The 127,491-nt window shown below is 48.5% G+C and overlaps 3 protein-coding genes across 7 annotated transcripts; all 3 read right to left on the bottom strand.

Annotated features, from left to right (window-relative positions):
* Positions 1–1,618: 1,618 nt before the first annotated feature.
* On the bottom strand, positions 1,619–45,164 carry LMX1A (LIM homeobox transcription factor 1 alpha). Of its 2 annotated transcripts, XM_054073126.1 has the most exons (9): positions 44,979–45,164; positions 44,304–44,410; positions 43,581–43,767; positions 7,693–7,925; positions 2,791–2,960; positions 2,561–2,638; positions 2,384–2,453; positions 2,102–2,272; positions 1,627–1,884 (listed from the first exon to the last, which is right to left on the bottom strand). In XM_054073126.1, exons 2-9 carry the CDS (start codon positions 44,377–44,379, stop codon positions 1,724–1,726), a joined length of 1,146 nt encoding a protein of 381 aa, XP_053929101.1. In that variant the 5' UTR covers positions 44,380–44,410; positions 44,979–45,164; the 3' UTR covers positions 1,627–1,723. The 2 variants fall into 2 exon arrangements, with proteins under 2 accessions (XP_053929100.1, XP_053929101.1); XM_054073125.1 differs by having other exon boundaries at positions 1,619–1,884; positions 2,102–2,453.
* Positions 45,165–52,314: 7,150 nt separating this feature from the next.
* RXRG (retinoid X receptor gamma) lies at positions 52,315–91,280 on the bottom strand. 4 transcript variants are annotated; one of them, XM_054073640.1, is made up of 11 exons: positions 91,200–91,280; positions 90,980–91,115; positions 64,254–64,513; positions 61,002–61,146; positions 60,122–60,301; positions 56,671–56,831; positions 55,813–55,942; positions 55,077–55,209; positions 54,209–54,300; positions 53,873–53,978; positions 52,316–52,889 (listed from the first exon to the last, which is right to left on the bottom strand). In XM_054073640.1, the coding sequence occupies exons 2-11, from the start codon at positions 91,074–91,076 to the stop codon at positions 52,742–52,744; spliced, it is 1,452 nt and encodes a 483-aa protein (XP_053929615.1). In that variant the 5' UTR covers positions 91,077–91,115; positions 91,200–91,280; the 3' UTR covers positions 52,316–52,741. The 4 variants fall into 4 exon arrangements, with proteins under 4 accessions (XP_053929616.1, XP_053929615.1, XP_053929614.1 ...); XM_054073639.1 differs by having other exon boundaries at positions 91,191–91,242; XM_054073641.1 differs by lacking the exons at positions 90,980–91,115; positions 91,200–91,280 and adding an exon at positions 80,137–80,262 and having other exon boundaries at positions 52,315–52,889.
* Positions 91,281–102,487: 11,207 nt separating this feature from the next.
* LOC104058373 (E-selectin) lies at positions 102,488–110,795 on the bottom strand. Its single transcript, XM_054073658.1, has 14 exons — positions 110,567–110,795; positions 110,202–110,286; positions 109,380–109,766; positions 108,510–108,617; positions 108,198–108,383; positions 107,450–107,635; positions 107,160–107,345; positions 106,399–106,584; positions 106,109–106,294; positions 105,644–105,829; positions 104,549–104,656; positions 104,069–104,090; positions 103,886–103,958; positions 102,488–103,528 (listed from the first exon to the last, which is right to left on the bottom strand). Exons 2-13 carry the CDS (start codon positions 110,236–110,238, stop codon positions 103,901–103,903), a joined length of 1,836 nt encoding a protein of 611 aa, XP_053929633.1. The 5' UTR covers positions 110,239–110,286; positions 110,567–110,795; the 3' UTR covers positions 102,488–103,528; positions 103,886–103,900.
* Between the last annotated feature and the right edge of the window lie 16,696 nt (positions 110,796–127,491).

Here is a 127,491-nt window from a genome sequence, read left to right on the forward strand (position 1 = left end):
ATTCAAACCCCTCTTTCTCTGAGTCAACTGGACACCCCACACAAGAAGAGACCAGGCTTTTTTGGTTTTTTTTTCCCAGACATTTTTTTGTCTTTTTAATCTTGGTACATGATTTCTGACAGTGTGTCAGCATCTCCCGCTGGGTCAGCCATCTCTGGACCCTGCTACATTCAGTGTCAGATCGTACGGTGGCATTGAGTCAGTGTTTTGAGCCTCACAGTCACTTGTATGTCTTTACGGGTTGTTGCTTACATCATTTGTGAACAGCAGCACAAAAGGACACAACGCATGAAAACAAGAGTGGGTATGAGGTGAGGGTCACCTGAAGATTTGACCCTAAGGAGAGCTTTTCCCCAGGTTCCCATGGCTCCTGCAGGATGAACCGCAGCATGGTATGGGAAATGCAGGGCTCTCTTCCTTTCTCCTTCACCTGAGGGGTGGCAATATAGGCTGTGAAGTCTTTCAGAGCCAGGATGGCAGCTCACACTGACCTAGCACCCATATCTGAGGGTACAGGACAGGGTCACTGGCAGAAGCAGGCTCAGGCTGGGTCCTGCCGTGGGAAGGAGAGAGGTGATGTAGAAAAGCATGGCTGAGCCCGGATGAGCCAGATGTCCACCAACTCCAGCAGCATTGTCCACTGAGCACCGACCTCCGGGACATGTCCAGCAGTGGGGACAGGACCTGACCACTGTGCCGTCCCCATCAATCTGCTGGCGGAGGAGCAGGACCCTGGAGCCATCCTTGCTTTGGGTTTCAACGGCACCTCAAAATCCATGGGACAACCTGAGAGCACCAAAAATAACCACCCCCAAAACCCAAACCTATCACCTGAAATGAACTGATGTTCCTTCCCTACCACTGAGCTTTTGCAACCTAAACATAACGTTTATAAAAAGTAAATTATTTCATCTTATAACTTAAGTGCATTATTTCCTTAAATATGGTTCACACTGAAAATAAAGTTACTTTTGCTGTACAGTAAATTTCTGATAGACTTAGAAATAAACTTTGTTGATACAATCTGGCAGGTGTGGCTGTGCAGCACATCACCCACAGCCCCACGGCTCTGCACACACACGCGTGTGTGCCCATACACACACATACACACACACAGAGCCCCATCCTTGGGGACGGGGACAATGTTAGGGTTTTCTAGCTTTCTATATTCACATGGGAACATCTACCTTAAAACTCCCTGTGTTTAAACAGCAAGCAGTCAAGCTGGTTGAGGGAACAAAGGAAAAACTCTGCAGCAAAATTTTCCCTGTGTTTCCCCAAAGCACTGTCAGCTTTTCAGATCAAAACCCGTCTGATGCTGCGGGCTCCCACCTCGAGCAGCAGCAGTTTGCTCTTTCTACTGCTTGGACCAAAGGTGATGCAAAGGGGATACGGAACCGGGATGTTCCTGTGGGAAGGGTTTCCACCTCCCCCTGCCTTTCCCCTTGCCAAACCAAGAAATCTCATTCCTCATTTGAAATTTGAAAACCCACCAGCCAGCTGCAAAAACCACTCCTCTCCCTAATCCTAGGCTCCTAAGAGAAACATGAAACTATGCAACCCATAACTTAACTTGCTCCTTGGGAATCCCAAACTACAACATCTTGTTTGATAGCATCCCAACAGTGTCGCTTTCCCCTCCCTCCCAAACCCGAGGGTTCCACAGACCCTCCTGGGGCAGCACAGTGTCGGTGGCAGCCCCGTGCCAGGGACCACGCTGAGCTCAGGAGGTGAAGTAGGAGTTCTGCATGGAGTAGAGGTGGTCGATGGGGTTCCCCACCCGCGCTTGGAGTGGCCCTGCGTCTGCCGTAGCGAGGAAGCAGTCGCCCAGGTTGCTCAGTGAGGTATCATCGCTATCCAAGTCATGGAAGAGGGGCTCTGCACCTTTGGAAGGAGGAAAAGAGTAGAAAGGCTTAGAGCCTGCTTTTTCCTTCAGCACTTTGGCAGTGCCTGGTACCCCCAGCTTTTGCAGTGAAAGGATTTAAGGAAGAAGGGACTGCTGTCTTCTCAAAAATCTCTGCACCTCTCATGCATGCCCCCACCACACAGCCCCGCATCTCTCCAAAGGAGAGAAGGCAAGAGGTAAATCCTGGAGCCTTACCATAAGGGTGCATATGGTCTCCGGGCATCTGTGGTGGGGTGAGCCCTTGCCGGAAGGGGTCGGAGCTGTAGACACTTTGCTCCATGCTCAGGAGCTGCTGGGGTGGGGGCAGAGTGGTGTAGGGGTTCAGCATCCCTTCTAGCCCCGTATTGCCGGTGCTGTTTGTCTGGGCTGGAAGATAAAAGCAAGCCATCAGTGCAGTGGGGCTGCTGCCTGCTGGGGGTTCCAGCCCCGTTGGGAAGCCCAGGGGGGAGCTGGGAGAGCAGGCTGTGAGGGGGGTACCTGTGCTCAGCCGCTGTGTGTTTTGCTGATCCTGCTGCTGCTGCTGCTGCCTTCTGGCAAGCTTCTTCATCTGACCGAGAAGAGGGAAAAACAGGGTGAAATCATCCCCTGGCCAGAGAAAGGAGGGAGGAGAGCCTCGGCACCTGCAGCTGGTGGGGCGCTAGCCCTCATACCTACCTTTGCTCGCTGGTTCTGGAACCAGACCTGCACCACACGGACACTCAGTCCTGTCTCAGCTGCCAGTGTCTCCCGCACCTTAGAGAGAGGAATGACAGCAGCACATTAGTCCCCTCAGCTCTTTGCAGGGACATTAGGAGGGGAAAGAGCAGCATTGGCAAATCCTTGCTCAGCATCCAGGACATCCCTGGGAGGGGGAAGGGGCCGAGCACGGGCCCCTCTCCCCATACCTTCCTGCAGGGCTTGGAGGAGACTTCAAACGATGCCTTGAACGCCCTCCGCTGCTGTGTGGTCAGGATCGTCCGGGGTCTCTTGGGCCGCTTGTGATCCTTCCCGTCCTCAGCGCCCTTCCCTGATGCTTGCCCTAGTTTGCAGATGCTGTCCTCATCGTCACTTTTGCCTAAAGAAGAAGGAAAAAAGGAGGTCCTTTACAGACAATGGGCGGCACACATCATTTTCCAGTGTGTCCAAATTAATCTGGGGGATTTAAAACAAGTTGGTGTTGGCAGTGATCTTCTTGAGAATGTGTGTGAGAAGCTGAGATTTGGGGCTGCCTGCCCCATGGCAGCTCAGAGAGGGGAAAGGCTGCTGTGTCTCACAGTTTGGGGCCACTCATCCAGCAGATGTGCTTTTTGGTTCTTGTTTTCCCCAATAGTCTGAGCAGCTGCAATATGAAACCCTGGGACATCTGATTTTCCCTCCATCAGACCAAAATCCCTGCCTGCTCCACAGGGATTTCCTGCCAGGTCACAGCTGGGGACACATCTGGACAGAAGCAAGTAGGTCACATCCACGCAAGGGGACAGCAGATATCGAGGACCGCTGTGCCCCAGGCATTAGGTTCCTCTGCCCGGACAGCCCAGGCTGGGGCAGATCAGGGTGAAGGGTGAGCAGAGAAGCAACATGTTAGCCAAAACCTCACAAACCTCTCCTGTTTTGCCTTACTACAGAGTTTAACTCCATTTAAAGTACAGAGTTTTGATCACAAATAGAAGAGGCACCTTTTTGCCTGCACCTCCACACTTCCGCGCAGTTTTAGATCTCCCAGGTTGCTTCAAGCTTCACCCCTTGGGTACTCGCTGTGATGTGCGTTCCCAGGCACTGCGGTGTATCTCCCTGCTGCTCTCTGCTTCTTGGGGCCATGAGGCCTTCAGGCAGGAGCTTCTCCGGGAAAGGAGGCAGCACTGCCCTACCTCTTACCAGCCCTCCTCAGTTACCACATCACCACCCTGTCCATGACCTCGCTTGGGTGGGAGGGCTGTAATGCACGCTTGACAGCACAAGTCCTTCCCTTCCATGAGCCGTAAATCACTTACAACCTTTTCCAGCAAGCTCCTCTACCATTCGTTTGGGAATCGATAACGGAGCTGAGGTGCTGGTTTGATGCAGACGCAGCCTGCAAGGCTGTGCTTGGCACAAGTCCTGTCCTGGGGCTGACGCTTCTGTGGGGCATGAGGATGCTCCAGGGGTTGTGAGCCTGCCCCAGAGTAATTTGTGGCTAAAGCAGATCAGGTTGTACCCCATGGCAAGAGCTAAACATGGATCACACAAAGCAGAAAAGTGTGGCAGCCCAGCTAGGAGATGGGGGAAGATGGGAGAAGATCTCTGGGATGAGGAGAAGTGATGTTTCCTACAGAGAAGCAAGGATGCTCTTGGATACCAGTTACCCCTTCCCTCTGTGCTGCTGGGCTCTCTTCTGAGCTCGCCAGCCAACATGGAGACCTTTCCTGTGGTGAGGACTGGGAGGGCTTGGCCATGGAGAGATGTCTGTGCTGGTGGTCTCCAAAACAGCCCAGAGCTGGGTGCTGGCCCCCAGGAGACAGTACCCTGCTGCTGCAGCTCACCCACAGCACATCCATCCATGGCACACCACCAGCAGCAATGGCAGTGGGAAAGACAAACTGCTCTTTTCTTGCATATCCCAATGTAAGAGACACAGAAATGCCACAGGTCTGAGAGTCTCAGTGCTGGGGACCGCAGAGTGTGGAGTCTCTGATGGCTAATGAGGCTGAGCAGCGGCCGCTGCTGCCTCCTTCTCAGTGCCAGCACAAGCAGGGTGTCTGCTCTGCTGAGCTGCCTGCTTTCCTAAACCCAGAGGAATTTAGTTTTGATGGAAGGGTAGAGATTTTTTACAAATGATAGGGGGAGGAATGGAGGATAGAGACATTTTGGTGCCTGAACCCTTCTGCACCTTAACATGAGGTGAGGGCCCTAATGCCCCCCCAGTATGGGAGGGGCAGAGCCAGCAGGGGTAGTCAGAGACTCATGCACTCTATCAAGCAAATGATGCTAAAAACCCACACCAAGGGGGAAAACCCACTCCTAGTAGCACCCCCCCCTCCGAGCCCTCACCCCCAACACCTGCTCCCCAAATCCCTTCTAGTGTCAAAGGGAAAGAAGGAAAAACGAAGCCGGATTTGGCAGGGTATTACTTTTAATTAACTCTCCCTTTCAACCCTTTCCCCGCCAAGGAGGGGGGAGAAATTAATGAGTGTCTGGGGCTGCCCCTGACGTCACCTGGGAAGGGGTTGGGGCGATGGATATTGTGCAGCGTGCCCTCGGTCCGACCCGCTGAGCCCACAACCCGCCGCCGGGGCCAGGACATTCCTCGCTCAGGAGGATTTAGGGAGAGGAGAAACGTTAGGACGCTTTTAATTGGAAAGCGGGGTCTTCTTTCAGAGGGGTTTGTTTACTTAGGCTGGGCGGTAGAGGCTCGGGGGAGGCAGTAATTGAAGCAAGGGTTTGGGAGATTACAGACAACATATGGCTCGCTTTTTATCTGCGCTTTCTCATAAAGTGGCCTTTGGTGTGCGGCGGCTGGGGGAGGGAAAGTGGGGGGCTTCAGAGTGGTGGTGGGAGAGGCTGGACATGCACATTGCATGTTGTTGATGAGGGCATCTGTGATCTGTGCCAGAGAGGAGACACCTCTGCATCCCCTGGTGTGGTGGGGGTGTCCCTGGGGAGGATGCAGCAGGAGGGGGCAGAGCCCTGCCATGCTGAGCATCTGCATGAGGGACACACCCGGGCTGGTCCCTGATGCCATCCTGAGCCAAACTGGTGGTAGCCACCAAAACCAGGCAGGGATGGCGGTAGGGCTAAGCTGTGGAGTCTGTGGGGAGATGAGAAGGGCTGGGACCCCCCAGACAGGGGCTGCCAGGGGATGCCGGGGGCTTTGGGTTGGGTTTCCGACCAGCCAAGGCGTTGTTGTGCCCTTTTGATCCCACACTGGCCCTTTGCATCCCTCAGGTCTCTGCTGGAGTTTCCACAAAAATAAGTATTTTCCCTGGAGGTTTTTGCTAGTTGAAGCTCTCGGTTTGGCCGCAGCCCCTGGCAGCAGCGCTGAACCACGGGCCGATGAGCCACTGGGGAGGAAAAGCTCCACAGCCTTTCTCAAACTGCTCTTTTCCCCCAGTAGGAATAAACCCAAAACATTGTGGGACCAGATGCCAATTCCCTTACTTTTCTGTGTGACGTCTCCTCGTTGGTTCTTATTTTAACTGAAAGAGTTTGCACATCCCAAAAGGAAAAAAATAATGATTCTTTAATCAATTAAGGACTTTCCCAGGGCTAAGGCAAGACCCAGCGCCAGTGTGCCGGATCCTCCTGCTTCCCTGCCCCTCCAGTTCCTCCAGCGCTGGACAATCACCCACCAGCTCCCTCCAGCCACCTCCTCCCATGGCCTCACTCTTTATTTTTCAAATATCATCCCCATTATTTGGGGGAGGATTTTTTCCTTTTGAGCAAGCGAATTTACAGAGCACAGACTGAGCCAGCCGTAAAGCAGCCAGGCTCTTGCTGCGGAGGAGCACAATATCAAAGAGAAACACAGATCCTGGGCAATTGTTTTTCCACCTCAAGTGAAACCATCCCTGTCCCCAGACACACCTTTTCCCAGCTGCAGCATCACCTGCGCTTGGTGGTGAGCACCAGGCTTTGCCTTGTCCATGACATGCCCTGCTTCACTCCTTAACAAGCCCCTCCTAAAAAGGCTTGTAATGCTGATTTCTATTTTGTTTTTGCTTTTTTAATCCAGTGCTCGGTTCTAGCAGGGAACAGACAGGCTCCCCCCAGCTTACTGGCAGCCCTTTCCAGAGCACAGCATTTCAAAGGTAAATCCTTCTTTCCAATAAGGTAGATTTTCCCCCAGTGGTGGTTTTTAAGAGGAATCAAGTGAACAAGGCACATGGTGTGGGGCTGTGCAGCCTCATGAGGAGCAGGGCTCTGTGGACACGAGGATTTCTGCTAGGAGATCATTTCCACCCCCCAGCCCCGCTGCTGGGTTTTCTTACTAAATTTGTCTTCCTGGGAAACATTCAGATTTGATCTGCATTGACTACAGATACATATTTTAATGCTGATCTGATGCTCTGGGCAACCTAACCCAGCAGTGACACCCTGTCTGGAGCAGGATGGGAGCCCCCTGCCCCTCTCCAGCTGCAGTGCCACCTCTCCTGCAGCCCCTCTTGGCTCTCCAGTGTCCCTGCAGTTCACCACGCTGGGTCTGCAGTCTGGCTCTGGCCATTGACTGCTGGGGACACAAGATTTGCAGGCTCCTTGCTGCCAGTTTGTGGTTTTGCACCGTTCCTCAGTTTCCCCTCAGTATTAAAACTGTAGCCACAGTAGAGACGCTGAGGCACAGGGGAGGGACACAGAAGGTTTAGCCCAAGGTGGTCAGTGGGATGTTCGGTACTGTGATTTATTTTATTTTTGAGGAAGAAAACTCTCATTTTTGAAATGAGAAACAGCTCCTCTGTTTCCCCATGTGAAGAGGTAGGAGATGTCACCTTTGGCCAGCACATGCTTGGGGAGGCTTTATGCCCCTTGGGGTGCCAGTGCCTTGCACAGCCCAGGACCACAAACCCTTGCAGAAAGATGCCTAATGAGTTGGTTCCCAGAGCACCTTCCAGCCCTGCAGCCCCTCCACTGCTGAGATCCCTGCTCACATCCTCGCCACCAAGGTGGGAGAAAATCTGGCTGGAGAATGCAATGCTATTTATAGAGCTTTCCCCTTCAGACCGCAGGGCAGAGGTTCAGGGCAGCAAGCCCAGATCTCACCTCCAGGCCCCACCATGCTTGCAGGGACCTCAGAGTGGGACCAGTCAGGGAGACGCCGGGCGCGGGCGGCCCCTTACCAGAATCCGACAGAGCCGGGCTCACCAAGCTCAGCAGCTCCCGCTCCTTTTCGTAGTCGCCCTTACAGAGGAGCTGCCCCTCCTTCAGCACAAACTCGTCACCCTTCTGCAGGCGCCGCTCACAGACGCAGCAGCAGAAGCAGCGCAGGTGGTAGACGCTCTTCTGGGCGCGCATCACCAGCTCACTGGGCGCGATGGCCTCCAGGCACCCGGCGCACTTCACTGCGAAGAGCCTGGGGGAGCAAGAGGAGTCTCTGCTGAGATGCCCCGCAGCAACCGTGGAGACACCCGGTGGGTGGCACGGCGTTGGGGACAAGGGATAGGGCATCCATGGTGGAGAGATGGACATTGGCACAGGATCACTGTGGTACCCCACTGGTACTTTGATTGTGTTGGGGGGCTGAGCACAAGAGTGCTGGCACCCTGCAGTGACACGGTGTGTGCTGCAAGCTTGCCGTGTGCCAATGGGGGATGCAGTCTTTGGGACACTTTTGGCACTTTTGGTTGACCTGTTACCTCGTGCTCACCATGAATGTGGTCAAAGAACAACCCAACACCCAGACGCTCTGGGTGAAAACCAAACAGGCATCAAACTCAAGCCCAGCTACCACCACAAGACATGGGACACAGCACATCAACATGGGTTCTATCAAGCCATTCCTGCAAGCTCGCCTGCTTCTGGCTCACACCTAGATTTAAGGAGATGCTGGAGATGGCAATGGGGCTGGTGAACTCACCCACACCCCTCAACAAGCAACTGTAGAAAGCATCTGTGTTGTCGGTCACCCACAAACCACGCCATCCCTCTGGCCTGGATCAGCAGCAGGGCACTGCAACAGCCCCGTTCCTGTTTGTCAAATAGATCCAGAATGTCTAATGCCTGATAAAAACGTCCACGGCAGCAAGCCTTGGGTTAAGGCCAGTGACAGATTGAAGACTTGATGTGTCAAAAGCAAAAGAAGAAGCTCAGTTGGTTCTTTGACACTGATGTGACAGTGTTTGAGGCTTCCCTAGTGGTACAGTTCCCAGGTTTCAACACATATATACTTAAAAGCCAATAATAATAATAACAGCAATAACACTTAGGCTGAAACAGAGCTTTTCTTTTTCCAACTTTAAATGTTCTAACTAAGAAGCTCAGTAGCAACACCAATGACTTACAGATGGGGAAACTGAGGCAAGCAGAGCAGAGGCAGCAGCATCAATGTCAGCTTGAGACTACTTGGAAGTACCTGGAGCTAAACCCTGGGCTGGATGTTTTAAGTGAATGGGATGTTTCGCCCAGGACAGATGTTTGAAGGTACCAAACCAGAATCTCTTCACCACCCCCAGATATCTGTATTTTTGGCTTCGGCCCCACAAAGAAAAAAAATGGCTGTTTACCCAGTCTTGTCCTAAATATCTGTGGGAACTGGACATTATTATTCCCTTGTCTTGATAATTTTGGCCCAGAAAGAGAAGGCAGAAGTCAGCACACATCCTGCAGGGGTTATCTCCGAGCATTACCCATGTCCCAGCCTGAGGATGCCCTGGGGACCTCCATGAGGAGCGCTGCATTCAGCCTTCTGCAGGACCCAGACGGCCTCCACCTCCATGGCTCCATCCCATGGGATATCACCAATGGAAACCTGTGGGGTCAGGAGGCTGCAGGACTGGGGAGGGGAAGGGCAGCCCTGCAGCCACCAGCAGGCTTTCAATCCTTCTATTTTGTTTTTGTCTACCCACTGTAAATGAAAATGCTGAGTCAGCCCCATTCCAACAAGGAGAGGACCTGAGGTACACAAAACCCTCACAGCAAAACCATCAGAAAATCAGGATAATTTAAAAAAAGTTTTTGTGATGCACTCCATAAAACAAAGAGATGGGGGCAAAGCAAAGCACACAGGCGTCTTTGTGCCCCGGAGGAAGATGCCAAGGCAAAGGCACCTGTAACACCAGAGATGCTGCCGCACAAAAGCTCCCCAGCAGCAGAGAGGCACGCACCTTGCTGCAGCCCGTACGCAGCCCCTGCTCCCGTGACATCTCAGCCAAGCTTCATTTCACTTTTTCATTTCACTGCTTTAGTTACCCAACAGCCAATAAACAAGACGGTCAGCTGTGCAAACCGCCGAAGGGGGACAGGCAGGCTCCACCGCGCAGGCAGCAAGCCCGGCACAGTTGGCAGCAGCTGGTCACATCTGCGCCCGTCTCATCAGCTCCAGTGCTTGTCCACATGAAGCTGGCGAGCCCAGGCAAGGCAGCGTGTCCCACCGGTGCGAGGACAGAAACACTGCAGGAGCAGCGGATAACGCCTGCCTCCCCACACCAACGGGCGGGCTCGGCTGCAGAGCATCACCTTCCCGTGCCCCGTGCCATGGCTGGTGAGCACCCAGCTCCAGAGGCTAACAGCTGCCTGCCAGATGTGCGCATAGCTGGTGAGGTGCCAAGGGACATTGCCACCCACCAGCAGCACCTGCCAGCCGTTGGGGCTGGGTGTCGAGGGCTTGAAGGGTTGGGAATAGGGTTCCCAAATAAATTCTGCTTTATTGGTATTGGCTCCTTCCCACTCAGGGTCCTCTCATGGATGCTTCATGCCAGAACATGCGCTATGTCTGTTCCCTCCCAGGTCCTCCCAAAAGTGCAGCGGCAAGCACAGGGGTAGGAGGTATCTCTCTGTATCCCAGTGAAATCCTGGGCATGCTTGGCAAACTGTAGCATCTCACAGGAAGTAGGAAAGGGGTGTTATAAAGATTTTATAAAACACTGTTGTAAGTACAGAAAATGGAAAATCATCAAATAAATAAAGGCACTCAGGGAGTTTGTAATTCCAGATAATGCCACTAGCAGCTTTTAATTTTGGATGTTCAGCCTTAACTTCTCAGGTTTAGGTAGAACTGTCTTTCTCTAAGGTGTATATATTTTCACTATCCCTATGACTGCCCTGGGAGGAGAGGAATGTACATTCCCTTGAAAGCATCCCTTCAGAGGGTCATTATTTCTTATTCCAGCTCTGAGAAACATAGGTTTGCGTTAATATTTCTATAGTCATTTCATCTTCAATTATGTCTCTTTTATGTCAAATTGGAAGCAATTTGTATTCATCTGGTAATGTATTCTCATCCTGTTTAAATGAAGTTTAAGGTCTACCTGTTGGGATTACTAACTGTTCTCAGTAACAAAATAGCGACAAGTTATTATGTTACTGTTATCTAATCTTCACAAATGAGTGTGCCTAAAATCTCTGTTTTCAGCACACTGATTAGAAAGCCATAAACCTTTGCCAATTAGGCACAGCAGCACCAAGATGGACATTTCTAACCCAAAAGCATGCTGCAAACAGGAAGGTTTTTAGGCAAGATTTAGGCAAATGGTTGCCTGTTTAATATTAAACCTTGAATAAATGACTAAATGAATAAATGATTTAATTTCCAAACAGCTGAGTTCCCAGCAGCTCCCGCTGAGGGATGCTGGAGGAATGGGGTGTCTTTCACTGCCCAGTGCAGGACTCCCCCATCCCTGGGCATGTGAGATGCAGAGAAATCCCCATAAAACCTTCCCCACAGCGTGAAATCGTAAAGAGCTCCTTATAACCCCATAATTAACCCAGATTTTAGGCACTAGAAGGCCATGGGCATAGAAACTGCAAGCTACCACAGGTAGTAATGGGGAGAGAGCAAAGGGCATTGCTGGTGTCCCACGTCCCTACAGCCCTGGAACAGCCCTGGACAATACCAGGTCCTCTATGGGGACTGAGGAGGAAGAGTGTGCAAAGATAATCCCATGCATGGATAACCCATACATGGACAATGCCACACATGGATAATCCCATGCACAGATAATCCCATGCATGTAACCCCCCTCGCCATGGATAATCCCACTCTGGGATAGCCCCACCTAGGAGAACTCCAGCATGGATAGCCCCCACTGAAACACTCCTGCTCATCCTGAGACAGGGAGGAAGGAAAATGTTCTTCCAGCCTCAGATCTAGCAATTAATTCAATATGTGTGCCTGAGCAAGACACACTAGCCTGGATCCAGAGGTGTTTTCGTCCACCTCAGGGATCTGCAGCTCTGTTCCCAGCTCCCTCCTGCTGGAAGCAGCAGTCTGCAGAGCAAACACCTTCGTTTCTCCCCTCTCTACCTCTTCGTGGCTTCCTGCAGCTGCAAAGGGGACTTTGAGATTACATTTCTCTACAGGAGGCTGCACAGAGGAGGAGGAAGACTGGGTTTGGCCAGCAACGTCAACAGATTTTAAACCAAGCGCAAATTATGAAACCCTAAACTGCAGTGGAAGTACCTTAATTTTCACCATCCTAGGGATCCTGCAGGCTTTAGTTCTCAGTAGATCTTTTTTTCCCCTCCATAGAATGGAGTTCAAAGGCCAGATCAGGGCTGGTGGCAGCCTTTGGGTTTGTTTAGCCACGTTCAAAGCTGGCAGGTACAGGGTGACCTGCTCAGCACTGCGACGCTCAGCAGAAACCATCCTGCCAAGGGCAGCTCAGTAAAAGTCTCAAAGAAGCACTGACAGTGAATATTTGTAAATAAAACCAAACACACTCAAGTTAGGAAGAAATGAAACAAAAATGTGGTGGTGCAAACAATTTTTATCACAACACACTACCTGTCCTTTCTAATCTTAAGAATGTTCCTATATTCATTAATCTGTGTGAATATACATTTTTTTATATTTATATCCCCTTTGAAATGACAGCCTGTAGGTTTGAAACAGAAAGGTGGTGGAAAATCTTGAAACAAAATAATTTGTTGTTTCCAAAAGTGCAGCATTTCTGGAAGGCCCCCGAGCGAGCCAGCTGGCATCACAGACATCCCCCTAATTCCTCTCCCTCAAGAAAGCCATCTCAGACCTTTCTTTGGCGTTTCCCATCCACACAGTAGCACTGAAACTTAGAAATTTCAACATGTGACTGAAGGACCTCTGGGGTGGCGCATCCCATCCCCGGAGCACTGATGAAGGGGGAGCAATGCAGGCAGCCCTGGTTTTCCATCAGAGCCACCATTCCCTGTTTCTCCCTTTATTTTGAGGTGACAGGCTGAAAGGAGAGGTGATTGACGGGCGCTTCCCGGCTGCTGTCTGTCTGCGTGCGCTGCATACAAACGCAGCCCCTCAGAGCCTCCCCGGGGAGGGGGCAGTGGGTCAGGGACACTGATATTAAATACTGATGGACAAATCTCAAACACCGATGGAGGTTTGGTTCAGGTGGCGGGTAAGGTAAGGCAGCGCTGTCGGGAGGAGGGACGCTTTCCTACCTGCCCACACCACCCTGCCCAGGGATGTGGTGAGAGGGGTAGAGGCAGCCCCCAAGTGACCCCATGGGCTCCTGGCTGAGGGCTGAGGCAGGCACTGTTGGCACCGGTCCCTATGAAGCAGTGCAGGCAGCTGCCTGGATGTATCTTCACGGACGCTGGGTTTTCCAGCATCTCAACGCAGACACCTGACCAACTCATCTCCCACTCTCACCTTGGCCCAGGAGCAGCTGGGAGGCTGAGCAGACCCCAACCATCGCATCGGAAGTGCAGGGAGCTCCAGCCCAGCCACGCTCATAGCCATCCCCAACCAATGGCTCTCTGAAGAGCAAAGCTTTGACCCCTCTTGGAGCCATGACCTTGGGGACAAGCCAACAGCCATGCACAGTGCAAGAGGCACAGGAGGAGGCTGGCGGCAGGTGCCAGCAGCGAGCCACCGGGCTCTGTGAGGACTAAGGATGCTGGATTGATTTGTCTTGGCACCGAGCTATCTTCTCACTCACTGTCACCTGTCGGAAGTGGGGAGAGCAGCACTGGGCCCTCAACAGCTTGTCAGTGAAAACATGCTAGTTGCTGTCAACCCTGCACCCATGGCTTGAGAACAAGTTGTCATCCTGCTGCTGCTGGGCTCGCGTCACCCTGGCCTTCCATCCGGCCTCAGTGGTGTGAAAGGATGAGGCAGAGGGCACGGACCATGGCAGAGCAGGAAGAGCATTCACCTCCCAAGCACGGTGGCCGCTAGGGCACCCCCTGACCAGAGCAACGAGCGTCCCCTGGCAGAAGAGATGCGGAGGCCATGAGAGCAACTAGGGCTGAGTCCACTCAAGTGCTGCAGAGAGCAAGCTGGCACGTCCTGGGGATGGGGAGAGCAATTCAGAGGGCAATCCAGCACCAGCAATCCTGGGGACCTCCACGCCCTCCCCAGGTCTCCATGCTCGCAGACTGACAGAGGAAAGCACCCAGAGCCACCCTCACCTTCCCTCCCCACACAACCCAAGCCCTCTGAGAGCTCTCCAGTGGCACGGAGGAGGGATATTTACCCCGGGGCTGTTCTCCTGACCCTTCCCAGTCTTCTGTCTCCCTCCCCCTGAGGCAGACAAGTGTTCGCTTTACTGCTTGGCAACGGGGCTGGGGCTAAGCTTGCTAAAATATGAGTGTTTTTTGGCTGGAGTACCAGAAGGCTGCAGTCCTACAGAGAGAAAAAAATTGAGCACTCCATGCCATGGCTCCAGAAAGGGGGAGAATTAGGTTTCACACCGAGCAGGCTGGACCATGGCATTCTTTAGTTAATGCTTAACAAACGCCCAAACAAAAGCGGCCAACTTCACTGCATGTTTGTAAAATGTATTCTCAGCAGATTCGGGTTTATTGGAGAATTCACTCGCTTTGCTGCAAGTGGCGTTTTCCTTTTTTTTTTTTTCATTTAATTTCCCTTCTCCTCCCTCCCCCCCAGCTCAAACCCTTCTCATTCCTGCTGCCTGAATGCATCTTCCGGCACTTCGAGGGGACATGGCAACCAGGCTGAAACAGGCTTATTTCATCCTGGGGGCTGACGCGAGCTTGCCTCCGCGGCCCCAGGATGGGAGCCCTTCCCAGGCCCAGCTGAGCCACTGCTGGCAACCAGGGAGGGGCAGTCCCAAAAGTCAACCCTTGGTGTCTTGCAAATCCACCCCTGAGCAATTGGCTGATGGCAATGTTTTCCAAGAGGCTGCGGAAAGTGAGGAAGCGAGGTGAAGCCTAGAAGATTTGCTTTTCACCTCCCCGACTAACCCAGCTCTCTCAGGGTCCAAACCCAGTGGTCCTCATCTACCCATCATCTCACTCTGCCGTGAATCCCAGACCTGCACACCTCCTGGCCTTGGAGAGCCCATGACAGCGGCGGCTGCTGCCAAGCACAGATTGCTTTCAAAGGCAGAGCCGCTGTCGGGGATGGGCAGGGCATGGAAGAGGGGAACAGCCCTGTCCAGAGACCCCAAAGGATTTGGAGGGGTTAAACTCGGGGTCCACACATAGGCATCCTGCAGGAGCATCCCTAAACAAGCTCTTGTCCTGATGGAAGCACCTAAGCAGGTCTCACATTGTCTCCTGGTGCTGTGGGAGAGGACACCAATGACAAGGGACTAGAGGGACTCCCTGAGGAGATGGTGGCAAAGGGGAAACGTGGGCAGCAGAGGGGAGGGGGTTGGCACCAGGCAGTTTAACCCTCCTGCTACACGTGAACCATCTGAGCCTTCCCAGGAAAGGGCACCTTCATCCCTGCCTCCTGCATGAGGGCTAAGAGTGGCCACTTAAGACCCCTCCAGACCCTTTGAAGAGCACACTGGGACACACAGGGGCACTGCTAAAATGATAGGGTTAGATAGACAAACGAAGCCCTCCCAGCAAACAGCTGCTGTCAAAATACACTAACAACCCTCAAGCCATCTCTACACCAAAATAAAAAATCAAGCAAGTGCACAGTTTCTAAAGCTGCTTTAAGTTGCTCCATTTCTGATCAAGGACATACTTTTAAGACCTTCATCAAAAAGGTGCTGTAGAGCACGATGGTTCTGGGCCTATTCCAGGCCCTCGAGGATTCTGATAAAAGTCCTCTACTGACTTCAGGAGCAGCCAGAAAGGGACCTCCTGGGCAAGGTCAGAAGAACAAGACCATTTTTCCCAAAGTCTGCTTCTTTCTATGCCACTCACCCACCGGCAATAGCCTCTAGCAGCAGGCAGGGAGCTGGCAGCGATTGAGCACCTCCTCCATCAGGAGGACACAGGCAGGAGAGGAAGAGGTACACACAACACTGCATCCAAACCCCAACGCCATCCCAATGGACATAAACCAAGGAACAATCCCATCCAGCCACGGCACGGCAGTTGTGCATCTCAGCTGATGCATCTCCCACCAAGCCGAATTTTGAGCAGCAACCCCCTCCCTGTCCCGTGCCCCCAAGAAAACAAGGATAATTGAAAAACCACAATATCACTAGTCAAATTTAATATTGAGAGCGAGTGAGCGGGAGCCAGAGGTCAGAATTAATTACACCCCACCATATTTCAGCACGCTGCCGCGGCTCCGTGTCCTTTCCTTGGGGAGCAGTGCTTCCACAGAGAGGTCGACAGACATTATTAGAAAGGACTGATTTAAACGTACCCCCAGGAGCTTTTCAGCTTGTCTCTTCAGAGCCTTTGTTTGTACTGAGATTAATGGGGAGGCAAATGATGGAAAAGCAAAGTCACCAGGAGCAAGAGGATGTGCCATAGCCACCGTGCCATAGCCACCACCATCCTGATTTGGCCAGCTTTATAAGTAGGGCAGGAATAACTAGCAGAGAACGAAATGCTGTTCGTGTCATTCATTTTGTGGATAAAAATTTGATGATCTTGAAATCTATTTTTTTTTTCTTTCCAAGAAACGCATATCCTGGCTAAAAAATCCTGCGGGCTGGTTTTCTTACCCCTTGGGGATTTTATATCCCCACTGTTTTTTCGATGTGCTGCATCACCATTGGAGAAGGAGATATTTTCATTCTGTTCCAGTCTAAGGTACTCCCTCTTGCAGATCATTATATTTGGTTCTGATCTTTTCGTAAACATCCTGTGATGGGAAATGAACGTAGAAGCAAAACAAAAAAATAAACCCTTTCTGTTTTCCATTCAGAAATTCAAAAGAAGGGCTACAAAAAAAAAAAAAAAACTGAAGAAAAGAAAAGAAAGAGCAGAGACCAAGCGGAGAAGTTGTGAAATGTCCTTCCTCAGGGATAGACAGCATTCAACTGGCCCCAGCCTCGAGCAACCTCATCCACATACGAACCAACTCTGCTCCAAGCAGAGGAAGAGCTGGGGACCTCCAGTCCCTTCCAGCCCCGACTCCCCCATGATGCCATAAATTCACCTCCACCTTGTACCAACAGGTTCCAAAAGGGATTAGACAAATCCAGGGGACCAAGTTGGGTCCCACAGGTCCAAGCTTACACCTAGGACCACCCAAATCCTTGACTGTCCAGAGCAGGACAGGCTCCTCTGTTTTTTTGGGGGGGGCTTTCCCAGACCATCACCACTGAGGACAGCAAGGCTCGCAGGAGCTCTTGAGTCTCCTAGGCTACAATCAATGCTTGCATTTTCCTTTAGTAAACAGAAAACCCATGTTGCCCCCAACGGCTCTCTGAGTATCCAGGAACGGGGCCACGGGAGCCACCATTTCCCAGGCGTTTAAAATTCACGAGGCATTCGTGCCGATGTGCCAACGTGGCGAACTCTCATTAGGAGGCGGCCAATATCCTGTTGAGCTTCCCGGCGCTCCAGCAGCTATAAAAATCGCTCAGCTGTATGAAAGCTAAACAGGGTAAACTAAGTCGGACATAGAGACCAGCTGCTTCGGACCGGCTCGGCAAACAGAGATCCACAGGCGCTGCTGGCAGGGAGATATCAGTCTCCCAGCTGGGTTATTTCTTGCCTTATCTTTTATTTCCATGTGCCCCAATTCACCCTCACATGGGGTTTTGCATAAATATCATCTACGTGTGTTGTCAAGTTGTTGGGATGGTTTTGGGGTTATTTTTCCAATAGCATTTCCACAATGGGAAGCAGCTGTTGTGGTTAACAGGCTGCTCCGGAGCAAAAGCTGCGCTGCACATCCAGATATCTCAAAAGAGGCATCCTTCATTCATAGCTCTGTGCACTAGAGAGCACTATAACATGTGTTTCGATGAAGTTTGTTAACTAGTCAGCTAAACAAGCGTGCTGGAAATGCCAGAGGAATATGCTCTGGAATGAATGGAAATATTCATCTAAAAAGACATTAAATTTAAGCCATCTTCCCCCCCCCACCCTCTGCTGAGCTCATGTTGCAGCTTTCTTATAGAGTGTACTCTCAGGCTGGGATTTGGGGAGAAACAAATGCTTGGGGCACAATTTGCAACCTCAGCGGCACCCAAGGGCTGTGATAGCCAACAGCACGCGGGGGATTCTCATGCCATCAACAACCCGGTGACCCACCAGCACTGGCAATGGGCAGCCAGGATGCGCAGTTCACTGCCCAGCATCACAGCAAGTGACCTATTCCCAAATGACATCTCAGGCATGGAAAATCAGAGCTGCACTGCCTTTTGGGATGTCAGCCCTACCACAGGTCTGAGCATCAGCTCCCCAGAGGTATTGAGCATCCTGGAATAGCTGAGCCTCATAATAAACAGGGATAAAACCTGGCGAAAATTTGATTACCAAGGGTTTAAAATTCACTTGCTTCTCTAGAGCCTTTTCCTTTTCACTCTCAGGAAGTCTGGGAGGGAAGTCCACATTTATAGCCAACACTCTCTCGAAAATTCAGTACTACACCAATGTGAATCCAAACTTTTTTTTGATTTCCGTGTAGCAACTGCGTTTCAAGGTGGCTTCAGTAGCTATGAAAGTCTTCAAAAAGGCTGTTTGATGCCAGCAAACAAGAAGCAGCCTCAGACCCTGACATCAATTAGTGGGGTCAGTATCTGTCACGGGGGGATGCTCAGAAGGCTCCAAACTGGCCTAAAAGTGCTCAGCACAAGAGCCGGTTGAGAGTTTTCTCATAAACTCATTGCTCTTCTTTCTACTTGCTTTATTTTATAAATATATGTATACAAAAGTACAGACACATATATACATACAGTATATGATTTCTCTGAAAAGTCTTTGTTTTCCACAGCATTTTTTCAATTCAGATCTGTGCCCGAGGGGACACTCTGGTTCAAGTCACTTGGGTACTGAAGGGCTATGCTCAGGTATGCTGAGCAACCCGGAAAAGAAGGACTCCGGCACTCAGCCCCTGCTCGGCAAAAGCCCTGTCTGGACCTCATCTTACCATAAACATTTTCCTGGAGCTTTTTGATCTGAAAATAAATTTCTTTGATATTTTTTTTTTCTTAACCATTTTTAATTCCTTGCTATAGCATTCCTTCCAGACATGAACAACTGATGCTCTGCCTCACGCATCCCTCACACTCCACAGCACCCAAGTCCCTCATAGACCTCCCCAATGTGCTCCTACCACCAGAGGAGGCTGCGTGGGCATTTGGGAGCAAAACGTAATGTCCCCTACAAGGAGAAACAAGGATGCAGGGACAGCCCTGTTCCCCATGCCACCACCCAGCTCATGCCGCAGTCACTGTTGCAGGGATGCAGGGCCAGTGCCCAGCTTGCTGGGCTACCTGAGTCCCAGCACTGCCGAGGCACCAAGATGAGCTTTTGAGGGATTAGATGGTAAAAGCAAACACGCTTTCTCTAGGAAACGGGTTCCTGCTGCTCATCTGCTTGGGGTTTATCACAGCGTCGGGGGCAGCAGTCCTTCCCAGCAGCCTCCGGCAGCCGTCAAGGCAGGATATTACTTTGTTGCTTATTCATTTTATTGCTTCTCCTTTCTAAATATTTGCTTGGCAGGGAAAGGATTCCCTTTACACAGTATCTGTTTTTACAGGTCAATTGAATTTCTGGCGCTCTCAATCCCTCTTTCCCTCCAATTGCATTTGCAAAACAAATATTGATTGTACCAATTAGCTGCAAACCCCTCACAGAAGACGGCTCAATGCCTTCAGCTGGGAAAAGGCTCTCCTGGCCCCAAAACATGGGCTGGTAGACAGAGTCGGTGGGATGGGAGCCCACACAGTGGCAGTGGCAGGGCAGGGCACTGCAAACCCTTAGCATGACCTCTGGAAGACAACAGCAAAAATGATGTTGGTAATCCTTCCAGCTACAACAAAACATCTCTGAAGGTTACTCCTTTGCACCTGAGATGAGTATAAACTACCCCGGGCCTATCGTTCACTGTGGAACCTAATGACTGCAGCCACAGGAGACTGCGGGGGCCAGCAACGGCAATAACAAATGTGTTCAGGTGGTAGGTAGACCCTGTAAAACCTAAAGCCACCCACCTACAGAAGAAGTCTCATTTCTTTCATTGGAACACTGAATGCCGTAGCTTGTTGGGACGAGGATGGGGTAAAACGGGCACCCCACCCTCTATCCCTGCCTACTACTCGGGTGCTGGGGAGACCCTTCTAGATCTGCTCTTCTGCCTAGTGTGTGATAAACAAGTGGATTTGGGCAGCAACACGGGCACGCTTCTCCTCCCAGCCTGGCAACACTCGCTCTCCTGAAAAGCTGGCAGATGCCTTTTTGTAAGGGGAGGACTATGCCCTGATGATAAAGGAGTACACACTGGGGTCCTTGGCCACAGAACAAAGGACTGCAATGACACCTTCTTTCAAAATCACATCCTTCAAATTAAAACCAAAACCATCCTTCTTCTTCCCAAAATGTCTTAGGGTTTGCCTGCGAGGTGCTGGCCTTTCCCAAGCTGCCTCACCAAAAGCAATGGGCATGTCCAACCCAAGCATCACACCACACTTTTTCACACTGATTTCATTGCTCTGGGTTTTATTAGTGGCTTCCTTGGGAGGTTTTGTCGAAATCCTCACTGCCACAGGGAGAAAGGAAAGACGCCTCAGTGGAAAAATCAGTTAGCATTAAAAACTTGCTGTGGTCTGCTCCAACACAGACTAAATAACTAAAGAGCAAATGAGATCACTGAATCACACAGCAGTACAAGTCACAGTGGGGAATGGGAAGAGGATTGCCATCACCCTGCACATGGAGAGCCTTTGCTGACTCTTATCTGTCCCCAGCTGCTGCTGGGATGGGGGTCTCTGACACCGGCTGGGATGGCGATGCCAGCTCTAGTATCACTCCAGCATGAGCTGTGACACAACCCTGCAACTCATGACTGGCCAGGTAGCCACTGGCAAAGCATTCAGAGCACACTGTTAAATGTGTTCTGCCTGTGTCAAAAGTCACAGTCCAAAGTAAAGGCACGGGGGGCGGCATTGCCGGATCAGGCACCGAGGCTGGAGTCCCTGTCTGCAGCCTGCTGGAGCCAGGATGTGGATTCCCCTGATGCAATAGCCCAGGAGAGATGCTGGGCCTGACATCCCAGAGAGCAATCCCAGGTTGCCAGGGATGCCCAGCTTAGGAAAAGCCTCTTTATCCAGCTGCCAACCTCAAAATGCTACTGCAAATCCCAGAAAGCAGAGATGGTCCACAGCTCCCTTCTCAAGCAACCCCTGCAGCCTAGGAAAGGCAGATTGCCCAGTGTAGCCCAGGAATGGTCCAGAGTCCAGGAGAAATGCTTTTTTCCCAAAAAATGTGGGATATTTTTTCCCCCACAGTTCTCTGAATCACAGTGGGGAGGAATTCAGGTTCCCCCTGCAGCACTGGGGTAAAATGAGACAAAAAAACAGAGTGGTTGCCCTTCCACAGGCACAGCCAGGGTGCAAGGTCTGATACCCACGGGGGTGTCGAGTTCCCTCTGCAAGCTGAGCTAAAACCAGGAGAGAGATGCTGGTTTATAAGATGTTGACATAGAAGATGTCGATACATAAGCTGGTCCCACACGATGACGGCATCTGAATATCCAGCCTCCCTGGGTGGAGGGCGGGAAGCAGATGCCTGGTTAAAGAAATGAGGGACCAGCCACGAACCGCTCACGCTCCTCTGCAGCTTGGACAAGTACGAGGCTGTTTGGCTCTGTGTTTTGGGCTTGGGCCCATCCTTCCAGTTTAAAGCAGTTGAACTAAGCCCAAAGGCTCATTAAGTCGGTCTGCCTGGAGGTAGTTCTGCCGCCAAGACATTTCATCCCAACGTGAAGTTGATGTTCCTCTTTGTGGCTATGAGGGACGAGGTAGGCAAGTGAGAGGAGGCAGCCCCTGCAGCTTCAGCAGTCCTGCTGACCCCCAGCATTTCACCTGAAATGGGTGACAGCAGGTGCTGGAAGCCCCGTGCCAGCAGCCTGGGATTGGGTGACAATCCCATTTTTTCACTATTTCCCTATTATCTACTCCCATTTTAAACTGATCTCCCTAGGCAGCACCCAGAACAGGAGCTCTTAGGCTGACAAGCCCCACGAGCTCAGAAAAAAACCAAGCAAAGTCAAAGAACCCAGTATTTATCCTCAGTTCATGCCAAATGACATGATGGGAACCCCAAGGTCAGGAGCATTAATTTATTTTGCCAGGCTGTCTCCTGGACGCCCAGGGCAGAGGCAGCCTGGATCCCCCTCCCTCGCGTCAAGCAATGCATGCATCCATCCCCTCTCAGAGACATCCCTAAGAAGAGGCCACCATGCCACCTCCCAGCCTTGCTGAACCCTCTAAAGGTCAGGACTGAAGGCATGTCCACCACATATGGTTATTAGTTCTCTGTGGGTTCGTCCATCCCTCCACTACAGCTGGGTGAACAATTCACAGCGCATAAATTTATCTAGCAGATCTCAGCCCACGTGCTGTTTGCTAACAGTCTGTAGAGAGGCTATATTTTATCCCTTTGGGTTTCTTGGCCAGCATTCAAACTCCTGACCCTGATTTATTCGCAATCGGTCAAGAGCCACATTTCATCTCCATAGGCCACGTCTGCACAGAGCTATTCAAAGCACGTGGCTCGACGTCCCACAGCAGTGCTGGGGCACCTCACCGTAAGCCAGTTCTTGTTCTTTGTGGCACCTCCAAGAGGTAACCAGGAGGTTCTATGTTCAAAAATAGGCTCTGCGGGGGCAAACTTTGCCTGACAAGAGCAGCGCGGCAGGAACAAACCGCACCTCTTCTGTGCACGAAGGCGATGAGAGCTCCAGATGCCGGCCAAGGCTGGCTCGCTGCCTGTCCTCATCCCATCTCACCATCTCTTTGCCTACCTCTCTGCCTATTTATAGTCATGGAAGACCTTTGCACAATGCCTGAGCAGTTCGAGGGCTGAGTGTATAGGCGGGATGGCAAATGCCGCTCTTTAACTTTCCAAAGTCCTTTTCCTTCTCCCTCCCGAGGGAACTGCTCCAGAGAGGCAGGCAGGCATCCTACCTTTGCGACAAGACCTTGGGACTAGCCAGAAAACCACTCCAGAGCTACACCCATTGCCTACCTGGCCTTGGGGGTTTCATAAACATCCCTCTGCTATGTCTCAGAGAGACTCTACTACAGGAGCAACCACAGTCATGCAGACGCAAGCATCGCTCTGCAAAGCCGAACCAGATAAAATAATCAGAGCAATGGAGAAGGTACAGAGTTATCTGCAGAATTCAGAGAAATGGAGTGATGTGAAGGATCAGGGTTAGCATCAGCCCTATCTGACATCTTCATTGGCAATTGCAATTAGGGACTAATTAGCATGTTAATAACATTAGGAGCAGATAATAAACTGGAGAGGATAGAATGGAGCAAAACAATCTGAAGGGGACCCTGGGAGATCAAAAAAAAAACCCAACAATCTCAAAACCAAAGGAAATTCAGTATGAAGAAAACACAGCTTCTGTAGTCCAGAGGAAAATCATTCAGAGCAGATGCTGTGGCGGGAGGAAGGCAGGAGCAGGGAAGTGGAAAGCAGCTCAGCGCAGGGGCAGCGTGGCGGGCAGGCGAAGGAAGCCTGGCTCCCCTGCAAACCAGGTCAGGGGTTTAGCCCGTAGGCTGCGCAGTGAGCTGGGGCAGTCCACAGGTTTTACCTGGAGGGTTGAAGAAGGACTGGAACCACACGCTGGCGATCCACAGGGCATCTTGCTAGCATGGAGTAGTGCCTCACAGGAAAAACTAATATCCAAAGTAGGACTGTTAAATGCAACTCAGCTTCACCCGGAGCCTTTTCCTCATGCCTGGGCTCAGGAAGCCCCACTGAACAAGCATCTCCCCTCCAAGCAGCAGTTGTGTACCTGGTTCCCAGGCACATTTGCCACACAGAGGAAGCGGAGAAGTGGCAGAGGATTGCCACCTTCAACCTGGCTGGGCAAGGTGAGGGGACAGCAGGCAGCAAGCAGAGATAATGACTGTGTCCACACTGCTAGAAGAGACCCCCACTGCCCAGTTGCACACAGAAATAATTTCTCCTCACACCACCACCTTCGCTCGCTCCATGCTGTGTATCCTTCAACCAGCATGAAGTGCCGGATGCCCTTGCCCTCTGGCCACGCTGAAGCCTCTCCTCGTGTCTCCTCCATCACACAAGTCCCTGGATCACTGGCTGAAAGCAGCACCATCACTGTCTTAAGGGACACGGGATGAGAGGTGGACTTGGAGGGTGGGACACCTTGGCGGACCTAGTCCTGGTGTCACTGCTAGTCTACACTTAATAATAAGATAGATAGAATGGTTTTCTTGCAAGAAAATCCTATAGTAACTCAAATGACCAAAATGGGATAACCTGAGTCCCTTAGGGGATCCCAGTGGAGCTGAGACTCATGGTGCAAATCGGGTGGCTGCAAAACCAGCCAGGATACAAGCACTCATGGGGGACAATGGTGGGGCTGCAGCCACTCTCACACTGCTCTGGGAAAACCAAGTGAGACAGACAAAACAGCATGGAACACCCCCCAGCATCATTCTCAACCTCACAATTACAATGGCAGGAGGGACTTTGCCCATCCTCATGATGGACAGGAGACCTCAGAAAGGCTCACCTGATCTCTGCAGCTCTGCTTCACCAATGGCTCTTTCTGCCAAACAAAACATACCAGCCAGCAGAACTGCAAGGAAAGGGCTGGGCTCATTAAAAGCACCCTTCATCCTGAGACACAGCTGCTCCTTCGCTTCTCAGCTGGAGCCCTCCACCCTCAAACCCTGGTGCTCCCTGGCAGACCATCCTTGGGAGTCACTATCTCCTCTCTGAGTGCCTGACGGTTTGGGGTGACCTAGCAGGACCTGAGTCACTGTCACTTGCCCCCACCATGTGGGGACAAAGAAAGTCACACCAGCCACAGCATGGTGTCTCCTCCAAATGGCTGCTGTCACCGCTGATGTCCGAGCACTCCAGCACTTCCCTGGAAGGTTTAAAAGTGCAACCTGTTCAAGGGAACTCCAGATTTCTAACCTGCCAGGAACAGTGCTACAGTGAGCAGGAGCTCCAGAGGCTCTGGGCTGTGCAGCCGCCCGGCATCAGGAGCGGGCAGGAGTTTTATGGCCCAGATGGGGATTAAAGCGGTTCCTGATGCACGAGTGTCTGGAGGCAGGCAGGGAGGAGGGGAGATGCTTTCCTGTGATTTGTGGGCTGTTCTCGGGTTGTCCTTGCTGCCAGGTCTTGGGCAATTTGATGACTTTTGTTGCAAACTGGAAGAACAGGAGACATATGTGAAGGAGGAAACTTGCATTCCTCTCGCCTAAGAAATCCCTTCTCACTTTCCCCCAAATCACACATACACCCAACCTCAGCCTCTCTGGGCTGGCTTGGACACCGGCTCCCCTCCCACACCCAGATGACCTACTCATCCAGAAATGGCCAGCGCCGCGGCCAGGGCGTTATCCTCTCTTCCTTTCCTTCTCTGCCCGCCTCCTGCCTGCACGGCCCTGCTGGCAGCCAGGACAGGCAGGGGGACCCTTCACCCTCCACTGCTGAGGAAAGAAGTGGAAAACGCCAGATAAAAAGACCCTCTCCCAGCAGCATTGGTGCGAAGGGGACTCCAAGCCTCAAAAACTCACTCCAGCCCCTCTGCAAGCTATATCCCAACCACCTCCACACCTGCTCCTCCTGAGAATTCCTGTGTGGCTTGCAAACATGGATGTTGTATTTCTCTGCCTCTGTTTCCCAGAAAACAAAACCCACACCAGGAGCACTCTGCCTCTGGGACTGGTGGACCCCAAAGCCGGACAGGGACATGACCCACCAGGCAAAGGTAGTGGACACAGTGATTAATATGGCACAGCAGTCCACCATGCCTTTATTTCTACAGCATCTCCCCTCCTTAGGTGCCTCCTCTGTCCCTGGAAGTCCTCTGGGGGAATGCAGAAGGGGAAAGGACTCAAACAAAGCTGAAATACAGCGGTGACCACCTCAGGCCATGAGGCCACGTATTGGTAGGCAGAAAGCCAAAGCCTGCTGAAGAGCCTGAGCCAGCTCGAGTGTACTGTGAAAGCCTGTGGGGAAGGTATGCATCAGGAAGAAAACCATCTGAGCGTGAACAGAGTCCAAATCAAAGCAAAACAGAGTTAGGGTCAGGGAACCAACTGCTGAGTATGTTACCACTGAAGACTAATGATGTCACCTGCCAACCTGGTGAACATCTTCTAAGCTGATACCTCCCAAGGTCATTAAGGCAAAGAGTGACCTGCATGTCACCAGCATGGAAAGGTGCCTCCAAGCCACCTTGTAAGATGGAGAAAGCAGGGGACCCATTTCATTGCAGTGCAAATTAGCCTCTCCATCCTTGTGGCCATCACGAGGTACTTCCCATCTCTATAGACCAGAAAGTGTCTACAAGGCTAAAACTCACCTCCAAAAGATAACCCCATTCCTCAGGGTCAGCCACACTGCACTGGGGAGTTTCTCACTGGTGAAAAGGTGAAGCCAAGACCTCGCAGGAAAACTGTGGGGAGAAACCCGGCAGCGCTGGGTTAAGCAAGACCCTGCAATCTGGCTGCAGGGCGTTCGCCTGTGCAATCTTGGCTTTGCAACGGGTTTGCAGGTCCATTAAACAAAGTGAGACAGAAAATTGGACACCAGCGCCTGCTTCGTGGAGTGAGAGCCGCCCTGCTCCAAGCCCATCTCACCGGGGCCTCCTGAATTTCTCTTCCCCCCTTCTAAAGGAGAACAAAGACAAATCTCCAGCTCAGACTCAGATCAAACACAACCTCATATGTGCTCAAGGGGAGCAACCAGCACTGGAGTGGTAGGAATGAAACACGGTCCTCGCACGGATCTTTCCGCTCCCATTTCCACACCCAGCTGGATTTAGGACTTCTCGGCTGGGGTGGGACCCTTCTGGGTAAGAGGAGAAAATGCTCTGGGGTGGATCCCGCTGTTTCCTATTCTGGGAAGGCCAGAGCGCCTTTGAACTCTGTCCATCTGTTAGAGAGAGTGAAATCTGGAGATGTAAAAACACACAACCCAATGCTAATCTAGACTTACACCTTCCCAGATGTCAAACATTGTCATCCCAAAAACATCACTGACCCATGCATGTGCCAGGCAGCCACACAACAGACAGGCGAGCTGGACGTGATCTGCTAAGCCAACTTTAACAGGCAGTCAAATATCAGCCATTAGATTTGATCTTTTAAGCACCAGCACACGGCCCCAGGCAGCCAGCAAGATTGTTATTAGGGCTCAAGGCAGCTCGGCCACTGACTGCTTTCCCTGCAAGCATTGCCCCCTGAAAAGATGTGTAATTCCCACTGCAGTACCCCTCATTGCATAGATATTGGATTTGGGAAATACTTTCCTGCCACAGGCGAAACGTTTTTTTTCCTCATGCCTGCCCTTTCAAATGAGAGTGGTTTAGCACTGTTTGCCGAGCATCGCAGCTCTTTGCAAAAGGCACTATCTCCAAACATCTGGGGAAAACCCAACCCAGGTTCCAGATGATAAAAGCGAGTCTGTCACCAAAAGCCACCAGTATCCCTGAAGCTCACACGCCCCATCCATTCAGTGAGAGGGGAAGCCTGAGGAAGAGCAAAGCAGCAGAGGTGACAAGAAAATGAAAGGCATTGCTGGAGCAGAGAGGCAACAAACAGCCCCACGTGCCAGCATCTCCCTGTGAAATAGCTCAGTGGCCCCATTCACGGGCTAGGGAGTTGGCGAGGAAGGGCTGGGGGGCCCTAGAAACCTGCAAACAGCTTCAGAACAGCTCATGGCAGGAGCAGAGAGGCAGATATGTACATCAGGGTAGACTGTGAAAGCAAAATACACCACCACCTCCCTTGCTGTAGCAGCTAAAAATCCTCCTGAAGTAGCTCCCTGAGCTGGTGTGAGCTCAGCAGAGGCACAGGACCACCCAAGACATCCACACCAAAGCCGCAAGGTGACCCAGTTCTGCTGCCATAGGTGCTGCAATGGGCATCCTTGACCCAGTGCAAACAGCCCTGTCCGGAGCTGATCCTCCAGGAACCACTGTGATTTTAAAATGCACCTTCGGATGTAACAAGACCCTGTCTTGCTCCCTAATGTTGCTAGTTATTGTGGTGTGTAAAACAAGCCCTTTGATAATCTTGTTTTCCAGGTTGTAAACTCGCTCGTTGGTCACTGGAATAAGAATGCACGGGGGCCTCGCCTCCTCGCACTGTTTCTAATGATCTCAAGATTCTCAATGGGGAATCATGCCCGGTTTCTGCAAGCTATTATCTAGTCTAATTCCCTCCATCCCATTACTTAAGGATTTACAACACACAACCTCCCCTGAAATGGTTTCTGGTAAGTTCTTTGAAAGCTCTTCTGGTTCTCACATCATCATCAGGGTCAGCCACACATTAATGGCAAAGCATTTATGCACCGGGTAACTCGTTCCCTGGCAAGTGAGCTTGTTTATACTTTTTAAATTCAGGAAGCAATTAATAGTTGCCACAAAAGCAATGTGCTTCTCTTGGGTGAGGGCCATAAAGCCCTGACTTACCTTAGGGAATTTGGATGCCTTCATCTCCACAGAGATCTTCCCTGAGTGTAGTGGTTGCAAGGTAAATCCTAATGCTGAATAACTAATGCTAAGAAATCTTCATGCATTCGCTAACCCAGAGAGCTGTGACTCTGGCTTCCCGAGCCAGCTCAAGGTGATCATTCCAGGGAACATCAGTGCCAACATCGCAAAGTCTAACAAACCTGAGCATCTTCCAGCTTCCCCCAGAGCCAGAGAACTAGAAGCACTCCCTATTTAATGAAGGGAAGACTTCATTTAAATCCCCTGACTCCGGGACATGGAGCTTTGAAAACCAAAAAGCCAGGGATAATACTGTGGATGAAGTCAGGGTGACAGCAAAATCTTTTGATCTGACAAGGCATCCTGTAGAAAGCTGGAAAACCCCAGCCCCTGGAACTAAGAATCCTTTGATAACATTGGAAACCCCAGTCCTTGAAGCCCAGCATCCTCTGCTCACACTGAAAAGTCTGGTCCTTGGAGTCCAGCATCCTATGCTTACACCAAAAACTCAGTCCCTGATGCCCAACATCCTCTGCTCATGTTGAACAACTGCACACCTGGAAAGCAGAGGCAGAAGCATCCACCCCATGGTTCTTCCTGCTTCCTGACCAGCACAGTCATCTCTCAGTGAGAGAGGATCCACTCACTGCCCCAACTAAAAACAACGGCTGGCTGCAGAGCTTCCCAGGTTTTAGGAGACAAGCTCCCTTTCCACACTGGCCTCCTCACAGCCATCAGAAAGCAATGATTTCCAGGCTTAGCCCTCTGCGCTAGACTTTAACCAGCTGTAGACAGGCCCATGCATATCCTCTTCCTAATCCTTCATACACAATCCCTAGACAGTCCCTGGCTTTTATTATTTTTCTGGCAGGAGAGAGCACCACGTTAACCCCTGTGAGCAGGCTGCAGTCTGAGCATCTCTCAGCACATCCCAGCTTGGGTCCAATTCATAAATTAAATGTTCGTGTAACAAGAGAACTGGTGAGGGCCAATTGTCTATTAATATTTTAAATCCTTGCTAATTCTTGTTTAAGGAGTTGTTTGAAAAGTCCCTTGCTTGATGGGTCTAAAACATTTATTTATTGATAACAATATGGGAGGGATGGCCTTTCCTGCGAAGGCTGGAAGCCAAGGAACAATGCCTGCAACGGCATCGCTGCACGGATTGTTCATCAAGACAAGGACTTCATGCTCCTCACCTCTGCCAGCAAACCCATCCTTGCACAGCGATTCTCTTCAAGCGTACAAGTTGAAATCCCTCTTGGGAGGCATTTTAAGGCACTGAGAGCAAGAAAATATTGTCTATGTATATGCTGGAAGCTTCTTTACTTCGCATGTTGCTGTAAAACTCTCAGGGGATGGAACCGCACCTTTGCACGGGCTCTGGCTAAGGGGTAGGAGTTTCCAGATGTGGGAACAGTGAGTTGGCAGCACAGGAGAAACCCTGGAGGGGCTGTGGGCAGGAGCCACACTGATCCCAGGAGCACACCCTGCAGGAAGAGATCCCAAGATGCAGGCTGCAGCCTCACCAGTCGCCAGCAAAACCAGCCTCCACCTCCAAGTGTGAGCTCTCAAGGCATTACCCCAGGAGCGAGCAGAGCACTGCAAGATGGTGCAGTGGCTGGGAAAGGCTGCAGCTGGGAGCTGCCCCTGCGGCCCCCAGCTCAGCGCTGACCTTGAAATGTAGGGCGGGTGGCTGCCATCACCAGCATCATATGATCCGTTACAAAACACGACGGGCTCTACTTAGAGGTTACACGCCATGGGACAAATTTAACACCCGAGAGCATTCCCAATTCCACTGGAAGAATTCCTGGCAGGGGCTCAGTAATCGCCCACTACTGTAAGTGGCCAAGTGCCATCACATTGGTCCAGGCACACGAGGACCTTGTTCCTTATTTCTTTCGGGAGAAACACTTCAGCTGATGGATGACACCATGCAATATGATGAATCCCTCAGTGGCGGGTGGGCCTTAAAGCAGAGAAAGGGGATTTGGCAAAGATACTGTTCCAAAAAACCTTCCTTTGCTTCAGAAATGTATTTAAGGGCTGAAATTAAAAAGTTGCCCTGCAGGCAGCCTGACTATGGAACTAGGAGGTCCATGAAGAGATCCTTGGGGAGAAGGATGCTCTGGTGGGCATCAGAACAAGCAGATGGAGTGGAGGCATCCTCAAAAGATGCCCAGTCCACAAATGCCGATGCCTGAGGAATTCCCAGCCCAGCCATGAGAAAGAAAGGCTCAACATCTGGAGAAATTGTCCCTGTTGACATCTTACCAGGTGTACACAAACTCTTCCAAAGCCACGCTGGCTGTTTTCAGAGGTAGAGTAGGGAGATGCTACTCTGAAGCTGAGCCCAGGAAAGGCGCAAGGCAGGCAGGATGGGAAAGCCTCTCCCAGCAGCGGATCTGGTCCTAGTTCAGCAGCGAGCCAGACCCTACCACTCCCTCCTCCTCCTCTTCTTCCTTTTCCTTTTGACCAGCCCCAGATCCAAGTTTCTGGAGTGGTAAGAGTCAGCTCTGCCAATACCGCTGAGGGGTCTTGAGGCAGCTCTGGCTATAACCTCAGGATGAAAACATCAGCTCTGAAACATAGCAATGGGAAAAAGAGACAGGCAGACACGTGCACACATAAAGACTCCTGGAATCAGGAGAGCTTCGATGTCAGCAGCAAGGTTTGCAGTAACAGGCAGTTTGGGGCACCAGGTTTGAGTCTTAAGGAAAAGAGGATGTTGTGCTTGTTTAGAGTGGGCTCATAGTAAGTAGGATGGGTGGTGTTTGCTTCCAGCCATGATGCTTACGGGAGGAAAGGAGCATCACTGTGACAGGCAGGTGAAGATGCTCAGAGGAGGACCATGCCAGATCGGGCAGTGGATGCTCCCAGCTAAGAAAAGACCAGGTCTGGAGCATCAGCATGGAGGCAATGGAGCCAGGTCAGACAAGATGACAGAAAACGTTGTCGGGCCAGTGGCTATTTTTATCTACAAGGACCAACACTTAATACTCTCCTATCTCCCACAAAATGTCACTTGAGCTCTGGCAGAAAGTTTACACCACTCCCAGACAAGGGCTGAAACCTGAGCACGTAATCCCTGCTCCAGTCAGAAGTTTTAGTGGGATTCGCAGTGTCTGGGCAGGGGAAGATGAGAAAAAAAACCAATCTTTTCCCCCAAGAAACGATGGGTGGAGTGGAGGAAAGGCAGAGGACTGTGTCTCTCTCCAGGGTCACCTGCAACGTCTGCAGGGCACAAGAGACCTTGCAAGCCCTGAGGCTATTTAGCGGTCTCCTCACAACCTCAGTCCGGCTTTGGCTGTCCTGAAAGGGTCTTTAGAAGAGAGGAGAGTGCAGAAAGTGAGGTGTTCATCACCCCGCTTTCTGAACACCACACCCCCAGGGAGATGAAGGGCTGAGAGGAGCAGGGTGGGTTGGGCAGAGTGTGCAGTGGGGTTTTGCAGCAGGTTAGGGCAGGGCACCCCATTGAGATATCACTCTCACCCCTCTTGATAATTATTCCCTCTCCACTGAGCAGCTTTAATTACTTCAAACACCATCTCCCCAATGCCCCCTCCCACTCTGCTCCCACCCACCCCCTTCCCTCTCCTTAGGAAGCCTGGACCCAGACACGCCTGAGGCACCAGGAATGGAGGCTTCCGTCACTTAATAAAGTCAAGGTAGAGTAATGCCATTATTAACAGCAGCCTGGCCCACTCTCCACCAACAGCGGGAATATTGCACAGGTAATCCCAGGAGAGACCCCAGCACTGTCTTGACAGCAGATGCAATAACACAGCCTCTCTGGGCCCCAGCACTGCCCTTTTATATTGCGATGAGTATAAATACCAGTGGGGTGCTCTCCCAGGTTCCCCCTTAGATTGCAAGTAGCATTTTAGTATCAGGGAGGGATGGATGGATGGATGGATGGATGGATGGATGGATGGATGGATGGATGGAAGGAAATCCCCTCCCCTGTCAAGCATGGGATAGCTCAGATTTAGGACAGCATCCTCTAGCAGGGTCTTCTCAGGGAGGGACAAGAAGTAAGGAGCAAAGAGCTCCAGGGTGGGACTCGAGATGCAATAAAACATGCTGTGACACAGGGATGATGAATGGACTCAGAAAATTAGGGCACCCTGTTCAGGGCTTCCATAGAAACTTACAGAAGGTGAATTTTTGCTTGAGATAAAAGGCTTGATGTGTACCTTGGAGCTGACTCCAACTGATGAGGCTTTTTTCACATCACACTGCCCTTTTTGAAATCAAAAAGACTGGCCAAAGATGTTCAGATGGAAGCACAGGCAAGGAGAGGACCCAGCAGAGGACACAGCCCCTGCTGGGCTCTACAGCTCCTGCGAATTGCAGGAGGATGCTAACAAAAGGGACATGGCTAGGGATTCTCAGAGGGATGCACAGCAACTACGTGCAAGCAAATAGCGGATGTTCACGGTGAAAACTGGCTCTGCTAGCCCCAGAAATCCTCTCATGTGGCAAGGAGCAGGGTAAAAACCACAGGGAATACAACGTAAAGGCAAAACCCGTATTCCTGGGACAGCCAAGAAGTGATCACATCTATCTCCCTCCATCTCCAATTTCTAAGATCCATTTCTGAAGCATCACCAGCCAAGAAATGTGGGTTGATTGGACGTGGTTAAAGCAAACACACACAAAATCTTATAGCTGAAACTTGAATGGTCTCCACAAACATCATGCATATTTTCAAGGACACTGAGGACATACACATTTTTCCCCTTCTTGTGGACTTTAAAAAAAATGCCCCAAGGGAAAAAGTAATTTAGAACTACTTAGGAAACACAAAACATAAAAAGCCTGTAATTATTTCTCTGCCAAGGGCTTGTCAGTTTGAAAATCCTCGCTCTTGAACCACTAATCCTTATGGAAAAAAAATGCAGCTTCGGCAAGATGCATTGTCTGTTGACTTTTGCTGCCTTTCCCAGCACAAAGGCACTAAAGGGGAAAATGTAGATTTGGGGCTTGTTTCTTTAGCACCTTATGCCCACAATGTGCCCGATGCGCTCCCCCAGCTGATCAAGAAGACCTGAAAAGCATCGCCCCAAGGTGAGGCCAGCGGTTGTTCTGCATGAGAACAGTACTCTGCAGGCATCAGGCTGGGGAGGGAAGGACCAAGGTTGATGTTCGGCAGCAGAAGTGCCTGAAACAGGCAAAAATAAATCAGTTTGGGGTGGGGGTATATTTACTTTAAAAGCCAAGGGTTCAGGGAGTTCCTGGGATATTTTTTCATATGTGGTTGGAAATAGCATAAAGACATTATTGGCAGGAAGATCGCACTTTCTCAGGAGGATGGGGATGGGCCATCGCAGCACAGCAGGGTGGATTTGGGCTCTGTGGCTTAGCAGCCAGATTCATCACTTCATGTCACCCTGCCTGGATGAGGATGGGTGGCTTCAGTGCCTCTAAACTTGGTTGGCCATGAAGAAATGGTCCCATGAAGATAATTGTGTCTCCATACATACCTCATCACCAAAACATCGTCCATGTTTCTTCACTCTGGCCATAAAGAGCTACAGTTTCACGGTGAGGCAAGAGGAGGAGAAAGGTCAAGCGCTAGAAGCAGGCAAGAGCCCAGCGTGCTCGGCCAGAGGTTGTTCCCACTGCAAACCCTTATCATGAAACTAAAAACAAGATCCAGCAGAGATTCTTAACACAACACATCTGGAGACAGAACACTTCTCCCCCAGCCCTGCCGCAGCCAACTGCTCAGGGCCTCGGCTCCATGTCTCAGCCAGCTGAAAATAAAAGGTGCGAAGGTGAGTTTGGTGCTGCAGAGGAAACTCCCACAAAGACTCTGCCAAGAGCATAGATATTTTGGCTCTTGGTAGGACCTGGTTTGAGACTGCCAGCACGGGCACACCGGCAACCCTCTGCAGCCTGAAGCACCTCTGGTCACTGCGAGAGGTGTGTTACACCAGACAGAGTCAGGGAGCCACTTGGATCCTGCTGCGCCCTAGCGCCCATCCATCCATCAGGTTTAGGGCTGCAGAGCACAGGGCATCCATCCTACACACATCTTGCACAGCAGGAGCCAGAAAAATCTCATCCCTGCCGTGGACAGCTTCCCCCTTGCCAAAGATAAACACTTCACTTGGATCTACTTCCCCTGTGCAAGGTCCTTCTCCACAACAGCACCTCCTGTCAATGTGGGTTTTAATGTCCTCAAGGTAATGCATGCAAGAAGCCTCTCTTTTCTAGTTAACCCTCCTTCCTAGGGCCAGAGCTGAAGCAACCTCGGACTCAAGAGTCCAAACTACAAGACTTTAAGCTTCATTAAACTTTTAAGCCAGTCCGTTGAGGCTGCTCTTTCAGCCTTTCATAATTACGGATGCTGAAGGAAGGAGCAACATTCACCCGAGAAGGCATCAAGTAGATTCAAACGCTTAATGGCTTTCCTAACCAAGCTCACACATCCACATCACTGTTTAAAAGATCTGCTCGATACCACTCCAGTGCTCTGCCCGGCAGCAGAGATGCTGAGATATACATAATTCAGTATTTCAGTTTCCCATCGCCAACTCAGCTGGCCACCCATTTGGCACATAAGACTTGGAACACATGGGCCTGAGCCACCTCACTGCTCCAGAGACCAAGCCAGACGATAGTTGGGTTCACAGACAGAGTTCAGGTGTACAAGGTGCTCTCAGCTCTTCCTGCAGGCAAGACCTGAAGATCAACATCTCTATCGGGCAATTCAGACTTTGGCTTGGCTGAACCATGTGCTCCAGAGGAGCCTCTTCCTTCCCTTCAGCCCTTGCAGAAGACCACAGAAGGTGATCTGCAAGCAGAGAGAAGACTGTCACATCATCCTCACACCCGGCATAGGGTTGGGGTCCTGTACACCTGATGCACACGTTTCACAGCTCCTGTTCTCTCCTCTCCTCATTGCCTGGACAGTCTTCTCTAAGACCAAGAATGGAAGAGATGCCCCACAATTGTTTTGTAGGACAGTTGCAATCCAGGCTTGACACAGAAGTCACTGGGCAAGAGTTTTGGGGTTGCGCCTTGACAAATGTCCACCTCCACTATCACCACCCACGATTTTATTTATCTGACAGCTTCGAAATCATCCCTGTCGAGGCAATTGTGAACATGTGCCATTTCCTATGTTGCGTTTCCCTGCTCCTGCTTAGATTCATTACTGCAGAGGTTAGCAACATTTTGCATAGCTAAGACGCTGTTTTCCTGGAATAAAGACTTAAGAGAGCCGGCAAATGTCGAACAGAACTTTTGAAAGGAAAGCATCCCTATGTTTTTACAACAGCAGGGGTTGGAGGGAAGAAATGACAACACTGACTCTCAAATAAAAAAAAACCTGCTGCAGCTGAGAGCTGCCTTCAGGTCCCTTAACCTATTTCTCTCCCCTATCCACATCTTTCCTGCCAAATGCTTCCCTGAGCTTTCAATAGCAAAGAGAAAATTCCTGCCTCCCTCTTCCTGCCCAGCCACCTTGGGCAATGTGACACAGTGAAAAATCAACTCATAATGTGGCCCTGCTGGCCCCAGGCAGGGAAGAAGAAGGAATTGGTACACACAGGCTCCAGGTTCATCCAAGGAGCTCTGCAGCACAAATCCAGAGGAGAAGACGCACGTCCCAAATAAATGAATTGCATCTGAACAGCGGATTCTCTGGGAATCACCTTTGTCTCCTGTGCTTTTAAGTCCCTGCTCTGCTCCCTCACAGGGCAGGGGAACTTGCCCGGAGGGCTTTGGGGGCTCACCACCCCACCGCAATGGTGGTTATCATTCCAGAGGAACAGACATACCAGGGAGAGAGATTTTACACGGTGGCGGCGGGGGCGGAGGACAATGGGCTGAGGAGTGATGGTCGCGTGAAAAAGGATTTGTTCCGCTGTCAAGGATAGAAGGCTCTCCCTAAGAGCAGCGTTAGGAAATGAAGGCCACAAGGAAAGGGAGCGACAAGAGACAATGTACAGACGATGGTGACAGGGGGACAGCTGGGAAGGATCAACACCGAGCCTTGATGGACTCGTAAAGCACGAGTACCAGCCGAGGAAACCTCCTCCAGTGTGCTCTGCCCTCAGAGGCATTTGCCTCAAGGAAGAACAGGATGTCTTGGCACAGGGTGAAACTTTCATCTGTGGCCATGGAGCGCCAGCAATCCTCAGACGAGGGGAAGCATCACTGCCTGCTGGGATAGTTCTCCTGCCTAAACAATGCCTGGGAGACGCCGGTATCTCTGAAACACCACCTTTCAGTCGCCTTTGGTCAAAGGTAGCTTAAGGTGGAAGACTCAAAGGCGATGTGACATAAAAATTAGGCAAATCTGGAGAGAGACTGAGATTCATTCCCAGCCTTCAAACTCACTCAGCAAGACGCTCAAAGCATTTGTGATGATGTAACAAAGCCTTTTTTAGCCATATTTCTATTTCCAGCTCCATTTCATGGGTGAAGGAGCCAAGACTCAGTTCTTTCTCCTGCATCCATCACAGCCAGACCAAGCTGCCCCCCAGATAAACCAGCACCACCAGGCCAGCACTGTGCCTCTGCTGCCCTGCCATAGCACTGCGCACTGGTCAGCCTGCCTCACGCCTTTTGCAAAAGCTTTGGGATCTGTCTGTCTGTAAATATTTGGGGTGAGAAACCAAGGATTACAGAGACTCTCTCCTGGGCAACCAAGGTTTGATGCACTCAAAAAAAAAAAAAACCAAACAAACCTCAAACAGAGCTGCAATGGAATGCCTGCTGGTTTCATGGATACACACCAGACAACCTGGGTGCACTCATTGCCCCTGAGGACCAACAGCACCAGGAGAAGATACCCGGGGACCAGCTGCCTTCCTTCTGCCCAGGCAGAGCTCCTTTCAGGTTAAAACTATCGAGGAACAAAACTGAAGTTACAAGCGGGCATAACTGTAGCTACAGGCTTCCACAGATGTTTGTGCAGCGTTTGCCATGTCAGGGAGCGCCATTAGTCCCCTCCAACCTCTCCCTTCTGAAATCTCTTCCAAATACACGGAAATTCAAATTTCTCCTGAAAATTCAATTATGGAAAAAAAATATTTTGGAACAAGCCCAGGATTTCACCCAAAGAAAATCCAAATATTTTCTCTCTGCTTTAAAGCTATTCTCTACTTCTATTACAAAGGAGATGCTTTATTAAATTGTAGGCAGAGGCAAAGTCCTCCAGCCCAGGGCCCCCCATCCCCACTTCACATTTGCATCTGCAGCGGGCATGAGCCAGAGACAAAACAGAGCACAAAGGGACAAAGAGCATCTTGAGAAGAAAAATACCCAGGACACTTCTCTCATTTCCACCCGCCTCTGCCTTGCCTGTAGCCTCCTCTTCCTCAGACATCCTCCAGCACTGGGACATGCTGAGTATCCCTCTTGGCTGCACACCACGGGGTTCACCAGAAGCAGGGAATGGTGAATCCAGACCATTCAATCCAAGTTCAAATCATTGGGTTTTCCCCATCCTCACCCAGAAGCTGGACTTGTATCCCTGTGAGAGGAAGAGGAGACCAACCCTCGCCCCTCAAATCCACTTCCTCCCCCTCCAAAGAAGAGGGTGCTTTAGACTCCCTCCAGCCACACCCTGGGGCAAGCATGCAGGATCTGGGGGTGACCACAGCATCAGCTTTAGACTCCGCTGGAAAGATCCTTGAGGAAGGACCAAGCAAGAAACCAAATTATGGGCTTTCTTAAATCCACAGCTCAGCAAATCCCTCCCTGCTCCTGTCGGCTGCGAGCAGGTGAAGAACCGTCAAGACAAGGGCTGGCGAGCCGGGGCAGGAGAGGACCCCAGCTGTCTCTCCAGCTGGTGGAGACAAAATTCTCATCAAACCAAAACAAAACCTCCTTTCTTCCCTGAGCCGATTTCTTTTCAGCGCCTTCATTGGGATTGCAAAGATCTGAAGTGGTTCCTTCAGCTCTGAGTGCCTTGTCAGGGGCTGATCAGGGTGTGTTGGGCCATGAGGGGAGAAAGAAAGAAAGAAAAAAAAGGAAGAAAAATCATGGTAGACCTGAAAGAAGATGGCAGAAGCCGTGGAGAGTCCCATGAACGCTCAGGTCCCGGCTCTGCCAGCACCAACCCGTAGCCCCCAGGGTCCCACTGCCAACGAGCAGGAGAAAGGTTGACCCCAAAGCCACCCCTGTCCCCACCACAGAGGGACAGATGACAAGTATATTCAGCTGCCTCGCTCCCAAGCTGCCAAACGTCATTGCCTTTCAGGCCTTTCTATGAAACATGAATTGTAAGACACATATCTAATTAAGGGCAGGGGGAAGGGGCAAGATGCCAGATTTCTTCTCTTCTTCCTTTGGAAAGCAGAGCCCTGCAAGCAGCACACAGGAGGACGGGGGCACCGGAGATGGGGCAAGGCATATTTTGCTTGCCCTTCTTTTCCAGCTCGGATCCTGAAGCAACATCCCACTTATCACCACATCCCAGTGCTTCCCCTGTCCACCAGCATAACAAGGTGATGTAATAACAAAGCAGAGGACCAGTGACTCCCAACCTGACAGCACCAACCACCTCATCCCTGGAGGGAAGGAGGCCAAATTCAGCTGCCTCAGAGCCATGCTCATCCCAGCCTGCAAAGAGTCAGCACATTTCCTCTGGGAGCTGTGGGAAAGGGGTTCAGGGCTGAGAGGAGTTTGCTGTGAGAGATGAGGTGCTGGGTGAGGATGGAGAGCAGGCAAGAAGAATGGGAAGCACTAGAAGAAAAGGCTGAGGGAAAAGAGAGACCGGTAATCATGCTGCAGAGCTACCATGTGCTCTGCTACCCCATTCAGGCCAGCGTGACTGTCCATAGCCTCCAGCCAACCGGAGAAACCCAAGTTAGAACCATCACCTCCATAGGATCCCCCATAAGAAGGGAAAACGACCTCCAGAGGCCATGCTGCACCACAGCCAGACATAGCTCACTGGAAGAATTGTTCTATCAGCCACAAGAAGAGCAAAAAGTCCTATTTCTCCAGGCGAGAGAAGGCAAAGGACTCAGATTGCCAGCACAAAACCCTCGGATCATAGGAAGTCTCTGGACAGTAGGACCAGGCTGCCCTAAAGCATTCAGCATCAGCATCACTTTATTCATTCAATCCGTTTGGGATTATCCCCCTTGCAACCCTTCCGGGCCAGGGAAGCAGCGTGATGGTTTGCAGCTAATTGTGTAATTACATTCATTACCCACATTAAGCAAGATAAACAGCCACCAGCTTCAAACCTCTTCCCCCTCTCTCCTCTATGACAGCAGATGCCAGACAAGCCTCCAGCGGGCAAGAGGCGCCAGAGCTGCCCCAAGCTGGGCAGATCCCACCTTCCCTCCGGGTGGAGCAAGCCGCAATATGCCGGGACCACGCTGCTGGGGATTCAGCCTCGTTCCCCATATGAAGATAACCGTGTGTGGTTTCAAAACCCAGCACTTATGGGTTTCTTCACATGCATTTTCTTTTGCACACATTCAGAACTTGGAATGATGTGTGGCTTTCTAATTCACGGAGGAGGTGGAGGCACCCATGCAACCCCATGACTCCAGGAGCAGGGGATTTCAAAGCCAAGCAGGGGGAGCTTTGCAACGATGACGCAGAAGCTGGCAACAGCACAGAGCCATCAAGACGTGCAAAGACAGGGTGAGCACCACACAACTGCCTCCCTGGGCCAGGGAGCCCGGCACGGCGGCAGTGGCTCAGGGGCTGCGGCCGCCCCTCCGCTGCCGGCGCCCACATGCCAGGCCTGCTCCGAGATGTGCTGGCCATCTGCTCCTGCCAGCCGGGGCTGGGGCCGGGGCTCTGCGCCGTGGCTGGGGACGTGCCAAGCCGTCCCGCCGTCGCCACGCTCCCCAGCTGCGCCCCCCGTCATGACCGCACCGCTGTAAGCGCTCCTGGCCCCCAGAACAAGACAGTGGGGTTCCCGCACTCCACTGGCATTGCCCATGGCAGGGCCTTGGGATGGAGATGGCTCCAGGTCCTCCCTATGGCTCTGGCTCCGTTTGGCCCGTGCAAATCCACTGCAAAACATCTTTGGGCAAGTGAGGCTCAGCCATTCCCATTCTCACGTGGATTTTAAGACTCCAGGCGGCCTCACTCTTCTCATCACTTCGAGTCCCTGTTCCGATTTATGACTAGGTTTGATGCTGCCCATCCCCCTCAAAACCTGCCACCACAAAAGCCCATCCCCTGGTCATCAACATAGGGGCCCCACAGCCGGGCCGCGTCCTCGGGGCCGCTTGGCAGTCGGGGAGCCGGCCTGGGCGAAGCCTGAACCTTTTAATAGTTGAGACTTATCAGGTTTGGACAAGTGCCGGGGGCTGCTGCGGGATTAAGGATGTTCTGTAATGAACGTCCTCTGTCCCAAATAGATGCTGTCCCAGGGGCATGGGCTTGAGCGGTCCCTCCCCAGGAGCCTTCCCCATCGGCATGGGGGAATCCAGTCCAAGAGTGACCCTCCAGCCCTCTCCATGTCCCGAGCTGGCATCACTGCCCAAACTGCCCATGGGTCCTGAGCACCAGCCCAGGCACCCCAAAAAGATGCCGAGACCCAGCCTGACATCCCGGGCCTTTAATCCATCCCACACCAGGTCCTCTCTCCCAAGGTCTTCCTCTTTATGAAAGACAGAGAAATGTAAAACATCTGTTTTAACAAATGATTCTTCAATTTCTCGAGTCCGGCAAGTCAGATGCTCACTTAGAACTGTTTGTAACACTTTCCACGGGTGTATTTATAACTAAAGGCATAACTGCCATCTCATGCTCTGTCATTAACCCTCTGCAACCTTGTTATAAACGGAACTCAGAGAGCGAAGATAGGTGTCAGAAAACACTGCATTTACTCATCTGTGGTAAAACATCCCAACAGTCAGTATTCGGAAGAGAAATTCCCTTCTTTCAATTAAAAACAAACAAAAAAGGAAAACCAAAACCACCAACACGACAATACCGGCAGAGAGGACCTCATCCACTTCCCCGACAGCCCCACCACCGGCGTTTCACATGCAGACATCACAGTCCTCTCCCCCAACAAGCTTCTCTGTGCTGACGGAGGGGTCTCCAGAGCCCAGCTCCACTGGTGGCACCACCACCACCGCAGGGAGGACCAGCCGCTCTACACCATTGTGCTGCACAAGGAGTGTCAGCCACACGCGATGATTAACCAGCTCCGCGCTCGAAATAATTAGTTTGGTCCATGAGCAGCAGCTCTTCCCCTACGTGTTTCACACCGAAGACCTCAGCATCAGCACCGTGGCAGAGGCAGGCACAGTGCTCCTGTGCCTGAGGAAAACACTCAGCCCAAAGACAGGACAGGTAGTTTAGGCAAAGAAAGAGGGTTTCTTAATTAAATACAGTCTCATATGTAAAGCTCCACAGATCCTGAAGGAAATGGTTCTCTGGGACACTGCTCCACATCCTTGCTGTCCCCTGGTAAAGGAGTCACACCACCAGCACGGTGGAGAATCCAGTCAGGGGGACGGAGGGAGCAGGGCCACGGACCTGCAGCCCCACGGCCAAAAAATAAAGTAAAATAAAATTCAAGGAGACAACAACATGAGACAAGGGGCAGGCAGGTGCAGGAGGGGAAGAGGTTAGCACTGGTTCAGGGCTAAAACCATGCAACCTCAGGGAAACTGCCTGCCGACAAGCCCACTCCCGGGCTCAAGCAGAAGTTACCAACCCAAATATGGCCGGGAAATAATCAAGATAAACAGCGGCACTGCTGCAGCCTAGGAAATATTTGTGGTGTTATTTTTTCGCAGTCTTCCTTGTCCATCCTGACAGCGAGATGGGCACAGCAAGAAGCCAACTATGGCACCAATTTCTTTCTTGGCCAAAAGACATAGGAGGAGGGTTTCAGGCTGGAGTCGGCTTCCAGCACTCCGAATCCATAGTGTAAAACCCATGCATGCTGAAAGCTGGAAAGGCATTTCTGCGGTAATAATCACTCCAGTTTCCCTACAAAGCTCCAAATGAAGGCATTGCTAAAGCAGAAATTGTGAATTAAATTGTGCGGGGAACTGGTAGCCAAATATTTACGGACAAAAAATCTCGACAAATTTTTGCCCCCCATAACACGGCTCTCTCCGCTCTCGCAGCAGCTAATTCTTCCGCTCTTTCGTAAACATTTGAAAACAAGGTCACGCGCACAAATTCTGCTTTCAATTTGCCTTGTATCCATAGTGATTAAACTCAGACCCACAATACAGGACTTAAAGCGAAAAACTTTAAAAAGGCCTGGAGCAGAGCTAGTCCCCGGCACACTCGCCGACCCGCCAAAGGCCAGGGACAAGAGCATCGCCGATGACTATTTTCTCATAAAATAGTGACCTGGGAATTAAATCGCAGGGCTCCAGCAGCCGTGCTATCACCATAGCGAGGGATCCAGCCTCCCAACTACACTCCCCTCGAGAAACAACCAGCCCGGAGGCAACACAAATTTACTGGCTCCAAAACCCGGCCAGGGAGTGAGGTCCAGCAAAGGCGGCAAGAGCAGGATAAGCAGGAAAAAACCAAAAGCTGCTGCAGGAGAGGAAAGAGTCGACAACCCTCACCCCATTCCCAATAGAAAGGTTTTTCTCTAAGAAAAATAATTTTCTCATCATCTTTCCTCCCGAGGCCCCACACTCTCCAAAGGCGAAGCGCTGGAGCTGGAAGGTTTAACCACCTACATCCAATTTCCTGCTCATTCACAGCCCCAGACACGGGGAAAGCCCCCAGCGTGCGATAGAAAACACTGTGAATTCAGCAGAGCCTTCCCATGTGCCTCAGTTTCCCCACCCAAGCAGGGGGAGCAATAACATTGTCCTGCCTGTGGGGATATTAAGAAAATAACCCCATCCAGGACTGCAACAGGGAGGATACAATGTTCCTCGTGTGGATGCTCAGTAGGAAAATAAAGCCAGAGGAGATGAGAAAACACTTTGTCCCATCTCTCCACAGCCCTGCACTGACCAGGGGGCTCACAGAACCCCCTCAAAAGGCTCCTAAATTCCCACGGCACAAACCGAGCACAACAAAACACCCTTAGAAAAGGGGAGAACTGGGGGTGCCAGGAGGCAGTGGGGTAGAAGCACAACTCGCTCGCCACACAGCGCGGTGAGGCTGACAGCTTGGGGCACACCAGGCAGGAAAGTGGGGGGACACCGAGACCCCCAGACCCCTGAGTTTTCCGCAGGGTGCTGAGCCTTAGCAGGCGGTGGGAAAGAGGCAAGTGGTTCTCGCCTGCGGGAAAGGGGGCAAGTGGGACTCGCCTGGGGGAAAGCGGGCACTTACTTCTCATAGTCCAACTTGCAGTAGAGCTTCTTGTCGCGATAGAAGCAGGTGGTCTGCAGGGGCTCCTTGCAGGAGGCGCACTGGACGCACTGCTCGTGCCACAGGCTGTCGTTGAGGCGCAGGAGGAACCGATCCGAGATAACTCGCTGGCACCCCTCGCACACAGACCTGGGGGTCGCGGCTCTGCCTGCGGGGAAGGAGCCGTGCAGGGGGAGGCGAGCCGGGACACAGACGGGGCGAGGCACGCTCGGAGCTGCTCTCGCTTCACCCACGCGGGGTTAGGGGGGGCAAACGGGGTGCAGGGCGATGCTCCAGGATGCGGGGGGGACCAGTGCCTTGAGGGAGCTCCGAGGGAGAGACATCGCCCCCGATTTCGTTCCTCTCGGAAAGGCGGCGGCAGAGCCGCAGCTCGGAGAGCGGGCGGTTGTTTGAAACCGATATTAAAAGGAAGGAAAATAAAATTAAATGAATTATTTCTCGTTCGATAAGATGGAAAGGCTTTCGTTGAGCTGGGGCGGAGGGGGTGACGAGGAATTTAATGCAGCCGCGGAACGAACCGCGAGCGGGGAAGGTGGGCGCTGCCCGGGCGCAGGGAGCGGCACCGGGCAGCAACGATTCGGGGTGAAAGCGGCTCCCGGGACCCCCCAAATCCCCTGTGCCCACCGCTTGGCCGTGCCCCGCCCTGGGGGCTCGCCGGAAGGGAAGCGGGGTGCCCCGACTTACCCAGCAGGGAGGAGAAAGGGGTGCCGGGGTCCAGGGCGCTCTGCAAACTCTCCTCCATCTTCAGCCCGTCCAGCATGGTGAGGAGCCGGGCCGGGCGAGGGGGCCGCCTGCAACACAGCCCCGCACTCAGCCCCACCGCCCGCGGCCGCCCAGCGGCAGGAAAACCCCGGAATCCCCGCTCCCGGGAGAGCCCGCAGCCTCCCCGCAGCCTGGACGTGCGCAGCGGCCGGGGCCGGGCAGCGGAAGGGGGGATGCGGGGAGGATGGGGGGAGGATGCGGGGAGGATGCAGGACAGAGGAGGATGCGGGAAGGGGGAGATGCAGGGAAGATGCGGGACTGTGGGTCGCGGGAAGGATGCGGGATTGGGGGGATGCAGGGAGGATGCGAGACAGGGAAGGATGCGGGATGGGGATGCGGGACGGGGAGATGCGGGGAGGATGAAGGACAGGCGGGGATGCGCGAAGGATGCGGGGCGAGGGGGGATGCGGGGCGGAGGGGATGAGGGAAGGATGCGGGCCTGGGGAGGATGCGAGATAGGAAGGATGAGGGGACGATGAGAAACGGGAGATGCGGGAGGATGTGGGACGGGGGGAGGATGGAGGACAGGGGAGGATGCGTGGAGGACGCGGAACAGGGGGGATGTAGGGCCGGGGGATGCGGGGCTCGGCCGCTTACCTGGGGCTCGGCCCCGGTGGTGCCTTCCTGCAGAGAGCCGGCGGGAGAGGCGTCCTCTGTTACCGCTCCGGGAGGGTCCTGCGTAGCTCCGGGGTGGGGAAGGAGCCGCGGCGCCCTGGACGGCTCCCGAGCTGAGCGCAGCTCACCGACCTGCGGGGAAGCGCCGTCCGACTGCTGCCAAGGCACATTTCCTGGAGCTGATACCTCCCTGCCCGACCCCCACCCCCTGCCCTCCCCTCTCCACCCCACTCGAAATAAGTTTCCTCCCCGCTCTCCTGCCTGGCTGCAGGCACCGGCCCCGCCACGCCTCGAGGGGCACGGCCGGGGCAGCCCCGGCTCCCTGCCTCTTTTCCTTCTTTTCTTAGAAAGCAACCCAAAAAGAGGAAAAGGGGTGGGTGGGGGGAAAGGTGACGGGTGTTCCCCCGCCATCGCGGCTCTGACGGTAGCGAAACCAACTGGAAATCAGCTCCGAATTTCAGGAGAAGCCGAGGCCGGGGTTTTTTTTGGAAATCAGGTCCCGGGGCTCCGGGCAGGGATGCGGTCCCGGGGCTCCGGGCAGGGATGCGGTCCCGGTCTGTGCATTGCCTCGGGCGCCTCGCTCCCGCCGCTCCCAACACTTTAAGGAAAGAGTGTTGGGAGGGGAGGACAAGAAACCAAACACAAAGCCGGAGAGTTGCCCCGGAGGGTTCGCCGCCCGTGCTCGGGGCCGGTTCTCTACGGGGGGACGGCGGCCCATGGAAAGCCGCTCCGGCTCCGCCAAACCGCATCTTTTTCGGGGGGGGGAAGCTCGCGTGGGGAAGACCTTGCCCGGCCGGGGAAGCCGGAACGCGGAGCTTTCTCGTAACCCCGGCGATTTCCAGTCCTGCCCGTCTCTCCCCTTCGCTCCTGCCCGGGGTTTTGGGGGTTCGCTGTTTTTCGGGGAGTTTCACGGCCCCGCAGGTACCTGGCGCTGCCGGAGCAGCCTGGGCAGCGGGGCGGTGGTTTCCCCGGCCCGGAGGAGCGCTGGGGACTCCTCTGCAGCTGCGAGGGGAGAAACGGGCTGCAGAGCTGCGAGGGACCCGCTACAGTGTCCTGGAGGTTTTTAGGAGCCTCACCTCCCGTGCTCACCGGTGACCTTGGCACCGGGGGCAGAAGGGCTCCCAGCCTCTCCGAGGGGTTTCCTCGTCACCAAGTGTTCCCCACGCCCAGATGACGCAGGTGATGCAGGGATCAAGGTCATGTCCTTTGGGAGCTCCTAGGAAGGAACAAGACCACAGGTTGGCACAGGTGGATCACCACCCAGCCAAAATCCCGTGGGAGAGGGAAACAGGGTCCTGGAACAGCCCCACTGTATCCCAGTATAACTACACTGGGAGCCTGGGCGCAAAAGCTTTGGTACCACTGCACGGGTCAGCATGAAACAGCTCTCATCCTTCACATCCAGGAAGACTGAGCTGCAGCTGCAGCAGGGAGGCACCGAACTCTGGTGCCTCTGTCTTTGTCTCTCCTGAAGGTCTCCAAGCAGCTCCAGACAAGTTTCTGGGTAGCCAGATCTATCAGAGCCACATTGGCAAGACACCAGCCCGGTAAGGACTGCAGCGTGACGAGGGGCTCCGGGCACCACACGCTGCTCTTCCTCCCAGTGCAAACCAGCAGAACCATTCCACCCCAGTTGCAGACCTGTGCAATGCAGAAGGTTTTCCTTCCACAGACAGGGGTCAGGCCACGGGGTGGGAATGCCATCCTCCAGCACTGCTAAAAACCGTGGCCCTGTACAGGACACTTTGCTTGTAAACTCAGACCGCTCACCTTATTTGATCTGATCAGAGATGCAGGAATAGCTGAGAGGGAAGTCAGTCTCTCCTGCATCTGTCACCTGATGGTGTTCCCTGTCCTCTTCCTCCTTTCCAGGTGAGAAGGGCTCTGGAGACTGCCTTACCTTGCAGCTCTCGCACACAACTCACTGCTCAGCCTATGAAGGATCAGGCTTGAGGGAGGGCATGGTGCACAACACTGAAGGGGCTGCAGCAGAGTGTTCTGCCCATGATTTGCACACATCTACCAGCTCCCACACCCATCACATGTATTGGAGCCCCCTCACTCTCATGCAAAGAATGGTTACTGGGTGAACCAGTAATTTATGCAAGAAATACACTTCAAGCCCCCCCACTCCTAAAGCACACCTTCACCTCATACAATTGCCCTTCAAAAACGGTGTAGGGGGTGGGGAGAGTATCTCAGTCAGCTCACTGCAGCCAGGTTTTCCATGAGTAGCTCACCCAGGGCTGAATTAGGTGCAGCAGCCTGCAGCCTCAGCAGCTGAAGATAATTAAACCAGAGGAGAAGCAGGACTAGGCTTTCTCCTTCTAGCTGTAGGGTTACAAAGACTGTGTGGGCTGGGTAAAACAGCCTTAAGCAGAAGCTGCCCACCAAATGAACAAGCCCACAGCGTTGGAAGGGAGCCACATATCTCCCCCAGTCATCTCCCGTCTGGGGCTGCCCAGCTCTCATGTCTTGTGCCCAGGAGCTTGGGTGGACCAGCAGGTCCCCACTGTTCGCTGATGGAAGGAGATCAGCACTCCATTCGAGGGTGAGTAGCCACAGCCACAGCAACAGACACGGCTCCAGAAAGCATGGAGCCAGATCTGTCCTCCAGTGTCACCTTAACTCTGTCCTCCAGTATCACCTTAACTCTGCCCAGCACAGCAGATGCAGACCCATGCAGGAGCAGGAAGGGCTGGACCCAGAAGCAGGCACGATAGGAGGCCAAGGAAGAAGGTGGATATAAGCTGTGATTTCCTACACATGCTCCAGCTGATTCTCCTGGGACAGGAGTCACTGAGCCAACTAGCCAGCATCATACCCTTAATGCCTGAAGCCACCTTGACCCAGAAGACAAAGCCCTGCCCACCACTGAGGGCCATCTCTCCGTACCACTTATACCATAAAGAATACACCACCCTCTCCCTCCTGCCACCCTCACAGCCCTTCCCAGGCATCAGCTGCTGCACACCCAGCTAGGCTGGCCTGCCCTGGTAGAGGCAAGGCAGAAACCACCACAATGCTGGCAGATATATCTGGGGTGTTAAAATTCTCTCCCTTATCACCAAAATCCCCCAGGCCAAGCCTGTCTTAGGCTAATTGCACAAAGGGCATAGGGAGAGAGGTGAGAGAGGTATGGGGTGACAGCCACTGGTCTTGCAATAGGTATAGGTTGGTCCTTGTCTACTAGTGCTGACTGTTTTATGAGCCTGGGGTTTTATGAGGGCTTCTCTGTCTTTGTATCACGCTTTCCAAGAGTGCATTATAACTCACCATGAAATAAAAGTCACCATCCCCTGAAAGGGAATACACCACTGCTTCCCTCTGCTACCGTCAGGTCTGGGGAGCTCCACCATGCTTCCTCATCAGTGTAATTCCTCCTCTGCCCCATGTCCTCTGGTGCTCGAGGAGGTATCAAGTCAGCACAGCCTCCCCAGCTTCCCACCTGGCCTTTGGTGGGACAGCGGAGAGTTGGGAGGGACAGAGAGGAGACAAGCAGAGAAACTAAGCAGCAGGGAGAGCTTCCTGGGGGAGCTCAGATGTGATGGAGAGGGCAGTCCAGGGCCCAGCCCAGACAAGAGGTCCTTGAGGAAAGGTAGTGGTTCTTGGTTCAGAGTCTGAAAGTCATCTCAGGACTGTAGGACATGCCCTTGAATCGCTAAATGCAGCAGGGAGCCCAGAGCTGAACTGAACGCAAACCAGCTCAGACCTGTATAGCTTGAGATTTATTTTTTTTTTTATTCCCAATCCAGAACTGCCGGGTTTGAACCTCAATTGAAACTGAAGCAGCTGCTACAAAACCCAAATGAAGGCAGAGCAGGAAGAGACACCAGCTTGATTTCTGGGTGAGAAACAAATCCAGCTTAGCACAAGCAATGAAGTTGAAGGTTTATTTTTTGTTTTCCAAGATCCTCTTCCTAAGTGGCTAAAGCCACTATTTTGTGAAGTTTTCCCCCCATGGAACACTACACAGCAAGCAGCTCGGAATTAATAGATGCTTTGAAAAGGCTGGCCTGTGCACTAAAACAAAGGTGTCCATGGTGGTGGGCGCCTGCTGCAAACTCAGAATGCTCGTGAGATGTGATGCATAGTGGGAAAGAGAATATAACACTTTGCCTTGCACCGGTCATTCCCAGAGCAAAGGGAAAAATGCCAGAGCTTGATCTGAGGTGAGGAGGACTTTCTCAGGGAAACCAATGACTGGGTCTTCAGAAAAGGTAAACCAGCAACTAGAATCCAGCAAGAGCAAAATTTAGAGGTGATAGGAGCCAGATTTCAGTAGGAAGGGTAGGTAGCTGGACCCTGGTATGCTCTCGTGACTGAAAAGTGGCTGAGTTTTGAAGGCACTATCTTGATGTGTGTCTGCAAGGAGAAATGCCCACATTGGAAAACTTTGCTGTGTCTTGATTTTTTTTAGTTCTTCAGTGTTATTTTTTTAATTCTTTGTGCTGCTGTAACTCTAAACAAGCTGGGGCTGAACGTATGTGCAAGGAAAGAAGTTTTCTTTGACTTATCCACGATGGTGATTTCTACCATTCAGGCAGAAATTCGTACCAATGAGTTTCTGCAGGTCTGCAGATTCTGTAAGCTCCAGCCATGCCAAGCTGATCCTCTGCAGCAATCCCTCCTGAGGGAAAACACCATGGAGTTATTACCAGCTGTTATGGGGTCTGCTCCTCGGGGTGCCTGTAGAGATTCACCCCCGTGGTTTGCAACACAAGGGGAAGCGCTAGTCCTGAGCAGCATTTTGACACCATTGTGATAGAGGCCCACAATGTGAAGGAGGAATCTGATGGTTGGGACCAAATCCAGGAGATTACATAAAACCTCAGCTCCTCAATGACTGCAGTCAGTTGCTCAGTGACGTCTTTCCTGTGCACAGGACAGCTGTCTACTAATGAGACTTTCAGATGAGCAAGTGGTCTCCTTACAGAAGCTGTGCCCTGTGACTCACGTCCTCGCTGCCCTACCAGACACGCAGTGGGGGAGTATGTGTGAGGTGTGCACACTAAATTTTAAAGAAACCCAACTCACTAGGCATCTAAGAAAGAGGACAAGCCCTGCTTGAAGAGCAGCCTGGAGGCCCAGAACCCAGAGACCGCCTTTCTCGGCTCTTGACATAGATTGCCGAGAGTAGGGGTGCCCAGGAGCCACAAATGGCTGCTTTGAGACTTTCTGCCCCAGCCTCAGTTATCATATCCCAATACTTCCAGCTTCAAAAAGTGACTGTTCACATTGCAGGTAGTGGTCTGGATTTACCTGCAGACAGTGAACTGAGATCAGCAGCAAGGCAGTCAAGTTGAATCACTTTTGGGACTCAGCAAGCTCTGCTTGCACTGGCTGCAAGCGGGCACACACAGGGCCATCTGGGCTACGTGCTGGATCCCACTCTACTGTCCAGTTTATTGTTCTCTGTTGCCTATGTGTTGAGCTCTTTTCCCAATAGGGAATATCAGGTACTCTGAATCCTGGACTCAAATTAAGCCACCAAGAGACATCACTCTGTCTACATTAAACCTGTATGGCAAAGGGTTCAACAATGCCCAAAGCACATTTTGGTGTCTTGGCTGAATTAAACTCCAACCTCGCAGCTTGGTGTAAACTCTTATGGTCACAGCTGCAACAACCGTGGGCCAAGGACAGCACCTGACTGCTTGCTGATCTCAAAGTGTCACTAGTAGACAGCTGTCCTACACACAGGAAAGAAGTCCCTGAAAGAGACAGCATTATTGGTGTGGAAGCATCCTGTCGTCTCCAGCTGGCTCAGGCCACTGCCTGCAGCAGCTCACCCAGAGCCAAACCACACTCCCAGTTATTGCTGAGTACTCCAAAGCAGCACTCGGACACCGTTTTAACAAAAGGTCTGCTGCATACATGAGGACCCTCAGGTTTCCCTCTATGTATTTCAGCAAAAAGCACTAATACCACACGGTGGCATCAGCTTCTGCAGCCCTTCTCTTGCTAAGTCTGCTAACAACAATCAATCACCTTGATTTTAACCATCAAACCTGAGAGCAGGGACGTCAAGAGAAACCCAGGGCTTTAAAATATATAAGAAACCAACCCACCTACCAGCAGACCAGCTGTTAGAAGCACGCAGCTCTTGGAGGGGGAAGCCTGTACAGCACCAGGCTGGAGGTAACCCCTTGCATTGACTAGCCAGCAGCGTGGTGTGGGCACCACCTTAGAGCGGTTTGCATGCCGGCTCTCAGACTCTGGTAAAGCTTTTACAATGAGCAGGTGGAATATTTTATGTCTTTAAACACTTCCCTTTTAATGGAAAATTACCTTTTCATTTAAAAGTAACCCCTCAGTCAATGCTCTTCACTTCCCTTTTTTTTTTTCCAGCGTCGTTAAAAAAAAAAAAAAAGTCTTCATAATTTGGGGGTTTTTTGCTTTTTTTTTTCTCCTTCTTTTTTTGATTCTCTCTTTCTCCTTTCCACAGTGAAATATTGCAGAATGAATCATGTCCCCGTGGGGACAAAATGGTTCATTTTTATCCTCCTTTCTTTCCTGTTGTCACTCCTCCTTTCCCCCAAACTTCCCTGAGTCGCTGAGCGGCAGCATTGCAATCTGTCACACGGACAGACGAAGCATGGCTGCATCTCACTGCACTGTCTGCCGAGAGGGTCAGAAGGGGCAGATCACTTAACACTACACCTGTTTTATGAATAAGAATACAGGCAGTTTTGCTGGGTTCCTGGGAGGATGTTTTCCCACCAGGATAAGCTCTGTGTATTGAACAAATTCATGTCTTTAACTCATTTGACTCTGCTTAGCTCGATTGCGATGGGAAGCTCCAGCAGTGCCATTTCAGCAGGGGAAAGACCAGGCAGACCTTTGAGACAGGTTTTGCTACAGCGTCTTTTGTTTTCCCTTTCTGTAGTTTTCACTCATGAAGGTATGAGATTATAAATTTGGGATTAAAAAGTCCGTTTCCAGTGGACAAAAAAAAAACCAAACAAACCAGAAAAAAACCAAGCAACTGAAAACAGGATCCATAAAGCTTCAGAAAGATGAAAATTATCCATGAGCACACCAGGTTTAGGTTACTCTTGAATACTCCACCTGGACCAAAATGAAGCACTTTGCTTCTTCCCTCAGTATCTGGATTAGCTCAGAAAGGAAAAACAAACTAAAAAGTCACTTTTAAAGTTACTTCAAAAATGAAAGAGTTTAAAAGTTTCTTTTTAAGATGGTAGAATGAAACGTTCTGGTTCAAAGCAGCAAATTTCTCCACGTCTTCCATTAGCAGGGACAAGAAGAAAAAATACCTGTTCTCTCTTGGCCAGAGGATTGTGCCCACCACACAGCGATATCCTAAGTGATGTTCCCGCTCCTATTTGTGCTGTCCAAGAGTCCCAGAAAGGTTCCACAACCTCATCCCAAGCCAAACCTGTGACCACAGCAAAAGAGGACACTGCTCTCCCAGCTCCAGTCAGTGCCTGCCTCATTTTATTTGTTCTGTTGGCTTTTATTGAGAGTGAAAAAATAATTTAAAGCAATTATCTGTACAGGGGGCAGGGGACTGGTTAGCTGGCCGGAAGATCTGTGACTCGGCACGGACAGGCCAGGGAGGGCTAAAGGGTGTGATTTACAGCTGTACAAAACCACAACAATCCCACCAAGGAGGAGCAGAGGGTGCAGGACATCTCTTGAGCTCTTGTAGGCCCAGAGCAGAGGGGTGGGAGGCTGTGCAGGAGCATGAGGGGCCAGAGTCTGGCTAGAGTGGAGCCAGACGCTCAAGTGACCTGCAGGGGTGTCTCCAGCATCTCCATGAGGAAAGTGTCAATGGGGGTGTCCCCAATCAGCTTGAAGAAGAAGAGGTGCTCCAGGCACTTCAGCCCAATGGAGCGCAGTGCTGGCAGGCGCAGGAGGAGTTTGGCAAACCTGGAAAAGAGCAGAGTCAGAGGCATGCAGGAGGCACTGGATACCCTCTCCCATGTGTTTCCAAGCCTGGACCAGGGGCTCAGGAGAACAGAGCCCGAATCCTCCTCAAAAACACCTTGGAGAGTCCTCCATCCTAGATTCTCCTATGCTTTCAAAATAAACATTTATCTTCACATGTGTTGAGGAAATAATTATCTTTTCAAATCATAATTTATTGTTTTTAAGGGGATCAGGGGAGCATAGCCCAAATCCTCCCCAAAAATGCCTTGGAGAGTTTCAGTCTAAAAGTCTCCTGTCCTTTCAAAAGAAGCATTTCTCTCTGCACATGTGGAAGAAATATGTATCTTTTCAAAACTGAATTTAGCACTTTTGAAACCTTTTTTTTTAAAAAAAGAAAGAAAAAAAGAAGATACACCCAGATTGTCTTTCCAAGACTTGAACTAGTGACTAGTGCCATTGAAATCCTTCTTGAAACCACCTTTAAAAACCCCCAGCCTCCCGAAAGGGTGCACAACCCCTCAGCAGGGCCTCTGCCAGTGCTGCCTCCTGTTTCGAGGCGCAGGTGCAAGGGGGTGCAGCAGGCGGGCTGCCTCCCCCTCTCCATGTCCCACTTGCAGCACTCCGCAGTCACATCCAGAGCCAAAAATAGCAGAAGATGCTGTGGGTGCATCACTTGGCCAGCAGTGATGAGGCCAGATCCGCCTGCCAGCGTTGGAGAATTCGGCCAGCAGAGGGTAGGATTGGATTGAAAAGCAAGAAAATTGCATCTCGCCAGCACCCTAAAGGCTCTGGCACAGGATTAAGGCACTGAGGACAAGCCAGGCTGGGCGGGCTGGGCTGCTCAGGCAGTTTTGGCTGGTGTCCTGCCCTTGCTTTGAGGGTGGCTCAGGCAGAGCCAGCACAGACAGCCCAGCCTCAGTCTCCTCTTTGCAGGGTGAGAATTGCGCTGCCCTGAGCTGCCTGCCTTGCCTGGTGACACTTACCGCCCTGGCTGCTCTGGGTACTTCTGCTTTGTGTAGGCTTCCAGCGTGGCATAGACCTTCTCCCGCAGCGATTCCACTTCTGAGGGGCTGGACAAACCCTTGGCATCTAGATGAGCGAGAGAACACAGGTAGATAAGGACCTGTATAAAGGACCTTCACACCTCAACAGGGTGACTGCATGCGTGGGTGAGAGAGAACTCAGGCTCTCTTTAATCATGCACCCAGAGACTGGGACAAATCTACCTGCAGTCCTGGTGCTCAGCCCTCCTGCTTGTGACCTGCCAGGGCCCAGAGGGCACGCATGTCACCTGGGACTGCCCCAAGCCTTGGACTTACCCGGGTTGAACAGTACGATGGCTCGCAGGCACCCCAGCTCTGACTTATCCATCTGCATGTCTTTCATTTTGGACACCAGCTCCGTCAAAACCCTGCATGTGGGAGACATGGGTGGGCAGACAATCAGAGACAGGTACAGACAGCAAGGCTGAGGGCTGAAAAGCATCTGGGACAGGCACTTGGAATATGCCCAATTCGTCTCTGCAGGAAGAGCCAGCTTTTAGGGATAGCCACACCACACATCACTCTTCTAAGTCATGCATCAGCAGCGTTCACGGACCTGAGCATCAAATTTGTTCCCATTCTCACTTTGCTCAGCACATTCCCCCCTATGCTTTGTTCAGACTATGGAGAACAATTTGCATTCACTTGCGGAAAGCCAGATTTTTTTATTTCACATTTCTCTGTGCAAAACATGGGCACTGCCTTTACACGTGCCAGTTGTGTAGAAGTGGTGATGCAGTGTCCTGCTTGGCAGGGAGCAGGCGTGGCATGGACAGGACGTGTGCAGTCATTATATGAGCAAGTTGGGCTTTAAGGCTTTGCCAGCTAAAGCTCTTGCTGATCGGTATTAGCTCTAGATCCAGTTATGGCAAACTCTTAGAGAGAAGGCAAAGAAGCATTCCTCCCGGTGCACACCGAACCAGGGATCTGCTTCGGCACCTGCAAATCCCTTTCCAAGGTGCCTTCACCCCATCTTTGTGTTTTAAGCCATTTGAGTGTCTCCTCCTCATTCTGAGCCAGTTCTGCCCCAAATCACCATGGATCTGCTTTAGTTTTCACTAAGGACATGTTTCCCATTCAGAAGGCAAAGACAGAGCCAACCCACTTCCTTGCTGCTAGGGGTTGACAGAAACAGACTACATACCTGTCGAAGATGGAGCCCACACCAGCACTGTGAGCACTGCTGCGGTGCACATGCAAGCCTGTGGCCAGAAGGATGCCGTCTTGCACCGACACGGAGCGGTGGGAAAAAGAAGCAATGAGCAGCTCATTCCAGCCTGCAAGAGAATGTGTGTGTGTGACTCAAAAGGCAGCTCAGAAAAAAATCTATATGGAGGAGGAAAGCTGTTTTCTCAGCTCACAGAAGACATGGGACCCTAAGTACCAGCTGCATCATTGCCAGCACTGCAAGGAGTGGCAAACCTTGACCAGCAGCAAGGAAGGTGCAGAAGAAGACTCAAAGTGCCAAAAAAAAAAAGAAAGGAAGAAAAGATGCTGGTTTTCTTTCCTTCTAAAAACCCATATTCCTTGCATTAGCAACCCCTTTACATTATTTTGCGTGTTACAAACTAGTGAGCCCCACACATAGTTAAGTTCTGCGGTTATAGGAATTGTATTAAAAAGACACATCTATTCACTCTCCCCCAGCGCTCCGACAGGTCTGCACGAAGAAGCGAACAAAAAGGAGATTCCACTGCCCCATCCACAGCCTCTGCCAACTGCTCATTGTGGCTCAAGGTGGGTTGCTTACCCCAGGGAAGAAGGAATGGATCAGCTCAGGATCTTGCATTTACCATTCAGCCTGGCTGGCACAGCACGAAGTCCAGCAAAGGGACAGAGGTGCCAGGAATAGCCCCAGAGACCACAGGAGGAGGTGTTACCTGCCCGGAGGAGGATAACTTGGTCTTCCAGTGTCAGATCGGAGAAGTGGGGGATTCGCTTGGCCCACTCGACGAGTGTGAAGAGCTGCTTGTCAGCTGCATGGCATATGTTGGTAACAGGGTCATTTGTCTAATTAAGGGTGATATCAAAAGGGAAAGAGCAGAGGAAAAGAGGGGAATTTATCAACGTAAAATCTTTGATAATCACCGTCTGCACTGCGCACAGTATTGGATCAAGTTAATGATACCAAGAGTCGCAAGTAAAATGATCAAATTGTCAATAAACTCAGCTGTGGACTGTTGGAAAGAGAAGGTATTTACTACTGCTCCCCCCTCCACAACCAGCCAAATCAGCCGGTTGCTAGACTTTTCTGTTTGATTGCTGTTCTTTGCAAAGCAAGTCCTGCATAAGACTCTGCAGCCCTGCTCCTCCCAAGGCACATCTAAAAGCTGTCAAATAGCCTCTGAACAGGCACAAAAATCACTTTTATCCAAACCAGTAAAACCACAGCAGTAAATCTGCTGCATCCAGCTCCATCCCAGTCTTGATCACTGGGCAGACAAGAGCTGTGCAACTGTGGAAGCCACCACAGGGCTCAGACACTCCGGTATCCAGCTATTGCCCTACCTACTCATTGAAACTAATTGCAACTGGAAAAAAACTGCTAGGAAAATAATGTATAGGCTGTTTTCTACTTACGATTCAGAGTACCTTCAGAAGAAAAACTGTTGGAGATTTTTAGGTGGTGCAAAGCATAAACCCCTTGCAAAATGCTAGCTGTTCACATAGGGTTCGCCTTCTCAAATCATACTTCAAAGGCTCTCATCTCAAATTATAAGTGATTTTAGTGCCCTTACCGAGCTCTCTGTGTTCATGTCACTGTAAGCCTCTGTCTTGGGTTCAACTGCCAGCTCAGCTTCCAGGATCCTCTCCACGGGCATGTCCTCGCTGCCACTGCTTGTGGATTCGGCCTCATTCTCGCTCCGCTCCCTGCTCCTCTGTCTCTCCTCCTGCACGGCTGCAGGACAGAAATGTGGATTTTTACATCTGCAGCAATGCTTACCAGCTCACAGTGGATCCCCTTTCCTCTGGTAGGAGGGATAAGAATCTCCCTTCAGGAGGGGGAGAAGAGAAAATAAATGGATATTTCAGATGTGCATCCACTAAAATGGCCAACAGCACCACCGCTCAATAACTTTGGGGTTGCTGTAGACCAGTGGCCTCCAAATCTGACCAAAAAAAAAAGTTTTGTAAGGTATGAAGCTCCAGAACAGTGGAATGAGGAGTTGATGCCTCCAGGTGGCAGCCTGGACTCAGCTGTCACTAGATGCTGGAGGAGGAAAGAGGGACCCCAGAACCCAGATGCTGAGTTTTGCGGTGCTCACTGCATGCTTCAAACAGTCCTACAGCATCCAGAGCACCCAGCAGCAGGGCTGGGTGGTCACTCACCCCCAGGTGCATCCACACGCTGCCTGCCTTATGCCTGAGCAAAGGTTTACCCAGCCTAGCCCAGCCCTGGCATCACCTCTCCCTCTACCACCCCTCTTCTCAACCCTACCCACCAGAAACCAGTTCCCTAGCACCTTGGAACCCCAATGCCTCCACTTTCTTCTCCCATTTCTGAACATTTTCCAAAATATCTACTGACTGGAGGAACAGAATCACTGAAATTCTCTCCAGATCTCGGCTATTAATTCCCAGGGCTGCTGGGTGTTTGTAGGACAGGTCAGCGTGGGACATGTGTACACGGTATGCCAAGCTTTATGCTCAGTAGAAGTCCTGGATGCACATTTTTGTTCGAGAAATCTCAAAGAGAAAGAAAGACATTCTGATAAAGAAAAAAAAAAGGCATATGACCAGCAAATGTCGTATCAGTTTAGCTCCTTGCTGGGGAGAAACAGTCCAAGACACCACCGCTTCCCTGCAGAAGCGTGGACAAGGGACCAAAGTGCCTCATAACCCCTAAGGGACAGAAGGCAGCTGGCCTGGTCTCCAATAACAGCCTGTACTGAGCTGTAGGCATTTAGACACCTGAAATGAAAGGTTCAGTGGAGGAGAAGATGGCTGCAAAGTTGTCCTCTGCCACACAGACATCAGTGCTTTCCTATTCCAACAGCTGAATGGCTTCCCCACCCATTAGCTAAGTGTCAGGCAGCATCCAGAGCAGCGGGAAAACCACCCAGGCCAAGGGATAAGAAGTCTTTTAAGAGGAGAGGGGCTCTGCATAAGCACCAGGGGACAGCAAGGAAGGCACAAGCTCAGCAAGCCGGCCGCACACAGCAAGACTGCAGGAGAATTTGGGCCCCATTTTCTCAATTAGGTAAGTGCTGCTGGAAGAAGGGCATGACAAGCTTTTAGATCAGATACTTGGATCAAGAGACTTCTTTCTGCATTTGTCTTTGTATAGCTGCTGTTTGCAGTGGTGTCAGAACAGAAGCCCTTGCATCAGCCTTGCTTTACCCCAGCTCATGTGCTTTCAGGGGAAGGACCAAACCTTTGCAGTGACCACCTGGGTGGGAGGTTCCTCAGCACTAGGACTCAGGACCACTTTGCAATGCTCAGCACTTCCCTTCATTTCTCCCAGCTGGAAGAATGCACTTCTCAGCACTGCCCAGCTGCTGGGGAACTGGCAGCACCGAAGGAGATGGCTCAGTGGGGCACCCAGTCTGGTGCTGGTCAGGGAGGGTAATGCAGGATGTGCATATGTGCCAGCCAGCTGGGAGAAGCAGTTGTCCTCTTTAGGGTAATGGACAGGAAGAAGCCAGGGAAGTGTTTCTAAAGTCATCAAAATCTTAGTGGAAGAAAGAGCATGCCAATGACATACCAGTCCCCTCACACAGTCTCCAAATTCATCTGGGATTCTTTATTCAAGGTGCAATTTGTCCCCAGCTCCTGCAGCTCCCTGAAAGCCCCTGTGATTATTGCAGCCAAACCCCTGCAGGATCCTGAGGTTTAAATTTTCATGCTCTGCAAAGGGAACTTGCACCGCCACCCTGGTCCTCAGAACCACTTTGCACCCAGCTGGAAGGGAAAGCTGTGCCTGGGATTAGGGTTTTGATTCAAGCTTGGCATTTCGTGGTCCCCCACTGCCCTCAGTGGCTGATGTAGCACAGCATTGATGATGCTACAGGGAACAGGCCAAGGCTCAGCCTGTGCTCGGTATTACAGCTACTTCCCTGGGCTCTGCACAGCCTGAGCACAGGGACCTGTTTGTGTGCTCCGCAGGGGAAAAACTATGGCCTCAGAAGAGACAGCTATACTGCCTGCTGGCATTAAGCACTGGAGGTGGCACAGTTACTTTATCTTGGGAAAAGCAGTTTGTCACTATTTGACCATGCATATGTCAGTATAATTTGGGAGACAATCCATCTCAGCTGTCCTTGCTCCACCAAGGGAGCAGCTAGCTGCAGGGGGCAGAGGTAGACAGATAAACACCCATGGTGCTGTGTTTGCCTATCCATGCAGCAGAGATTCACTCAGTGGTGGCTTTTACAAAGACTTTTGCACCTTTAGAAGCTGTCTGGGAGAAAGGCAGGGTGGTAGCACCCATCACAGACACGTGTCACCTTCAACAGCTCTTGCAGGGTTCCTTCAAGTCAGTGCAAAATCCCTCCTTAAGTCCAATTGCCTCAAGTTGGATCCTTGCTCCAAATCAACACCTTAGGTGGACTGGACCAGAAACGCAGTCCTTCAGGGACTGCAGTGACTGCATGCGGAACATGGGAGAAGCTGCATGAACTGCTTCTGTACACAGCTCTCTCCTGCAACACAAAACCACCACAGGTTGTGGAGCTCTACCACATCTCCAAAGGTGAGGTTAAGAGCGGAAATGACAGAGAACTATAAAATAAAAGATAGAAATAAATAATCCATCCTTATCTTTCAGTGCAAGAATTAGATGGAGGCAAATGAAGCCAGCAAGCTGAAAACAAAAAAAGGTGGTTGCTCTTCGCACAGGAGACAAGCAGGCTGCAGGAACCCTCACTGCTGAGTGCCATCCACAGCTGGAGTTTACAGGGGTCCAGGCCACTAAGTGCCACTAGCTAAAGGCAAGCTTGGGTCAGAATCAGTTAACAGGTTCAACAGTCACCAGTATGTGTGTTTAGGTGGGATAGGAAGAAAAATACAGTTTAATAGCTTGCCCATCAGCCCCATTTTCTTTACAAAACAAAGTCAAAAATGCCCTGAAGCTGTCAGTGTGGGTTTTTGGAATGTTCCATCCTCAGAGGACCACTAAGAGACAGAGTTACCTGAAAGAATGCAAGGAAAATTTCTGTAAGCCCATTTCTTCCACCAGCCCACACATACCTTCCCTCTTCATCCCCATTGCGAGGCACTTTTGATAGCGGCAGTACTGGCAGCGGTTGCGTTGCCGCTTGTCTATGAGGCAGTCCTTGTTGTCACGGCAGGTATAGATCAGGTCCTTCCGGATTGTCCTCTTAAAGAAGCCTTTGCAGCCCTCACAGCTGTACACCCCATAGTGCTTCCCTGGGGAGGCAAGCGGAGGCCATAAGTGGGCAGGCAGGCATCTGCCCTTCCCTCCAGCATGGAGGAGCTCAAACAAACCCCAAAGGTGAAAAAAACTGGCTGTAGGTTATCACCTTAGCAGGCCTGACTTGGCTTTAGCAGCTCTTAGCAGGAATAGCAAACAGCAGCAGTCAAACTACAGAACTACCACTTTCCTGTGATAAGGAGGAACCACATTCCAGAGGAAGGATGTGGAGCCACATCTTCACTGCAGTGCAAGTGTGGAAAAGCCATAGGTAGAGCCAATGGGGGTGCACTGAGATGGAAGGGGTCTGCAAGGCATGGCCAGACTGCAGACCTCTGGGGTAGCAGAGAAACCCCAGGTGCAGCCAAAGCCCAGCCAACATAAAACACAAGCAAATGAGAACAACAGTGATTTTGATATATTTACCTTTGATAAACAGGGACAAAAAGCGTAACGACATTGTATACGTAAGGCAGAAAAGCATGGCTTACAGGTTGGTTCTCTTTTGAGCACAGCGCAACTACTCTGCAAAACAGCCAGTTTTCCCTTGTGTAAGCAAGATCCAGCTACGAATCCTGCAATGCCACTATGGCCTCACTGAGCCTCTGCAGTGTTCACCCCTGTGCAAGCCTCGCTGCAGAGCATCAGGGGAGTTTTCATTGCAGAAAGCCTGCCTCAAGAAAGAAAACTTCCTACCTGAGGACCTGTCCCCACAGATGGCACAGATGTGTTTGGCTAAGGATCCTGGGCTTGTAGATGGATAATTCATGTTCCCAATCCCCGGGAGCCCCGGCAAAGGCTTGACATCCTCCGAGCTGCTGACATTGTTCAGGAGGTTGAGCTGCAGAAGCAGAAGCCATAAGACAGGTTAGAGGGTTGAGACTCATACCTCAATGAAAGCACCCCCAAAGTGATCTGGCCCCTCCCCTGCTGTCTGTGCTGGGCTCATCCCGCAAGTTCACCGACAGAAACTCCATGGGCAGTCATTCCTCCCATGAATCCAGCTGGATGGGTTTAAGCAGATGCCTGTTTGCAGATATTGCCTTTCACCCTGTCCTGATGCTGTAAATAAAGCCAGGACTAAACAGAGCTGGAAAAGGGCAGGCAGCAACCCTCAGCTGCTCAGTTACAGCCTCCAAGCGACAGGGCTGGTGGGATCCAGCCTGCTTCGTTAGAGGATGCTGATCACTGGCTGCTTGCAGCCTCAAGCACTAACAGCCTAGTAAGGAAAAGCTTTGCAGCCAGGCAATTTGTTGCAATTAAACCTGCACTGCTGCATAACTGGGGAAGCTGTAATGATGTTTTAAAACATATGCTGAGTGGGTTGGCTTCCCTGCCTCATGAAATGCAGGTCTGCATAAATGCATGGAAATAAAGCCATCTTGGTTACTCCCTAGGACTCATGTTCCCAGACACTATTACAAGCTGGAGAACAGAGCAGATTTGAGGTTGCCGGATAACGGGAGCAGGCTGAGCATCAAAAATCAGCTGCAGTGAGATGCAGGTGAACAGCCCAGAGCCCCCAGCTGAGATCCCTAGGAGCTGCTCATGGCTGCTGCAAGTTAAAGGTTATAAACCAACATCGATTGGAGACAAAAGCCTCACGTTGCCCAGGGCTTCATTTTATTGCTATTTGCTTTTGACCTGTTATCAGCAGGGCAGTGAGGATTAAGGGCCATTGAGCACGTCTCGTCAAAAACTGTCTGGGCAGTGCAATGTCTCTTCAAACCCACCACCCAATCGTCTTTCCCATTCCCATGCTTTGAGGGCTGGGGATGATTTCTTCATCATTGAGATTGTTTTTAACAGTTGCCTCAATTTATCAGCTAAATTTCATGTTCTCAGTAAAAATGCAGAACTAGAGACAGAAAACAAAGCTTGAGATGAAAATCCAGGAACAGCCTTCTTTACAGTCTCCATAACAGCTAAACCACTAGATCTTATGTGTGCTGTTGCAAGTTCTCAGCTTGCTCCAGGAGACTGCTCATTTCCTATGAAAAAGTATAATAATTTCCACAGGGGATTTCAGCAAAGAACAAGAAGGGTTCATCCCATTGAGATTTTTGAACCTGTTACTATTAAAACAAAAAAACGAAGCGTGTTTTCACCTTCTCTCACCCCTGTCCCTCCATTTTCAAAGCTCCAGTGGTCTGATGACAATGAAAATACAAATTATCCAGCAAAAACCTGCCACATTAGGAGTCAACTTGTTTTGCTGCACTGGAAAATAGAAGTGTTTAGGAAAAAGATACCCAGAGGTCACTCTCCCCAGTGGAGACCCAGCTCAGACACTGGGCACTGGCAAATCCTTATGCTTCAACATCCAGCTTGGCCCAAGGAAAGGAGAAACCAACCCTTTCCTTCTCACAAGTGTCCAGTCACTGTTTTCACCCTGGATTTTTTTCTTGTCAATATGCTGAGCCTGGAGGAACTTTTATGGTTTAAAGTGTTACTCAGAGCTCAGGTACCATTTCTCTCTGGCTGCACTTTGAGACAATAACACAGAGAGAGAGGGTGTATGTGGGTGGAGAAATGGGGCAGTTTTAGCCACCAGTGTCCTCAGAGCTTGACTCCTGCAGGTTAAGTGCAATCACATATGATATCTGGGACAACTGCTTGAACCCAAATCCATTAGCTGCCTCCCTGCTGAATCTCCAAGGCCCAGCTGTCTCCTTGCATTACTGTCAACACAAATGAAACCCACTCCTTGAAACTAGGAACTTGGCGTGGTGCCCAGATCGGGAAAACCGCTTCCCAGAGCATCCCCAGCCCCAAAGGAGAGGTTTTCACCCAGCCAATGCTGCCATCAGCTTCCACCACCACGAAGTACCTGCTCTAGATGCAGGGGCACAAATATTGTCAGGTCAATGGTGAACAATTCGGTGGTGCAAGGGAAGGAAGGATGCCCAGCACACCAACTGCAGACATCCCAGACACCCGCAGGAGTTGAGGTTGCTGGTGAAAGGTAAGCCAAGTATGTCAAATCACCCTTATACTCCCATAGAACTCTTCGGGGGCCTCCCCACATCATTCTCATCCTTGCCCAGCCTCGATGGCAGGCACTAAGAAAAGCAGACAGACCATGTAGATGGGGCAGCAAGGTCTGGGGCACAGAGGGCTCTCAAGCACTCCCTGCCTTCAGGTCCCACTAACAAAACACAAAGTCTCATTCATCAAAGACAGAATTCCCACTTATATCTGCACTTTCAGAGCATTTCAGCATAAAACCAAAATCCCACACTGCCGTGTTGGTTGCAGCCATGCCAGAGGTGGTAGCAGGCTTTTGGGGCAGCAGATCCCTGCCCCAAGCAGCCACCCTAGGAGGCTCCCAGCCCATCCACGGCTCTGAGGAGGCACTGACCCCATTCCCCAGGTCTCCCCTCTGTCTGGAAGGGAAAATTCAGCACCTGAGTGAGCTCGGGCAACAAAAATGGGAGCACTTCATTTTACTCCAGGCAGAGTTTGTATGCCACACGTAGTCCGTGGCCGACATTCAGCATTCAATTTTCTCTCTCTAGAGAGTCTGCCTCCTTTCCAAATAACAAAACAAAGCAGATAGATACCCTTTTGCACGAGGAAAGGGACTGCCTTACAGGCTGCATCCCTTGGCTACCCTGATTATTTCCAAGTATAGGAAGTGTATATATATAGTAATAGATGCAGTGGAGGGGAACAGGCTTTCACCCATGGTGAGAACAGAGCTTGGAATTAGCTCTCTCCCCTCACCGTGCAGGGTATTTTGAAATATATACAGGTGTCTACATCTGTGCCATGGGGATTTATACTGAAACATTCACATGTTGGAAATTGCTCTTTACAACTGATCTCCCCAGCTGGCCAAAACATACCAGATTCTACCAGCCAAGACACTCCCCTCAAGTTTTTGGGCTGTACCCCAATCTCTGAGCACTATGAATTGTAGGGAAGGAAACGTGTACGTTAACCTACCTGTGGATTGGCGTGTGTTACAAAATTCATGCCTGGGGCTGAGGACAGGGCAACAGGGTGTGAGCCGATGGAGGATGCGATGACTCTGTATGGTGAGCCCAGCGCGTTCACTGGAGACCCAATCGCATTCATGGGGGACGGCAGTGCCCGGGAGGCGTTCGCAGAGGCCTCGAGGTAGTTATGGTGCCCTTCTACCGAATTTCCCGTGGAAAGGCTTGACGATGGGCTCACAGATGTGGAGCTGGCGTGAACAGGGGAATCTAGAGGGAGAAGCAGAAAGATTAAATAAACTATGAGCGAGGCTGGTTGTCCAGTGACCAGCTGCCCAGCACTCGTCATGTCAGCTTAGATGCTGGCCAAGGCTCAATGCCAGCCAGCAAACTTGTCTTATGCTATAAAAGGAAAGAGCAAAACATTGGTTATGGTACAGGAAATAAGAGTGACATACAGCAATAAAACATATTATGAAGATAATACTTAATAATTATGTTTCCTTCATTGCTTCAGTGCCTCAGCTGATTTGGAAGGTATCACTGACTGCCAGCCTCAGGCTGATTTTCCAAGCTATTCCCTAAGGTCCCATTTCTTATGTCTAAGCAGGCTCTAGAGACAGCGCACATCTGAAAGTAGGAAATCCCCACTGACCAGGCTGGAAATCCCAAATATTCCTCGTGTCTTATGAAGCACTTTTGCTACCTGTGGTGGCTCAGGCATTGTGCTCAGCAGGCTTCTCTTCCCATGGTTCAGCTCTTCCCCTTTCTACCTCCTCCACTGTGCTATGTCTCATATTCCTCCAGCTCCCAAAACTTGATGTCAGCACCTTCAGGAGTAGCTGGAGGAATGCAGGACAGAAACTACCCATGACATGCTAGCAATGCAGATGACAGGACAAGGCGCTCACAAAATATTTTGTCCACTACTTTTCCTCACGTACTATAGACAGAGCAGAGAGTGTGGCCGCACAGACATGCCTAGGCAGACAGTCTCACAAGCACCAGGAAACTAGGTTTCCTCCTTCCACACTAAAGAACGCCAGCACACATTGCCAAACTAATCCTCTTAGTAGTCCCACAAGATCAGCCTGGGGAAGAGGTGGCATAGAAAAGTGATATATCTTTGATCGCTGCCACTTTGGGGCAGTCTCTGAGGCTGAACACCTCATCCAATGCCTAAACGTTGTCTTCTAGAAGACTGATCTCAAATATACAGGGCGTACTTAGGCATCATATGCCCACCAGTCCCGATGGGTTACGTATCTAGACCAATTTTAAGGATTTATATGACCATTTTTCCCTCCCCCAGAATTTATCAACTCCAGTTACCATTAGCTGTAGTTATCATTTCAATGAACCACTGCCCCTCTGTTAGTTTTTTAACACAGGAGATCATTCCCTGGAGTAGCAAGACAAAGATGTTTTCTGGGAAGGTCACACAGCTGTTTTTCCATGGTCGGCACAGAGCTTGCTTCTTCCCATTGCATTTGCAAGTAAGGCAGCACTTTGGTGTTTTGTTTGTTTTTTTCCTCCTTTTAACATTATTGCAAAGTTATTTACGTGACAGTGTTTGTTATTTTACCTGAAGTAACAATCAAATCTGATTCAAAGGGAAGATGCACAATAAAGACGGGAAAAGGTCAGCTTGCTGAATAACATTAAAGACATTTGTCAGAGTCAAGGAGGACTCGATCCGCCGTTATCAACCCACTTCAGACTTAATTCTGCAGAGGGAGGGGGAGAAAAGGTCTTTGTCAATTCTTGCTTTGGCTTTTTGGATCAATTCTCCCAGTGGGAAAGCGATGCGCAGCAAGAGGAAGCCAGCTCAATGACAATAGTAGAAGCCTTGGAGGCAGTGAGGCAGTCTGGAGGCTGAGCCAGGGCTCCTGCCTGCTGCTGGAGAGACTCACCCCACATCCCCCTGCCTCCATCATGGAGACACGCAGCCTGTTTTCTTTTAGTAGACAGCAAAATCCCTACCTTGTAATGGCTTCCAAGCGCAAAAGCCTTTCACCCCAGAGACAGCTGCCAGGAAAGCCTTTAGCAGGGGGAGATGTGCTGTTTGGCTGGCCCCCTCCTTTCCTAAGTTTCCAGCTCAGAGAGGTACCTCAATTGTTTCCTGGGACTTAAAAGGAACATCCTGACTTGAGCCTTTATTGTCTTCAGAGAAAAGTGAATGCATTTTTCATCACCTGTGAGCTGTCTGGTACACAGTCTGCCCCAGCATCTGTAGAACAGACTTATAAAGAAATTGGTTTTATGCCTTTTTAAACAACTAGATAAACAACATTGCCTTTGAGGATTCTTCAGCTTGGAAAATAAGCCACCAAAGGGAAGAATGGGCAGAAATCTATCACATGAGGACAGCTAAGGAGAAGAATGATTCTTCATCTTTTCCCATTAACATAGAAAAGGGCATATTTTGAAAGTATCATGAAGAAGATTTAAACTGATAAGAAAAGACTCCCAGGAGAGTTATTTAAGTGTTTGCATTTACATCAGACCTTACAGAAACACTGTCACCACTAAGTTTCTCCGTTCACAAGTTTCATAAGAACCCAGAGCAAGGCTTCCACCTATGAAGACTGCTTGCCAGGGCGAGCCCCATGGTGTGCTTGTGTCCATGCCAAGAGGCAACTCTTCAAGGGTTACAGCCAGGGGAATGTCCTAGCCCCCAAGATGGGATACAAGGTTGAGGCTGGGAAGCATGAAGGGCTTGTGCCTACCTCACCTACCCCAGCAATGAGACAAAAATGGGGAAGCTGGAATGCATGAAGGAGAATTTGCTGCTAGAGATGGAGGGATACAAGCTTGGGGAAGAGTGGCTTGAAAGCCTCTGGGCAGAGAAAGACCTTAGGGCGTTGGTAGACAGCCGACTGAACATGAGCCAGCAGTGTGCTCAGGTGGCCAAGAAGGCCAATAGCATCTTGGCTTGTATCAGAAACGGAGTGGCCAGCAAGACCAGGGAGGTGATTCTGCCCCTGGACTCAGCACTGGTGAGGCCGCACCTCAAATACTGTGTTCAGATCTGGGCCCCTCACTACAAGAAAGACATTGAGGTCCTGGAGCACATCCAGAGAAGAGCAACGAAGGTGGTGAAGGGGCTGGAGAACAAGTGTTCCAAGGAGCGGCTGAGGGAACTGGGGTTGTTTAGCCTGGAGAAGAGGAGGCTGAGAGAAGACCTTATTGCTCTCTACAACTACCTAAAAGGAGGTTGCAGAGAAGTGGGTGTTGGTCTCTTCTCCCAAGCAATAGTTGATAGGACAAGAGGGAATGGCCTCAAGCTGCATCAGGGCAAGTTTAGATTGGACAATATGAAAAGGTTCTTCACAGAAAGGGTTTCCAAACAGTGGCTGCCAAAGGAGGTGGATGAGTCACCATCCCTGGAGGTGTTTAAAAGGCGGGTAGGTGAGGTGCTTGAGGACATGATTTAGTAGTAGGCAGGTACGGTTGAAGCTGATGATGTCTAAGGTCTTTTCCAATCTAATGATTCTATGATTCTATAAATGAGAAAATCAACAGGAGAGCAGGGCATAAAGCCAGGCTCTGCCAGGGCCTGATGACAGAAACAAGAGTCAACAAGCTCGTACCCAAGGTGCCTGGGCATGCTGTGCCACCAGGGCTGGGACAAACCTCTTGGTTAAAAAAATGAAAAAAAAAAAAAAAGTTAACTTTTTTACCAAAGAACATTTTTATTCACTACAAACTGTAAGACAAACCCCATTTAGAAAAGTAGAAGCAAACAAAAAAAAAATCAAAGCAAAGTACTCCAGCAAGGTGATCTAAACTTTGACTTCCAGTCCCTCCCTGGGTGAACTTTGCCAAGTCAGACCCTGAGGGAGCAGAAACACACCCTTCTGAACTTGGGGAAATGTTCCTATCAGCATCTTATTTACAGGCTGGAGTGCTCTGAGGGGGGTGTGACTGCTACCAGGTTATCAGATTGTGCAAGAAGGGCCATGCCAAGGCATCCTTGACACTGAGGTTCCCCGAGCTGATCACTCTCCCGGTTGTTTCAGTCTAAAGGAGTCGGGCTGGCTTGGACAGCACAAGCAGCAGAGATTGCAAGTCAGATTAATTTTGGTTCAAAATTATTTAATTTAATGACCTGCAGGAACATCCTGGTGCTCCATGGCCCACATCTCTGAACAGAAAGTCACGCTAAAGGCTTGCAGGGATGGCATGGCTTTCCTCAAGGCATTTTCTCCCATCATTACCGGGACAAACAGAAACATCAGCATGGCAGTGTAGTAGTGCCAGCAAGGAGCTGCTCTGCAGCAGGGACAGAGTGGGGTGGACGAGGGAGACAGGACTCAGTCCTGCACACCAGACACAGCCTCTGCCTCTCCAGCGGCATTCGGCACAGGTGACATTTACACAGGCCGAAGAGGGCCCGGAGTCTGTCTATCAGGTAATGCAAGGTGACAGGGATGCTGGAGATTCAGCCTGATACAGAGGGGCCACGCGGGGCAGAGGGCAGCCCTGCATCGGGAGGCAAGGACTCTGCGGCTGGCACAGCCCCTGCCTGCCAGCACCAGATGTGGCTCCCAGACTCGCCAGATCCTCCACATCTGCTGGGGAAGACTGGTTGAGACCCTGCACCAAACATCGGGGATTGCTGAAGATTTTAACCACCTGCTCCGGGTGGAAGACCAGCTTATTTCTGATCCATAAATGGGGCTGTTCATGTCTTTCTTCCCCATCTCCCTCCTCCCCATTAATGCTTCGAGAGGCAGTTTCATGAAGAGAGGTTCAGGGAAGCCTGATATCGTATTTATCAGGAGAAGAGAGTACAGGAAGGAACTTCCTTGAGTGTATTCTCTGATGTCTTCACTGCAAACATGCAGTGTCTAGACAACTCAGTGCTTTCATCTACCCTCCGCAAGCTCTTTTCTATGGAATCGCACACACTCCTGCCTTCTCTTTGTAGGAAGCAAAGTTTAGAAAGAAGAAATTTCCCTCTGGGTGCTTCACTATTTCAAGCTGCCCTCACTATCACAGCATTTGCTGCAGAGAGCAGCCATGGGCTGGAAGTGTGCACACAGACACAGTACCCATCCTGTTGCTTCCACATCCAGAACAAGGATCAGACCTAATGTCAGCATAGGCAATTCTGCTGACATTAGTAAAAATAATGACAGAAGACCCTAAGAACTACTCTGGTTCTCTACAGTTTGAAAACAGTGCTCTTGAGGGCATAAGCAAGAGTGTTGCATTTACCCAGCAGCCACTGAAGCCAAACAAGGACACAAAGATTTGATACTCCACTCTCGCCTATGCTTCACTTCTGCCTGAGCAAAATTCTAGTCAAGGCATGGGAAACTTGCATGAACAGCCTCAAAATCATAAAACAGCAGAAAAACACTCTCCATATCACAGCAATGCGTATGCGTCTGACAGATACACCACCAGAGGACAAAATTCCAGGTCCCCCTCACCAATGCTAACCAGCCAGGTCTGTGCTAACACAGCTAAACTGGTCCAGGACCAACACTAGCTCAATAAAACCAGCTTGGATGTGTCTGTGCTGTAAGCACCTCACAGGTAAAGCTGGGGCAGGCGTGGAAGAGAAGGCGTGCAAGAGTGCACAAACGACCCCAAGTGCCTTGGTAACGGCAATAGGAAGAGAAGTGTCCAAGCTGCAACCAGTAAGGATGTCTTGATTTTCACCCAAATAATATCAGGAAACATCAGTCTCAGCAAATATGTTTGAGCAGGGAGTGAAATGAGAATGCATGGAGAGCAGAAACATTCAAGCCCTCCATACACCATCTGTTTAACCAACATGGTTTTTTGGTTAATGTCCCTTCAGGTTTAACACCTGGCAAAGCTTTGAGTGAAAAAATACCCATGTTAAACACTGGGGTCTTTCTTCAGCTAAGGCCTAAAGCAATCCTACCTCCTGAGACTCGAGGATCCCTGGCAAGCCTAGAGATGATGGTATTTTCAACCTTCACGGTTGTGTTTTTAATGTCAGAGACAATCAAGAGCTGGAACTCTTCAAATAATGGAAAAGACACTTGTGCTTCTAAGGCCTCAGATATACACGGAAAGGGCTCATTTCATCGGTATGAACAATTAAAGGTGCCCTGCCTGACACATGACTAGCAAAATTTTGCACATACTTCATCCTCTGCAGATCAGAGAGCACCAAGAAGTGAGAAGAGACAGGCAGAGAGAGGCTGATTTCAGCAGAGGAACACGGATGTGCGTGGGAGGTACAGCCTGGCAGGTAGCTCGTCCTTGGAGACGACCTTCAAGGAGAAATAATTGTGAGAAATACTCCTGAAAATGGATGCAGTTATATAGCAGGGGACCCATGTTAGCTGGAATCAAACGGTTTTGCTGCTATGACTGCAGAAGTAATTATTTAATGTGTGGAAGCTAAACTGAAAATCTCTTCCCTTTCAGGTGATATTTTTAACTGTCCAAGCAGGTTTCCACAGGCAGTACAGCTTGCCATACCCTACATGAAGATTATTGTTTTCACCTTGCTTTTAAGGTCCACTAACATTTGTGCTTCCATCCTGCTGCTTCACTCTGAGTCAATGAATTATGCAGCCTTCCCCTGACAGCCAACATCAGGCAAACAGGGGCCACCCAAAACGGGCCCACAAGAAGCAGCAGAGACTTTCACTTGCCCTGATGCAGGCTCAGCATTAGGTGCTGTTTTGGAGTCCAGGTCTCATTTGACTGAAACTGGACAGTGCGTAAATAGCTCAATAAGTCTGTGCATAAATAGCTTAATATGTCCAGGGGCATTTGAGCAAGATGCACTCACCATGTAACCACATATTCTCCTCTCCAGGAAGCCAAACTAAGGAGGAGGGAAGGAAGGAGCAAAATTCACAGAAGCTACACAGGCTGTATCATGAGTCCGACAGGAACCACGCATTATAGGGTAACTCTGGCTATGGTGATCTTGCCAACCAAAGACTTCTTTAGCAACCCCCCATCAGGTAATTAAAGGAAGGACTGCAAGCCAAATTTACTCACTCTAGGAAGGTATCACATCCCTCTGGTGACCACAGTAGCAAACAAGGGCTGGAAAAAGTTTCTCGTCTCCAAAGAAATAAAAGTTGTTGAATTTGAGTCCTGGAGGTTTTTTCATGATTGTCTGATCAGATTTCCCACCTGGCCAGGAGGATCTCCAGCACAAGATCCACCAGGAAAAAATACACACAAATTCCTACAGCTGTCTTGAAACTCCAGGACAGGCTATGGCTCCACAACAGAAAGGATCCCACTGGCTGCCCCATGTAATAGATGGCAAGTGTCTCTTGCTTAAAATAAAATAAATTAAATCTGCATTTCCCCAGCTGCAGGAGGTGCCCAGTTACTGGATTTTCTCACACCTTGCTGCGTCAAAGAGCCCTCTTTCATCTTCACATACTCAGTTACAGGTATGGACATGGCAAGCCGTGACAGCCAAGGAAAAAGCATCTTGCAGGTCACAAAACCTGGAGCCGTCACAGGTGAAAAGGTGCCAGCCAGCCAGGCAGCAGCCCCACTCTAGAAACAACCTGGGTTTTCCTCTCCCTATCCCCCCAAACGACCTAGCCTAACCCCGCTTTGCTTGGAAGAGCTGACAAGATTGCAGCCGGAGGTGGTGTGGCCACAGGCCAAGTTACATGAGTGCTAATAAAAGAGACTTTGTGGAAGAGCCAAGTTAGTTCTTGTCCCCAACCAACTGTGCCAGAGAGTGCTCAGAGAGAGAGGACAGCCAGCACAGCATCTTTCCTTGCCCTGAGAGCTGGGCTCTGGATGAAATGTATCCTTCTGGAGAATAAAACCACATTTTTATGACCTTTCCTTGCTCCCACAACACAGGCTGTGAAGGCAAATCCATCTGCCGTCATGCACACCTCCTGCTTTAGATGTCTAAGGGTGACTCATCTGAACACTTTCCCTGCTACTCTACATACTCATCTGTAACACTTCAGAGTCTGACTGTCCTTTTCTCATCACAAATCATGTGCTTATTACCAATTTGTTTGTACATTCTGTGACAAATTCAATGGTGTTACTCAGCCATTTAAGATCAAAGTGACTTTTATACACATCATAAAAAATGCGTATCTTATTTCTAACTTGAATGCAGATAAAAATAAAATTAAAGCATATGTAACAGCTACTTGAATACAAAAATGCATGATCTTTTTGATGCTATGTTCAAAATGAAGCCCAGAATTTTAGAGCTAAAAGAATTCTGAATACAATAAGACACACCGAGGCACAGCGGATGCATCGCCTTACTCTACTCTCCAGCAACATGGTGCAAGAACAATGAACGCAACAAGCTGACACTACCCTTTTCCACCATTCCAATATCCCCCTTCACGGTGCAAGCACAGGCAGGATCAGGAACAGTTTTCATAGGTAGTTTAAAGGAGCAGCAAAGGCTACAAACACACCACAGGTTTGACGCAGATGCAGGCTGCCTGGTTGGGCTTTATGGTGAGGACACCAAGACAGTGGGAAGCTGCCATACACCTCCATCAGTGGTCACCATGATCTATCCCACTTCATCCCTCCTGAGGACTCACTTGTCCTCTCGCACAGCCCAAAGTTGTCTGGCCAGAGCAGCAATTGCCTTTTCAGCCAGCCAGAAATCCCTCTCTGCAGGCCAAACAACCCAAGGAGAAGGAGCCCCCATACCATCTGCAGCCCCCTCAGCCTCACCAAGCCACCTCAGGGGTGTGGAAGCCCTTCAGCTTTGAGATGTGAGTGGTAACCTGCAGGTCTACAGCATGTGAGGAGCATAGGAGAGGCCAGAGCAACTGTTTTAAAGCAGCCCAGACAAAACTTGGCCAATAATTTTGCATCTCTGTCGGCAGTTCACCCACAGAAAACACCTCTGTTTTTCTTAACTGAACTAGAAGCAGGTTAAAACACCAGTTAAACATACTTCTAAATGAAAGTTAAAAGTCCCAATATACAGAACTGTTGATGGGCTGGAGAATAGTCCCTTCACTTCTATTGGTGGAGCAGAAATACCTCTGCTCCTACTACCAATTTCCTCTCCTAGAAATCTCTCAAAAGCTCTACGGAGCACTGCGACCCCTGTCTCTACAGGGATCTGTGCCTGGCTCCTATGAAGATCAGTTTGAATGCCACTTTTCTTTCACTTCCTTGTAAATTTATAATACTCAAATTAAACACAAATAACAGTTCCATTGTTTTACTCAGGAGAGAGATTAGCTTGTCTTTGCTTGTTCCTTAAAAATATCAGTGAGCAATACATTCTTCCAAGCCATCTCTTTACTGCAGAAACTGCCTAAAAAGGTATTTTGGAAAGTCAAGCGCTTGTAAAACTTGGGGATGACTTGATGCAATACCAGTGACTTTTCTGGAGTTGAAGAGTTACCAGAGGTGAGCATCTGGTGCAAGAAGGAGAGGAAAAAAATATATCCCAGGAACATCCCATGTGCAAGTCAATGTCTGCACAAACCTCTTCTCTAGCAGAGAAATAACAAGTTGATGTATACAGCCTGGGAGCCTCCAGAGAGAGTCTGGGGGGCATTTACTCACCTGGAAAGGCTGGGAACAACTTGAGGAGTTTTCAAGACATACCAAGACTTTGCACATCCATAAACAACAATGCGCTTTAACTTCACTGGAACAGCATCAATATTTTGTCAGCAGCTGATACCTGGTGCTCCCAGCTCTTAGCAGCCAAGCACTCCAACCTTCCCACCCCTTGCCTTGATTGGGGAGCACTCTACAGCTGCTCAGCCCATGACCCCTACACATCCCCAAGTGTGACAGGAGGAATAACTTCAGATAAAAACAATGAGCGAGCCCCACTAATTGCAAAGCCCATTTGCCAAGGGCAGTTCTGGTTTTACAACTGGAGCTCGCTCACAGCTGGTGTGCATGGGGGTATTGCATCTTGCAGCTACAGAGACACAACCCTTCACAGACCACTCTGTCACTGTGCTGCCTCATTCAGCTAATCAGACACAGCTTCACACAATTGTGGTGGCATCTGTGTCACAAGGGCAGGAGACAACCACTGGGCAAGGAAAGAACCCTGTTTAGAATTTCTTGAGGTCCATTTTGTAAGTATATTTTTCCTCCAACAACTTAATAAAAGATGCAATTGGAAGAGTACTTATTTGGTCTGATCCTATTCTTTTAATGAATAGGATCAGTCCATGAGACACAAACACCTACATGCATCTCAAATGCTATGTGCTAAACTTCAGAGCAGAGAGCCATGGTTCGCCTCGAGCCTGCATAATTTCAAGCAGCTTGTTTGGCTGTGCTGAAGTTCACAGCACACAATCACAGGACACCTTCAATTATAAGCACAAGGTATCATAGGTTACAGTCACATACCAGCTAGGTTAAACATGTTTTTAAATTCCCTCTACCCTCCCATACCGTGGGATCGGTTCCTCCACCTACCCCAGAAGGCACAGATTGCAAACGCAAGTAAAATACTTACTGCCAAAGCCCGCAGGAAACTTAATGAAGTGAGGATAATTCCCATACATGTTTAATCTTCAGTTCATCTCTTGCCTTTCTAAACACAACCGCCTCCTCTAACTTCAAAGCTGCCTGGAGCGTGGTGCAGCCTGCCGGGGTCGGGACATGGCTCTGCAGGAGCAGGGGCTCTTGGAGGGTGCCAGGGCAGCTGCCTCCTCCCGTGGCCTCATCCTCACTTCACGCTGGCAGCAGCTGCTCGCCAGGATGAGACATGCTCTTGTTCTCCGCTACTCAGGGCTGGCTCCCGTGCTCAGCTGTCTCGGCTCCCTGCAAATTCACGGCAGACTGTCCTGGTAGCATAATCGCCCGGATAAGATGCCGATCAATGCATGACGGCTCTGGTATAGATCAGAAATTGGGAGGAGGGGGGAGGTTAAGTTGTTTAGGGGAGGAGCATCACAGGGAAAGGAGGGGGGTGCTTTGCTTTTCCACCAGTGAGGACTTGATGCAGTTTATTAGCTATACGAGCCCCAGCCATGTGGATATGTTTTCTAGACGTGCAAAGGACCAACCATCACCTGGAGGGGCTGGCACGCTGAGGACAGGTCAGCTGATAGACCAGACAGGAGGACTCATGCAACCATCCCAGCAATTTGGGGCTAGGGCTGTGCAGGGCAGAGAGCTCCTCACTCCCACATCAAGCCTTGACTTGGCTGTGCTCCTAGTATCAAGTCATGGCCCCTGTGGTGCTGGACTGCGGTCACCCCTAGGAAAGGCAGCCAGGACTAAGGAGGAGCAGGACCTTCCTGGGGCTAGCGGAGCTGGGAGATGAACCCCCCTACCCAACCCAATGCAAAGTAGTCGAAAAAACACCCAAAATGACCCCCCAAAAGCATCACTATCCTGTTACTTTAGCAAAGCTGTATGGGATGAGAAGAGGTGGGAACATGGGACAAGGACCTCAATCCATGCCACATACAGTCAGTAAAGCATTCACAGCCACAGCAGCAGAAAGCACGAGGCCTCACAAACACTCCCTTACACACATCCACAACTTCAGTTTAGTGCCCACCCACCCTCACAACAAGGCACTGCAGGAAAAGGTAGAAATAAGCAGAAACAAGCAGCCAGTTGTCCAACTGTGGCAAAGCCACGTGCAATTGCAGCACTGCCTCGTCCAGTTGCCGGTACTGGAAAGGGAAAAAGTCGACTGCCTGACAAGTGCCCCCCCCCTTCCAGCTGCTGCAGTTTTGGGGAGAGGCATGAATGCAGGCAATAGTACTGACTACTGTTTCCGGTTTCTGATCTGGGTGACCTCAGATGAAGTCACCTCAAAGGAATGAGGGAAAGAGGAATTTTGCCCAAGGTTATAAAGCAAGCAGACACCAAGGTCTGCACTGATTCAAGCATGTGTTGGAGGAGGAGGTAGACTGCAGCTCTGCTGTTGGCACCAGCCACGTGGCAGAGAAAGGGGGCACAGGACTAGAGAAAGGGGCTCTGCCTTCCCAGGGGGACCATGAGCCACCCCCACGTACATGACGGGGAGTATGCCATGCAAGCAGCCAGACAAAAAGGCAAGAACAGCAGATTAGGATGTTTGGCATCCTTCAAAGGCCTGCTGGCTTTTGGCCTGCTCCAGGTCATCAAGGGCCCCATGCTGCCCTTTGGCACCAAGCATGCTACAAGGGGAAGGCATGCAATATGCCAGCAGAGAGCTGTTCACAGCATCCCGCTGCAGCTCAGGCAGATGCTGACTGAGGTGCTGTCAGCCCAGAGGTATTGTGTGTGCAGGAGCAGGAAAGGTTACCCTTGTTAGCTCTGTTTCTTCCTTCCCCCTTAGACATTGCCGTACCTCTTTCTCTCTAGCCATAGAGTTTAAGCAAGGGAAGGGGTTTTTCACTCCCTCATATTAACAACCTTTAAACTATTTTTTTTTGCTTCCTCCCATTTCTGCTCTGCATCTGTGTGTGAGGACCCGGTAACGTGCAATATCAGGAGGACACCATGACACAGATGCACAGCTCTTTATGGATAGCGGGTACATTAGATCAGCTCCAGGACTTGGGGTTTACCTGGCAATGGGAACCTCATATTTGGCAAAGGATCTTCAGGTGGAAGAATGAATGGGTAACCAGACTGCTGTCAGGAGCATGGAGGTTTGCAGGCGATAGTATCAGCATTCTGCATAGCCCTTCAGCTGTAGTCCAATGCATATGGATTGTTTTTTCTCACAGTTAAATAAAAGAGGATCAGTAGGTTCTACCCAGGCAAAAAAAACCCAAATAACTGTAGTCTTACAAGCGGAATACAAACCAAACCAAAGAGATCGCTCTTTGTATTTTCTCTCTGGCCTCCTTTCACATCTCATTTGTTTTATTGCACAAACATAAATAGCACTGCAGAATTGTTTCAGTGGAGGAGAGGCAGCCGAACACCATGCTTACACACCCCGCTCGCAGGCCACAAGTTTTGAATTCTGGGGGGGGGAGAGACCAGAGGGTTTGATAGCCAACACAAGAGACAATACAGCTGCATCTGACTGTAGGTCCTGTCCCTCTCCGTGTTCAGCAGAGCTTGTGTCCTCCCCTGCCACCACCCCAAACTTACAACAAAGACATCCCCAGTGAACGTGCTCAGCAAGGGCCAGTCCTCCTCCAAGTGTTCACAGCCACATCCAAGTACAGGAGCTATAGCTACAGCCACAACTCCTGTTTTGGTGTATGCTGCTCCACACTCACCTGGCCACGCTCTCATGCACGCACGGGTCCTTCCAAAACCATCTCCATCCTGCTCTAATCCAAGTGGTATCAGGTCTCTGGCAACCACAGGGATTTCTAAGCTGATAGCAAAGTTTGCTTCTTCAGGATAATGCTAGCCTTGCCTCTAGTGCTGTCCTGCAGCAGCCACACCAGAGACCCTCGTTAGGGGCAGGAGGCAAGAGCCAGGCACGGGGCAGGGATGCCCCAAGACCCGACAGGCAGAGACCTCTAGTGCTGCGGAGGAGCCGGCTGCAAGGCGGCTTGTTTTAATCTTTGGATAGAAAATTGGATTTCTCAGCAGGGCAAGTTTTTTTCCTCCGTGAAAAGACCGAAAGAAACATTTTTCAATCAAAAATCCCCTATAAACAATCTGCTTCCAAACAAGTGATATTCACACACACCCTCAATAAGATTGAACACTTCCACAGAAGAGGACGGCTTTGTGCAGCCCCATGCATAGCTGCCAGAGGGATGTTTTTCTGATCCAGCATCAGGGGAAAGCTCTAGTGTGATGGGCAGGCTGCCTGTCCAGCAAACACCCAGAGATTTTTCCCATCATCTGCCCACCAATCCCAGTCCCCAAGTACCCACCAGCACTTAGAATTGAACCACCATTTCAAGACAAATCCATTCTTACACAACAGATTTGCTTCCACCTATTTGAGTCGCACCCCACTACAGCCCCAGCCTGGCTTGTCCTTTGCCCTCAGGCTGAACACGAGGGCTGTGCTCTGGCCACGACAGAGCCAGCTGCATGGCAGCGCCGGGACAGGGAGGTGTGAGCAACGAAGCAGCTTTGCGTTTTAAGCACCAACTGTGCTGAGATTTAGTAGTACCATTAATTCTTACCGACTGCATGGGATCTCAGCAGCTTTAATTCCATGCTAATGAAGTTTTAGTGGGGAATTATTTTTATTGATCTGCCCAGAGCAAAGAGCCTGATTTTAGTCCAGCTCTGCCAACATCCCCTTCCCCATCACTCTTTTTTTTACTTCCAGCTGAGAAGAAAGGGGAGAAGAAAGAAGACAAAACAGCTCTGAGCTCCTTAAAAAGGTTGGCAGTCCCAAGCAGTAAGTGGATTACTTTATTGATTTTTACCAGATCTGGGTTAGCAAGTGCTTAGTGCTGCAGAACACATGCACGCACTGAGAAACTCCAAGGAAACCCCTCCAAGCCTTTTCCCTCAAGTGACACAAGCATTGGGCAATTCGTTTAGGGGTCCACCACAGGTTTTGTGGTATGGAGAAGTTCCAGCCCCTGCACCCAAATCACTCTGTGACAGACTCCAGGAACCAGCCCAGTGTCTCTTAAGTAGGACTATACAGGGGCAGCCCCTCAATTTCTCCTACAAATAGCACAAGTCACTGCTTCAAATTATTGAATGGTTTTTATTTCCCCATCTTGTTATGTAAAAGGAGAAGACATTATGACTGTCACTTTTATTTTAGGAAGGAAAATCATTGCCATGCTGCACACAGATGGGACTTGGTGCTGCCAACCGCCATCCAGCAACTATGATTTGGAGGTCATCTGTCAGAGCAGGACTTTGATTCAAGCTAACTGAGGTACTACCATTGTGTTGGGGTCCTTGACTCACTTCCCAGCTGGCTTTCCAGGGCCACAGTACTGCAGCCGATATTTCAGCAGTGTGTTGGAACAGCATCTCAAAGACCTCCCAGTACTGCTCCACCGAGCCTTCTGAGATGCTGATCTCTGGAGCCAGATCCTAAGCATGTGAAGGCCTATAGTGGAATAAACCACCCTGCCTCAGAAATAGGAAAGCTAGAGGTTAAATACGGTCCCTTTTCCTAGATTAGATTAGATTAAACCAGGAAAACCAAAAACAGGACTGAGAATCCCATCAGTCCCCCAACCCATTTCTGTTTAAAGGCAGAGGTTGGTCATGTGGCAGCAGCATATGCAAACAAAAAGCTTGCAGCTCTTATAACCCTGCAGCTGCACACACATCTTCCTCCTGACACACTGCTTCGGAGCCAGAGTCCCAGAGAAAACCCTCTGCCCACAGGGTGCTGATATTAGAGCTGGGGCTCCCTTCACAGAGCTAGTGAGATACAACAGGTACTCCCAGGCTGAGGGCTCCAGAAGCCAAAATGCCCACTCCTTTCCCTGCTTGCCTTTGCAGGACACACTGTCACCTGTGACATGTTCAGGGTGAGGTGACACGCTCCGGGACAAACAGAAAGTCAGTGGCAGAGCAGGGACTTGAAACTGGGTTTCTCCAGGCTAACTGGTGGACGGACCCAATCCCATCTATCTGCTGTACTGGTTGGCATCAGCCTGAAAGGGGCAAAAGGCACCAAAAGCAAGGAGGCACCAAAAGCAAGGTGCCACCAATGGTCCCTGGGGATGGAGATGAAGGGAGCCACTGCATCAGCCCTTCCCAACCCAGCCCTACCCTTTCTCACCACTGTCTCTTGTAAAGCAATAACCACAGACACCAAGCTAATGAAATTAGCCCCAGAGCCCCACCCGGCTAATGCAATTACCAGCAGCAGCGTATTCAACAGCAGCATCACAAGCACACCTGCAGTAACACAGCCTGTGCTCACCTCCTCCCCAAGCCTTCCCCACCTCTCCCTGAGCTCCACAGCTGCCACCCAATGTGCGTCCCCTCCCCAGGGTCTGGAGGGCATGGGTCATTATCCCCAGGGACACTGTTCCCAGGAAGGCACTGCCTACCTTGCAGAAAGCCCAGTCCCATGCAGCCAAGAGCAGCCTCTGAGGGCAGATAATTCCCAGCCTGTTTAAACCTTGGGAGACCTTCAATTACCAGCACCATAATGAGGCCCTCGACACTAATCAGTGGTGTCACTGAATCCTCTTACGCCTGCCTAAGCGCCTCCAGCAGCTTTGCTGGTTGCAGGGTCCAGCTGCCCACTCCTCCAGGGAATTACCTCCCCAGGCAGGCATCAGTGGTGGCACAAGCACATTTTGGCACAGATACAGATAAGACACTCCCAGGCACTGGTGACAGGTGACGGGATAGCAGAAATACCTGAGCAAGGCCTCTACCCAGCCTAGAAGGGACCTGGGACCAATCCTGCACTGCAGATGCACTGCAGTGGACAAACATTGCAAAATTACAGTGGAGGGATATTTTAATGCTAATGTTCCCTATGGGATGGGCAAAGGGTAGGTTTACATCTGTCCATTTCTGAATATGAGGTGTCATCTATACTATCAAGCCAAGCTCATTCTCTGGGATGCTCCAAGAAACTTTTCAGCCCCTAACTGCGGATGGCAGGTGACCCCGTCTCGCTTCGCTCCGCTCCTCTGCACTGGCACTCATTCATGAGGCGACAGGCAGCTCCCTCCTCACATCCGTTCTGACTCACGCTTTCTGCTCCAACAATGCACTTTTTAATATCATGCGAGGAGCAAAAACAACAGGTCCACTATAATGCTGAGATGTCCTGCAGCAGAAAATCCATTCGGAACCCAGCTAGAGAGAGTCAAGTCAATTAGACACTTTCTAGGGCGTCAAGCTGCCAACAATCCCAGTCTTTGTAACTCCAAAGAATCGCTGCCTATGTGCTTCCCAGCGACTCCTCCTTGCCAGAGCAGAAAGGTCAGCAGTGGTAGCGTCACGGAAAAGCATGCCGCAAAGTACCCCTGGGAAGGTGAATAAAAAAAAAAAAATAGCCATTTGGACCCTCTGGAAAATACATTTTTTTGTCAAAAGCCTCCATTGCTTTGGGTTGTGTTCAGAGAGGAGTAAGCAAGCTTGTCACTCCCTGCCTGTTTTCAGACAAGTCACTCCACGTTTTTATCTTTGTTGGAATAAAGATCCTAGAGACAAAAAAAGAATCTCAATACTGCAGTTGGGAGAGTCTCACATCCTTCTGCACTTCAGGACAAACACCTGGTTTCTCTTGTCAGCAGTGCAAGGCAGTAAACTGGTCTATAAAAATGAGGATTCCAGCTTGGATTAGCACTAAATGAAGGCAGGATTTCTATGGGAAAGCGCTGAAGTCACTCAGATCCAAAGGCAGATCTCTGACCAAAAGGCCCTCACATGCAGAGATTTTGGTGGGAAGTGAACACTTGGCTGTTAACGAAGCCCACTTTAACACGTCATTTGGTGTTCAGCAAGGGGCTTTCCAAAGTTATGTGAAGAAAAGGGTTACACCATGCCTTCTTGATAGCATCCTGCAAGCAAATTTTCCAATCAGAGTGCCAAAGGACCTAGAGGTTCTCATCCAAATGCAAGCCCCTCTTCAACCCTGCTGTACACAAGATGCGAAGCTGGGATTTCTACAAAATGCCTGAAAACAGGTAGGTTGCCTTCCTTCAAACAAAACTACACCCTGAAGACCAAGATTTCCTCATCTCCTGTAAAAGAATTCTCAGAGAAACCTTAGAAGACACAGCCCATGCAACTGCCTGCAGTTCTGCTGTTCTCCCACAACCATTTGCCAGAGGAAATATTTCAACAGAAGATGGTTCCTTCACCAGGTTAACCCTACATTATTGCTTGTAGGGAAAGGAACTCAACAAACACACACACACCAGCAACAAAAAAATATGGATTTCAGGGCTTCTTTGACTACCCAGAAACAAACTACTTAAGTGAAAGTTGATTCCCCCACCTGCCTCCACAGAACTCCTGAAAAGCTTTCAGAAAGCCTTTTTTTTCCTGGATCCTGCTCCGTTCTTCATTCTGTTTTGCTAGGAAACCTGGATTCCTGTGAGCAGACTGTATTCCCCTCCTCAGCAAGGGCCTGAACTGGGTGGCACACAGCTGATGGGGGACAGCACAGCTACGCAAGGCGTCTGCTGGATTTTGCACAAGTTGATGGCCACTGGAGCGCAGCACAGGATGGGGAAGGTCTTCTCACAGCACTGCCCTGCACAGGGCCACAAAGGGCTCCCCCTTGCATCCCTCTTGGCAGATGCCACATGCTGCTGTGCAGCTGGGGCTTTACTTGCTACTCTCACTCTGCATCCCCGTGTTCATGATTTTACATTTCCTCCTGCTTCAGCAAGTGCAAAACTCCAGAGACAACCTGTCAATCTCCATCACATCTGTCTGCCTCAGATGGTCTATTTATACCAGGCAGGCAAATCTTGGAGTTCAAGGTAACAGGGGTCATTTCTGCTCTGAGTAGCTCCTGTCTCAGGGGAAGAAAGCTTGGAAGCATCCAAGAGGAACAGCTTGGCATCAGGGGCTAGCACCAGTACCTTCATGGCTGAGGACACAGTGGCCATCACCAGCCACACCCTGGTCCCCAATTAGAAAAAGTGAAGCAGAATCAAGTCTTACTGCCTAAGCACATGAGGCACAAAATGCCTCACTCAACTCAGATGAGCTGAAGCCCAAAGATACCCTTCTTTAATCTGTAGTAAATAAGGACAGGAGAAGGGGGATGCAAAAACCTCACCTTAGTCCTCACTGCCTCTGCCTCCACTGGTGACTTAGACAACTCCACTCTTGATAGTTTGGTTCCTGGAAAGGGACAACTCTCTGCAGTGGCGCCTCTCCATGGGGATGGTTAGGGTTTGGGACTCCCCATGTAGAGCTGGTCATGAAGAGTTGTCCCAGACCTATCTGTGTCTGTTTCCTAAGCCGTGCAGTCTTCTGATTCACAGAAAACCAACATGTTCATTCTGCAATCATCTCTTTCTAGATCTAACCAACATCAATTCAAGACTCTGCCTGCTCTGTTTGACATTCAGGAGACAAAGCTATCTCTTTGCCTTGCTCTGACAGATACACACATCTCTCATCTGTTCTAGTGGCTGTCCTTCCCCTGGGACTCACTTTCCAGCAGCAACCAAAGGGAAACAAACATAACATGAAACTCAGCCAAAGCCTTTTCCCATGAGATCAGTTCCTCTCAATGTTTCCCTGCAGAAGCTGTTTAAAACTCTTCACCTCGCTGTGTAGCTGAGGGGCAGGTAAGGAGCGAGCTACAGTGAGCATCCCTCTCCTCATCAATGCCCTCCATTGCCTTTCAAACATATTCTGCTCTCAAAAACCACATGCTCCCTTCCACCAAATGAAAAATCCATTGTTATTTAAAGCCATGGAAGCATGACAAAATTCCCTGTGCCCCAAAAAAGTGAACAGCCCTGAATCAAGACAAGTACTGACCACCCTACACAGAACCAAGGCAGCACAACAGTGAGGAGCAAATACATGAAGAATTTGCAGGGATATGGAATGACATTTGCTGGCACCACAAGATCTCTGCTCTCTACCCCATAATCTCTTCCCAGTAGAAAGGGAAAGAAAGAAATGAGCAGCTGCCCACAGCCACACATTTTGGCCCTGTCCTTTTGATCCACTAGGCAGAAGCAGAGTGGACTTGGGATGATGGGGATACAGCAATGCATGCTCGAGTACTGGAACTGCCCTGACATGCACTGACTTAAGTCAGCTTATTAAAGCAAGCCCTGAAGATCCCAGAGCACCTTCTCCAACACAGAGACAACTTGTCTGCTAGCCAGGCATAGCCCAATTGTAAAATCTTGAGCCTAGTCCCTTTTTAGGTCCTAGGTTTCTAGACCAGCAGCACAGCCCCAAAGGCTGATCTATACTTGTAAATTCACCAGCCTCAAGGTCTGTCCAGCTGGTTGTAAACACAGTCCCTGGCACCTTTCATCAGACAGTTCCCAAACACAGTTCAGGGATCAGTGCAGGCCAAGCATTGTTCCCACACGGAACCTTGGACGTTTAAGAGCTAAGCCATACCCACACAAATCAGTCGCCTCGGCTTATTTCATTAATGCAGCTTTTAAATCATACCTTTCCACTACATCCTGCAGCCACAAAGCCTACAATCCATGGCAGCAGAGACCCAACACTTCACGCATTCCCAGGAATTGTGCAAGACATCCTGCAGTGCCCCAAGAATTTCTCTGAATCCCCCCAGGCACCCGTGCCAGGTGGAAAGCTTTTCAGGAAGGCTCCTCCTGCAAGAGATAGGCTATTTCAAACTACCACAGGTAAAGCAAACCTAGTAGATGTTTACATACTATGCTGTGGCACATATAACCTCTAACTTAAGACACAGCAGCAAGGGAAGAGAAGTATTGATGAACCCTTGGTCAGGTGAAACAAAAGAGCTAAAACAGTCGAGGGCCTGAGCTGACACCAGTGGGCACAGCTCTCTGGCAAAATAAAACCATTGCATTTGCAACACCCAAGAGCTGCCCCGATGCCTCTTTCTGGCTTGAAATCAAGCTGTCAGCACAGGCTTGCTCCCAGGCGAGCACACACAAACCCAGCATCTCTGTCAGGGCTCTCCACCTATCCTGGTCCTCTAGAAAGATGCACCTTTCTATGCATTCCCATCACTTTCAGGCCAAAATCTCCCCAAACCTTCTTCATTATCTGTACCTCTCATTGGAGAAGAGACTTGCTCATGTCTCTGCTGAGCACTTTGCACAGCTGTTCCCTCAAAACAGCCACGTTCCTGGCCTTTGTAACAAGTCAGCAACAAGAAAAAAGATCATTTACATCCATCACTGTGTATGCAGCAGTGAAGGGGGCCAGGGCTGCCAGAGAAGAGCCAGGCAAGGCCCAGGCAGTGCTTGGCAAGGATGTCTGTGCAGAATCACTACGAATTTTGGGGGCAGCCAATCCTGGACCTACAAGGTTATCACTGAGGGAAGAAGCCAAACAGTTCAGAGAAGAGGCTGCTGGGAGGTACCTGCTGGAGGAAGGATGCTGGAGCACACCCTGCTCCTACATCCACTGTAAGCACCTACCACTTGCAAGATGGATCTTTGGCCTGGCTGCTTTTTATACCCATGGGAGGCTCTCGCCTAGCCCACACAGCTATGGCCTACCCGAAGGCCCAAACTACACACAGGGGATAAACATATATGTATGTATGTATATATTTAAACATAAAATCACAGACTCATGTTCAAACTCCAGCATCACTTTTTTTTGGCCCGATGAGGAAGGCAGTGAGTTTGCAAGGATTCTTGATGTGAGATGTGATGTGATGCCTCCCTGCCATCCCAGGCTCTAAAGGGCACTTGGTTCCCAAGCCACCTGCCCCATTCCCAGCTGCGCAAGCGCAGCCACCCCCCAGGGCACCTGCAACCCTATGCGTGCAACCAGAGATGGAAGGCTCTCTGGACAGCACATCAGCCCTCCCCACAGGCTGACTCTCCACGAGCTATCTGTCAGGGGTAGGGATCATCACCCAGCACAGAAATACGGCTGAGCTATTCCCAGCTTCCCTTTGCACCGCGGGTCAGCAGGGCTCAAACCCAGGTGTGCGATGTGGAGGCAAGGCTGGCCAGGACTGCCAAATGGGACAGACAGGTTTTTGAGCGCCCAAGGTGCTGGTGCCACTATGTAGAAACTTGTGCAGGTCCCTTACGGGTCCTCAAGTGCTCCCCTTTCCCCCCCAGCAGGACTCAGTGTCCTATTCTCCTCCCTACAGCATTCAGAGGTGGAAGTATTCAGCTGCTCCAGAGTCACTCTTTGCTTCTGTAGCCATATATCCCTAAGGAAACTCATCCCAAAGCTTCATTGCCCGGCTTGAAAACCTGTCCCAAGCGCCCTGCTGTCCTCTCCTTGCCTCGTGTATGCCTTTAACAGTTTGCTGGATCACCCATTGCAACTAAAATAACAAAGCTACAAAAGAAGAGGGCAAACAAACGCAATATTCTGCAGCAATTAGAGCTAAAGAGGGGAAAGGGGAGCAAGGAATGAATGGACAATGGAGAGGGCAGGGTCATGGCAGCCCGGGCCCGGGCAGGCTGGGCACGAACTGTCCTCAGGAGGCAGAGTCTGAGCCAGGGAGCAGCGAGCTGTGTGTAAGGAAATGCAGGGAGATGAAAAGGGTTGTTTAAACAAGCACCAGGCAGTCCCCACGAGGCCTCCGCATCCACCCAGCTTCTTCACAGAGTGTCTAGGGAAGAGCAGCTCCTGCTTTCTCCCCCTCACCGAGTCCTTTTGGGTGGCGGGGCACGCTGGCAAGCTGTGGTGGGGTCCACTCAGAAAGGAAGGAATTCATTAATCTCCCTGGTAATTACTGCCACATATGGATTTGCACAATTACACTCTGTTAATTGGTTATTACAGGCAAGCCAGACTGACTGGGCAGAACGGCTGGGCTTTAACCCCTTTGCTGCCCCCAAGGCCAACCAGACACAGAGGCAGCCTTCTCCCAAAACACTGCTGTATCCTCCTGTAACCTTGCTCGCTCCCATGCCACCAACCAGCAAACGTGGTTCCCAGCACCCCGTCCAAAGCACCTTTGCTCTGACACCTTCCTTTCAGCCGAGGATCCAAAGGAGACAGACCAAAGGGAAAGAAATGAGGCTGCACTTTCAAAACACCCGAACTTTCCCAGCCGATTGCATCTCCTCTTCGTTTGCAGCATGTACACCACGTATTCCCCAGGGTGCTTAGGGACTGAAAACTCAGATCTTGCTTGTTTTTAGGAGACTCAGATTCCTCATGCGCTTCGACTCTGTGCCCTGAAGCCCAGCAGGGCTGGTGCCAAGGAGAGGAAAATCCACCCCCGAGTCTCTCTCAGTCTCTGAACACAGTTTCTCTGACTAGATTTGCAACGCAATGCTTCTCTTCCTCAGTCAGAGCGCTGAAAACAGAGGCTTTACTCTAGTGATAAATATATATCTGTAACCACAGTAACAAGTTATGCCAAAAAGTACAGATAAAGCCCCTTTTAGAACTCCAGACAGTGTAGGACTTCTGCCCGAGGGGTGTGGAGGCAGCCTGGCCTCCTCACACTGGAGCTGTCACCTCCAACACTCCTCACAGGTAACGTGCCATCCAGGACCTGGCCCCAAAAGGTCTCATTCAGGATCCAACCATGTTTCTGGAGAAAGCTTCGAAGAGGCAGGCCAAGGCAAGAGTGATTTCTGCCAGAACCATGTCAAAGGCTTCCTATTCAAAAGCTGTAACAGGAAGGCAAATGGGAGCGTTGCAGAAAACCCACAGGGCAGCAGCACCCACTTGAGAAGAGAGCTGTGCTCAGCAGCATTAGGGCAGGCATTAGTATCCTGGCACGTCAGAGCCACCACACCTTCGCTTGGCTTTTTCAGGCTTACAGTTACAGGACGCTCCTCCACGAGAGAGGGCATAGAGAAACAAACTGCAGACAAGTCATATCAGCCCAAGAAGCCTTACACACCATTGCTTGCAGGGTGCAGCAATGCACCGCTACACCACGCTGTGCCTCCCTGTCCAGGCACATTCAGTTTTGCTCTCATTTATTGCATTATTGCTGTTTCTCAGAGATTTCCTCTGTGCTCTCATTGTTACACACAGAGGAGGCTTGAGACAACACCCTGCTGTGCCATCCTTCCCCCATCCCAAAGGCAGCCCAGCACCCCTCTTGGCAATGGGATATTGCTCAGTACAACCAAGGCACTTACAAGACTGGAGCAAAACCAAGCATCACACAAAGCACATGGTGAGAACTTTCAGCTTAACTTGTGAACTACCCCAGCAAGCTACTACAGCAGGAGCAAGGAGAGAAACCAAGCAGGATCACAACGTGAGAAGCAACACCTAACTCCAAACCACCCCCTAGCTTCACCCTCTGAGTTAAAAAAGCCCTTGGCTGGCCCACTTTGGGTTTTCAGCTGAAGTAGATCAAGAGGAGACTCAAAACACCTGCAACACTCATCTACCCTTTTCCCTACTGCTATCACTACAGTAATGCCTGCTACAAAACTCTAGCTCCAGCCTAGGAGAAACCTCCTTCTTCTCAGCTAATTACAGGGCTTTTACTGTCCTCTCTCTGCTGCAAGCTGTAGGTCCAGCGATAAAAGTCTTCTCCTTAGGTCACTGGAGTTACATGAGAGTTGCAGTAGGATTTGTTCCTGTTGTTTCAGTTGCCTCTGCTTTCCCAGCTTCCTGACTTTAATATAGAGGTTTCTTTCTCAGCCAGCTCCAAGCTCTCTGTCTGAAGGGGAACGTCTCGTCCATTTTAAAGGCAGCATCTCCGAGCTCTCTGCCAGTGTTTTTAGGTATGCGTGAGCTTGTCTTTGAGGAAGAAAAAGGCAGACCAGCTCTGCACCCATGAAAGGTTGCTGATCCCTGCTGTAAACCAATTGCCTCTGCAAAGTTCGGAATGAATCTTCAGAGCTGTCAAAGGGAAGATCGGGCAGAACCCGCAACCGTGCTTAAAAAGGTCAGCTGGGAAAAGTCAGGATGGGAAGGATGCTCGCTTTATTGACAGATGCAGAGTGGAAGGGGCTAACCTGTGAATACCTGCAAGCCGGTTTGGGCAGCACACACTAGACTTCGACTCTGGGCTCTGATGGCTGGAGCTGGTGACAAATCCTTTGTGGATCACTTCCAGGCAACAGAGTCCAGGGACTAACCCTGAAATAAGACGGAGGCTGAGCACCAAGCAGAGCTCTTGTGCAGCCTTCCTTCATTCTGACGATTGAGAGTAGGCTGGCAGGATGCATGCCTTTCTGGCTCTTATAACCCAGGCCATCTTTTCAGATCTCTGAGACTAGAACACCATTTTCTCTCTGTCCTTTACTTACATGTACATCTGTTTGTCCAGTTTTCTGTAGGAAACAGAGTGTGAGCATCCAGGCATTTGATGACAGTTTCTCACTTATAAAGTGAATTACCCCATTAAAAAGCTAGGGAATCTTCCAAAACTCATGGAATTTGACTCAAACTCCCCCCAACTTGAGAGAACTTTAGAGTCTAGGTCTGATGAGGGTTTGGAGTGCTTGTAAAAATAAGTAAACAGAATATTTAAAAACTACAGTTCTTCAATACCCCAGTTATAACAGGGGTTCTACCAGCATGGAAATGTACCAAGGATGTCTTACAGCTGTGCATCACCTCCCCATTTGTGTGGCACTACAGAAGCCCCAGTAGAATTACTCAGGGTTCACACGGGGAGCTGTACATCAGCACTACCGTTAGACACAAGCCAAGGTAGGTTTTCCAAAATGCTTTCAAATTCTCTCCTGTCTCTCAGCCCTACCTTTTGCCAAGGTTTCCTTCCCCTAAGCCTGCCTCAGGGGAAGGATTTAAACCCACAGGCTCTTTGTGTGCCTCAGAGGTGGTCTGAGCCCAGACCGCAGGAGGGATTTGCCAGCCCCTTGCCATGCTCGGAGCTGGTACCGGCTCCGTAAGGTCTGGAAACCAGCAAGTATGCTGTTGGGGCAGACATTAGAAATGATAGGTGACAGCAGCCTTGCTGTGCCCCACAGGCTGCCAACACACACCAAGGATAGCTGTGCCCTGTGCAGCCAAGGGAAGGGAGTCAAAGCAGAGGGAAAGAAACTTCACTACAAGCCCAAACCAGAGCAAGCAAATTCCTACCCGCTGCCTGCTACCTTGTTATCTCAGCATGCTGCCTGCCCGTTTGTGCTTGGTTACCATCTCCTGGCCTTTTGAGAGCAATCCCTGCCCTCTCTGCAGTCCCTCCAGCCCTCTGATCTGCCCAAAACAAGTGAGTTTTGAATCCCAGGGTTTGGCTTCTGGTGCAAAGGTTACTTTGCATCTGATCAGATCGATTCCAGCGTTGTGCCACTATATTACCTTATATACAGAATCAGAAAAAATAGTCTATCTGCAGGTGCTCATTAAACTAGATATTGGCAGGGATATGTGAAATGTTTACTAAGAAAGCAACAAGAGAAGTTGCTGTCTTAATTTTTGTTTGACTAGTAAATATATAAGGCAAATAAATATATTCCTCTTGGTCAGAATATTATTATACATACATTACAAAGAGCTCATATGCAGCAAATGGAGTGAAACACATTGGGTCAGGCCAAAACACAAACCACATTGAAAGGGATCTGAAATTAATTAGACTATTACAGTATTTTTCCAGTGGAATTCTCTCTCTCTCTCGCTTCGTCTGCACATAAAAACACACACACATTTAATATATTTGACAAAATCAATATTTATCAGCTTTAGGAGAAACATCACTTTGTTATAAGTATTATTCTCACGGAAAATTCTTGACTAGCTTTATGTGTAACTTCCACCTGTCCTTTATTAACCTTTATGAGTTGATGTCCAGAACTCCTTTAGTATAAGACATCTCAGCCCTCCACCCATAAACACAGTACCCTCTTCCACAGCCTGAACGCTTTCTCTCCATCGCAGGAGGAAAACACACACTCACAGAAAAGAGGTCTGGAAGTGACCTGGCAAACTCATCTCACCCATCTTCCTGTCCCGAATCAGACCAGAGACCTTCAGAGACAGAGCTGCCACCTCCTTCCCCAACCCACCTGTCCCACCAGTCCTGTTAAGTAGCTTTTCCCAGGGTCTAAACTGAGCCTTCCCTCTTGCAATGGAGAGTGCAGCACAGTGCTATGAGGGTTTCTTTTCAAAACCTGAATTAAAGTGCCCTCAAGGCTCTGTTCCGCCGGTGCCTATTGCTATGGGAGCAGCTTGCCCAGGAGGCTGGGCAAACCCCACAGCTCTTGGCAGAGGGCACGGTGGTGTCCCACTACCCCTCCGCGCAGCTGCCTGACCCGCGCTGAGCTCACGCTGCCGTTCATCACAGCTGATTTGCATGGGGTCTGGGCAAGAACTTACAGAAGTGAGGGAAGGAGCCCGTCTCCAGGGAATACGGAGCCTGTGTACCCGGCTGCATTTCCAACCTGCGTCCTGTCTCTTCAGTGGACTCGACCATGAAGGGAGGTTTAGAATCAGCACTCTCAGCTGTGTTGTGCTGTTGGAGAAAGAAAGGAGCATTTACATATCGCAGAGCAGCATCCTCACAATTTGTCCTAAGTTACAAATTTACCTCCCAGACCTTGACCAGGGCTGAGGTTTCCTGTGTTTGCTCTCTGGGCTCTTGTCTCTTTGGAAAGCAGGAGGTGTTGCAATACTGGGGGGAGGGCTGGCTGCCCAGGCTGCCTGGGAAAGGCCCTGCAATGCAAAGGAGTTCGTCCAAAACAGCTCTGCTAAACAAGAATCTCCTGAAAGTGATTTCTGTTCTAAATCTGGCTCCTAAAGAAATGACACTAAGCAAACACCTGCTATCCTGCCTGAGCATCTCAGTTCTGCTCTCCTCCTCCTCACCGCCAGTTTGTCTTTATTTTTTCTCATGTCTGCAAGCCTACCCATTCTATCTAATAAAAACTTTGCCATCAAGAAGGTGGTAACATCTGTCACATCACTCCTTGTGGAGACAAGGCATAGCTGGCTTTTGCCTCATTGAAGCTGTTCGAAGACCATGGGGGCAGGTGACAAGGGGAGCAATGTCCTGTATGCATTCCTGGGCAGTGTCACTAGCTGCTTGCAGGTGACCTGGACAGACCCTTGTCTCCAGAAGGCTTTCAGAAGACAATCAGCCTATGCTGCAACCAGTTTTTCTGGTGCTGAAGTTAGACTCTGTGGCTTTGTCCCTCTGCCGGCTTATCTCAGTTACACTCTCAAACCTTATGAGGGCGGCTGCCCGCATCTTCCCTCGCATTTGGATTTTGCCAGTCCTGGTGGAAAGAAGTTAGAAGCAAACAACATTCCTCTCCTCTGTCTGCCCTGGTAATCTCAGATCTCATCTCCTTTGTGCTCCCCTTCAGGCTGTGTCAACATCACCGGGGTTGTGGAGGGCAGGATTGCACTGACTTCGCTGCCCCATGGTGTACACTCTGTGCTGCCCTGCCCAGCCCAACCGCACAAAGAATATTTCTCTGGGATGTGAGTCAGACTTGCTAGGAGCTTTTAACCACCTTCCTCTCCTAGATTTCTCCACATTTACAGCAACAAAACATGCAGATCCCAGACTACAGAGTGATCTCAAGGCTTCTTTGTCCAAAGGCTTTCAGAAATTGGAGCCTTTGTGTTGCTGTCATCTCCTCAGATCAGCAGACAGAGCATTACTAAAGCCAAGGTGGGCCATACAGCCCTTCCACATCAGTGCCAACCACTGGGACGTCTCCTGCAGGATGAACAGCCACAGGGAGTCCAGGCAGGACGCTAGCAAGGGCACTGAACTGCTGCTTTGACTTTGCTTGCACTTTCAGGAATTTCTTAATCTGAAATTGCAACAAATTCCTGAAATTCAAACTCTCATGGAGTGGAAACCCTGCGAGGTAGTCTGGATTGGATCCAGGAGGTAAGAAAAGAGACATGGAAAGATAGGATACCCTGTGGCATCAGCTCTCAGCCTCTTTAGGAGCTACTAAAATCCAGTGTGCTCTATCTGCTGTCTCTTTTCCCCACAAACATTGCCCTTCTTACATTCTTACACCGCCGCAGATAGGATGGATCTAAACTCCTTTTTGTTGTTGTTTTTACCCAAGAGGGGCTGCCCAGCAGTCATAACACTGGCCAGAGGCTCCAGATCCTCTCAAGCCTGCCACTGACCTTCCAGACACACTCATGTTTGCCTCCCCAGTTCTTACAGACTGCAAGATTTCTCTGCTCCGAGCTGTGGTGCTTGGATCCCTCTTGTTGTCCCTTTCCCTTTCTCAGACCTAATGCTAATGTTTCACAGCAGATGCCAGAGCATGGATCCACTCCAGAAACAAATCTGCGGTGCTAGGTGGCACAGCTTTAATTACATGGCAGGAGCCAGAAGGAAGTCTATGAAACACTGCCCTTTCAAAATCTTAAACCTCCACGCAGAGCACTTTGCATGGCTGTGAGCAGAAGTAGCAGGACATGAACGCTGCAAGCACACAGAGGAGCCCAATCAATGTCCTGTTGATACAGCCTAGCAAAATTAGCAAATGATGTGCAGGACTGCAGGTTTTCACATGTGAGGGGAGGATTTACAGTGATACCAATGGAATTATTTTAGCCCCACGGTGACAATACCCACTCGCTTCCTTATTATATTTTATTGATCTTGCCCTAAATACATGTGGCTGGAGGAAATGATGCATAAATTACTAACAAATTAATTTCTTGCTCCGACAGACTCACAACAGCCCTTTGAAGGGGAACCAGGAAAGACAATGTGTGAAAGGATAAAGACAATGAGACAAGCTTGGATGTAATAATCCCATGTGAATGATTATTGCTGCAACTAATGTAATCTAATAATGAAGAATTTACGCCAGATGTCCCCCGGAATATGCCAGGCAGACTTGGGATTCAGCAGTGGATCCATTTTGAAGGAAACCTTGTTAGGAGGGGAAAAAAAAGCTCTTGCCTCTTTGTCAAATCTGAGGCTGTAGACCTTTCTAGTGGGAGTCACAATAAAAGCATACCTTGCAAAGCTTCTTGGGGGTGTGTGCATTAGGCCTGATTGCCAATTTGTTCTCAGGTGAAGTTCAAGATGCTGGTTTTGGCCTATAGAGCCCATTCCAGAAGCTGCCCCTTACCCTAAGTCAGAGCTGTCACTAGGATTTCTCCTCTGTCTCTCTGGGGCAGAGAGGGAGCTGCTGGAAGGGCAGTCTCCAGGATAGCAGAACGAAGAGTGGAGAATCACCTCCTTGTATTTATTTTGGACTTGCTTCTTTTCAGTTCCCACAAAGATATCCTAGACCAGAGCTCCATCCCAGGGCACCCATTTCCTTCTCACAAGCTGCAGCATATGAGGACACTGCGTAGCAGGGAAATGGAAACCACTGATGCACCCAGGCTGCTGCAAAATGAGGTCGGTTTTGCCTTGGTTCTAAATGCCCTTTAGAAGCCCATTTCAGAGCAGGCATGTCGAGAACAGGCCTGGTAGAATGCTGCTGGCCATCCAGGACTACATGAAGACCTAAACTTTTTTCCATCCTAGTGATTCTATGATTCTATGGTTGGACTTGATGATCCAGTGGGTCCTTTCCAACCTAGTGATTCTACGATTCTATGAACTAGACCAAATTTGTTGTCAAAGAGCAGACCAGAGTTGGGATAATGTATTATTTCAGATCCAGCACCCAATGAATGCTCTTCTAGCCCAGGTATGAGGACAACACTACAATGGGCACCAATTTCTATGGCATGTTAGGCAATCGGCCAGACCAGAGACCTGACATCAATACTTCCCCTCTCCATTGAAAAACTCATGTGAGCTAATCCTACAAACCACATAATACTTTTTGTTCTCCCTCCTTGCCACCACTTGTTCGTCACCTCTTTGAAGGTATTTCATACAGCCATTCCAAACGTATTCTGGTCGTGCTTTGGGGTTTGAACTGCAGTTCATAATTCGTTCTTATTAACCACTGTTATTTAAGTAGCTCTGAGGGGAAGAAGGGGGAAGGGAAGCTTTAGCAAGATTCAGATCCACTAAACCACAAACCACTAAGCCCTATTAACTTAATTGGGAATGAACATTTTGTTCATTTGTTGTTTTTGCAGAAGACCTAGAGATCTCCATAGCAAACCTGTGTGACTCCAGTACTGAGTCACGGGCACTATACAAACATGGTTTGATTGTGTTAAAATCCTACCCTCACTGCTTCTCCCGTGATTCTCCTTTGTCAGCTAGTTCGATAGTGTAGGCTGCTTGTCTGTGTTGAAATCTCTTTCACGGGAGCTCTTTGATCTATGCCTGCGTGCTGCTGGTTTGTTCTAACAGGCACACAGCAGCTCCAAAGGACGTTTAACATAACTGCACTCAGGACTTGCAAACCCTGATTTTAGCCAGTTTGTATGTCAGACGTCACCATGACTAGATACAACTTACAAACAGGACCAAAGATCAGGCCTAATTTTAGTAAGCCTTTGGGCTTTGCATCCCCTGAGTGTGCTTGCTTTGATGAAACACAATCATAGGATGAAAGAAAGCAAAAATCCAGCTGGCATCTGCTGGGAGGGCAGGGAAAGGGAATCTGGCAGACAGGAGGTTCCTACAGAGATTGCCAACACCATTACATGTCTGGTTTGCTTTTTGGGCAGCATGTTGAATCCAAAGGTGATAAACATTTGGCTTGACCAGCCAGACAAGATGTGCCCACCGATCAGATACTGCATCCTCTCTCCTCACGCACTAGCATCTCAGCAGCTCTCAAGACAGCTCCTTCTGCTGTGCTGCAAGTCTCCAGCCCCTGAGCTTCAGAGAAGATCCGGGCTCTGCTGGAGTGAAACTGGTGGTTAGTTGCTCCCTTACAAAGAGCAGGCTGTCCGGCTGGGCTGCTCTATACCAGACATCTGGACAAACGATTTCAAATTTCACTTTGCAGCATAACACAAGGATTGCTGTCAGACGACATCTCTGAACCTCAGGAAACTTTGATGTATCTGTAGTATTTTTAGAACAGCAGCTTTATTTATCATTCAGTTCCATGAATGATAAATATCATTCAGTTCCATGAAAAGACAAACATTTCACTAAAGTGGGGATGACTTTGTTCTCCAAATACTTTCAGTGAGGAAGAGTGACTCTGAAATGAAAAAAAAACCAAAACAAACCACAACATGCTGTTGTCTGAGCATCAAAAGAGTTTAGTAAAGATTCTTGACTACTCTTTCCCTTGGTCTGAAGTCCTGAAGAAAGTATTACAGCCCAGCCGTGCTCTTTAACCAAAGACCATTTAGAGTGTTCTCTTTTCTCGAGTCAGGACACAATTTCTTTCTATAAATATCTGATGGTTTTACTGTGCCATCGAACATGCAGGTGAGCAGGCTCAATACATTTATCAGCCAACCACACGCAGCCTGAATGACTCATTGCCCCTGCAGCAGCAATCAGCAAATAACATCCTGTGATGGAGGACAGACAGACAAGTCAAACCCCTGGGCTGCAATAACCCTTGTTAGCTTTGAAAACCCATTCCTCAACCCCACTCTCTCTCCAGAGAAGCCTACAGCACCTCTTCAGAGGGCAGGGCATGAGGACCTGCACCCTGGGCCCACCAGCTGGATTTTATGGAGGTGATCTGGTGCTTCTGGGAAGGAAGGGGCTGCTGATAGCATTACTGTGTCTGCACTCTATCACAGGGACCAGTGCTTGTCTGCACCGGAAACAACACGCTAGGCAAACATGCAAACCTTTGTGGAAGCTACAGCAATTAGGTTAATTAAGAGCTAGGGCAGTCCCATATGTTTTCTGATCTCTTGTTTTTTTAGGTCCCCTATTGCACCTGTTCTTACAGTATCCAAACACCTCGAAGGCTTAGATTTTCTCACTCTAGACACAGGAACAGAAGGATGGCTGTCCCAGATAAGAGCGAAGGCGTGTTTGGCCTTGTGTCCAGCAGTAGACGGAGAGGGCAGGAGCACAAGAACAGGACAGGTTGCCATGCCCTGGTGCAGGTCCTCTGCTCTTCCAGGAAAGATCCCAGAGCTCTTCTCTAAGGAGTTCAGTAGCAATATGTTTTAGACCAAGATAGAGGCATGATTTTCCCAGACTTACTTAGCTGTCAGCAGTGCTGAGAAATCAAACTTAGTGCTCATTTTTCCAGGCCACAGCTTCAATGTTAAAAGAGGTAATATCCTCAGCTTGGGATTTCTGAAATAGTTGACTTGATTCAGACACCAAATCTGCCCTGTTGTCCAGAACCTATGCACCCAAATCCCTGAGGTTGCCTGGACCATCCTTGCAGACACGAGGTGCCACTACACTGGGATCCATCTGGAGAGTCCCAGTGTTTTACATGGGATGCACAGCACCAACTTCAACCTGCAGTGCTGTCACTCACAGTGTGGCACAGGCGACTTCTCAGGGCTTCTCAAATCCTGTTTCCTAGCATTCTCTGACAAGTCCTTTCCTCGGGTGCAAGTTCAGGGAGAAACCTCATCTTCAGAGTTAGTTTTGTTCATTGCATAGTCTGGTGGAGTCCACGTTCCCCAAACTCCTCCAAAACAGATGGTTCATCTTTGTGCGGTGCATTTCTCTGAGGCAGAATTTCTTTCTGGATCTACACCTCAATGCCAACACCACAAAAAAAAAAAGAGTCAAAGAGTAACTGTTTCCAGCCATCTTTGTTTCCTCTTCTCATGCTAGAACATGAATAAAGCACTTTAGAAGTCTGTGGAGTCTCTACCACCAATTCCTGTCACCAAAAGTCTGACCTGCAAGACTTGCTCCCTCTTAACTGATGGGGAAGGATGTTGCAAAGGGTCATTCTCCATTTAAAGTCTGAGAACGAAAATCTGCCCTGTGTATGTGCAAGGAAACAGGAAGCAAAAGTGACAAAACAAAAACATTGACTGACCCATTGTACCTGTGCATGTAGTCACGTGTGTATGCGTGTTATTAGCTTCATCTGGGAGCACCTGAAACAATTCTGTCATCACCTAAAGGAATTGCTGCTGAATTTAATGCAGTCAAAATGAATGAACTGCAGTGTGGAGAAGAGGGTGCTCTATATCTGATTTCTTTTCAGCACTTACATGACTTCAGCGAGACAGATGTTTATTTGTAAGTAATTACAGTTACTTTACAAGCAACTGCTTATGTCCAGTATGTTTTTAAAATCTGGATTTTAAACTCAGTTTTAGGAAAGTCATGGATTTTTTAATGTCCCAAGTGCTCTTCTCCTGGCACATCAGCTAGGATTTTATTCTACTCTGAGCAGAAGATAAATCTTCTGCTGGGGAGGGGGGGGGGGGGGCGGGAAATTACAGGGCACTGAATATTCCTGAAGAAAGAACTAATAGAGGGAAGAGAAAATGAATCAAAGCAATCTGTACTGACCTCAGCAGCAATATCCATCTGCCCCAGTTCAAAAGAGCAGTGTGACAAATACATTCTGGTGAACGGCTGGCCCATCTTTAGTGCAAATAAACCACCAGCCTGAGCAAACTCTGCATATGTGAGTACTGCGTGCAAAATTCACTGTGGCTTTACCAATTGACTACACTATGCAAACTGCCACTGTTCCTTCTTAGGCCACGTGGCCAGGGTCTCTTACTTATACCCCAGGCTCTGCCCCCACCAAAAAAAAAGTCAGGGAGAAGAGCACAATTGGCAGGCAAGAAGGATCTTGCAAAACAGAGATGGAGCTGCTCTTCCCTCCAGGAAAAGAGGAAGAGCAGTGGAGAACATGGGCAGTCTCCTTTCTCTCTCCTGCATGAGTCCATGATGACTACTTCATCAATGTCAAGTGCTTCAGCCAAATCCACTGCCTTTATTTGCAAGAGGTGACTGACACAGGTGTGTTTTTCCCCCACAAGTGTGTTTGACAGAGTAGAAAAGCCTCTGCTGCATCCAGTTCTTTGCAGGAGTTGTGCTGGTCAAAAATTATTTGCTATAAAGTATCAAAGATCTTTTCCATTCTCTTGACAACCACCCAGCAGTTCCCAACTTGTTTGCAAAGCTTTCTTCTGCTGCCTTTGAGGGCCATCCGGATCAGACTCCAGTCTGGGAACAGCCCCATGGCATAGACAGCATCCCCAGCTCTCCACCCAAGGACCAAGCTGGGCTCCCTGGGATCAACTGAGGCAAGGGAGGAGGAGGAAATAGAGCAAGAACTGGAGAGGGCCCTTTCTCTCTGTCTTAGGATAGGCTTTCTAGGACTACTGCCACTGTCTTCCTGCTCAAACCGTATCATTTCCCCATGGGAGGGCTTAGTTGTTCATGTGACGCTGGCATTTCATCATGTCTGACTGTCATATTATCTGGATTGTCTGCGCTGACATGAGATAAGGTGAAACAGGGACATCACTGTTTCATGCAGCGTGGGCTGCGCTGCATTTTCGTCTTAGTGTAGGCCAGGCTGGGCTTGATTTCCCGACATTCCAAGGTGAGCACATCCTGCCTGATTGCAGCCCCTCCTTTCCCAGAAATCATCCTGTGGAATAAGACCTGAACAAAGTGTTTCCTGGCTCCCTTTTAGTACTTTTCCTTCCACCCATGAGCTCCATGACCCAAGACCAGCTCCAGAAGGCATGGATTCAGTGCAATTCCCTCTTCCTGCCCACTCAGAGGCTGTCAAAACCCAAAATGACAGCACTGGAGTGCCAGAAGCAAGCAAGTCACCTGCAATTTCACACCTGCCATTGCTGCTTTCATGGCAGCTGGCAAGGCGAGAAGTTGATGAAGGTCCCACTTGGCCCAGGCTGAAAGTCAAAGCAACTGTTGGGCTTTTCAGGGAATGTCCTTCCCTGAAGTGGAAAGGCAGGTAGAAAACCTGCTGGCAGCTGCCCAGGGGCATCTGCTGCCTTGCTGAGGAGGCATTTTTGCTTTTTGCACACTGTCCTGTTCTTGGCAGCAGCTTATCCAAGCTGGAAAAAGCATTGGCCATCATCAGCTGTGGAAACACTTTCCGGGCTGTGGATTTCTTTCTCACCACTGGAGCCACAGCTGAACTGTGTTGGCCAAGTCTGCCTCCCTTCTAGGTGAGATTTAATTGTGCCAGGGAGTAGCTGTGACCATCCAGCAGGCTGAGACTCCACGGGTCAAATCTAGCCTGCAGTTTTGTTTGTCTCACCCTAAAGGTGTCATGAGAGAGGCCCTAAACCAGGCTAGAGAGCTCCATAGTACAACTGTGCAAGTACTATGACAGGCAGGGCCCCAATGCGACGTTTTGTGCCCTCCACCAAGCTTCTGCTGCCCACTACCAGCAAGAAGATGGCCTGCCTGTCAGTGTGCAAGCCCATGCTGTATTTCTCACTTGATAAGAGTTGTGAGTCCCAGGGAATCTTCCCAAGAACCAGAGGAATTTAAACAGAAGCATGACTCAGGACAGAAAACAGACTCACAGAGGCTTGAATATGTTGCAGTTTGGCTTCCTAGCCCTAATACCCTCTGACAGCTCCCAGAGCAGGAGCTGAGCAAGTTAGTGATTTGATCACTACACCAGCTCCTGTGAGAGCTGCTGCTTCAAAGCCCTCAGCACAGCACGCAAGGAGCTGCAAAGACCTGCAGTCTCCCGAGCCAGTAGCAGTGACCTATCTTCATGAGTGAAGAACGGCTGGCCACATGCTGGGTCCAATCCAGCCCTTGAAAACTGGAGCTCTGGAAGGCTACTTCAGCCAAGGCCTGGTGAAAGACTGCTTGTTTGATGGCTAATTGCTAATGAAAACAGAAGGCACGAACCCAGTCTGGGTAGGGCTAATACCATCCATATCACCGAGGGCCACAGAGATACCTACGCCAAATCAAGCACTACCAGTCTGTCTGAGACTTCAACTGAAATTTTGTTTCTAAGTCTCCTTCTGTCAGACTGCAGATGTAAAAAGCTAACGCCCCACCAGCAGCTTGGTTCATCCAATGTGTTATGTTACACCGCGAAAACCATCCCCTTGCCAAGCAGCAAACACGCAGAACCGTGAAAGGACATGCGTGCCTCCCAGTTAATGTCACCTTCACAGCTTCCATAGGTCACGGCTCAAGCAGACATCTGCTCCGAAATAAGATGCCAGGCAAAACACAGATCCCATTCTAAACAATGCCCCAGGCCCAAGGAGAGCTGAGGAATTTAAGGGAAATGGGACAATAGAAAAGAAGGAAATTCTCTCCAACAAAGCCCCTGTGGCCCTTTGGTGGTTGCACAGCACCGCACCATTTAGGGGAGTGATATAACACAGTTTCTAAAAGACTGCCTGGCAGCAAGTGTTCCCATGGCCGTTCTCGCCAGCACGGGAACAATACAGATAGCAAACAACTGAAGAGCTACGTTCACCATCGCTCAACAGAGACACATCCACTGCAAATAAAATTACTTCCTGAAGATCCTAAAGGCCTGGATATACCATGCCATCATAAATGGTAAGTCATATCCTGACACAGGAAAAAACAGTGCCAGGAAAGGACCAAGAATCAAGCAACGTGGACAAGCACAGGCTAGGGTTTTGCCTGTGCCCTGGACTAACATTAACTATGAGGATAGATGTAACCCATAAGTCAACAAAAGAAAGGAGATGCCAGGGAGTCTTTGGCTGGTCTAAGGGATATATGGGAGAGAGAGGATCGATCTCACTCAAATGTGCTCTCACTCCTGCTGCCTCTGGAAGTCACAAGGGATGAAGGTTTGAAGAAAGAAAGGGGATAATTCTATAGTCTCTTTTTCTGGCAATAAAGTCTTTCTAAGGTCCCAGGGAAACCTCCCAGAAGCACCAGCTCCGGTCGGGTCCTGGGAAAGGGGAAGTTGGGCTGCCCTGACTGCAGCAGGGTGGGAGCCATGCTGGCCTGAGCAGCTCTCTCCATAGGATGCTACAGGGCCATGCATATAGAGGACAACAACAAGGACAGGCTGGGGGACCCATGTGGTCTTTTAGCTCTCAAAACAGCTCCTGCAGGGATTCAGAGCAGGGCGTTTCGGGCTAATCTCTATGTCCCCTCAGGGAACCTCAAGGATTACTGCTCTACATCTGCTCACACGGTTGGGCCCCCACCTTGTCAAGGCGGGGGAAGCGCTGACAGCCGCTCTCCCTTCGTTAATCGGTTTGGGATAAACAGCAATGGGCCCTGTTCACTGTGGCACAGCACTTCTTAATTGATTGCCTTGCTCGTAGGCCTGACGGCTTCTCTTGAGCCTTGCCTAGGGCAGGAATGCGTCTTCTAGTTTATCATCAAGGGCTGGCTACTGCCAGCAGCTAAGGAGAGCCAGAGAGCAGTTTCCTTGGCAGTGTCAGGGGTTGGGGAAGGGCGGCCACAGGAGTGCTGGACCATTGTGGGCACCTGGCCAGCACTAGCCCATGGCAGAGCCTTTGGCTACAGCCCAAGCCAGGGTGGGAGTGGAGGTCCCTAGACAGCAGTCACCACTATTCCCCAGAGCTGTGTTTTCTCCTGTTAGTCCAGGGTCTCCTAGTCCTCAGATAACTTCCCAGCAGAAAGGTCTGCAAAAGACCTGCGTAGGCTGAAAGGTTTGTGTTCTTAACAGTGCACCATGATTACCTACTTGCTCCTCTTTCTGCTTTCCTCTCGCTCCTGAGCATGCCTCTCGCAAAGCTCACTGCTAGTCCTGGCATCTGCTTTACCGGGCACATGGCTGAGCCTTCCTCTGTCTTTTCGGGACTTTTGAGGGATGCTGCTTTGGGCTCCAGCTCTGGCAGTGCCAGCTCCCAGGCAGTCAGTGCCATCTGCTGGCTGCTCTTCCCTTGACTGCTCTGAAAACAGGGAAAGCTAAAGCAGGGGCACAGCCTTGCTGTTTAGCCAGTCTTCCCCTGTTCTGCTGCTGAAGCCGTATCCACAGTGCTGGTTTAAATATTTAAATGACTTACACTTCCAGAAAGGGAGAGTTATATTTAAAACATTTTATTAAATAATGCTACAAATAGGACAATACATATCAGATTCTAAGTCAGAGATCCTTAATTTACAATTATAACTTAAACATAACTTATTAAGAAAGACCTTATCATTTAAAGTCCTCAGTTTAATAACTCATACTTGCAATACATATATACAACTTTCACACTTCCATTTGATTTGTAAATAATACACAGGCATTAAATCCTTACAAACATCTCTTGACTTATTTTTAAATTACCTAGACCCAGATCAATGGCCACAGACCTACTCAGGAGCAGGTTATTTTACCACACATTTACAATTAACAGGACAAAAACATCCACAGTTAAAACTGCACAATTAAATATTTATGTATACACCTGTATTACAGTGCAGAATCCCACAGGGATGAGATCATTTCAGATCTACTTGCTGCGTTCAGAAACAAGAGCACCAAATATAAGCACAATTCCTAGTGCTAAAAAAGAAAGCTTAAAGCCCCTAAGCTTTCTGGGACATGCAGCAGAAACCCAAATAATTGCCCATATCACTACAGGCATATTTATTGACTAGGACATCCTCTTAAAATAAACTGGATTCAACAAGAAACCAGATCAATGGTTTCAAAACTATTCAGTGAATATTTTTTGATCTCAATTGTTCTGTTTCCGTAAGTGTAACCCATATGTCTCTAGAGAAGACATCTCCAGCAGTGTAGCAAGTGATGTGAAATAATGCATGTCTTCACCTTACCCAGGTACCTTTGACTAGACCAGAGGAGAAACCAGCCTCCTCTTTAGGCAGCAGCTTACTATTTGCTCACCATCTGGACAAGAGATGGCAAGCTCCCAGTTCTGATAACTACATGACTGAACGTAGACAGTATTTTGCCAGAAGGCCAGAGTTTTACTCTCTGCTTGTCTTCAGTGGAAATACCAGACAGCTTGAGTTAAAAATTTCTGAGCAATACCCAAGGTCAATCATCTTGTCAGCAAGAGGTAAAAACATCTGGACAGCTGCTCATTTGCATGCAGTTTCATTCTCTGGAAATCTGAGACGTTAAGTAAAGATGACTTCAACTCCTGCAGAGAGAACAAAATTCCTCTATAAATGGGAAAATTGGCATAGATTTGTATGTATGCTCATTTCAGAGGAATTCTGTATGCAGCAGGTAGCAAAAATGCACAAAACTGCTCCTGATGCTATATGTGGCTGGACAGAATGCTAAGCACAATCATCCTTGAGGAGCTGAATAACCATTTCTAAAGCAATAAATCCATCGATCTTGTTAGTAACTTTCATGCAATGCTGAGATGCATATTATATACCCAAAATGCCATATTGCTATTTCAGCAATTGTATAGCAATTAGTAGCTCTGATTGATTGCTTGTGTGATTGAAAGGAAGAGTTTATTCGTGCAGCTATCTCATGTGCTTACCTGAAATGCCTGGAGTCAGACATTCTGGCCAGCGCTTTGGAAACTGCCTTCAATGGTGAGGCTTTGGCAGCTACTATAAACAATAGAAATGAAAAGTACTTTAATGACAACTGGTTTATATCAACTGGATTTTAGCAAAGTGATTGCTGTGTTTTTCATGCTGCTTTTTGAGACACAACTTACCTGGAAGGAGTAAATTTCTTTGCTGCGAGAAGAACAAGAAAAAGTATTAGCATTTCAAGATGAAAGCCCCCTCATGCAAGATTTTCTTCTACTAAAACACCCTTTAATTTCTGAATATCTGATAAAAAGCCATTATCTACAACAAATCTTACAGGCAAATATTACTGTGTTGTTATTAGCTCACCCCAAATTTCCATTCACTTTCCCTGACAGTACTGGTAAATAGAATGCTGGAGTTTTTTCTAGTTCTTGTTTCTTAAACATTTGGGGTTTACAATTTTTTATTTTTAAATTCCATCCAAAACCAAAACATGACATGCAGGCAGGCTTCTTGAAAATTATTTTGGAATTTGTTTAAGAATGGAAATTTTCAGGTTTTCAAAAAAGCAAGGTATGGGGTTGTGGAGGAGGATTTTTTTCCTCCACTGAATTTTTTTCAGGAAAGTAAATAAAACCAGTGGACCCAGTCCAATTGCTCACCTTTTCTCTGGAAACGTCTTGCAAGCCAAAGGAGGAATGATGCCGTGGACAACAGAGATGCACTTGTGGCTGCTATGCCCACAGAGACATAGCTGACTTGATCGGAGGCTGAAAGGATGAAAAAGTTTCAGTGAGATCACGAGATGTGCAAGATCTTTGAAGCCCCCCTGCACCTTGCTCCTTTTCCTTGTGCTTTTCAAGAAGAACTGGAATTGCAGCTTCTAAGCCTTAAGTTTTCCCTTGCTGAGACAGGACATATCATGTCCACAAGGTAAAAAGCTGCATACTAAAACTTATCCCACCCATTGCCAAAGGCGTGGCAAGATAGCTGTACCAGGGTCTGTCTAACCTCCAGCCTCACATGACAGTTTATTCTCATCTTTTATTTTTTATGTTTCCATTTAGATTTTAATTCCCACTGTGCTCTCTGTCTCCTTGAGCAACCCCATTGTGATCAATGAAATTACTCAAGAATTTAAATTCTGCTCAAGCAAATAAATTGGAGTTGAGCTTTTAGGTCCTCAAGCAAAAGCATTTCAGGCAGGCTAAGTTCGCACTGAGGACAAGGACAGAGCTCTTACTGCCTTGAATGGGAAGGCAAGACTGAGACTTCTGTCCTGTAAAATTACAGCCTTTGACAGAAAAGCTCTGTGGGATCTTTTGGCTGAGTATTTCACCCAAGAAACTATCACACCAAATTAACAAATCTATAAGCTTTCCCACTGAGAAATAGAGTTATGAATGCAGATTTCCCCACAAGCTTCTGTTTCTCTAGAAACACTTCTTTCTTTATTCATACAGAAAAAGCTCAACATGAGAAATATTTTAATTAAAAACCAAACAAATCAACCCCAAATCAGGTTGCAGCTTTTGTTCTTGGATAAGAAATCAACATTTTTCACCAAGACCTTTAAGGAATTTTTCCCTCTTGTATTTTCAGAAAAACATACTGAGAGTTTTTGCTAGGTTTTATTTTATGGACTTCAATAGAAGTTCTAGCTCACTGGTATGTGTCACCTCCTCTGCCCTTCCATTCCTCATTTGACTAAAAACCCAGTGCCCCCTCCTCTCTGTGGCTATTCACAGGTCAAATACCTTCACAGGTGGGTGGACTAGCACTCCAGTTTCCAGAATGACTGCACTCAAGAACATGAGAACCATTGAGTCTCCATCCTTCTAGACAGCTGAAGTGGCAGGCTGTATTGTATGTGAAGTTCCCGCCACCATGTGAGCAATCCATAGAGCCTTTCTCAGGAGAGCTCAGCGGTTCACACTGTACAACTGAAATACAGAAAGAAATACTTAAAGTTAATGGCTTTCCTGTCTTTGGCCCTATTTTTTGCACTATGAGATGTACACTGCATTTTCAAATTCATTTGAGTCTGGGATGGGAGCAATTCACAGAGCCAAGAGCAGGCATTTGTAAGGCAGCGCAAGACACAGCTGAAAACATGAGAGGGAGCACAGAGTTTAGCTTGGAGACAGGACTCTATAGGAAGGCAGATTTCAGTGTGCTGTCCAGCAACAAGAAAGTATATTTTCCAACCCAATAATTCTTACCTTTGCATTTTGGCAGTGGCTTTGACCACTGTCCCTGCGCTGCGCACTCGATGCTGGATGGGCCGTCCAGAACATAGCCCTCGCTGCACTGGAAATCACAACGCGAGCGATAGGTGAGATCCCCAAGATCGTGGTCACAGGTCACAAAGCCTTCTTCTGGCCAGGTTACAGCCTGACATCTCACAGCTGCAACACATCATAACAGCCATCAGTACAGATGCCTCAGGAATTCAGCATGCCAGTGCTGACAATCCCCAAGTGCTCAGCTGAGCAGGGAGAAGGCAAAGTACCTGCACAGGATGGCTGCTGCCTGTCCCAGGTCCCAGAAGACCCACACTGCAGCGTGGCTGGTCCTGCCAGGGCAAATCCTTCGTCACAGGTGAACTCGCAGGTGGTACCCCAGGTGAGCTCCGCAGAGTCATGGGAGCAGTTCACAGCACCATGAGCAGGCATTTCTAAGGCAGGACAGGTCACAGCTGAAAAGCATGAGAGATAGCACAGAGTTTAGCTTAGAGCAGGTCAAAATAAACACTCTTCTTTGAGCTGACAAGAGGACATGCCCTGCCTGGAGCTGTCCCCAGCAGAGCCATGATACTTCTGTTCAGACCCAGCAGTGCCTCAGGAAGCAGGGATTTCAGCATGTTGCACAGTGCAGCCAGAACCCTTGGACATGCACCTAAAACATGCAAGCGATACTGAGACTGGCTCCAGATTATACTCTTCTACTCCACAAATGGACTGCATAAACAGACACTGGGTCCCATTTGAAGAGTAGGGAATAAATAGTTCCTATCAGAAAGCTCCACTGCTGAAGCCTGTTATCAAATGCGTTAGTGACACAGTTCCTGAGCACCGCTTGTCACCCTGCACTGCTGTTTCCTCTTTAATACAAAAGCCTCAATGATCCCCATCTTCAGAGCTACTTATGAAAAGTGCTATAAACATGCTGGGGATGACTTTTACTCCTTGACTACACTCGAATGAGGCAGTCTTTTCAAACTGTGAGCTACACTAAGCTTTAATTGAAGATTTCCAACCCAGTAATTCTTACCTTTGCATTTTGGCAGTGGCTTTGACCACTGTCCCTGCGCTGCACACTCGATGCTGGATGGGCCATCCAGAACATAGCCCTTGCTGCACTGGAAATCACAACGCGAGCGATAGGTGAGGTCCGCAGGATCGTGGTCACAGGTCACAAAGCCTTCTTCTGGCCAGGTTACAGCCTGACACCTCACAGCTGCAACACATCATAACAGCCATCAGTACAGATGCCTCAGGAATTCAGCATGCCAGTGCTGACAATCCCCAAGTGCTCAGCTGAGCTGGGAGAAGGCAAAGTACCTGCACAGGATGGCTGCTGCCTGTCCCAGGTCCCAGAAGACCCACACTGCAGCATGGCTGGTCCTGCCAGGGCAAATCCTTCGTCACAGGTGAACTCGCAGGTGGTACCCCAGGTGAGCTCCACAGAGGAATGGGAGCAGTTCACAGCACCGTGAGCAGGCACTTCTAAGGCAGGACAGGTCACAGCTGAAAAGCATAAGAGATAGCACAGAGCTTAGCTTGGAACATACCATAAAGTGTTTTTCTTTCCTGAAACAGCAACATACCCACTAAATGGAAGCAGCTGTAGATCTACCATGCTGCCATTTCATGAAGCAGATAGGAGTGAAAAGATCTCAAAATGGAAGACTGACTCTTAAGGCAAGGGTGTAAATTCATCTGCAGCTTATGACAGCAACTAGTTACAATCTAAAATTTTCCCATTTTTGATGTTTGATGCTTATTCTAAGCTCAACCCCTCAAAAAATAATTTGTACAGCAGGTGCAACTGGCCTGTTGTGAGCAGTTTCACAGGGAGATCACCTCCATTCCCTCTGCCCCAGTAAGAGGTGGGAAAGTCTTTCCCTACAAGGAAATCTAGGCCAGGACCAAAACATTCATCCTGCCCCTTTCATCTCTTCAGGAACAAAGAGAACTGTGTGCTACAATAAACAGCACCTTCACCACATAATTAATTACAAAGGAATGGACCAGAATTTAATTGGTGTCTACTAACAAAGCAGCATCTGTCACTGCTCGAGAAACTCACCTTTACATGTTGAAAGAGGGGCAGACCAGACCCCAGAAGAGGTACAGAATACAGATTCCGATGCAGTCAGTTCATAGCCTTCATCACACTGAATGGTGCAGGATGAGTTGTAGCTGAAGTTCTCCAATGGATGGTTGCACTCGAGGCTCCCATGATCAGGTTTCTCCAGTGGATCACAACTCTTAACTTCAAAGAAACACAAGAAGGTACACAGTTAGTTTCATTGACTGGGCAGGTAAATCAGAAAGCCAAACTGAACACCAGCTAGCATGAATATCGCCCTGGTTGGAAAGCAGGGTGGAGTAAACTTACCAAACTCACATTCAGGCCCATAGAATCCAGGGTTACAATGGCAGGTGTGATTGTTAATAGTCTCTATGCATTCTCCACGGCCACTGCAGAGAGATGGGTTGCAAGATGCTGGGAAAAAATAAAAAAGAAAACAATACAGCAAATTAATTACTAATGAAACCTGGCTAGTGCTTTGATCATCTTCCTGGCACTAAAGCACTTTGTAGATCAAAAGATAAGAAAGGTCTTGGGCACATAAGATTACCCTATCTTTTCACAGAAGCATTTCAGAAAACACTCCCTTTGACAGACTAGCTCACAGTGAAAGGATTCTACCGGCAGGAAACCTCATGTCTACTTGTTCTCAGGTGGATATTAGCAATATTTAAAATGCAAAAAGAACAATATACCATGGGGCAGGTAGAAACCCTCAACAAATTCACCACAGCTCTAATTTGGCTGATACTTCACTTGGATTATTTATTTATTTTTTTACCTATCGTTAGCTACCTCTACACGAAGTGTCTAATCTAATCCAGTGGTCTCTAGTCAGCAGACAGACACCTCCAAAAGGGCCATTCTTATCTAGCTGAGGCACCCACTTGAGACTGGGATGAAAGTCATCATCTGGAAGAGCCTCTTTTTCTCCACTGGTTATAGAAGTAGGCTGCTGATTTGCTCAGAACAGATGTACAATATTCTGGGAGCTAAAAGGTAAGTGAGATCAATCCAGCTCTTAAAATGAGAACAATCTCAGCCCCGTAAATAAGGATAAGTGTACAAGTGTTTACAGGGTCAGGCAGTTAATGTGTAAGACTAGATTAAATAACTCATCCCCCCTCCCATCTCATCTCCACAAAGCCACATTATTATCTCCTTTATATACCATACCTGTGTAGCACAAGGCGACCTTCTTTTTCTCACATTTCTCATCATTCCATTTGCCATCATCTTTCCCTCTTTTGATGTAGATTTCAACGCAGTCCTCGTTGTTCCCTCTGCCATTTGGCTCACCCGAAGCCCAGTTTTTTGCCTCTTCTGTGAGTACTTTGTTAGTTCCAATCCAGGTCCATACCTCATTAATTTTTCTGATTCCAATCCAGTAGTAACCCGGATTGAAGGGTAAGACCTTATTGAGATAGTTGATTTCCTCCTTATTCTGAATGGCAACCATGTTAGTATACCTCTCTTTGCACCACAGCTCTGCTTCCCTGTAGGTCATGTTGGTGTCTGAATAATGGTATGTCCAACAATTCACTCCCTGCGGTATCATAAGCCCTGGAACAAAAACAAGTCAAGAAGTTGGTGTTTGACTTTTTCCCTCCTCTCTCTCTAGAAGCAGATATATGAAGCTCTATAAATATTTCAAACTTGTCAATATCTGAAGCTGCATAAAAAGTAGTGGGAAGTTTATAGACAATTAACTGGAAAGCTTTGGAACAGGCATGTCAGCATCAAGTCCAGGGGTCTTCAGCCTGCAAAACTGTCTGATCACGCACAGCTTTGCAGACTTCACAGCAAACGGTAGGAGCCAATTATGTATTTGATAGACAAGCAGGGAAACGTGTCATTGCAGCTAGGGTTCCTCTATCTGAATGTAGCCTCAGGATAATTAGGTCAGGTTCAAAAGTTCTGTTTGATTCTGAGTTCAGACAGAACAGTCATACTAATATTACCATCCAACTAGTCTACTACAAAGACATACACACTCACCATAAGCAAGAAGAGATAGGAGCCACGAGCAAATCATGTTTCTGAGAGTTTTCTCTTCTCTTCTCTTTATCTTTTAAGCAGACAGCTACAAAAGATCAAAGGAACACATTTGTAAGGAACAAATATTGACTTTTCACAAGTCAATATATACTGTCTATGCAATCCTTTCTACATATTTCTTAGCAATTATTCTAAAGACTTGAGATTTCTATTTTTAGAAAATAATTCATTTTAAAACAGTTCTTAATATCAAGACAGCTTTTAAATATAAACAGCTTTTAAAGAACACCAACACAGAATTTCATCTGATCAGGTTTTCTTTAGCTGAGCAACGAAACAGAATAACACGCTCCATTTATACTCACAGGTTGTAGCTGTGTTGGCCAGGTGGCAAAAGTCCTCTGCGATATTTCTCGGTGACTACTTTTCGTCACTAAGTTGCTGAATATGGGCTTGAAGATTAAGTTCAGCTCCAAGTGTCTGGACTGTGTAATCCCCTGCCTTTACTACGGCCTTTTATTCTCTCGACTGGACTGTCCTCCACGAGATGGGAAATTACACATGGAAAAAAATTTCTTGGAAAATCCCAGGATCTGGCCCTCCCACTCATTAAGCCTGATGCCTTCCCTTGCGAAATCAACCCTCCCACAAAGACACACTATGCTGACAAACTGCCAAGTGCTATATTACATAGCCCTACTGACAGAAATAAACAATTCCAGGATATCAGGAAGGAGCAAGATTGTCAGTTTTAGTTGCATGAATAAGCAGATTCCAACTTTCCACCTAGCATAAAGTGCTGCAAAAAAGAGGTGCCAGTTCTTTTGGGACCCCAGTAAGAAAGGCACAACACTCAAAGCTGGTTAACTCAGTTTGAGTAAAAGAGAGAAACTGCAGCACTGGACAATCCCTTCCTTGCAGATCACAGCCTACTGTGCAGAGCTCTCATGGTATGATGCGCCAGCCCCAGGATGGCCAGTACTCTTCTTAAGTGTTGCTCACAATACAGATTCATAGGTCACTCATAGCAGTCAAGTTTGGAATATGGACCTAGGTCTCTTCAACAATATGCTCTGATATCCTTACCTCAATAGAGTTACAATTCCTGAGCAGATGCGTTTAGTATTTCAGGTGGACAAGACAATACACTAGTTCATACTAAATTCATGCAGGTTTATTGTGTATACACTAACTAATTATACTACTACAGAGAGCAGAGAAACACACGCCTGAGCAACCACGGCTACTTTGCTACAGGGGTCGGTATGCAGTCACAGGCTGCGCAGAGTGCACCAGTATGTATGAGAGGGCAGTGAGCATGAGGATCGCTGACTCCTTCCACAACAGCGTCTTCCACAACAGCAGTGGCTGCACCACTCCACTCCTTGATCCTCATGCAGACCTTCACCTGAATGCCACCTCAGCGATGAGAGACATGCCACACTGCACGCAATGGTAGGTTTGGATATTCTCACTTAAGTATCCTTCTCATCTCTGTCACAGGAGGTCACAAGTACTGTTGAGGGCTACAAATAGGGAATGGGTGGCTCAAGTAGAAGAACACATTACCTTGGTTCTCAACCTTGTGCAAAGACATGAACCTAGAAGCTTATTGTGGAGTCTACATTCCCCAACACTCCCAACCCTGGCTGATACAAAGTGGTATTAACCCCTCGTGCCCTCATGTCACCCCCATCCCTTGTTCCATTTCCACTCAGGCACTTAATATGGAGGCTCCACCAGACAGTCCAGTTGCCAAACTGGCATCCTAGGCATAACGATTCACCATTATGGGTGCGGTTTAATGAGACTTGACATTCAAAGGACTCAACAAGAGTTGTCAGTGATAGACTGACACAGGGTAGCACCCACTTCGTATCTGTAAAGCACAATTATAGTTTATACAGTGCATGGTGGAGCTCTTATTTTGGAAACCCAGCTGGCTCTTACAGAATGAAGAACAGTGGGGCTCCTGGATCCCACGCTAAGATCTCAGCTGGTACAACTCCCAGTTTTTTTCACCAAAAAAATATTTGTCAAGTAGCCATACCTTAAGAGACCTCTGCCTGTCAAAGTAAGCCATCACAGAAAAGAGGACAAAATAAAGTGTATTCTCAAACAGCCTCAGTTACTACCAAAATATGAGACTTTACTAGAAATGGCAACAAAGTCCTAGAAAGCACATTAAAATCAGTTACTGAGTTAGAGTGAGCACTAAAACCAACAAACTGAATATTTGTAGGGAGAGGAATACTTTCCAGCAGGAGTGAACTAGCACAGCTAGAATCACAAATAAACGCCCAAGAAACACTGGACAGTTGAGGTTACCCTTGGCCACACTGCAGACACATTCTGCAAGCCAGAACTGGGCCAGCCTTGCTCAGAACAATCAGCCTCACAGGGACTTCCAGGTAACATCAGATCAGGACTGCTATTTCTTTAGCCTCAGCTGCTCATCTGTAAAGTGGGAACAAAAACACTTCCTGTCTGCCAACCTTTCTCTGTCCATATTCGGCAGATTGTAAACCCTCCAAACAGAGCCTGGTACTTTTAATGTACCTACACAGTACATCATGCAGCAGGGCCACACAGGTGCTCTAAACCATTACCCTAATCACACAATTATGTTATTACATATATAAAATCATAGAATAGTTAAGGTTGGAAGGGACCTTAAAGATCATCTAGTTTCAACCCCCCTGCCATAGGCAGGAACATCACACTCAATCAGGCTGCCTGAGGTCCATCCAACCTGGCCTTGAACACCTCCAGGGATGGGGCAGCCACAACTTCCCTGGGCAACCTGTGCCAGTGCCTCACCACTCCCATGGTGAAGAAATTCTTCCTAATGTCCAGTCTAAAGCTGCCCCTCTCCAGTTTATACCTATTCCCCCTCATCTTATCACCACAGGCCTTTATGAATAGCCCCTCTCCAGCTTTCCTATAGCCCCTTTGGGTACTGGAAGGTTGCTTAAGGTCTCCTTGGAGCCTTCTCCAGGCTGAACAAGCCCAACTCTCTCAGCCTGTTCTCATATGGGAGGTGCTCCAGCCCTCTGATCAACTTTGTATCCCTCCTCTGGACCCGATTCTAACAGCTCCATATCCCTTTTTATGTTGAGAATTCCAGAACTGTACACAGTATTCCAGATGAGGTCTCACAAGAGAGGAATAGAGGAGCAGAATCCCCTCCCTCGCCCTGCTGGCCACACTTCTTTTGATGCAACCCAGGACACGGTTGGCCTTCCGGGCTGTGAGCTCACATTGCCGGCTCGTGTCGAGCTTCTCATCAACCAGCACCCCCCAAGTCCTTCTCTGCAGGGCAGCTCTCCATCACATCATCCCCCGTCATTTACTGAAATCAGGGATTGCCTCAGCCCAGGTGCAGGACCTTACACTTGGCCTTGTTGAACCTCATGAGGTTCTCACAGGCCCACTTCTCCAGTCTGTCCAGGTCTCTCTGGAAGTCTGTCCAGGTCCCTCTGGAGGGGTTATATTATATATATTGTATATATAACATATATTATATAACAATTACATTATAACTATATTATAATGGGTTTTGATAGGGAAGCCTTATTTTTTTTCCTAAAACACTGATCAGCTGTTATAATTTAGAAAAATTAGAACAGTTTATATCCGGTCTGAAGCCAGGAAGCAGAAAGTCCTACATGTTTTTCTGGAGATTCACTTTTTCAAGTCATTATATGAGCTTCCTACTGGTAAGCGCTCATCTTTCTTGTGGCAGAAGCTCTGAAGTTGTGAGGAGGAAATTTTATCAGAATCGCTTTGCCAGTGGAATCTCCGGAGGAAGGAAAAGAACATTTCACAGTTTACAACAGTCTTCCTTCACAGGGGCTGTCTGAGACCTCCTGTCTGCAGCAGATAAAAAAAAAAAAAGACACAAAAAAACCAAAACACCAAAGCCTACAAGCATTATGCCTGTAAAACCCCCAGCCTAAAAAAAGACTGCCTCTCTTTGTTGGCAGTATTCCCTTATGCATCACTGACTTGGGGCTCTTTTCGGGTTTTCCCAGGGAACTCTGCAATCCATTCATTCTGTTTTTATCTCCTTTTAATATAATGGAAGATGAATACAAATGCAAAATTTTCAGGAAAAAGAAAAAGCCTGATAAGCAAAATGAGAGGTTAAAATATCATTATTAAAAGTTAAAGGCATTTCAAAACTTCAGCTCTGTTACTCAGGAAGACCAGGATTCCCGTGATCTAAAGCTCATATTGGATCCTAAGTTGCACAGGTATTTAAACACATTAGGAGTAAGAATAACAAAGACTAGTCAGATAATTGATTTCATGAGCCGGCAATATGTGCTTGCAGCCCAGAAGGCCAACCGTATCATAGAATCATAGAATCACTAGGTTGGAAGGGACCCACTGGATCATCAAGTCCTGGGCTGCATCAAAAGAAACATGGCCAGCAGGTCAAGGGAGGTGATTCTGTCCCTCTATTCCTCTCTTGTGAGATCTCATCTGGAATACTGTGTCCAGTTCTGGAATCCTCAGCATAAGAAGGATATGGAGCTGCTGGAACGGGTCCAGAGGAGGGCTACAAAGATGATTGGAAGGCTGGAGCACCTTCCATACAAGGACAGGCTGAGAGAGTTGGGCTTGTTCAGCCTGGAGAAGAGAAGGCTCTGAGGAGATCTTATAGCGACCTTCCAGTTCCTGGAGGGGCTACAAGAAAGCTGGAAAGGGACTGTTTATAAAGGCTTGTAGTTATAGGACGAGGGGACGAGGGAATGTGTATAAATTGGAGAGGGGCAGCTTTAGACTGGACATTAGGAAGAATTTCTTCACCATGGGAGTGGTGAGACTCTGGCCCAGGTTGCCCAGGGAAGTTGCGGCTGCCCCATCCCTGGAGGTGTTCAAGGCCAGGTTGGATGGGGCCTTGGGCAGCCTGATCTAGTGGGAAGTGTCCCTGCCCATGGCAGGGCGGTTGAAACCAGATGATCTTTAAGGTTCCTTCCAACCCTAACTATTCTATGGTTCTATGACTCTATGATTGCATGATTCTATGAATTGAGAAGACACATCAAATGTAATTTCTTTCTACACCAAGAAAAGCTAACAGATACTCAGTGCAATAGCATTATGCACTGGGAAAAGAGAACAGGTCAGAGCATGGAGAGAGTGTACTGAAGATTATTTAGGTAGGTTACAGCCACTCAAGTTACTGTTTCAGGATCCAAACCCTCTGTAACTACTTTTGTGAGTATGGGGAAATGTGTCAGGGGGCTGACAAAAAGCAAATACTGCCTCTCTGTATCTAGGAAAGGAAGATCAAGGTAAATAGAAGCCAGGCCTTCCATGTGAACACTTAGAAAAGATGCCAGAACCATACTGAACATTTGTTAAAGAAAACAATTGAAAAATCAGCAGAAGGCTGCTCAGCTGTCAAGAACAGCTGACATTGATATGATTGACTTATTCTTGGCAGAACAATTCAGCTTGTACTTCAAGGATGAGTGAGTTACAAAGAAACAATAGCGTTGCTATACTTTGCTATAATTAAGACTTTTAATACTGTCCCATGAGACATTCTTATAAGCAAACAAGTGAAATCGTGATTAGCTGGAATCACCATAAAACGAGTATGCAAGAGGTGTAATCACTACTCGAAGGGCAGTTTTTTGAAGATCACTGTCAGTCTGAAATTTAAGTTGGATGGCAAATTATCATCTAAAATGCTTAGAAAATTTGTAGATGACACCAGGTTTGGGAACTGCAAGAGTTCCAAAAGACCAATGTAGGACACAAAGATTTTGATAAGTTAGAGACAAGATCCAAAAGAAATGAGAACAAATCAATAGAAGCAAGAGCAACGCTCTTAATTAAAATAATAATAATAATAACAGAAACAAACTGGGAAACTGCTGGCTGGGCAGGAGCATTGTAGAGAAGAAACTAGAAGTTACAGCAGATCACAAATTCATAATGGGTTAATGACTTGTCGCTTTTAAAAATAGGAAACGCCAGTTTGCTATGTATTAACGAGAATGTTTTATTTAAGACAAAATTTGCAATTATTCCGTCCAATCTCCCATTGCTAAATCTCATCTGGTGTAGTGCACCTAATCTGAAGTACTGCAATTTTAGGAAAACACAGGCAGTCAAAATACAATCAAATCCTGAGGAATACAGTTGATAGATTCTTTAGAATGAGATCAAAAGTTTTGTTCTCTTTTGGAAAAGAAACTAGGACCATCTCATACAATCTTGACACCCTACATTTATTTTCAACCAAAAAAATATTAAGATTTACTAATTTTATTTCTTATGCTCTCATCATGTTTGCTTCCGTGAAAACATACATGTGTGCTTGTCTGGCTTGTAAAGAGATTGTAAGTCATCTCATCTTCCAAACTCTCAGCTCTCCACAGATCACAGTTCAAGTAACATATGATCAGAAAATGCGGACTATGTGCAACCACTGGAGGCATTTAACTGTTTTATTCCCATCCCACTGTAGAAAAGGATGATAGAGGCAAGAAATCTATATAACCTCCTAAAACCTAAAGGTATTTCAGAGCACTTAGGAGGCATGTGATGGAGAATTCTCTGCGTCCACTGGGTGTGTAATAAATAGGGGTTAGATTGATTTGTAGTGACAAAGTTTTAAAGGAGATTTTTCAAAATAAGGAGGCCATGAAATGCTAGAACAGGAGTTTTGCAGTCTGGCTTCCTGTTGGAGATTTTTAAGTCTTGGTTTGAGAAACATTTTTCAATACCTTTATCAGTAGCTTATGAAAATGGGATGCAGTAGGACATTATTTTAGATTCTCTAAAATTCTCTGTTGAACTTTGTGAAATCACAAAAATAAGACAAATACAGGATATGGTGGGACCTCAGGTGACCAGAATATATACATGTACATATGTGCATAGAGAAAGACACAGAGACTAATTTTCCATGTCGTTTTAAAAGAATGGTGCTTTACCTACATTGTAAAAGTACATCTGCATTTACGTATTTCCAAGTCTTCCTTTTTAAATGTTTTAACGATGCTTTTATGTCAACAGTCAAAAATACAGAATTAAGTACCTCCGGGTCACCCAGTTCCATCTCTCTTCTAGGAGCTATATTTGTCATTCCTAAATTAAAACACTTCATAAATATTTCTGTCAAAACAGTTTGTATACCAGACTTTTATCCCATGATAAAGAGCTGTAAAACTACTTGAAATTTTGAAGTCATGGAAAAAAATCCAGCTTCACCCAGAGTTAACACTCAGTAGAAGAGGAAGAATAAGAGCTTTAGCCAGCCTTGAGGGGAAAAAGAGTCCTGGTGCCAATAGTGAAGGTGTTTCCTGTTTGGAGAGGAGCTTGAAATACTAATTTTTTAAAAATTCAGAGACAAAAGGTCTACGGCACAAGTTTTCCTGGAGGTCTAGATGGGAAAAAAAGATAATTTCCCAAAACATACTCATCCCTCAGCCTCTGTGTCTCATTAAGCGCTAGTAAGGTACGTAATACAACTGCTACAAAGACGCTGGAATTTCTCAGGCTGCCTAAGACAGTCTCCACTCTGTCTGGAGTGAAACCCCAGGAGCCAGAAAATCTTATCTCCACTTCTTATTTCGGGAACTCTCTGATGTGACTCATACTGCTCAATTTCCTCCAAACAGGCAAAAAAAAAAACCCACTTTCAAAAATCTCACCTGAGGCCAGGGATCACTTGCACTGCAAGGTGTGATTCAGTGTATTGAACATGAGGCAGAACAAAAGAGCAGAAGAAACAATTCATACTTCAAGACAAAAGCTGTGTTGGTCTTCACATCAAGTTCCTGGTTGCCTGCAGTTGCAGGTGGAACTGATCCCATGCAGAACTTGATTCTTTCTAATGCAACTGCTGGAAATTATGGCAGAGAATCACTTGGAGCCTTGCCACCCCACACACACACGTAAGAAAGAATAACTATAACCCATGCCCAGTTGCAGCAGTACTGATTTTATTGCCCAGGTCTGACACTGATAGGGATGCTGGCTCTGAAGAAGAGAACAGACTTTGAGCAACCTGATCCAGTGAAAGGTGTCCCTGTCCCCGGCAAGGGGGTTGGAACTGGGGTTGGAATATTTAGGTCCCTTCCAACCCAAACCATTCTATGATTCTATGAAGTTGCAGGATTAGGAGAATAAGTATTGTTCTGTAAAAGTGGTCATAGTGAGAAATGTTTCATGGTTTATAAATTCTTTGCATAGCATTTGTTCAGTTCTGTTCCCAGAAGACATTTGTTTGGCTCATCAGATAGCATGTGAACTAATAGTACCACTAGAGTGCTGACATGACCTTCCGTTCTCCATTTGCAGTGTTATGATGGACAGACTACAAAAAACGATGAGAATGGCAGCAGTTTCACTTTCTTACTAACACATCTCACCATTAGTTTATGAATTCCAACCTTCAAGTCTGTTCTTTTTGGTGCAGTTTCAAGTAAATAATTTTTATACATCAATGGACAACAGTATTTGAAGTATTGGAGTCTGTACTAAAGCAATGTTGAGCAAAAAACTTTTAATCATTAAATACAGCACCTTATAACTTCAATATTTTAACTTCTCAGGTTTCTCCACCAATTTTCAGCCCCAAGTTTTCCCATCCCAGGAGCTGTACTGCTCTGGGAAAAAACGTCTGTTAAGCAAGCTTCAGAGAAGGCCAGTAGAGATATTTTAGTCCTTAATGTTTTTACGGTGAAACAAGCGGTAAACAAACTCTCCAAGAGTTATCTGCAGCAGATCATAAACTAGAAAGCCACATTTTTGAAGGGTGCAGAAGTTTTGATCATGTACCTAAAAGGTGCTTTGGGTGATACCTACTTCTATATTTAAAGCCAAGCCCCAGAGACTGTCATCACTGTCTGATGTCATTTATAAAACAAAGAAGCAGAAAGGTCCATCACCAAAGCTACTGATATTCTGCGGAATGAGATCTTATCACTTGGTATCTGAAATCTTCAAAGAGAAAACTAAAGTAGATGCAACAATTACACAGCACTGAGAAGTAAAAGCTGACCCATAGCAGCCAGCAAAGACATAATTCATACTACTCATGATTTTTCTCAGTCAGTAGAACATGAGTAAACAGAAGTTCTTGAATCAAGTACTCTTACACAAGCATCCTAGCCGCTCCGTTGGTAAAAGCCCGTGATCTTTTTTGAGTATCTTCAAAATATCTTAGGATCATCAGACAGGCAGGAGACTTACAAAAGATGGGTCCCAGTTAACTAGTGTCTTTCATAAATTTTGTGGTATGGGATTAAAGTTTGCTCAGCTATATGGTTTTTATATAGATAAGAGATAATAGGCTTTTGAAAACAGTAGTGGAATTTATTAGCATGACTTTTCAATGGCGAACTGGGAACTTAAGTAAATTTAAAAGTTCCAAGTCAGCAGCTGGGACATACTGAGCCAATAACTGGGAGGAGAATGGGAGGAGTTGACCAATGGGTGAACTTCGCAGGTAATTTTTGGTGTGGTGACCACTACGCACCCCTAAAGACCCCCATGGAGCATGCACAGAAGATACAAGGAATGACTTGGCATTTATTATAATTACATGTAAATATGTGATCATGTGCATGATGAATAATGTATGGCTTCATGCAACTTGGTGTATAAATGAAGGTGACAAACCCCTGGAGGTATGCTTGATTTAAGGTAAACCTCCAAGCACCCAGGATTTGCCCCCACCTGGATAAGACAATGTCTCTTGGTGATGCAGTTATTGGCTTATTGCATAACAGGTAATGGATCCAGCTTTTTGGACAACTCCACCACCAGTTTGCCTCAATGATACCAACCATGAATTACTCCAAGAGTTTATTTCTATTAGCTACATAAGTAATTGCTTTTTAGGACAAGCAAGTTTAATATAAGATCATCAGTGGAGGGTACTTCAATTGATGCATATAATAATTGAAAGCAATGGTGCTCAACTGCTCAATTTTATCATTTCCCTGGACATAAAACAGCACCACAGGCTTTTTAAAGTTCCAGTTAACTGGCATCAAGATCATTAGGACTTTCCTTATTTGCTGGGCCTGAAAACAATACTTCAACTTTCCAGTGAAGATCTTGCTCTTCCGCCACTTCTAGATTTCTTGACTCATCAGGAAGGGTGAGTCCATCACCCACCCTGAAGTCACTGCACTTTCATATTTCAGCCCGAAAAACAATCCGCAAAGTCATCTTTCTCAAATATAAAGTACATACTCCCTATCCCCTCGATAATCCTTCATCAAAGAGTCTATCAAGCACTAGAATAGGCTGCCCACAGTTGAATCACCATCCCTGGAGGTATTTAAATGATGTGTAGACATGCCATTTAGGGTGTTTTAGTGGTGGAGTTGGTAGTGTTAGGTTAATGGTTGGACCTAATAATCTTAAAGGTCTTTTCCAACCTAAATGATGGATTCTGTGATTTGATCTTTCTCCTCTTATTTATCAGTAGGCATCTACTCATCTTTTGTAGCCACACATGACTTCAATCATCATCAGCCTGGTTATTTAGACCACAGAAGTAACAATCAGCTAAGATTACTTTCATTACAGGTATTGGATCAGCAGGAAGTAAAAGGATTGCTATTTATCATCTATAAAAGAATAAGAGGCCTGCATATAAGATTCTTACTTGAAGCAGTTAAGAGTTCAGTTTATTCATACTTCTAAGCTACAAAATCCCTATAATGTTAGACTGGGTACATAAACCCCAAAGGAGAAGCTACCTTACTATCAAAACAGAATGAAAGATGCAGATTTATGCCTACCTGAAGATAAGCAAATTAGGAGTGCAGTTGTTCTATACCCTCTACAGTCAAAGACAAAGGCTTTTCTAAGGTTAAGTCGAAGGAAATGCATCCTCTCTCTATTAGATGCATCCTCTCTCTATTAACAAAAATAACAGCAAATATGTTTGCTTAGATGCCTACAGCAAGAGGAAAAGAATTCAGAACAGGATTGACAGTATTGTAATTTTTTATCTGTTACTCAGATTATGCCATTAGCTGCTGAAAATACAAGACAAAAGTTAAACCACCAGTTCTATTGGTTTGCTTATGTTCTCTAAGGCAGGATTCAGTTTTATTCCCCTAAAATAAATAGTGTAGCTGTTCTTTTAAGACACTTCCCTCATAGAATACATTCCTATGTATACCAAACATCACTCCGTGACTTGGGCACTCACTGAATGTCAGTATTAGGTAAAACTGTTCTTCATTCTTTTGCTGTACATGCAATATCTCTTCTCTCGGAGCAGAATTATTGCTATCACAGCCCACAGGCATGAATATTAGTAAATCACCAGAAGAAATAAAAATAATCTACCTTTTTCCTTCAATCTGTACCCAGAATTCTGTAAGTAAGTCTTCATACAAATACAACTACAGTCGCCATCCATCTTTTCTTCTTCTTTCTGATTTTGTGCCAGGGAACTGCAATTCCAACAACTACATTCAGTTACCTCCAGCTCTAAAACCAACATTCAAAATATCCTTGTATCTCTGCTCCTTGAGTGTAAATGCATGAGTTTATCTTGAAGAAAAGCAGCTGCAGCTGAAAGGTACTCATATTCAGGATGTCATATATCCCACATAAATTAACTCTGATCAATTAAACAACTCGTTCACACTCTTCATCTCTACAGACCACAAAGTAACAGCTGGGACTCTTGGAATCATCACCTGCACACCGTGGTTTTTTGTGCCCCCAACATATGCTGGGATGCATGTACACTAAGGGCAGCGAAGGACAATTGAAGGACAGCAGAGCCATGAAAACAAACCCAGCCGACTGGTTTCACCGACCAAGACGATTCTAGGGGAAAGTTTCCATGTGGGGACAACTAGCAATCCTGTGACGGGCAAGCAATATTTATGGTCATTCAGAAGGAGAACTAGGGGAATGACACCTCCTCGTAGGAAACTATAGACTCTCCAGACATTGTAATTATTCCGTTAAGTCCTCTCTAGAGAAATATCTTCCCAGGTGCTTATTATAAGTTTGTGTTTAAGTCTGGGGAAGGGGAAGCAGCAAGGAAGGCTCAGAAAGGATGTAATGGGCTCTTTGTAAGGATCAGGCAAGTCAAAAAGGTGATCAGAAGTCTTCTGTAAATAAAGTGATAAAGTTGGTACAAAAACCCAAATGCATAGAAGCCATCTGTGAGTAAAGGTAGACTGGAAATGGGGGATTTTTTTAGCCAACAGAGCAATGAGGTTACCAAACAGCCTTCTGTGAGTAGCAAACCAAAAACTTGCTTTTCATGCAGACATTGCTCACTTTCTGCAAGGGATCCTACAAGAGCATTATTCACGAAAGCAAGAGGTAAAGGACCCAGCAGAAGTCTTTTGCTGGAGTCTGGCTTGGATTCTTCCCCTTCAGCACACAAACCAAGCCTCTGCCTTCAGAACTGACTATACATACCTAGATCCACAAGATGTTAATACCAAGAAAGATAAGGTTATTATCCTGCGTTTGTTCTGGCTTCATTGCTAATAGCAATGAACCAATGAAGGAGCTGCTAATCAACAGTTGTTGAAGAAAAATCTTCATTCAAATCCTATTAAAATGACTGGGGCAAACAGCAGAGCAGACCTGTAATCTTTGCTGTCCATGATAGTCATAATTTGTAGTGTATTTCATTTGTACCAGTGTACTATGAATTCTTCTTCTCAACTCAAGAGAGCGTTCTCACTCCGAGATAAAAATTTTGCAAGTAAAGCTGAAAGTTAACCTTCATGTTATTTTCTCTCTTGTGCCAGTTACATGCAATGGAAATCACCTACTTCAAAATTCTTTTCTTAATATTTTCCTGTAATACAACAATGGGCCAAATATATCCTTACACCTTGTGCCCTGCTGTCAACGAGCTCAATAAAAGGAAAAATTTATAAAGTTGAAGTTCAAACTAATTGCTTCCTTTTTCCTGACTCCGGCAACCTGGGCTAGCCTAATGACTTGAGAGAATCCCATGGTAAGCTTCACTTCATCACAATGTATATTTAACATATTCGCATAATATTAATATTCCTTTCCTAGTCACTTGCCGTTCAGACACTCCTGACTAACAGGCTTTTTGCCTGTTCTCAAATGAAATGTTTCACGTGATCTTGAATTGTAGTCTAGTTTCTTCCTTTTAAGATGTCACACAAGTGAACTAGCGTGGTCGGGGCAGTGAAAGCAAGCTAGAAATAGCAGGTGTGGGACCTGCACAGTAAATTAAGCCTGGGTTTTGGCAGGATAAGCCAGTCAAATCTGAACTCTGTCTCTGCAGAGATGACTTCTGCTACCTGAACTTGTTCAATTACAACTGCTTTGATACCTCCATATACAGGTGCAGTACAGCCTCACCTTCTCTTCCTCATCCCTCGTTTCTATATGAACTGTGATAAAATAAGTGACAGTCGGTAACAATGTCTCAAAAAGAACCACTCAAGGCCAAATTAGCTTTTAACTAAAGATCAGAAAGTCTCATAAGCCATCATGCTTATGAGGTTAACCCTGTTATTGGGTTACTCCAAGGGAACCCTGTGCATTTTCTTTGTAACCATCACTTCCAGTCTACTTAGTGACTTTAGCTGAAGGCTGTAAAACAGAACACAAGGGAAGGGAAAAGAATAATTTCACACAACTGAGTGCTGCAATATGAGTCAAAATGTAATTCAGTCTCAGATACTCCCAAAGTTCAGCCCAGGAGAGGCACTGAAATGCTGTATGTAGTGCTTTGCCTTTTAGCTACTGAGCAGTATAAGACTAAAAGATACAAAGACTTAAGATAAAGAAGCTGTATTTTGATGTGTCAAGCTACTGTTTACATCTAGTAAACACTCCAGAGCTAATTTTTAAGTGCACTGCACTGAAGTGGAAATCTCCTGTCTCCTCCAAGATCATTTTAAGACCATTTGCCTACCCCGGTAACCAAAAAAAATATGAAACTCTGGGAAAAAGATTCAAAAAGAATGTAACCATACACCGTTCCTGAAAAAAAAGCTATTTTTCTTGGGGGGATGGGGGCACATAACAGGGAAAAAAATCATAGAATGTTCTGAGTTGGACAGTATCCAGAAGGATTCAACTCCTGCCCCTGCACAGGAAAACCCCAACATTCACATCACATGTCTGAGGGCATTGGCCAAATGCTTCTGGAATATTGTCAGGCTTGGTGCCATGACTGCTTCCCTGGGGAGCTGTTCCAGTGCTCCATCACTCTCTGAGTGAAGAGCCTTTTCCTGATGTCCAACCTAAACCTCCCCTGGCACACCTTCCTTCCATTCTCTTGGGTCCATCTTTGGTCACCAGAGATAAGAGATCAGTGCCTGCTCCTCCTTCCCTTGTGAGGAAGCTGTAGGCCACAAAAAGGGCTCCTCTCAGTCTCTTCTTCCCCAGGCTGAACAGAACAAGTGATTTCAGGCGCTCCTCAAATGACTTCTCCTCTAAACACTCCACCAGCTTTGTGGCCTCATCTGGACACTCTTCAGTAGCTTTAGATCCTTTTTATACTGTGGGCACACAAAATTGCACACAGTAATTGAAGTGGGATAATATCGTAGCCTTAAGGCTATCACAAAGGCTAGCAAAAATGCAGTTAAGTGTGACAAAAAGAATGTATTTGTCCCCTATCAGCAGTTTCCATCACCCAAATACTTCACCCAATACAAAGGAATGCATCCCCTCAGCAGGAACACTCACAGTGTCTCCATTCTCCTATTTTCATAAAACCTGTAGGAATATAGTAACAGTGGTATCTTTGTCATGATCTCGGATTGAGGTGACATTTACTAACACTTTCAAGAGTCATTGAACAGAAAAAGCACAATCACAGGACCCCCTTACAAGGGATACAAAAGAGAACGCAAGGCTATCCACTGTTTTATACTTCTCAAGACACTCAGGAAGTATTTTTAGAGGGGAAAAGTATGACAGGTACCAGGACATCTCATAGCTTTGTGAAAATGAACTGGGGTAGCTACAATAATTTCACCCACTTACCCCACCATGTCACACGAACTACAGTTTTTGTTGCTTCTTTTTAATCCAATTGCTGGAATACACAGAGACATTTGAACAAGTTCAAATGCAACAGCTCAACAACTAACTTGGTTGAGGTATCCCAGATTCAGCCTAACCACATGTTCTGTTACACCAAAAGTTCAATCCACTCCAACATACTTTGGGCACAACCCAAGCTAATGTAAGGATAGGTGAATTTTACAAGGCCTTGTGAATTAAAACAGTTTCATGAAAGGAAGGGCATAAGCAACAACAGTGTAACTTTATGGTTACTTGGGTGCAGTCCAGAGCCTGCAAAGCATAGTGGAAAATAAGTCCCATATTTAACACAAAAGAGGATAAAATGCTGGCAATACTTAGCCTTATGATCTCGCTACAGTCACTCAAGAAAAATAGCTACTATCCTATATTAATCATTATCACATCAGTACACTGTTACCTAATTTGAGATATTTACAATACTTTTCCTCAGAACAACGGTTTTTAGGACACCTGGTTTTAGCACTGTGAACAAACAAGATGTCACTTGGCTAAATAAATAAAAGAAACCGCTAATTTTTCAGAAAATATTGCCAAACTAATTGCCGGAGTTAGATAAGAGTGAAAATAGCACCAAGCTCATTGCTAGAGTTAGATAAGAGTAAGCCCATTGCAAAAGGAAAGTCCCTCCAGGCAGTTCTATTGGACGCAGGCTGCCTCTGGCTTGAGACCCCTCTCACCCCATGCCATCCTCTTTGCACCCCTGAGGCCCGCAAAGTGACGCACTAACAGTTGCCGCCAACAACAGGGGATTTTACTCTTCAGCCTCGATGCCAACAGGAACCTTCAATACCTCAACATGGCATAGGAAACTACTCTTGGATAAGGTGGGTGCTTGGGAATACAAAAGCAAAAGGAGAACAGGATAAAGTTCTGCTTTGCCTGTTTACTTACTCACAAACTTATCTGCTCAAACTCATGTCAGATCAAGCCAAATACCTGCTCTCTTCGAGGAAGACAAATTCCATTAAATTTAGCTTCTATCTGCGACATGCCAAAAGTATTTCCTTTGCCATCCTTGCCCTTGTTCATCAGTGTTACCATTGTTTGTTGCTAGCTCCTTTCGTGCATCATAACTGCAATGGGATAATAAAGTTTTTCCCGGCCATACAACATACTTTTACGCTTAAGGAAATGAAGTGTCCTATTCCAGTTACAAATAAAAAGGCAAGGTTAATTTAAACACACAGACTCCATAAAACCTTAATGCTTTAGCTCTAACAAGAGACAAATAACAACATTAGATATTGGGCTAAACTGGTAGGTAAAATAATCAAGAATTAAGCTACACAGACAAAGAAACAATGAAAACCAAAACAGCCTTTTGAGATTGCTTGAAATAAACTTAAAGAACTAAGACTACAATAACCCTTTCCTACTGTAATGAACAAAGGCAACTTTAATCGTGAAGTGACAATCATAAAACAAAATTACATTTTTGTATGTAATGTAATCCAAAAATTACATTTCTCCTGTCAAGCACTTTTAAGTGATCTACTTAAGACGTGTATTTTTTCTCTATCTTACTGATGTTTTTACATATTACACATCAGTTCACACAGCACTGTATCCAAACACTCTTTCCATATTACAGAACTACTACAGTTAAGAGACATTCATGCCGACAGTGGTTTATTACTTCTACTGTGTACTTATACAGCGCTTAAAGGATGTGGCTATGCTGCAACTCACTTGTGGGAATACTCTGAAAACTTGGGAAAAACTTCCAGTCTTTGAAACAAAAGTATTCCCTCTTTTTTTTTTTTTTTTGACAAGGCACTTGATATAAGATGATGCTCAACAATTCTTTTACCCTTCAGTAAACGTTATAGGCTCAATTAGCAGTCAATGGGTGCAGCACACTGATGTTAGATGTACGTGACTTTATGACAGATCTGTGTGGTACTTGCCTCGAGTGGAACCCATAAAATAAGGCGAGGATTCAAGGAATGGTTTGGTTTGGAAGGGACCTCAAAGATCATCCAGTTCCAACCCCCCTGCTGTGGGCAGGGACACCTCCCACTGGATCAAGTTGCTGAAAGACTCATTGAACAGTTCCAGGGATGGGGCATTCACAACTTCCCTGGGCAATCTGGGCCAGGGCTTCATCGTGAAGAATTTCTTCCTAATGTCGAATCTAAATCTTCCCCTTTGCAATTTAAAGCCATTCACCCTTGTCCTATTGCTACATGCCCTTGTAAAAAGTCCCTCCCCAGCTTTCTTGTAGGACCTT

This window comes from Cuculus canorus, chromosome 8, assembly GCF_017976375.1.
Source record: "Cuculus canorus isolate bCucCan1 chromosome 8, bCucCan1.pri, whole genome shotgun sequence".
Classification (NCBI taxonomy): domain Eukaryota; kingdom Metazoa; phylum Chordata; class Aves; order Cuculiformes; family Cuculidae; genus Cuculus; species Cuculus canorus.

Bases quoted from the DNA above. Each gene is read 5' to 3' on its own strand.
- LMX1A (XM_054073125.1), bottom strand. From the start codon at position 44,379: ATGCTGGACGGGCTGAAGATGGAGGAGAGTTTGCAGAGCGCCCTGGAC. The intron at 7,926-43,580 runs GTAAGTGCCCGC...TTGCTCCCCCAG, and splicing joins TGCAAGTTGGACTATGAGAA to GCTCTTCGCAGTGAAGTGCG. The intron at 2,639-2,790 runs GTATGGGGAGAG...CCTCTCTCTAAG, and splicing joins CCTCCAAGCCCTGCAGGAAG to GTGCGGGAGACACTGGCAGC.
- RXRG (XM_054073641.1), bottom strand. From the start codon at position 80,236: ATGGTGCTGGTAATTGAAGGTCTCCCAAGGTTTAAACAGGCTGGGAAT. The intron at 60,302-61,001 runs GTAGGAAGTTTT...TTGCCTCCCCAG, and splicing joins CTGTGGGGACAGGTCCTCAG to GGAAGCACTATGGGGTGTAC. The intron at 54,301-55,076 runs GTATGTAGTCTG...TCCCACATGCAG, and splicing joins GTGGGCTCCATCTTCGACAG to GGTTTTGACGGAGCTGGTGT.
- LOC104058373 (XM_054073658.1), bottom strand. From the start codon at position 110,238: ATGATTTGCTCGTGGCTCCTATCTCTTCTTGCTTATG. The intron at 107,346-107,449 runs GTACTTTGCCTT...GATGTGTTGCAG, and splicing joins GCAGCAGCCATCCTGTGCAG to CTGTGAGGTGTCAGGCTGTA. The intron at 105,830-106,108 runs GTAAGAATTATT...TCTGTATTTCAG, and splicing joins GCCACTGCCAAAATGCAAAG to TTGTACAGTGTGAACCGCTG.